The sequence below is a fragment of the Lytechinus variegatus genome, chromosome 3 (genome assembly GCF_018143015.1).
Source record: "Lytechinus variegatus isolate NC3 chromosome 3, Lvar_3.0, whole genome shotgun sequence".
Lineage (NCBI taxonomy): Eukaryota > Metazoa > Echinodermata > Echinoidea > Temnopleuroida > Toxopneustidae > Lytechinus > Lytechinus variegatus.
In genome coordinates this window covers 74,016,107-74,125,599 of record NC_054742.1, presented here as the reverse complement: position 1 = coordinate 74,125,599, position 109,493 = coordinate 74,016,107, and the positions used below count along the sequence as shown (strand labels likewise).

General features: G+C 36.7%; 5 protein-coding genes across 7 annotated transcripts in view; 1 reads left to right on the top strand and 4 right to left on the bottom strand.

Annotated features, from left to right (window-relative positions):
- Positions 1-9,420, bottom strand: part of LOC121411913 (bifunctional D-cysteine desulfhydrase/1-aminocyclopropane-1-carboxylate deaminase, mitochondrial-like) — a 21,968-nt gene extending 12,548 nt beyond the window's left edge. For both annotated transcript variants that reach the window (XR_005969554.1, XM_041604803.1), the window contains exons 1-2: positions 9,244-9,420; positions 5,298-5,602 (exon numbers count right to left, since the gene is read on the bottom strand). Coding sequence is in view for 1 of the 2 variants with exons in the window: in XM_041604803.1 (XP_041460737.1) it covers positions 5,298-5,393 (96 nt within the window). In the remaining variant the exon portion in view is untranslated. The remainder of the gene's footprint in view (positions 1-5,297; positions 5,603-9,243) is intronic.
- Positions 9,421-28,008: 18,588 nt separating this feature from the next.
- Positions 28,009-35,923, bottom strand: LOC121411912. The gene is made up of 2 exons (XM_041604802.1): positions 35,227-35,923; positions 28,009-30,179 (listed from the first exon to the last, which is right to left on the bottom strand). Exon 2 carries the CDS (start codon positions 30,094-30,096, stop codon positions 28,792-28,794), a length of 1,305 nt encoding a protein of 434 aa, XP_041460736.1. The 5' UTR covers positions 30,097-30,179; positions 35,227-35,923; the 3' UTR covers positions 28,009-28,791.
- A 5,091-nt stretch (positions 35,924-41,014) lies between these two features.
- On the bottom strand, positions 41,015-45,101 carry LOC121411910 (heparan sulfate glucosamine 3-O-sulfotransferase 1-like). Its single transcript, XM_041604801.1, has 2 exons — positions 44,896-45,101; positions 41,015-42,530 (listed from the first exon to the last, which is right to left on the bottom strand). The coding sequence occupies exon 2, from the start codon at positions 42,427-42,429 to the stop codon at positions 41,239-41,241; it is 1,191 nt and encodes a 396-aa protein (XP_041460735.1). The 5' UTR covers positions 42,430-42,530; positions 44,896-45,101; the 3' UTR covers positions 41,015-41,238.
- A 4,640-nt stretch (positions 45,102-49,741) lies between these two features.
- On the top strand, positions 49,742-88,909 carry LOC121411909. Its single transcript, XM_041604800.1, has 18 exons — positions 49,742-51,376; positions 56,835-56,914; positions 58,810-58,912; positions 59,294-59,368; positions 60,140-60,302; positions 61,253-61,329; positions 62,849-62,932; positions 63,549-63,625; positions 64,653-64,730; positions 67,097-67,157; positions 75,077-75,152; positions 76,345-76,518; positions 78,375-78,550; positions 80,431-80,533; positions 81,093-81,208; positions 81,730-81,792; positions 86,235-86,369; positions 87,064-88,909. Exons 1-18 carry the CDS (start codon positions 50,336-50,338, stop codon positions 87,199-87,201), a joined length of 2,820 nt encoding a protein of 939 aa, XP_041460734.1. The 5' UTR covers positions 49,742-50,335; the 3' UTR covers positions 87,202-88,909.
- A 510-nt stretch (positions 88,910-89,419) lies between these two features.
- Positions 89,420-109,205, bottom strand: LOC121411908. 2 transcript variants are annotated; one of them, XM_041604799.1, is made up of 20 exons: positions 108,920-109,205; positions 107,805-108,176; positions 107,459-107,506; positions 105,089-105,406; positions 103,512-103,594; positions 102,222-102,342; positions 101,756-101,830; positions 100,038-100,200; positions 98,810-98,883; positions 97,856-97,939; positions 97,145-97,215; positions 96,538-96,615; positions 95,994-96,054; positions 95,420-95,522; positions 94,699-94,961; positions 93,420-93,635; positions 92,052-92,385; positions 91,532-91,677; positions 90,907-91,041; positions 89,420-90,390 (listed from the first exon to the last, which is right to left on the bottom strand). In XM_041604799.1, the coding sequence occupies exons 2-20, from the start codon at positions 108,150-108,152 to the stop codon at positions 90,214-90,216; spliced, it is 2,898 nt and encodes a 965-aa protein (XP_041460733.1). In that variant the 5' UTR covers positions 108,153-108,176; positions 108,920-109,205; the 3' UTR covers positions 89,420-90,213. The 2 variants fall into 2 exon arrangements, with proteins under 2 accessions (XP_041460733.1, XP_041460732.1); XM_041604798.1 differs by lacking the exon at positions 107,459-107,506 and having other exon boundaries at positions 89,421-90,390; positions 108,920-109,202.
- Positions 109,206-109,493: the final 288 nt, after the last annotated feature.

Here is a 109,493-nt window from a genome sequence, read left to right as displayed (position 1 = left end):
GAGCCAAATCTTTTTTGGGGTCAGATGTGGCGTATGGAGCAAGAGTTCTTTTTAAAATGCGAGCCTAGCGAGCGAGCAGAAATTGTTTACCTTTTTAACACATAAAACCTAATTCTTGCAAAGATTTCGACTTAAAATCAGACATTAATATAACATTTAAACCTGTTTATTTCATTTCCTCTCCCTCCCCTTGCTCGTTTCACCCCCCCCCCATCTATACGATGCCAGTGCGGCACATTTTAGTTCACCTCAGACACCACGTGAGATATACTGCCATACTTTGGCAAAAGGAAGCAAGTTACAAAAGTATCATTTGTTGTAAATGAGTAATTTGTGTTCGTCATTTACATACACTGTAACAACTGCGGTGTTAAAACTGACACCAAAGGGTGTTAATAGAGGACCACATCCTGAGGTGTTAAAATTACACCCTAGAGATTAAACATAACACCATAGAGTGTAAATGAAACAATAAAAGGTGTTGTAATACCACCTATAGGTGTAAAACTAATACCACCAATTTAACACCGGTGTAAAATAACTGGTGTGGTCCTCTATGTACACCGGTTAACACCACAGTTTTTGCTGTGTAGGCATCAATGCAAATTAACAGCATATTTTCTTAAATATGTTTCCATATAGAACGATCATTTCTTCCCCCAATTTTGCCTGAACATGCAACATACAGAGGGTGTTTCAGAAACAACAAAAACTCGAATTTGACTGACGTGTCACTTGCTTCCTTTTGCCAAAGTTGAGCAGCATAATACGACGCGTGCTCTTAAATGACCTCGATATAAGATAGGGATGAAATAAAGATACTTTGAACATATTGACTTGTCAAACATAATTACGTAACATAATAACGATTGATTATATAGTTGATCGGTTCATGACCGATTTATTGCCATTTTCATTCTCAGTTATATGGATTTTATTGATGCGACTGTTCTGAGGATCGTTCCATGCAGGTGTCAGACGTTTTATCCGACAGTCTGTTTTATCCGAACAGTTACCATACAGTAACAATATACTTCTCGGCCAATCAAATCAAGAAAAGTAATTGTCACACCCGACAGCTTGTGAGACAAATTTGTTCATGAAACCCTCCCCATGCATAATTCAAGGGGAGCGTTTCATCAACATTTTTCATTTGATGATAATAATAATAACAAGATGAATTTCGTAATTCTTCTCTCTATACTATGCGCTCTTTAGAGTATATTAAAACAAGTTATCCGCGGGGCCGTTTGATTAAAGCTGATCGTATGTTAAGAGCGATGTTAAGAACGACTGGTGATCCTTTCTTGTGGTAAATGATATTGACAATTAAATGACCATTGGTGATTCTTTAGAGAGTAAGAAAGGTTCACCAGTCGTTCTTAAAGCACTGTTAGCTTACGAACAGCTTTATGAAACACCCACCATCGGCTAACTTTCCTTAATTTTGATTGGTATGAGAATCACTGTCCCAATGGAAGCCGCCTGTTGAAACGCTTCCACACAAGACCTATGAGCAGGGATTGGGACAAGGGAGCAAAATGGAGAGGGTGAAATTAGGAAGAAAGGAGGAAGAAGCGTAGAAAATGAAAATGACAACAAAATGACGTTAAATTGCGCTGTCGCTGTCACCCACTAAACTAAGGTGCTGTTTAATTAAAGAACAAGTCCACCCCAACAAAAACTTGAATTGAATAAAAAAAAGAAAATTCATCAAAATCAGATATAAAATAAAAAAGTTATGGCATTTTAAAGTTTCGCTTAATTTCACAAAACAGTTATATGCACAACCTGGTTGGTATATGCAAATGTGGAGACTGATGACCTCATCTACTCACTATTTCTTTTGTATTTCATTATAATTATGAAACATGAAATATTCTAATTTATTTTCATTGTCAAGTGAAACAGTGACTAATTCTTCCCTGAACATGTGGAATTAGCATTGTTTAATACTATGTTATGATTCAGTAAAGTGACAAGTCGGATCCTATGGTAAAATCTGTAAAAAATGAAATATTGCATAATTCAAACAATAAACGACAAAAGAAATAGTTAGTGATGGACATCATCGACTGACTCATTTGCATGTCACTAAGTTGTGCATATCACTGTGTTGTAAAAAAAAATTAGCGAAACTTTAAAATGCCAAAACTCTCTTATTTTACATCCGATTTTGATGAAATTTTCAGTGTAATGTTAGTTTGACTTTTCTGTATTTACTCAAATCAACATTTTGTTGGGCTTGTCCTTTAACCACCACACGTGTTGAAGACCACCAACCAAAGTTTATTCCCATACGGTCCTCAAATGTGCGGGATTTTGCAATGTATTGAGTAAAGCACGAATTAAAGGTCAAGTCCACCCTATAAAAAAGTTGATTTGAATCAATAAAGAAAAAAAATCAAATAAGCACAAAGCTAAAAGTTTCATCAAAATCGGATGTAAAATAAGAAAGTTGTGACATTTTAAAGTTTCGCACATTTTTACAAAAGAGTTATATGCACAACTAAATGACATTCAAATAAGTCGATGATGTCCCTCACTCACTGTTTCTTTTTTTCTATCGTTTGAATTGCACAATATTGCAATTTTTAAAAACAAATTTGACAATAAGGACCAACTTGACTAAACCATAAGGGTTGTTATGGCAATGGTAATCCAACGTGTTCAGGGAGGAATGACACTTTGTTTCAAAGGACAATGAGCAGAAAATTAGAATAAATCACATTTCATAATTTAATGAAATACAAAAGAAATAGTGAGTGATGTCATCAGCCCACTCATTTGCATACAGATCAGGATGTCATAACTTTCTTATTTTACAACTGATTTTGATGATATTTTCAGTGTTATACTCGTTGAATTTTTCTCTTTTTATTCAAGTCAACTCTTTGTTGGGGGTGGACTTGTCCATTAATGTTTGGACTTTGGACTTTAAGTTTGGAGTAATGTTGTATTCATTGTTTGTAGCATTTTGTTGAAAAAGACAAACACTAGGCAAAGATATATTTATTCATTCTTATCATTGCGGGTACGTTATAAAAGGAGACGTGATCAGAATTCAGATGGTGCATACTCGAGAATTGGAAACATCTCAGTGCTAGAGTGCCACAATCAAAACCGACTACAGGGGAGTGTGTCAAGTTGTGAGATCTGACATCATTACTTGATTTTGATTGGCTGAGAAGCACTGTTACTATGGAAACTTTCGGATAAAACGTCCAACAACTCCTTTCATGAAACGCTCCCCTGCTGGGCTCCGTATTACAAATGTTTGCGATAAATTGAAAATATGAAAGAACGGCACTGATTGGTCCCTGGGCAGTATTTTAAACCAAATGCGTGTGTGACATCGATATTGATTGGTCAGTTCATTTAGCGATTGATCGCTAATCTTTGTGTTACGGAGTCAAAAGGTTGAGGTCTTACATTTTTATTTTGTACAAGCTTTCACACAGAGGGCTTATAAGAATAAAGAGCGAAACCTAATCATATCATATATCACTGGCGGATCCGGGGGGGGCACAGCCGGTCCGTGTCCCCCTTGAGAGGCATAATTAAAATTTGTGTCTCACCACCCCCCCCCCTTTCGAAAGTGAAAACTTTTTTTGTTTGCTTGTCAAATTTTCCTCGAGAAAATGTGCCCCCCTTACGAGAAAATCCTGGATCCGCCCCTGTCATAGGCTGATATCAACGGGGCAAAGTTTTTCTTTGGCAATAAAAGAAATGTCAAGGCCTACTAGAATGTATTCATTCATTTTCCATCTATTTCAATCTGTAGGCCTTTATTCCAATTGCTTTCTTTGTACTGTTGCTTCTAGGTAGAGACCTCAAATCGAAACAAAATCATTGCTCAAAGATTTCGAAGGCAATCCTACTAAACTATCTCAATTATTCAGAATTAATAAAGAAAAGGGTAAAAAATGAATAATTCCAGATAAAGTAAATTCAAAAACCCACAGCGAGCCAACGAGAGAGCTTCAAATTAAGAAACCTTTACCAATGTCATATTTGTTCGCTTTACCATGTCTACAAATATATGTAATGGTCGAAACTTTTATCAACAGAGATTTATCAGGACTATTGAACTGGTGATTTTCTCGGTCAAGATTGTGTTGTCAAACCACAAGCCTTGGTTCTCATGGTTCCTTTTCCTTTTCTGCTGTTATAACTGGTCAAAATGCCGGTGACCCGGTCATCTAATTTTGGACCAATGATACGGTTTAAACTATAATTCCCGGAAGCAGGGGCTATCAATTTCTAACGTCCGGCTTGGATTGGGTGTGGGGGGGGCCCAAGGAGTGAAAAAGGGTGTCGAACACTAGGAGTTTGTTATTATCATTATTTAGTATTTTTTATTTGGCCATAAAAATCAACAATGGATGTGACGAAAGCGTCGCCATCCCCGAGAAATATGCGAGGAGCATTCAGATAGAGACCGAGCGAGGAAAAATCCACAATTTTAAAATGTCATATATTTTATAGAGGCCTTTCATATCTACCTAGGATGCAAAACAGATTCGCGAATTTTTCCCACTATTAACTTTTTTCTTTTTCGCAACTTTAAAGGTTACGGAAAATATAACAAGTGGCATTTTTTATATGCATTTCTTTTAACAAACCTTCATCTTCATCTTCAAGAAACATAGATAGGCCTACTATTTTTCACTCAAATGAACTGGGAACTGTGCCCAATTGTTATAACTGGTTGCGGGTTTCGAATGGAATCGAACAATATCATAGATGTAATTCTCAAAGCTATTATAGCGTGCTTGATGCTCCAGTTGAAGATATATCAATAAATAGAGCAAAATTCACAAAGCAAAATGCTGAAAATTTCTTAAAATCGGATAACAAATAAAGTTATTGAATTTTAGAGTTTAGCAATATTTTTTGAAAACAGTTACATCCACGATATCATGAATATTAATTAGGTGGACTGATGATGTCACACCCCCACTTTACCTTTTCTTATCTTATTACATCATATCATATTTTTTCTCCTTTTTTCATACATGTTGTGTAAATGATTGTCTCTATTGTGATGAAAAAAGTGGCAGCAATAATGCACTTCATCAGCTATCAGTCCAGTTGTTTTAGTTCTTGGTAATATTTTGTTTTACCTAATTTCATAATAAAATACAAAAGAACAAGAAGGGATATGACATCAGCATGCCACCTAATAAATATTCATCGAAGATGGCATTCATCATCGATGACATTATATATAGTCATATACAAGTAATTGCAGGCTTGAATATTAATGTGCACATGAACAAACATTACTGCCTTACCTTAAGTCTGTATTTCGGGATCATATCCTGTTTAATTGTTGAAGTCCATGACGGATGTTCATAGGGAACGAGGGGGTAGTCTGGGTTAGGATCCATGGCAGGTCAGAATACTGTCACTGTCAGTGTGGCGCGAGGTCTTCAATATCTGGAGTTTGAACGTATTTCCTATGGCCTTGCTAGCACCGTTCGTTCGTTCAGTGTCCAATCTGGTGTCTGGGTATCCAGGTCTCTCTTTTAAACCACATGAGATATGTCAATGGTTGTTTCACATAATTATCTTCCTGTCGTGTCTGACCGATGAATCCCTGGACATGACGAAAGTCCATGAAAAACAAATATAAATAAGAAGGAAAACCTACAACCTCAAATAGACTTTGGACATGAATATTGGGTGTCCCTTATCGGTATGTATATTTATTGATAGCTTGTTCTATAAGAATCCAGGAATATTTTATTGTGTAAGAGTGTAACGAGATAAAAGGCCCGTTCATAAACTAGGACTGGCAACTGTTGTACCTTTGCCATAACGGTAACTACCATTGTAACAAGGCTCAGCAGCCAATCAGAATCAATGTTATCATGGTAGTTACCACCAGTGGCGTACCGTGGGTCATGGCAATGGGGGGGGGGGAGCACCAGCAAAAATGTTGTGTCACTAATTAGTGGGCGCGCGAAGAGCGATCAATTGCCAGGTATACTGACCTAATAGAGACATATTAAGGACGGTACCATTAAACGGATATCTATCTTACTTATCAAATAATGCGAGTGCGAAGCGCGAGCTGAACATTTTTTTATATTCAGATCTAAGAAAGCATCATAAGTAAATTTTTGTTATCATGATATGTACCTCTCTCACAAAACAAACAATGCGAGCCCGAAGCGAGAGTTGAGATTCTTTTTTACATATTGACCAGAAACAGGGACATTTTAAGGACTTTAGGGCATTCATAAAGAGCATACATATCTCACCATAGTCATCTAATGCGAGCGCCATGCAAGCGCTTGCTGATTTTGTTAGAATTACACCTAACCAATGAAACACCTTTTTATAGTTATTGTAATCATGAACATGATACATATCTGACTAATCAAATACTGCAAGCGCGAAGAACGAGCTGAAAATTTTTGAAATTCAGATCTGAATAGGGGCATTCTAAGGCTTGTATGTAGGAATTCACTAAGAAAATACGTATTTCACTAACCAAATAATGCGAGCGCGAAGCGCTAACTTATTCTTTTTTGTATATAAAGAGCAAACATCTCACCTGTCCACTAATGCGAACGGAAGCACGCACAGGAAATAATTGTTAAAATGAGGCAATCATGAAATAGTCATGAAAAAAAATCATATGTCACTATATAAAACAATAAATACTCGAAGTGCGAGGAAATATATTTTGCGTATATTGAATTGAAAACTGGATGTTTTAGTACAACAGGATTATGTATATTCCATTACTCAGACTATACGAACACCAGGAATGATGAATACATCAGCCCTCTGTATACGCCCTAAGCCAATTATGTTTCATAAATTGATGAAAAAAACAATTATGTAATATTATATAATGTATAATTATAATACAATATGACATAATTTCCCCCGTTTTTTGCCAGCCGATGGGGGGGGGGGCACGTGCCCCCTCCCCCTTCGTGGTTAGGCCACCGGTTACCACAATGACAAAGTTACATCACTTGCAAGTCCTTTATGAAACGGGCCCGGCTGAATCAACTGTCACTACAATACAGATGGGGTTATTACTTGAGCGATCATTTTCTTATTTTTTTAATGTACAAGAATTGTATTTGGTCTCGATTCAGAAGGAACCTGACGATTAGCCTCAAGTTCCTGGAGAAAATTTAAAAAAGTTAAAAACCAACAGATCATGACGGTTGGTACAATAGTGGTTTAGCAATACCATTAAAGGTTAATGGGCTGTCTGCCAGCAGAACACTATAGGCACAAATGCGCTGCATATACCACGTTCCTCGGAGATGACCTATTAAAAATTGACCCCCTCGTGACTTATGAACAATAATTCATTATTCAAAAAGGTTATTTTTAGAAGCGCCAATTGAAGGTAAGATCGGACAGGGGTGCAAATTCAATCTGGAACTCGGGTGGGGATATCAATTTGGTCCTGATATTAAGTGGCGCCAAACTTCACCCATAGTTAGGAGGTACTAAATTTCTAATTCGATCTCGGGGGGGGGGTGCCAATATGATCAATAATACTACAATAATAGGGACGTCACTGATCTAACAATGGAGCGCTATATTGATCTTAATCATATAGGGGCGCTATATCAATCTTAAACTTGAGGGGCACCAAACCGATCCCGAAAGAAAGGGCCATAAAAATTGGTTTTTAATTTAGGGGTGTCGATTCGATTTTAATTTCTGAGGAGGGGGGGGGGGCAATTCGATCTTATCCGTAGGTTCGCCTATAGACATAATTATGGGGTACCATTTAAAAAAAATAAATCAAGGGTCACCTATTAGATCTTACACTTAAGGGGTGCCAAATCGATCTCAAACTCGGGGAGCTAAAATGGTCTTACTATATTTTGGGGACGTCAAATTGATCTTAAACATATGGGCATCAAATTGATCAAGTTGATCGTTGATATATTCTGGAGGCTTATTAGTCTCTGACTCTGCGATGACACGCGACACGGACCCGCATACCACTTGAACCTCTACAAAGTCAACAATTGAATAAACCAGAGACGAAGTTGCTGGTCTTTTATTTTCTTGACCTTTCGAAAGGCCGAGATTCACCATGCAGGAACACGTGGAAACCCACCCAGTCTTCACTGACCAGCTTACACATAAATGATCCCCCCAAAAAAAAGATGAGGGGGGAACAACATGGGGTCCGTACGTAACAAAAATGTATTTAAACTCTCGAGCGAGCGAAACGAGCAAATAAAAGATTTGACATCTTGTAGTGTGTGTGTGTGTTCATGTACGCCTAGTGGCTTATGTGATGAGTTGGCAATATGAAAATTAATGATAAAATGAAAAGGGAACCACATCTGCTTATACCATTCTACTGATAAATATATAGGCACAATACAGTCAAATATAACGATTTTATTTACATGTCGATCTACTCGAAGGCCGACCAATCAGGCCAGAAGGGAAAAAATGATTTAGTATTATTATTATCATCATTATTATCATTATCATTATTATCATTATGATAAAAATTTTAATTATTTTCATTACTATTATTATTATTACCATTATTATCATTATCATTATTACCATCATCATCATCATTATTATTGTTATAATTAGCATTATTATACTCCTACAACAATTATCATTATCATCATCATTATCATTATTATAATTGTAATTATTATTTTTATTATTATTATTATTATTAATATTATTATCATCATCATTATCATTATTGTTGTTGTTATTACTTCTACTCTTACTATTATCATCATTTATATCATCATCATTAGGCCTATCTTTAATATTATTAAGTTATTATTATCGTTATTGTCTGATAGCCAATTCTATGCAAGAAAAGATCGCTTGAAAATAAATGCAACACGGATCAGCCACAATATCTGTTATTCACATTCTTTTCCATTCGCACTAAAAAAACCCCCAGATCATAAGAGGGGCCGGGGTTACAAGAAATGGGCGGTGCTACAGGGGGGGGGGGGCTGTGATCATCTCACCCTCCATATGCTTTTTAAATTGGATGAAATAAGAGAAAGATGGGGAAAGGAAGAAAAGAAGAGATCCTGCCCTGCCCTCCCCCCCCCCTCTATTTTAAACAAAATAGAGATGAAGAAAAAAAACCATGTCAATAACATTCTCTTTATTCTATCACACGTTCATACATATAACGGTTGAAAAACCAACATCATTATGAATTACAGATTATTGATAATAATGATAATGGGAATTAATAATCACCTCGAATTGTCAACAGCAATACACATCCATTGCAACCACCAAAGGCGCCACCAAAATGCACATGGAATCCGCTTGCATTTACCGACGCTAGTGCAGTGTATAGTATGTTTTGAAAAGGCAGTCAAAACAAACCCTCGTATTCCGAATGGTCTCGATCTCTCCTACTACACTACACAGACACGCGACAGCGTCGGCATCTCACAAAACCAGTAATAACCGGTTCCTCTAGCGAGTACACAGCGAGACTATTCATTGAACACGGGGAGTGTCTCTAGCTATTCAATTATCTATCTCAGTCAGGCCTGAGCGATTTATTACTGTAGTCCCGGATCATAATACAGAGATATTTCCGTTATTTTTCCGAAATGCGAACTGAATGGTATCAATAAGGAGTAGGGCCTATATATTAAAAATAGTTCGTCAATGCAGACTACTAGTAGTTTAGATGGAAGCTTTAGAGGGCTTTAGAGTAAGGGGGTGGGACGAACCTTGAGTCTGTGCTTATAGACTACGTTCGCTATCGCTTCATGAATGGAAAAGCAATACTCGTACCCATCTCTTCTTGCAATGCACATGGATAAATTAACCTTTAGCATGTTTGTCTCATATAATGCCTGAATGAGTCGGCCGAACATTATCTGAAGAAGAAGAAGAAAAACATACTATCGAGAGAAAAAAATATATCTCCAGGCAAACATGCACAGAAAATTATTTCCAAGCACATACACAGGAATTCATGCCATGATGCCAAATCATGTGCCATTTTCAGGCGATATTATTTCCGTATTTTCATTAAAGGACAAGTGCATCTGAACAAACAGCTGATTTGAATAAAAAGAGAAAAATCAAACGAGCGTTTCATCAAAGTTGGATGTAAAATTAGAAAGTAATGACATTTTACTAATACCCTTTTACACACGCTAAAATCTCCTTAACCCCGTACTACAGGTGGGGCTAGCTAAATTGCCATTTAGCCCCACCTGTAGTCATGATAGTACGGGGTTAAGCTTAGCCCACTTTCTTTTTACACAGTATTTTTGCAAAGTGGGCTAACCCCACCTTTAGTACGGGATTATTTGGCCCTGCAAAAAAGCAGGGTTATCCCAGCAATTGCGGTGCTAAGAGCGATAGTACGGGGTTAAGATCGCTAGTGTAAAACGAAAGTGGGCTAAGCTTAACCCCGTATATAGGTAGAGCTAAATGGCAATTTAGCCCCACCTATATTACGGGTTAAGGAAATTTCTCCGTGTGTAAAAAGGATACGAGTGAAGTACTTGTACTACGAATGATCGACAAAAACAACTAGTCCGGTGTTAGCGAGTTTCATGTGTGAAAAGCAAGCATTCCTTATCCGGGGTTAGCAATAACAATTTGGCATGTGTGAAAAGGAAAAAAATAGTACGGGGGTAAGGAGAGTACGGGGTTAGCGATAGTCCGGGGTTAAGAAAATCCTGTGTAAAAAGGGTAGGATAAGTTACGCTTAAAACAGCCCGGGGGGGGGCACTTCCATTGACGAGTAGATACCATGCGCGACCATTCTTGTTCTGAAAATGCACCCCTTAACAAGTATTGGCGTGTAAAACCCTAACCTTAAAAAGTATTGGAAACAAAACGATACTCTTGGCAAGTAGGCCTATTCCCTTAAAGGGGAAGTTCACCCTGACAAAAAGTTTATTGTAAAAATAACAGAAAAAATAATAAAAAATATTGCCGAAGGTTTGAGAAAAATTCATCAAATAATTAAAAAGTTATTAGAATTTCAATTATTTGATTTGTGACGTCATATGCGAGCAGCATTCTTACATAGTGAATGGTAAAAAATCAAAGAAATGTCATTTTCTCAGAAAATTGAAAATGGTTTTCACTGTACCTTTTGTATATCAATAGACAAATCATTTCACACCCCATCATGAATAGAAAACAAAATTAAGTCATCAGGAACCATACAAAATTTGAAATTCATGCATTTTATATTGCATAACACATGGAGCAGCTGCTCGTTTATGACGTCACAAATCCAAAACTTTGAACTCTAATAACTTTCTTACTTTTTAACGGATTTTCCTCAAACCTTCACCAATATTTTTTACTATTTTTTTTTGCTATTTTTACAATAAAGTTTTCTTCAGGGTGGACTTCCCCTTTAAATGAACCCCTAAACAAGTAAGCCTAAAGCGATATTTTATGTTACGGGTCCGTCGGTCATTGGTTTTTACCTTTACACATTTGGTTAAGTACGGCCCCACCCACCTTCCACACCTCGCGCAAATCGGATTCTAAACACGTAGTTTTGGGGCAAAAAGGACATCCTTTATAAATATTTTAATTTGTTTCATCATCCTCGTAAATTTGACACTAAACACGTAGCTTTCCTAGCGAAATAGGGTTACACTTCGTAATTCCGAAGGTTCTTTATTCAGAAGGTTTGTAATTCAGAAACACGTAAATTGCCTATACCTCGATGTTCGTTAATCCGAATACGTAAAAGGGTTCGTTAATCCGAACATTTGTGGCGTTATTCCGAAGGTTCGTTATTCCGATGGTTCGATAATCCGAAAACGAAATAAGGTTCGATGTTCCGAAGGTTCGTTAATCCGAAAAAGAAAATAAGGTTTGTTGTTTTGAAGGTTCGTTAATCCGAAAACGAAATAAGGTGCTTAATTTCGAAGGTTCGTTAGTCCGAAAACGTAATAAGGTTCGTTAAAGGACAAGTCCACCCCAACAAAATCTTGATTTGAATAAAAAGAGAAAATTCAACAAGCATAACACTGAAAATTTCATCAAAATCGGATGTAAAATAAGAAAGTTTAAAAAGTTCAAATATGAAATATGAAATATTTTGATTTTCTTGTCATTGTCATGTGAAATGAGGTTTCATTCCTCCCTGAACACGTGGAACTCCATTATTTTAACATTTTGTGCTTCAGGCAAAAAGGTCCTAATCATCAAAATTTGTAAAAAATGAAATATTGGATAATTCAAACATTAAAAAACAAAAGAAATAGTGAGTGAGTGACGTCATCGACTCTCATTTGGATGTAACTGGCTCGTTCATTTAATTATTTTGTTAAAAATAAGCGAAACTTTGAAATTTCATTACTTTCTTATTTTAAATCCGATTTTGATGAAATTTTCAGCATTGTGCTTGTCTGATTTTTCTTTATTGATTCAAATCAACATTTTTCTGGGGTGGATTTGACCTTTAATCATTTCGTTTTCAGAATGACGAACCTTCGGAATTAAGAACCTCATTTCGTTTTCGGACTAATGAACCTTCGGAAATACGAACCATCGCAATAACCGAACCATCGGAATAACGAAGATTCGGAATTACGAATGTATGCGGCGAAGTAAATACCCTTTTTTCATTATTTTTGTGTTTTTGACACCCTTATAACGTTACGTACGTAACGTGCCCTATCTTGAAAAAGACATCCTTTTTACGTGTTTTTTGGTTGCGTATGGTATCCACTCATAGGTGCCCTGGAAAAACAGTTGTAATTATCATGATTATGTACATCCTGACCGGGGTATGCAAATGAGGAAAGGGGGCCGATTGATGACATCACCCACTCAGTATTTCTTTTGTATATCGTTATGAAATATTCATATTTTCTCCACATTGTCAAGTAAAACAAAATTTCATTCCTCCCTGGAATTGCCATTGTTTCTAGGGGCGGATCCAGGATATTTTAAAGGGGGGCACATTTTCCCGAGGAAAAATTTGACAATAAAAAAGGGTTTTCAACGAAAAATAAGGACAAGCAAAAAAAAAATAAGAACATTTCGTCCATGGAAAAATTTGACAAGCAAAAAAAAAAGTGTGTCCCCCTTCAAAGGGGGGGGGGGGCACACTTCTGTTTTAACGGCAGTTACATTACACATTTTCATTGTGCCTCTCAAGGGGGGGGGGCGGCTGTGCCCCCTCTAGAGGTTCCTGGTAAATATTGAAATATTGCATGATTCAGGTACCAATAAATATACATATAAATAGTGAGTGAGTGAAATAATCGACTCTCTCATTTGCATATATAATGTACATAGGCCTATAACTGTTTAGGTAAAAATAAGCTTTAAGTTTCATATTTTACATCTGAATTTGTCGAAACTTTCAGCATGATGCTTGTTTTATTTCGGTACATTGATTCAAATTGATTCAAATTGTTTTTCTTGACCTATAATGACAAATGATAACTCAGCTGTATATAGAAGGGCTTTTCTGCTGACATGTGTAAAATAACGATTGAAATTCATTCTCCAACGTTTAATCATTATATCACAGCTCTGAAGGCATGCATTCTCGAAAACATTGCAAGGGAGCGTGTTGATCGAGCAACGATAACTGTTGCTCTAGTTTTGTCCGGTGAAAGGAGCCTAATCATTCAGCCAGTTCAGCCAATTCAGCCAGTCCTAAAGGCACGGGATCTAGGGGTAATTGTCGAAAATGAAATAGGAATGAAGTCCCATGTTTGTAGGGCTTCTGCAATTGGCTTACACAAAATTGGGAAAATGAGAAAATATCTTGATAGGAAACAACAGAAAAGTTAGTACATGCCTTCATCTTAAGTCACTTAGATAATAATAATTTACTATTCGGAATACAGGAATCGCTTCTCGATAAATTACAACATATCCACAATTTTGCTGCAAGACTTATAACTCGAAAAGGAAAATTTGAACACATCACCCCTATCTTATCTGACCTTCATTGGCTACCCATTCGATCAAGGATCAAATATAAACTTTTCATATTAACATTCAAATGTATTTAATGGTGTTGCCCCTGCTTATCTTCAAGAACTTGTCAAGATTCATAAACCCAAGCGTAATCTCCGTTCTGGCTCACAAAATCTTCTCTCTGAAATTACTGTCAAGACCAAATCATAAGGATCGGGCTTTCTAGAAAGCTGCACCAGCACAATGGAATTCTCTTCCATCGACATTTAGAAATATTACCCAGCTTGAGAAATTCAAAGTTCAATTAAAAACCCACCTCTTTCAGAATGTTTGATTTAGTCGCTCGCGCATGGAGACCTGTATGTGTTATGCGTATTTAACAAATGTATTATTATTATTACTATTACTATTTTGACGAAGTATGTTAGTAAATAGCATTTTTAAAAAAAAGTGCACACACGTAATATAGCTGCCAAGAATGCATATATAATTTCCATTTATATATAAATGCAGAATTTTGAATGAATCCTTTTTATTTGAATGGAGGATAAAAGAGCACTGTTAATTAAATGCCTTGCTCACGGGCATAGGTGTCGTGGCCGGAGTATCGAACCAAGGACTTTCAAATATATAGTCAGGCGCCTAGACCATTCGTCCACGCCACCTCCAATTAATTTAGGTTGGATATCCAGAAAATATCCCGAAAGTTCAAAGTTTTATCAAATTTTGAATATCTGCGATATACAATATAGGGCATCCCAGACATTCATTTTCTTCAGAACAAACTGAATATTGCTCATTTTTTAGGATTGCCCCTTTTACTCGTCAATTTTTAGTTGATTTTTAAAAATACCCTCGTAAAAGTACAGTTAAGTTATCTTTCAATGACTTTGTAAATGGCATTCCAGGCGAAAATTTATATGCTAAATAACATATTTTGAATATTATATATTCTCCTCGATGTTTAAAATGTTATCTATCGTTTTCTTCAATTCAAAGGGAATCAAAATATCAACACCTGTTAAGGCATTGTGAATATGCAAAGAAATTAAGTCTATTGTAAATATTGATGGATCCAGGCACATCAAACTTGTTCAAATATTGGTTCTCTCATGTATTTACATGCATTTTGTACTTGATTTCGTGATTTGTGAAGAATGAATGAAAAAACTGAAATGTATAAACTTGGCATTCAGTAAAAACCACATCAGGCCAATAGGACATTAAAGTGAACTTCAGCACCCGTATTTTGATTCATGAATCTGGGAGACAACAAGACTCTGCATTTTAATATGGGATTGAATGTCCTCACGAAAAAAAGTTACCAATCATTGTACCTCGGTCACATATCTAGTGTACGCCTTCCGTCCAGCGAGTCGAAAACAGCCGTTTTAACATTTTTTTTGGTACCAGCTACATAATTAGGGTGCATGGTTTGAATAAAATTAGATAAAACGGCTGTTTTCGACTCGCCGTATACGGCGACATTCGAGGAAATGTGACCAAGGCCTAAGGGAGAGTGGCCCGATACCCTCAGTCACACCTAACCGATCTATCGTCGTGATTGTCACGGTGGCCGAGTGGTCTAAGGCGCCTGCACAGACGCGTCGATCCTGGGGGGGGGAGGCGATCGCCCCACCAATGAAAATATTGGGGGGCAAACATATCGTTTTGCCCCCCCCCAATAATTCCACTGATGTGTAGAAATAAAATAAGATTGTAATGTTGCACAGAAATCAGCAAGCGAGATTGAGATACCAACTCGTTCTTTATTCAAAATTGTGCTCAAAATGTCCGCTTTTTAGATTGGAATATCAAAATTTTCAGCTCGCGCTTCGCGCTCGCATCATTTATGTAGCAAAAACCCATACTTTCCATGATTAAATAGGTGAATAGAACGTCCCGTTTTCAGTTCTAAACCTCAACAGAACCCCCGCTTCGATTTGCAATAATTTTTTTGTTGGATATATATCTTGTTCTTTATCAAAAACGTCCATTAAACTGTCTTTTTTCAGATCGAAATATCAAAATTTTCAGCTCGCGCTTAACGCTCGCATCTATTGTTCTTTTAGATACCCGTCTTAATCATTGGTACCAAAAATGCTTCGAATATCAAGCTTTCAGGCCAGAAAATAAAGAAATTTCAGCTCGCTCTCGGCACTCGCATTATCTGTGTAGTGAGATATACATGTATCTATCCTCCTCAAACAGTCCTAAACAAGTACCCTTTTTCCTGTTTTCATGTCAGTATACTAAAAAAGTTTCAGCTCGCGCTTCGCGCTCGATTAATTTGTTGGTGAGATATGTGTCTTATCTCATGAGTTACATATATATATATATATATATATATATATATATATACACCCATAAATACATACATACATACATGCATATGCATATATATGTGTGTGAGTTTGTTTGTTTTGCCTTTGGAAAGTTGATTCAGGATTTTGCCCCCCCAATCTGAAAAATGGATCGACGCCCCTAAGGCGCCTGCATGCTGGCTGCATGACATTTGAAAATCCGTGATTCGATTCCCTGCCATGGTACCTATGCCCGCGAGCACAGCATTAATGGACAGTGCTCTTTTATATTCAAATACTAGTAAATGAACATGCTATATGTATTCTTGGTAACTCGGTGTGCACTTATTATAAAAAAAATCAATAGATCAGGGAACACTTCCCTGAATAGATAATGCCCCCATCTCACAATGACTTGCGAATGATCCGATCAATCGCAACTATGGAAAGCCAGCAACGTCAACATCTAAAAAACAAGTTTAAGATATTTTCTAGAAATTACGTAAATTCATACATTCATCTGTTCACTGTTCTTTCTTGACAATTCGGTATATGCTTCTCTTTGATTTCAAAAGACATTGAGCAAAGAGTACAGTGTGTCACGGTATGTGTCACAGTATGTACGCAGTGTGAGACACAATGTGAAATCACCTTCACACTGTTGACTTTAGAACATTTCAAGAGTGTGAAACACATATTCACATCGGTCGATCATATTCGCATACATTCGTAATTCCGAAGCTTCGTTATTCCGAAGCTTCGTTATTCCGAAGGTTCGTAATTCCGAAGGTTCGTTAGTCCGAAAACGAAATGAGGTTCGTAATTCCAAAGGTTCGTTAGTTCGAAAACGAAGTGAGGTTCGTAATTCCGAAGGTTCGTTAATCCGAAAACGAAATGAGGTTCGTAATTCCAAAAGCGAAATGATTAACGAACCTTATTTCGTTTTCGGACAAACGAACCTTTGGAATAACGAACCGTCGGAATAACGCCACGAAAGTTCGGATTAACGAACATCGAGTTAAAGGCAATTTACGTGTTTCGGAATCAGTACCTAGGATTTTCCATGGGGGGGGGGGGGGCAGGGATATGTCCTTTGCTTGGGTTGTGGCTCGTCAGGTATGCTAGTGTTCGGAATTACGAACCTTCGGAATAAAGAACCTTCGGGATTACGAAGTGTTAACCGATCATATTCATGTGAACACGCTGCATGTGAACAGGCACTCTGTAGAGGTGTCCAACAGTGTGAAAATATCATCATACTGTTGAATTTGAGCATTTTAACAGTGTGAATAATATTTTCACACAGTCCACTTATCATGTGGACACACTGTGATCACACTGTAGACACACAATAGACACTGTGATCACACTGTAGACACACAATAGACACTGTGATCACACTGTAGACACACAATAGACACTGTGATCACACTGTAGACACACAATAGACACTGTGATCACACTGTAGACACACAATAGACACTGTGATCACACTGTAGACACACAATAGACACTGTGATCACACTGTAGACACACAATAGACACTGTGATCACACTGTAGACACACAATAGACACTGTGATCACACTGTAGACACACAATAGACACTGTGATCACACTGTAGACACACAATAGACACTGTGATCACACTGTAGACACACAATAGACACTGTGATCACACTGTAGACACACAATAGACACTGTGATCACACTGTAGACACACAATAGACACTGTGATCACACTGTAGACACACAATAGACACTGTGATCACACTGTAGACACACAATAGACACTGTGATCACACTGTAGACACACAATAGACACTGTGATCACACTGTGTTCTTTCCACGGAGGAGATTTCGTCCTCTAGAAATATGATTGAGGTATGTTACAAACGAGTATGATTGATGTGCCATGGCATATGTTTTGGCCTTGAACTCGATATATCGTATGAGCGGCGTATTAGCAGATGTGCGTGTATGTGCTCTTAAGGGGAATCCACCCAATAAAAACTTGTTTTTATAAGGAAAAGAAAAATCAGACAAGTTGATAGGTGAAAGTTTGAACAATATTGGACAAGCAATAAGAAAGATATGAATTTTTAAAAGTTGTAAATATTGGTAATCACTATACCCATGGAGATTTCAAATTGGCCGCATATGGGATGTCATAGTGATGTAAGGCAAGGACTACTCTTCCATGTACTCCAATACATATTATGGCTAAAATGTCATTTTCCCCAAAAGTTTTATTTCAAATTATATTTTTCTTTCATGAGGACATAAAACAATATACTACATGGGTTATATTTAGATTACTGCCCCAGGGGAATGGGTACTTAGGAGAAAACCACAAATCCCTGATAATAAAGTACATGGCCTATGTGAAAGTTGTCCTTGCCCCTTGTCATAATTTACTTACCCAGTTGCCAATTTGAAATCTACATAGTATTAGTGATCTCAATTTTAAAGCAGCAATAACTTTCTTATTGCTTGTCCAATTTCTTTCAAACTTTCACCATTCTGTTAAATTTAATTTTCTCCTTCCCAAGACAACATTTTATGGCCAAGGCTGGATTCCCCTTTAAGCATGAAAAGGGAATAGACTAGGCCTGTACAGGATGGCTCAATAAAATGCGAGACAAAACCACGACATCAGAGGCGACATCGGCAAAAATCCTCAGGCCTATACAGAATGTCTCAGAAGACACAACTTCGCTAAAAAAAGGCACGATAAAATACAAGACAAGGCTGACAGAATTTTGCCATAACTTACATGGCGTCATGGCGAATCATTTTTGGCAAAAGCCATGTTTACAATAAATAATATCACGAGACAACTTCTTGATGGCTGGTAAACTGCCTTTCACTGACAAAAGGAAATGACCCATACCCCAGGGGCGGATCCAGCCTCCGCCAATAGGGGGGGGGGGTTTTTTTTCACCCATATTTTCCCCGATCGGTCGCTCAAAGTTGATTTTTGTTTGTTTCTTTGAAGGGGTTGTCCCAGTGGCGTAATGAGGTAAACATTTTGAGGGGGCTTGATTACAAAAAGTGATTACAAAAAGTGCTTAGAACGTTATTTTTTTAGGCCGGAACGTCAACAAATTTTAAATGGCGTATCGCGTAAAATTAATAAGAAGTTACGAGCGAGCGAGTGAGTAAAAAAATTAGATATTTTTATAACAAAAATCCAAGTTCATGATAGTTTTTAACACAATATTTGGAAAATAATATCATATTTCACCCTTTTCCCTTCCCTTTCCTTTTCTTTTTTTTCGTGATTGTGATTTTTTTTTTTTGGGGGGGGCGGAAACGCCCATGTTCTAACAATAATTTCATAAAATAGTGTGAGCGCGAAGTGCGAGTTAACAATTTTGAAATTTCATGTCTTGAAAATTCATTCTGGGCAATGTTTGTAAACCTGAAGAAGATGCGTATGTAACTAGATAATTATTGCGAGCGCGAAACGCGAGCAGAAATGTTTATAATGCGTTCTGGCCTTGTCGAAAAGGGACCTGTTTATAATGCGTTCTGGCCTTGTCGAAAAGGGATGATTTGCAGTTAGCCCTCAAGACAATACATATTTCAATGATTATATAATGCGAGCGCGAGCTGAAAATTTGTTGACGTTCCGGCCTAAAAAATTAACGTTCTAAGCACTTTTTGTAATCATGAATGGTATAAGTATTGTAACCAAACAAATTGGTGCGAGCGCGAAGAACGAGCGGAAAGAAAAAATAGATTTCAAACTTAAAAACGAGACACTCTCTTCATGTTTTGTAAATCATGAAAAAATGGGTATAACTCAGCTTGGTTTCTTCCTACATTAATAAAGCGAGCGCAAAGGGTGAGCAGGAAATTTTTGATATTCTGATCTCAAATTGGATATATAGGCTCATAATGATTGAAATAGAGAACAAGCTGCGTATCTGAATAAACGCGTGCGCCTGTTTCAGATTTCGATCTAGAATCTGGGCATTCTAAATACCCCCTTTTCATCATGAAAATCAATAAAGCGAGCGCGAACCTCGAGCTTAAAATATTTGATATTCCAATCTGAAAAATGGTCAATTTAAGCTCGGTATTTCACGCACTTTGTAGGAAAAATATGAGGTGGATATTAATCACAGTCAAAAAAAGATCTGATATGTTTCATTATTAGTACTTTGAGTTTTGACATATTGGACAGGGACTTTCTAAGAACATTATGTCATCATATGAAAATGATGACTATCTTCTTATTTCTCTTCGTAACCAAGAGATGAAACTTGTCGATATTCCATTCTGAAAAAGGGGCAATTTTCTTTATTAAATTCATATCTTATTTATTAATTTAATAAGCCTAATGAGAGCGCGAAATCTATCAATTTATTATTGCCTGAAAACTGGACATTTCGAGCACTTGAGTAATTATAAAATAAGAAGCATGGGTTAATACATTTTCAACAATCAATGGGAGCGCAAATCGCGAGCCGAATATTTTTTATAAACTGTCATGAAATGGGGATGTTAAGTATAGTTTGTTATATATTGAGAAATACACATCGAATCACCAATCAAAATGCGAGCGTGCAGCGCTAGCTAATTACTTTGGACAATTTGACTTGAATAGGGATATTTGAAAAATTTATGGAATGCAGGAAAATAATAGGTACCTGACAAATCAAATTTTGCGAGCGCTAGCAGAAAATGTTAATATTTATAAGATAAAACATAAATTCTGACAGCACTTTTTAAAAATAAATCTGTAAATGAAACAAAATAATGAAAGCTCGAATATCCGAGCTTAAATATGTTTTGTATATTGACTACCAAATTTGATAAGTTCCATGTTGAGCAAGATATATAAATCACCTAAAAGGCAATGCGAGCGCGAAGCGCGAGCGAAATTTTCATACTGTACAGTGGCATGACATTTTTTCCCCCACTCATCTTATTTTATTCACTCGCCTTCCTCCTCTTATGTTCCCCCTTCTTTTTTTCTCCTCTCTTTTCCCTTCTTTTTTTTTTTTTTCTTTCTTTCCCCTTTTTCTTTTTGCTCCGCCAATGTGGGGGGGGGGGGCATCGGCCCCCCTGGATCCGCCTATTTCCCCCCATAATCGAAGTTTTGTATTGATTTGGATTTTTTTTCTGTAAGCCCTACATAAATAAAGGAATTTGAGTGACATAGCCCCCATGCCCCTCCCCCATTTCTGGAATATAGAAGTTTTAAACGCCATTTACCCTTTCTGTAAATCAACGTGAAATAAGTAGTGATAAATTCTTCTCATTCCACACTTCCACAGAGTTGCTTTCCCCCCTTTTCGGGGGGGGGGGGGGTTCCACATCATCTAACCATATAGAGAGAACTCCATGTCCAAACTATGGCGAAGTTCATCCTGACAAAAAAATAAGAAAAATTCAAATATATAGGCCTATATATTAGAGATGTTAAGAAAATTTATCAAAGATTAAAAAAGTAATGAGAAATTAATTGGTTTGTGGCGTCATATGCTAGCAGCTGTCCCAAATATAAAAAAAGACGACATGGAAGAGGATAAATATAAACTTTTTAATGGTTCATGATAACTCTTTTTTCTTTCACGAGAATAACATCTTTCTTAAGCTTGACTGGATTTTCCTAAAACCTTCATCAATATGTTACATTATTTTTCTTTCTTTTGCTACCGTTACGATAAAGTTTTCGTCAGCGGGGTGAACTTCGCCTGTTAAACCAATGTTTGCATGTCGTGTTATAAATATTTTTTTTTCAAAACGATGACAATTGTACTTATTATAGATCAACGATAAAATAGGTTAAAAGACAGCCTTAGTAACCATGGGTCGAAAGGGAGAGGGTTCGGCTTATCGCCTGTGGTATTGGTTCTGGCTCTAACCGACGAAATTACACATGTACATGTAATTTCAACGATTGTAGAATGACAGGGGAGACCCACGGTTATCTGGCCGCCGGTGCACTAATATTTGAGATTCATATTTATAACTATCGAGTACGCTTTTCGTTATTTCCTGGTTAATATTTTGAACTTTGAAGATAGAGAAGTTTGAAACCATAAAAGGCGATGAACCCTAATTAAGGAAGGTCCAAAGTTTTTGTTAATTTATTTCAACCAAATAATTCAGTTTAAATTTGTTTTTGGAAGTATAGCTATGATATTTAACAATGTTTAATGGGGGGAAATATGAGCAAATTTTCGGGTTTAACGATAGTATTACGCTGCGGTAGAAAACATGAATAATTCATAAATTCCATTATTATTGGGGAAAACCCGCCAAATCTGCAAGGTTACCGTTTATTATTAGGACGGTCGGTCGCGCGGGACAGGAATAGAAAGAGAATGTGAGAGCGAGCGAGGGAGAGGAGAGAGAGAGAGAGAGAGAGAGAGAGAGAGAGAGGGGGGGGGGGGAGTCGATTATTAAAAAAAATGATCGTTTCGGACTGTACTAATAATATTTTCATTCTCAACAATTTCATTATTTATGTCTTTATCATTAAAACGTACGTTATGAGGTGAATAAATCATTAAACAGCACGTGGACTGAATACACTTTTCTACAATCTCTGTCAAAAACTCAAAATACCTTCGAAGTAGATTAGGGCCCGGGGGGCACTTACATTGACGAGTGGATATCATGCGCGACCAAAAAAAAGAAAGGGCACGTATAAGGGTGTCAATAACACAAAAATAATGAAAAAAGGTATCTATTTCGTTAGGAAAGCTACGTGTTTGGGTCAAATTTGCGGGGATGATAAAACATAATAAGAATGTTTTATAAAGGATGTCCTTTTTGCCCCAACACTACGTTTTTAGAGTCCGATTTGCGCGACGCCCGGAAGCTGGGGCCGTACTAAATCAAAATGATGTGTAAAAGTAAAACCGACGACCGACAGACCCATGACATATCGCTGTACTTGTTTAGGGGTTCATTTCAGGGAATACTTGTCGAGAGTATCGTTTTGTTTCCAATACTTGTTAATGGTAGGGTTTCACACGACAATACTTGTTAAGGGGTGCTTTTCAGAATATGGAAAATACGTGTTTAGGGTGCTTTTCGAGACCCCATGGTCGCGCATGGTATCCACTCGTCACTGGAAGTGCCCCCCCCCGGATTAGGGCCTCCCTTTTTGTCCATATCCTCAACGTGTATCTTTTACAAGATCTTTCGTGGATTTTTATCATGTTGATAGATGCATGCAGTTGTGCTCAAAAGTTAGTGAACTCCACCACAAATGCATTAGACAACAACACTTGAATGTTCAGCGAGCCCAGAGAAACAAACTTTATTGAAAGTAATATGTTATCACCTGACAATCACAATAATGTATCTAAAACACGGCAGAACCTTAGCACTTAATGTTCATAATTCGGGTGGGGTTCAACAACTTTTGAGCACCACTGTATGTCCAAACTGTTTCCCACATGTAGTTTGTCCATGAGCAGATTTCCAGGGACACAGGGGGGACGCGTCCCCCCTACCCAAAATAGTAGGGGGACACGATATCAAATTCCCCCTTCTATTTTTGGTCTCTTGATGGAAAGGAATAAAATCATTCAAAGTCGAAATAAAACATGGAGGGGGGAGGCTTTTCAAATTTTCCAGCACCTGGCCCCTCTACCTTTGGGGAGAGATTTCTGCCTTTGAGTTTGTCCGCGCCTTGTCATGTGCCAATATCATTATTTTTATATCAAAACAAAAAGACGGTCAATTAAAACCATGGGTCGAAATTGAGAGGTCGGCTTTTTTGATTGTTTGGTGAAGTTTTGAGAAGTGACCCATGGTTCCCGGACCGCCAATGGTTTCTTCGGCCATGATGAATTTATATCAGAGAAATTCATAGCTGACTATTTACCAGTGAATGATTTTGAAACCGAAATACTTGCGCTGCTAGTACGGGAAGCTACAAAAGCTATGATCTTTGTTCAAAACAAACTATACTTATAAAATGATTGTCAATATTAATATCAATCAAACGATCTTATTGCCAGTTTTAGAAAGAAACTTGTGTGAAATGGCAGCGAAGAATGAACTTGATAAGCGTTAGAGTGCGGGAATTCCATAGAGATATATAAATTCTCATTATTGGCTGTGCAGGATGCTACGTCATTTAATGAATATTCATTACGACGGTTGTGGGGAATCCCCATCATGTTTGCATGAGAGTCGGGAAATGAGCAAGAGTGACAGAGAGTATGCATTGCAAATACAGAGAGAGACGGGGGGGGGGGGGGGCGAGCTTTGATCTGAAGATCAATCCCACCTCAATACATTTGTGGTTGGACAAATAATAATTAAAAAAAAAGAATAACATTACATTTCAACAGGGAAAAAAGACGTAAAAGGGGAAATATTCTGTTCATCGTGCAGGATATAATCTTTGCCAGTAGCTTTTTATGGTAATAGGCATTTTATTTTACTAAATTTAGATCTGTTGATTAATCATGTGCTCATCAAATGGCTATTCTAAACGAATATAAAAACCATTTCTGAGAGAGGGCGCTAGATAATATTCTGATCATTGTGCTGTGTACACTGAAAGGGAACTATTTTTAATTTGGCTTTGAGGCAGATCCTTCTGATTCCTTTTGTTAAAAAAAAGAAGTTGACTCTTATCTATACATATTTTTAGATTATCATGAAGTCAGGTGCGTATGGGAAGAGACTAGTAAATATCCCAACTGAATGAACAAATGGTTGATGTACACATCTGCGGGGGGGGGGGGACATATAGCTTCAAGTTTAGTATAAAACTCCTCTCTCTTTGCATGTGTAGAAATTAGTCTCGAGGATAATGTCATGATAGTGATGAACCTTTGAGTCATATTATTATTTATATAAGAGATCAATGTTGATATTTTTTCTTATAAGTGCTGGGGTTCGTTACAGAAAGAGTTAAAATCAAACGCATCCAGATCTGTAACCAATCAGAAACACGGATGTGTGATCCGTACTTCAGGGGCCGCGGAACGGTTTTCAAAGTGGGGGGGGGGGGGGGCTGACCATGCGAAAAGTCACAATCATTATGGTAATTTTTTCGATTTTGTACACTGTTTTGGAAAAAAGTGGGGGGGGGGGACTGAAATCCCCCCCCCCGCTTCCGCGCCCCCTTTACTTGTTATTCTTTTTTCGCGTTCAAACGCTACTCTTTAGGCCCTATGTTTTCCAGGGTCCGTCACACAATGGAAGGCCAAAACTATGGAAGGCCAGCAACGTCAACATCTAAAATGCAGGTTTATTCAACATGTCTTCTAGACACAATGTATCCTCATACATTCGTTTTCATGAAAATTCAGTGTGCTTCTCCTTGTTTACAAAGGAGGTTGTGAAAAAATCCTTTATAAAAAAAAACATGACATTTTTTAATTTCGATATAGCCGAGGTTGATCGAATCAAACTCAGCTTTTCGTAAGACGGGGCTCAGGTATTATTTGTACAAATAGAGATAGACAGTGATTGAATGAATAAAAACGAAGATTATCAAGCTCCATAGGGCATATTTGCACCTCTTTATTAAAGAGAAACAGAGAAACCTTGTAATAATCCCGTGAAAAAACATTAAGATATCACAACATCATTCCGTTGCATAGGCCTATAAAGCTACACACCTTAACATAAGGTGATAGGTATAATGGAAGGGTATTGTGATAATAACGTTTTTGTTCATTTATATTTATTCTGCCACCAACTTGGTAAGTAATACATTTTATCCGTATGATCACCTTGGCTATATTGAACTTAGACAACCATCACCCAAAGTTATTTTACAAACTGAACTACAAATCTATTTACCTACTCCTGAAAAATAAGTGGGCTCGGGTTCAGTAACCTCTATTCATGTAAATAGGCAACTTAGGGCGGTGTTTCACAGTCAGTTCTGACTAATTAGTATTTTATTAAAGTGTGAAGTCTAACCATGATCTGACCAATAAAGTGATCATTTGAATACTACACACAACTTTGAATCAATAGTACATTTTTATTCATATTCAAATCATTGACCTTGTAATAAAAAAACCCCTCAGGTGTCATAATTACAACCAGCGAACGTAGAGGGCGGCTACACACAGCAGTTTTTCATTATGCCCGGTACAACTACCATGGTAACTTTGAGATTGGGTACCGAGTCCTCTTAAAATTTAGTGTCAAAGTTCCCTTAGTTACTCTCTAAATTTCAAAGATTGAAAGTTAATCTATTAGATTGTGGTCAGGGACCCATTCCAAAATTGGGACCGGAAGTTTCAGTCGAATAAGATTGAATTCTCAACCTTTTAGATTAAAAATATTAATCCTACTTTGGATTAGTCCCTGATGGCCTGATCGCAATCTATTTCAATTTAAAGAATTTAAGGACTAGAGTAACTCTTTCTAAACATAATATGGCACTTCTTACATGCATTCCCGGTATATATTTGCTAAAATGAAAAAAAAATCACTTCGTATATTGTGTAACTGCCAAGGTATAGCAAACTGCGTTTCAGTATACGAAGTTGTTGTATTTTATTCAAATTTATCTTGTGGGTGTTTCATGAAGCTGTTCGAAGTTACGAACGACTGGAACCTGTTCTTAGGTCATAAATCAATTACATAGGGATATCACATAACACAAAAGAAGGATCACCAGTCGTGCGTAAAGTCATTCGTATCTTACGAACAGCTTTATGAAACACTCCCCATGGACTGTATTGACTTTTACACTGATTAGACGCACATCGTACTTATACTGGATGAATAGTCGAATGAATGAATTAATGGATAGATTAATAAATAAATAAATAAATATTACGTATTCTACTGCTGCCACCACTACTTAACGATTACTACTTCTACAACTACTTTTACTGCTTCTATCACTTGTCATAGCGATACCGATCGTTATCAAAATTTGATATAATACACTGCAAAAACGCTGTTAAAAATGTTAAGCAACGATGTTTAAGCACGACACCCTACCCACTATTGTTTAACCTTTTAAATAAGTCTTTTTTTTTAAGTTTAAACAATTGTTCAAAAGTTTAAACAATTGCTTAAAGTTTAAGCAATAGTTGTTAGTTGACGGGCTTAAATAGCCTTGGTTAACGTTTTTTAAACAGCGTTTTTACAGTATATGTCCTGTAAAATTCCTTATATATTTTGACATCATTTACTTGATATTTAAAAACAAGTATCGTTTTTGTATTATATTTGAACAAAGAGGTCTCATCATAATGGGTGAGAACAAATGGCACCATCATTATAGAATATGCTATAGATTTGTCTCAAAATGCCCGTCAAGAGGAAAATTCAAACAAACAAAATGCTACAGCCTCTACCATTCAATTTCAAATTTGACGTCATCGCCTTTGACTAAAAACCTGTCAAAGTCCTCGTTGTGACCATGGACAGCTCTCCAATTCAAGCAAGTTAATTGATGACATTTTTTAATGAAAGCTTGTTAAAAACAAAAATAAGATAAATCCTCTAATATTTCATACCCTGTTGACCATAAAATACACGAAATTTAATATTCTATGAACGACTGTAAAATGACTAAGTACTGAAATATATAAATTTTCTTAGCTGAGCGAGTCAAGCGTCTGTATCTGTATCGTTCAGTCACTGGCGGATCCAGGGGGGGGGGCACGTCCCCCCCCTTGAGAAGCAAAATTCAAATTTGTAATGTAAAAAAATGACATTAAAACAGAGGTGTGCCCCTTCTATTGAAATTGATTTTTTTTGGCTTGTCAATTGTTTTTCGGGTACGAAATATCCTTAATTTGTGGTCGAAGATTTTTTTTGCTTGTCAAATTTTTCCTCCGGAAAATTGGCCCCACTTTTGGAAAATCCTGGATCCGCTCTGCGTTCAGTCAGCAAAACATCAGGATTAGCACATTACGCTAACTTGAAGAGCACGCTACGTAAGAAGTGACTCGAAATATTAATTGATATCTAATTTATTTGTGAAGGAGTCCAAAGATAATGTCTGCAGGGAGTCTAAAACATTTAGAAAAAAAAGATAGGACGAATTTATGTTGGGGATACGTCTGCTTCTCGCGTTTTCAAGGTTATATCAAAGAAAAGGTCTTAGTGTGACGAGATCAATAGTCATAAAAACTATTCGACCACTGTTCTATTATTAGGAATTTCGCAACAATTACATAGACGATTTCTGAAACGTAGAGAATATTGTAAAATGTCCTTCATGACAATGAAGTCTTTGTCGACGGTCGGTGGATCAAAACAGCAGTTTCGTCAGTGACTCATGCGATTTTTTGTCAGCTCTGAATCGTCGGATGAAAGTGCTATTCCGATTCACCGAATCTTGACAGTCTTCATTGTGATTTGACTTGAATTTTCAACACGTTTGCTGCGTTGTATAGGATTCATTCCGCGTCGGTGAGCGAAAACTCGCTATTATGCGGTGATGCCGTGGCGGGAGAGATGTTGCTCAGTCACAACGGCGAAGCCCGACTACAGACCGACTAAAACTATTACATTTTTACCAGTAATGTACTATTGGTTGATTTGGAGTCAATTTCGGTGATGTGATTGAGGCATCAACGGAATGCCATTTAATTACTGCAACCCTATTATCTAAAAGGGGTGAATACCATGGGATTCTCTCCAAGGTGTGGGAAATAGGCTCCGGAGATCCGGTTCTGGACAATCATCGCAGGCATAAGAAACTTTCGAAACAGATTGACAAATTCATCCGAGAGGGTGGGTGGGACCCCTTGCATCGGGATGGGATCTACGCAGGATCGTACCGGTGAATTAAAACAGAACACACCTTTGGGGAAGTCGAAGGTGAAGAATTGTTCATGGAAAAAAGGCCTAAGTCCTAGGAATCTTTCCACTTTGTCAAGTGTGATAGCTGGGGTTCTAGCAAACACCTCCGCGTCTAAGATGAGGAAGTTCACTCTCGAAGTAATCGAATCCCAGTGCTTTATTTGGCTAGCATATATACTTCGTTGAACCAAAAAGTGCATCTCATCAATCTCAGATGATGGATCCAAAATGGTCTTCTCAAAATTGTCTTCCAATTTGTACCGGATCTCGTATTCTCTAACACGGTGCAAAGAGTTGCCTCTCTCGCCCTTGCTTCTCTTTGATCGTTGTGGATTAGTTTGCTCGACATCTCTTACTCGTTTTATTTCTGAATAATTTCCTTCATAAAAACCTTGGATTCTACTTCGTTTCGTTCGTGTATGGACATCCTGAACGAGTTTCCCCATTGGAAAATCTGGATATTGTGAAAGACTTCTGCGATAAAACTCTGAGCTGCTCTTTGATCTTAGCACCAAGTATTCTGACATGGCTCTCGCTACGGGATCCCGGAGGAGAACGATGAATTTAAGGTCAGGAGAAAATATTGTTATGTTTTGATGGGAAAGGTTACGGATATAAAGATATTCCTGGCACTCACTAATAGTGATTTGATGAGGGAGGGAATACGGCATGGCATCTTGGTATCGGGGATTATCCTTCAAGGCACCTGCGAACTCTGACACAGTCACATCGGGATGAAATGAGAGGGCGCTCTTCAGGGTTGAAGATCCACTAAGAGCAGCCCCCAATATCACAGCAACCGGCAACTTCTTTCGGCAGTTCCGTTCTGCCAGGAGTTTTTCAGAATGCTGGTGCTGGCTGAAGTTTGATGTCTGGAGGTAGCAGCCATGATCCAGTGCATGCACCACTCCCTGCGGATGATCTCCGTAATGCGGGTTGGACCCGAGGTCAAGGCTTGTGATGGAGGAGACACAAACATTTTCGTATTGCGCAAGGTAATAACCGATAGAGAGAGATGTCGCTAGTGCCAAGGCGAAAGCTAAAATAATGCGTTTCTTTCGTAAAACGAAATTACCAAAGTCCATCTTTATTTCATCTTCTGACATCCATATCTCAACACTGCTCCTTTCTTTATTGCAGACCCCTGGTTAGAAGACCATCGATTACAATGCAGATTACCTTTCTGTCCCTGTAAACGAGAAATGGTAAACAGAGTTAGGCCTTATACAACTCCCCCATAAATGAACAAACATTCTCGGTAATTCTATAGGTTTGTATCAATTCCCTATTTTTCTTCTTTTTTATCATCTCATCAAATTTGTTCTATATCTATTTATTCATTTACTTATTCTTTTGTTATATTTCTATTTACAATTTTGAACTTTTTATTTTATGGCAAATGACAAATATTATTTTCGTTCTAGTGCTGCTGTCCACTGTCAAAGATTATGCATATCGGAATCGTCCATCAACGCTGAAAAAAATCATTCAAAATCAGATACCAAAATGATAAGCCTGTCGCTTTATTTCACATTATTTTAATTGCACAACATGTGTCTGATATGCAAATGAAGGATCATTCGTTGACGTTACCCACACCTGTTTACATGTATTTAATATACCATCACATGAAATACGAAATACCAGTATTCTCCATTTTTATTTCGCTATAACGTATAGTATACCATGGCCTCCTTGAAAAACATACGAACACATGAACCAATCGCTACTTCTAAATTATTGTCGATATGACTTTGTCCAAACTTAGGATTCAAAGCCGTCAAACGAAAAATCCCGCTATTTTATCGGAAAATGGACAAAATGATTAACCCCCATTCCACAGAGAACAAGACCGCTGAAAGAACATTAAAAGACCATGAATTTTGTTGATCTTTCAGAGGTCTCTCAATGAACCTACAATGGTCTTTGAGGTCTTACACGAGTCCTGACCAATCTTTCAGTGGTCTTCATGGGCTCCAAAACATTTTGAAACGGTTCAAAACAGTCTTACAACGGTCTTACAGGAAAATGGTCTTTCATAGGTCTTTCAGAAGTCTTTCAGCGGTCTTTCAATGACCTTTCAAAGGTCTTAAAAATCTTCCAATGATCTTTCGGCAGTCTCTCAAGATTTTTGCGGAGATCACTGTAAGACTCATGGGAGATTATTGAAAGATCATTCAAAGATCATTGAAAGACCAGGCAAAGTCCATGGAAGACCTGTAAGACCTCACCAATTTTAAGTCTTTCAGTGGTCTTTCAATGGTCTCCGTTCTGTGGAATGGGGGCCTAATAAAAATATCACTGTGTTTAGTGTTGTGCATTCTCTGCTGTGTGCAATTGCTAAATATCACATCAAATCACATCGTTAGTTTCTTATTTCTACTTCCGTTTTGATATTTAAACATAACACCGGACGAGACATTTTTTTAAATCTTAAACTGGGCATGGGGTTGTGTTACCTAATTTGACCATTGATGCGAGCGCGAAAGGTGAGCTGAATTTCTTTTATATTATTCCGACCTGAAAAAATTCATTAAGAGCATACGTTTCTCACTTATCAAAATAATGCCAGCGCGAAGGGAGAGCTGAACAATTTTTATAATTATTCGGCATATTTTTTATAATCATGAAAACGATGGGTAGCTCGCTGAAACAAAATAATAACTCGAATCTGAGCAGAACAGTTTGTGTTATCCTCTTGAGAAGATTATTATCTCATTAAAAAAATGGCGTACATGTATCTTGGACAAAAGGAGCCCGGCACAGGTGCTAAAATCGCGCCCCTTTCAAAGTATGTTATAAGCATACGACCAGTCAAACTCAATTAATATCGATGCGAGTGCGAATATTTTTCAATATAAAGACGTTAAGACGGAATATCCTAAGTTGGTTTCTATTTGATTACAAACATGATTCTTGTCTAGCTAAACAAAGAATGAATGCGAGCGCGAAGCGCGAGCTGAACATTAGTGATATTTAGACCTGAAAAAAAGAGAACATCTTAAAAGATCCATTTTAGGAATTCACAGAGGTGATAGTATTTCATTAACAAATCGACCTAATACGGGGGCGAAGCGTGAGCATATTTTCTTGTCAATTTTAAAATCTCAAGACTAAATATTCTAAACACTATTTCTAATCATTAACATGATGCATATCTTAACAATTCATGCGGGCAAGAAGCACGAGCTGAAAACTGATATTTAGACCTGAAATCGGAACAATTTAGCGAGAAGGGAAGTAGGGGTGAGCTGAAATTTTCGATTACCTTATAGGGGAAAATTATTCAGACTATTTGGAAAAATTCATGAAAAGTACAGTATCTCATCGGCGTTGCATGTGCGAGCGGAAAAGGCGAGTTAATTTTTTTTATATCCCCACCTAAAAGGAACATATCAATGTTTGTAAAAATTAATGAAGAGTATTTCATATTTTTATCTCTCTTATTATCAATTCAGCGCTTGATTAAAAGCTTTGGCAATAAAACCAGAAAAAATATATTTCAGAACTGTTTGCAAGAAATAATGAAGAGTAACATACCAAAATGCAATGCCGAAGCTCGAGATGAAAATCTATATTTGCGTTCGAAAAAGGAAGGTTTATTGTAATTCTTAGTGAATGGATGTTTCACTAATCAAAAGTTATCATTCATGAATATTCATCCTTGGGTAAAGCATGCATGATGCTGGAAACTGCATTACAATGGATAGGACAGGGGTACAAATCACCTTTGATGGTATTCCTTATCTGCGCCTTTAATATTTTTGGAATTTCTCTACATTTTTAGTTTTCCTTTTCTTTATTTGCGCCCCCTTTCCTATTGTTTCGCCCTTCCTGAAAGTGGCGGCCGAGGCACATGTCCCTCTTGCCCCCCCCCCCCCAGCTACGCCATTGCACTCAAGGGAAAGGCATTTTGAGTGCGAGCGAAATTTTTAGTAGTAGACATAACCTGAATAAAATCTTTTTAAACTCATTTCCTTCTCCCTTTTCCTACGTACTTTTTCTCCTTCCTTTTTCTCTTTCTTTTCATTTTTTAGAGGATGGATGAGGGGGGGGTTAACATTTTACATTTACATACAAAATTTTGCAATATTTGGGTCTCTTGCTTATGTTAAAAAGTGAACATTGCTGTTCAAATTTCTCAGTTACATTTAATGGGATGGTCCGTGCTGAAAATATTTATATCTAAATAAATTGAGTAAAATTCACAGAGCAAAATGCTGAAAATTTCAGTTACTGAATTTCAAAGTTTATCAATTATTTGTGAAAAACGGTTACATGCACATCGTCATGTATATTCATTAGGTGGGCTGCTGATGTCACATCCCCACTTTCCTTTTTCTTTTGTTATCACATGCAATCATTAATGTTTAATTCTTTCATACATGTGTAAGTGATGTGTCTCCATTATGACGAAATAAGTTGCGGCAATAAATAATATTGCACTTAACAAGTTGTCAATCCATTTGTTTTAGTTCTGGGTAGATTTTTTTAATAAACCTAATTTCATATCATAAAATAAAAAAGAACAATTAAGTGGGGATATAACATCATCAGCCCACCCTAATGAACATTCATAAAGACATGCCGTGGACCACACGACCCGTGTGGTTCAGTGGTTAGAGCATTAGACTCATAATCGCAAGGTTGTGAGTTCGAATCCCAACTCTGCCATTGTCTCCACTTTGATAAAAAAAAGGTCCGATAGTGATATAACGTCACTATGACTGACTAACCTAGACGTAAAATGTTTCATAGGTAATTGGTTATATACCAGCTTGGCGCGGGGGCCGCGGAACCGTGTACAAAACGCAAAAATTACCATACGATTGTGATTTTTAGCATAGTCAGCTCCCCCCCCCCCCCCCGCCCCTCCACTTTAAAAACCGTTACGCGGCCCCTGTGGCGTTTACCAGCAAAATGCTGTCCTGCCGAGTTCCTACGGGAGTTACCACAAACAGAAACAGAAAAAAATGCCTATAACTGTTTCACCGGAATAATGCAAATCTTTAAATCTTCTGGTTATCCGATTTTGATCAAATTTTCAGCACTTTGCTTTGTGAATTTACTCTATTTGTTGAGATATAAAATTCTCCAGACTGGACCGTCCCGGGACCGTATATAAAGTCACCTGTTCTCTCACTTCTTTTTTCGAATGTCCTTAGCTAGTTTCTTTCGTTAATTTTACAAATTCTTTCATACTTTACTACAAGTGCTTTGAAATTGCCCCCCCCCTCTGAGATTGCAGGCCTATAGTGGTGTACTTCTATTAAAGGGATGGTCCAAGCTGAAAATATTTATATCTTAATACATTCACTGAGCAAAATACCGAAATTTCATCAAAATCAGATAACAAACAATAAAGTTATTTGCATTTTAAAGTTTAGTAATATTTTGTGAAAACATGCAGTCGTCATGAATATTCATTAGGTGTGCTGATGATGTCACATCCCCACTTTCCGTTTTCTTATGTTCTCACATAAAATCATATTTTTTTCATTATCATACATGTGTGAATAATATGTCTCCCTTGTAATGAAATAAGTTGCAGCAATAAATATCTAGTGCAGTTGTCAAACCAATTTTTATGGTTCTTGGAGGAAAAAAAATTGAATAAACCTGATTTCATATAACAAAATACAAAAGAACAAGTGGGGTTCTGACATCATCGGCCCACCTAATGAATATTCATGACGACTGTTTTCACAAAATATTGCTAAACTTTAAAACTCAATAACTTTGTTATTTGTTATCCGATTTTGATGAAATTTTCAGTATTTTGCTCAGTGAATTCTACTCATTTATCAAGCTAAAGTACTTTCAGCCCGGACCATCAGTTTAATCGAGGGATCGTTTTGACATAATACATGCATCGTACCGGAATATAACCTGTAAATAAAATGTTGTTTAGGTATACACTATGCAAATGCATGCAATAGAATGCAAGAAGCGTAAGCAAGGGCTACATATTTTTTCCTTTGTGTATTTTCTCTAACTAGTTCGTGTATCATGTTCACGACAAACAACATTCACCGGCACCGTCAATGGATCATTCTACGTACTGTAACTGTATGTAAACAAATACAACAACGCATGTTGGCATTAGGCCCCGGCATATTATTAGGCAAACAGTCAATGACTCAATGTAATCTACACATGTACGCGTTCATTGTCGAGCACAACATTGTATCACATGGGCGTATAAAAGTACATAATATTTATATCTCGAAACGTACCTGCAGCGAAGAAAACTACACGCGATGTTACGTTCTCAAATATCTCCGATAGCTCACAGCTAGCTCCGATGATTCCTGGTCATGCATGCTGGCCGGTGTAATAAGTCGCGTTGACCCCGTTGACCACAGTCCCGGGCCACAGTCCTGAACCGTGCAATACTATGTGAATAAAGTATTGTGCTCTTAGATGTTTTATGCCGCCGTTGCCCCCATACTTGGATTCGAAGGATAAATTTTGTGTAAAGTTTGGAGATTAAAATGAAAATGTCCCTGTTGTGGAAGCTCACTCAACCATTGTTACTGTTGTTCAGTCATGCAGTGATTCCATTCCGACCATTTATGGTGGGCCGACTCCGCAAAGCACTGGAGACTGCATGTACACTGGACTATGGGTATTGTGTAGCAGGCAATATCCCCACCACTCCCGGGGAGATTGTGAGGAATGTCCGATGCTATCCCCGCATGTCGCCGGTTTATGAATTAAATCTGTCCACAGTGCAGTGCCGCCGCTTGTTTTATGACATCACCAGATACACTTACCAGGGAGTCGTTATTTCTTGCTATACCACGTTGTACAGTTTCTGTTACTAAAAATAAAATGCTGGTAGATATACACTGAACCGTGTAAGTTGTACTAATTCATGTTCTGTGGTGAACACATATCGGCAGAGGCTTCGGACCTACGCGCACCAAGGCATAGGCGGATCCAGGGGGGGGGGGGCAAGGGCCCGACCCCCCCCCCCCCTATTGGCGGAGCAAAAAAAAAAGAAAAAACAGGAAAAAGAAAGGAAAAAAGAAAAGGAAGGGAACAGAGAGGAGAAAAGAAGAAAGGCAAACGTAAGAGGAGGAACATGATTGAATAAAATAACATGAGGGGAAGACTTTGAAAATAATTTTTTGAAAAATCTATTTGTTAGGATATAAAATTTTGAACTTTCATTATTTTGTTTGATTTACAAATTGATTAAAAAAAAGTGCTCTGTAAAAATGTCTATGTTATGGTCTGAATATTATCATTTTCTGCTCGCGCTGCGCGCTCGCAAAATTTGATTTGTCAGGTACCTATTATTTTCCTGTATTCCATAAAGTTCTCAAAAAGTTCCCTATTCAGGTCAGATTGTCAAAACGTATCAGCTAGCGCTGCACGCTAGCATTTTGATTAGTGAGTTATGTATATCCCAATATTAATTCTAAATCAAACTACTTTGATGACAGTTTATCAAAAATTTCGGCTCGCGATTTCTGCTCGAATGGATAGATATCATGCATCTTATTCATAATTACAAAAGTGCTTTAAATGACATTGTCCAGTTTTCAGGCCATAATATTAACAGATTTCGCGCTCTCATGCTTAGGAAGAGAAATAGGAAGATAGTCATCATTTTCATATGATGACATAATGCCCTTGTAGAATGTCCCGGTCCTATGTAAAAACTCAAAGTAATAATAATAAAATACGTCAGCTCTTTTTAACTGTGATCCATCACAATTCACAATTTTCCCACAAAGTGTTTGCAATACAGAGCTTAAATTGACCCTTTGTTAAATCGGAATATCATTGATTTTCATGATAAGAAAGGTACTTAGAATACCCAAATTCTAGGTTGAAATCTAAAACACACGTTAATTCAGATACGCAGTTTGTTCTCTATTTAAATCATTATCCAGTTTAAGATCACAAAATCAAAAAGTGTCTGCTCGCGGATAAATAACTTATCCTTTTCATGATAAAACATGAATAGAGTGTCCAAAATTTTTCCGCTCGCGCTTCGCATCAATAAAGTTTAGTTTATGTACTTAGAGTCCTTCCAAGATTACCAAAAGTGCTTAGCATGTCCATTATTCAGGTAAAAAAGGTCAAAATTTTTCAGCTCGCGCTTCGCGCTCGCAATATTTGAATGTTGAAATATGTAACATCTTCATGGCTAAATGCAAGCAGTCCATAACAGGTACAATTTCGAGCAGTTCAAAACGTATACAAAAATTTTCTGCTCGCGCTCTGCGCTCGCATTATTAATGTAAGGAAGATCCCCACTTACTCATGATTTAAAAAAACTAATTGAATAGAGTGTCTTGTTCAGTAGGTCTAAATCTGGAATTTTTTTGCTCACGCTTCGTGCTCGCATGTTTAATTATATACCTATTCTATTAAGTTACAAAACGTGCTAAGAATTTCAATTCCTTAGGTAAAAATGTCAAAAAATTTCGGCTCGCGCTTCGCGCTCGCATTATTTGATTTTTAAAAATGTGTAACGTCTTCATGGCTAATTGCAAGCAGGTTTTTAACAGTACCTTTTCCATCATTTCATTTCTGCTCACTCTTTACGTTCGTAGTAATTATTAACTTGCATACACACTTTTTTTTCAGGAAAACAAACATTTCCCAGAATGTTCAAAATTTTAGAAAAAGTATATAAGATTTCCAAAAAATTTAGCTCGCGCTTCACGCTCGCATTATATAAATAAGGGTTATGGTATTATACATGTATGTGTCATAAGAATAAAGCTAAAAAGTGACCATTAGGACTACCCCTTCAAAGAAACAAAAAATCCCGGCAAAAATCATATTCGAGCGGCCGATCGGGGAAAATATGGCTGAAAAAAATTCCGCCCCCCCCCCCCTATTGGCGAAGGCTGGATCCGCCCCTGCAAGGGGCGGGGGAGGGGAGAGGCAGGGGCGCTGCAATTAATTAATATGCACGTACATGGGTCCGTCTACAATACGATCTCAACAGCAGAGGCGTCGATCCTGGGGGGGGGGGGGGGGCAGGGGGGGAGTGGACCTCCCATTCATGGTATACAAGGAGACCGTGTTCCAGGGCATATTGATGATCTTCTATTGTAATTTTAGAATGTTATTTATTTTGTATGTACTTCAAATGTGATTATAATATGTTACTATGTCAATTGAATCATAACTGTAAATATGAAATTGAAAGTGGAAAATAAATAATTGAATCGTTGAAATCGTTTTTCAGAGTATTTCACTCCTTCAACGCAAATACATACGTTTTATAATCAATGTGCGTTTAATTTTATGATTTCCATGGGTAATTTGCATATTTTGGCGGCCATATTGGATTTTGGCAATTTGCGGAAAATGCTCAAGGTTACACGAGTGGCATCATTCATATTCACAATCAGCACCCTCGAATTGACAAGAAACCTTAACAAAATATTGTATATATGAAAAAACAAGGTTTGGTCAATTTTCTTAGGGGCCTATCCGAACGTCCTGGACACGCAATACAGTGATCAATAGGTCCTCACATGCCAGGACTTATATCTCACTACCAAAGACCTTTAGATGTATAAAAGACAGAACATTATATTTTCACACCGGGTAAAGAAACCCCAACAAATGCAGAGTCTAATTTGCATTGGGGCCGTGCCATTGATAAATATACAAAGTGAAAGGCATATAATAATCATAATTCTAATACATTTGCAATAAATAAAAAATGGGTAAGTTTATTCAAAACAATAATCTACACAATAAATGTATAGTTAAAATCAAGCAAAATACATTCAGTGTGAATGTTTACACAAATACATGCAGATAATTCAGTATTGATTTTAAAAAATAATAAAAATGAAATTATAACAATATATATGTATATACACTGTTAAACAACGTTGTTAACTATGTGAATCGCACAGTAGTTGTTTAAACAGTTAAAATTAGTGTTCAATATCACAAACAACAATGCTTAAATTATTGATAATGAAATATCTGAATTTAAACTTTATTGTACATGTATATGATTTTAAACACTTGTTTTAAAATGTTTAAACAACTACTGTGAGATTCACAAAGTAATCAGCGTTGTTTAAATTATATTTAACAATGTGTATTTATATAAATGAATAAATAAATGAATATATATATATATATATATATATATATATATATATATATATATATATATATATATATATATATATATATATATTATATATATATATATATATATCTAGCCCCTAAAAATCTTTGGCTCAATACTTACACCACTGTATATTTATAGCTCGCAATCTCCACAAGTTTACTAGCACTTAATATAGGTACATTACCATGATTACAATGCAGCTCCTGATTAATGCCTGAAAGCTTGAAGACTCATGGTAGTCTCGCGAAATTGCCCTCACCTATCAATCTCAGCTATAATGAACATACTTTCCGACCCAATTCCATGATGCTATTTTAGAGTATATTGAAAGAAAAAATCGCACACCTTGTTAGATGCTGTAGGCACTCCTATAGCATCCCGGCTAATCTAGTCTACCGATTCCGGTGCTCACAGCTTTTTTAGACCCATTTACCTCACCCGGGTTGAGCACAGCACAATGTGGGCAAATTTCTTGCTGAAAGAAAAAAAAACGCCATGGCTGTGAATCGAACCCACGTCCCTCACATTGAAAGAAGATGGCAATCCGGGGTATACTGATTACACACAAGCTGCAATGGGCTTATTAATTTGTGAGAAGTTACATGAGCTTTGGCAATTCTTATCGAAATAATTATGTGATATAAATGTGGATAGAGAAAAATGGCAGACATAGCTTAATTTAGGGCTTTCCTCCTTTTTTAAAACAAATTTGATGAGGCCGAAAAATGCCTCTGCCGGGAATCGAACCCGGAACCCAACAGCTAGAGCACATAGAATGGTTTGTTTTCTTTGGCTACATAATTACCCTCGTGCTGGTTTAAATCTAACCCAATAATGTTTCAAAGTGTCGGGCGCGTCCGATATAATCGACTCATTTATTATATGAATTATATGAATTGCCATACTAACATAAATAGGCCAAGAGCAAAAAGCTTTTGAGTTGTGTTTCAAGGGGGGGGGGGTGAAACAGCAATAATTCAAACGGGGTGTGAAAGATAAAGAGTTTTTAAAGATCTACATGTTAGTTGATTCATAAGGCGAACAATTATCATGTGCGACAAGCGGTTGAATAATAAACCAGTGATATATTAAAACAAACGTTAAAACACGTTTTAATCAAAACATTAAAGCATAAAGGTGTTCATCATTTTTTTTCTTATTTTAGGTTCAAATTCAAATTTAATTTATTTCACTTCCATCAAACAAAAACAAACTGTATCATATCCAAACATAAATATTTGTATCCGTTGCAAAAAATATATAATTAATAATACATATGTTGTAAAAAAAATACTTAAGACAATTTGGGCAACACATTGTAGGTTTTAAATATGTAAACTATTTTTCAATAGAAATTAAATTAAGATGGAAATGGAGGGACCCACTTAAAACCAATGCTTGTACAATATGGGCCACTCAAAAAATAGATAACACAACAAATAACAAAATAACAAAGTACAAATACAGATATACATGTAAGTAAGCAACAAAAAAATGAGAGGGAAATAATACTCACAAAATAAATACGAAGTTATCAAAAAATAAAGTCTGATAAAGGACAAAACAACCCGTCCTAAAATGTATCCACCCTTCCCCCACCCCCCCCCCCCCAGAAAGAGAAGAAAAAATGGGAGAATGCCCTGAGAAGATGGATGGGTGCTGCTGAACGTACACTGTTAAAAATACCCTGATTTTACAGAAAAAATAAAGACTATTTTGCAAAGAGCAATCACAGAATCATTCTGTAAATTCATAAAACAGGAATTTTTCTGCAATTTAACAGATCAGGTCTGTTTAAAAAGGGGAAAAGGGTGTTTTATTAAAGGAAATTTGTAAGGTTCCATACACCCAATACCAATTTCCTGTAAGATTATGCAATTTGGTAAGATTACAGGTGTTCTCGAGACTCTGCTGCAGGAACTTCTTTTATTTTAAGGACAAATTTTCTAACAGTGTAGGTAGAACACATGCCATCGTAGACCCGATAGTATGCCAATTAGTGCCGTGTTCACGGGCATAGTGACCATGACCAGGGAACGAACCCTGGACTAAAATGTAGGCGCTTTCCACTGGGACACGGCACCGCCACCAGATCTTGATCAATTGATCAAGACTACATGCATGGTTATCTAAATGGGGTATATATTAACGGATTCTCACCAAGGTGTGGAAAATAAGCATTGGCATATTTGTTTTGAACTTTGATCGAGCGTAACAAGAAATCTCGAAGAAGAGTAACGATTTCATCAGACAGAGCAGGTAATGGCTTCTGTATAGGTAAAGGCTCTACGCAGGATCGCAACGGTGAATTGAAACAAAATTCCCCTTTAGGAAGGTCAAAGCTGAAGAAGTCTTTGTGGTAATAAGGTCTCAGTCCAAGAAAATGTTCTACAATCTTCAAAGTCTCGACGGGACTTTTAGCAAACCTCTCAGCGTCTATTATCAACATGTTCTGTAGTGGAATTACTCGGACCCATTTCCTTATGCCGGACCCATAAATACTCCTCTGAACCAGAAAATGCACTGGATCAATCTGAGCTGATTCCAATACGGTTTCTTGGAAAGTGTCCTCTAAATTGTAGTGCATGTCGTCAGGGCTTGTCTCATACAGCTGGGAGTTTTTTCCTGTCCAAGACCTCTCTTTTACTACTTCATGGGGATCGTATCTACTTGTCCCAACTAGCAAATGTAAATGTTTTGAAATACTCTGGCGATAAACCTCTGAACAGCTATTCGACTTCAAAGTTAAGAACTCTGACATTGCTCTTGCCACCGGATCTCGTATAAGAATGATGACCTTAAGGCCAGGAAAGACAGGCGTTACCATTTGTTTCGATATGTCCGTCATGTACAGGTATTCTTGAGATTCCCCTACAGTGATTTGATGAGGGAGAGAGTATGGTATCTTCGCTAAGAATGGGCCAATATCGGTGAAATTTAGAGGAACTGTGAACTCTGGCACAGTCACATCGGGATGAAATGAGAGGGCGCTCTTCAGGGTTGCAGATCCACTAAGAGCAGCCCCCAATATCAGAGCAACCGGCATCTTCTTTCGACAGTTCCGTTCTGCCAGAAGTTCTTCAGAATGCTGGTGCTGGCTGAAGTTTGATGTCTGGAGGTAACAGCCATGGTCAAGTGCTTGCACCACTCCCTGTGGTTGATCTTTTTTATAGGCGTTGGATCCGAGTCTTGTAACAGGAGGGGAGGTGTATTTTTCGTATTCAGTAAAATAATAACACGCGAAGAAGAAAGTCAACAATAATGAAACATACGTTAAAATGTAGCGTTTCTTTATGCGAATATATGTGCATATCATGATAGTCACCCTTGTTGCCACAAAGGAGTTAGATCAAAATCTGTGTGCCGGTAAAGATGACTCCTTCCTTGTATCTATACGAATCCTGAGTAATGAATATTCTGTAATGAAAATAAAATAATAATTAGAACGATTTTTTAAAGGATGTCAACATTGCTTATAGACGTCTTATCAAATATACGAGGTATACATAATTATTCTTGGATAGGACAAATCTGCCCGAAACCTACTATAGTGGGAATATACCTAGACTTAATTTTATATTAACCGGGGGCCTTTTCATACGTGAATCTTGAACCATCATTGTCATGATGATTTCTATTGTCATCGTCCAATACAGGGGCTGTTGCCAGGAAATATTTGCAATTAATTGCAAATATTCTGTTGCCATTTTATAATTTATGATCACTTTTAACTTTATCAAATCAGATAACTCTGCTTGTTTTAAGGAGCAGATTAACAATCAATCACACATTTGTAATAAATTGCAAGACATCATGATTGATATAGGAACCAAAAATAGACTTGCAATTGATCGCACGTTTCTTGCAACACTCCATTTGGTGCACAAACTTTCAATGATTATGTGAGGTTTCATGGACCTTACGACTGCTTGCGATCCGATTTTGGAACAAATCGCACTTTGCTCGTTTTCTGTAAATGTGAATGGAACATAATCATTATAATTTAAGGTTGAAATTGTCTACTTATATAATAATAATAATAATAATAATAATCAACATTTATAAAGCGCTTAATACGCGTTGTTTCTAAGCGCTGGATACATAGACAAAAATTGCAAGTAACAGAATACAGAATAATATACACTTAAAGACTACAAAAAATTAAGGAAAATGCATGAAAAATACATGGAATAACAAAACAGATTACTGATTAAAAAGGTATGTTTTCAAGCTAATCTTAAATGTGGAAATTGTTGGAGAGTCACGAACGTAGACCGGGAGAGCATTCCAAAGCCTAGGAGCACATACGGCGAAGGCACGATCACCGTAGCGGGTGCGGGTTCGAGGACCATGAGAAAGTTGAAGATGGATAGATGAGGATGAGCGAAGTCGGATAGAAGTAGGGGTTTTAGGTGAGATGAGTGCTTTGATGTACGCTGGAGAGAGTCCATGAAGAGCCTTGTAAGTGATGAGTAAAACCTTGAATTTGATGCGTTGAGGGATGGAGAGCCAATGAAGAGAGCGAAGAATCGGTGTAATGTGTTCACGCTTTCTGGTGCATGTGATAAGACGGGCTGAAGCATTCTGGATACGTTGGAGTTTGTTCAGCTGTGATGAAGGAAGTCCACTAATAAACTATTACAATAGTCGATGTGAGATGTGACGAAAGCGTTTACAAGGCGCTTAGTGGAACTTATGTCTAAGTACTTACGCAGCTTCCCAATTCTATGAATTCCATATGCAGCATTCTTACATGTTTTCTGGATGTGCTGCTTCATAGAAAGGGCATTATCTATAGTCACCCCAAGATCCCTGGAAGACTTCGAAGGCACATGACGATATGACCATTTTGAAAGATTGCAAACCTTTATTTTGGAGTAAATACCAAATTAGTTCCAAATCGTAACCAATCGTACGACTGCTGACGTCATTACGACTTTCGCTTTTATTCTAAGAAGGATGATAGCCCCCCCCCCCCGGGGGGGGGGGGCACTCGACCAAAAAAGTGGTGGGGTGTGCCGCGGGCGAGACAAAAAACGGGGGCCTTGGAGCGGGCTTATTGTAAAAAAGAGGGTCCTCGGAACGGGCTTCGGAACTTTGTGAAAACGGGGGTCCTTGGAACGGACCGACAGCGTGTGAGTACGATGCGAATGCATCCCCATGGAACGGTCATGCGTGCATGACGCAGCTAGCGCGGCCTCCGCCGGGTGCGCTCGGGCAGAGGCGATGGTCGGACAGCGCTCTGCGGCCGCTTTTCACCGAAATTGCAGCTCATTGTAGCAGATCAATGCGATTGGAACGGCGTAACGAAAAATATGCGAAGCTTTGGAGCGGATTTCCTTCTCTTCTTTCTCGATAAGAAGAAAATGCTATGCTTTGGAGCGGCTTTTTTTTTTGTTCTTTTTCTCAATAAGACAAAAAATGCTGCCTTGGAACGGAAATTTGAGTGTAAAAATGCCAATGGCGGTCCCCTCCGCGGCACATACCCACTATGCATTATATACTGAGTGCCCCCCCCCCCGGATGATAGCATAGTCACAGATTTGAACATCGGTATTCGTACGATGATTTCGAACATTACACAGTAAGATATTCCAAATTCCATGTCTCAATATTAGCATCAATTTCTACAATATTTTATTCTGAAATCGGGTCTCAGACCAAACGTAAGGTGTGCAGTCATGCACCCTTCCTGCATTATCGATAAAAGTAGAAAATGTACTTAATCGATCACGGAAAGTTAATGAGGCTTGGACATGGAGAAAATCAAAGCAAAACTTACCATAGGCAGTGTTAAACAAGACGTGCTACGGAGCTAGATGACATATTGATTCTATATAATGAATAAAGTAGGCTTATATAGAGTCACATCCAACGTCTTTAAATTGAAGGAACTGTGGTAAGGTATTGTATACAAAAAGGCATATGCGGACATGTGCGGATTTTCATTGATACACCAACTTTCTTTGAAAAGGCTCGAAAGTGAATATAAAAGAGAAATGGCCACGTATCCACTCTTCCTTAAGCATCGCTTTCTTGTTCAGTCAGGCATTATCTATGGTAGTTTGGTCTGGGGAAAATAGACCAACACATCGAGCATTAATAGACAAAGGTTTCATTTTAGAAAGAAGGGTTTCAAAGCCGTTCAAAGGCAAAACTACGCTTATCTAATATGAAGGCCCCAGATTCTAAAGACATTGATAGTGTCCTAAAAATATCCCCATCTCAAAACATCTTTAAAAGTAAATTTAAAACAATCTCAAACCTTACAATCTTGTCTTAAGAGCTAAAAATGAAAAATATAATAAAAAAATAAATCACCACAGCCTTGTAATTGTTTCGTTTATATCTCTAAAAAAATGTATCGCTTGTTTTGTGCCCTTACTCTTTACAGGAAAATTTAAACCTATACAGTGCGTATCAAAAAAAAGTTTACACTTTGAAAAAGCCCTGGGAATTAAAAATTTACAACATGTGGGTAATTTTTCATATATAATCTTGGGTTTGGGTCTCATCTATCCAATAAAAGTAAAAGTTTTGACAGAATATGTTACACTTTAGTGAGCACTGTCCGTTTTTGTGAAGCTCGCAGAAATCTGTTTGCGCAGAAATGCTCGTTTTCACGCTGTGTCAAGGGGAAGGGCAAAATCAAACTTACCATGCGAAACATTTCTCATACATTTCCCATTGCACTTTTTGTCAATTATAATAAATGGATACATTCAAGCATTTTGTAACAATTTTGCCTCCCAAATTGAAATTTCAACACGTAGTAAGCACAACCATTACCCTTTTTTGTGCCAGCTGGTTCTGAGAACATAGCTAAATCTGAACAAAAGTTTATATCAGACATCTCCAGCATTTTTTTCACTAAGTTTTTATCATTTAAAGTGGGTTTACATTTCATTTTACATTTAATACTTGTTTCTCCACACTTTTTTCAAGCTTGACAATGATTAAGAAAATGAAAATCAAGCCCTAGCTATTTCATGTAAATCACAGCTCGGTGTAAAGCAAATATCGTCACGATGGTCTCTGCTTGTGGGGGAATGGGGTGGGGCTCAATGCACTCTTCAAAGTGTTTTGGGCAAGGAAACAAGTTAAAAAGGTAAAAAGATATCTTCAAATCAATTTTACTAGCTTAATTCAACGTGTTCTTCATGATTAAGGTCTACTTTTATTCGCATAAATATTTCAAAGTTCTGCGCAAATCATTTTTCACTAACTTTTTAAAAGTAAGTGGTGCTCACTCAGACAAGCGGAAATATTTTTCGACAGTTATATCGTCATTTGCTTGAATGGATATGCACCAATGTTTAAGTGTGGAAAAATCATCAAGATATCATAAATGTTTGATTTTACATGATTTTTTTTAAGTGTAAACTCTTTTGGATACGCACTGTATATACATGGTATACTATTATATCTGTAATTCATATGCAGCTTTCATTTTCATTCCTTATAACCCAGTCCCTTTCTAATTTCTCACTATCTCCTGAAAGTCATCACTATACCTTCATTTTGTTTATTTTTTTATATTCTTCATTTCATATATACTTTTCAGTTCATTTATTTATTAAATTTATTCGGCACTTCAAACATATTCAAGATTGCAAAAGCAATATCAATCATTACATAAAATGACATCAAAATTTTTTTTTATAAAAGTACGTGTAATATTTGATAGCAGTTTTCCCAGTACATCAGTTGGTGGCCAGGGAAGAGGAAAGCAAACTTAAAGGACAAGTCCACCCCACAAAAACTTGATTTGAATAAAAAGAGAAAATTCAACAAGCATAACACTGAAAATTTCATCAAAATCGGATGTAAAATAAGAAAGTTATTACATTTTAAAGTTCCGCTTCATTTCACAAAACAGTTATATGCACATCTCGGTCGTTATGCAAATTAGGGAACTGATGACATCACTCATTCACTATTTCTTTTCACTCTAAAAAATGAAGTGCTAATTCAGCTCTTAAAGAGCGTGTATATAGTGACTGCACTTTGGAGTGCTGATTGTCTATATAGTTCAAATTTGAACGAGAAAAATCAGCACTCCGAAGTGCAGTCACTATGCACGCTCTTTAAGAGCTGAATTAGCACTTCATTTTTTAGAGTGATATTTTATTATATGAAATATGAAATATTTTGATTTTCTCATCACTGTCATGTGAAATGAAGTTTCATTCCTCCCTGAACAGGTGGAATTTCATTATTTTAACATTTTGTGCTTCAGGCAAGGAGGTCCTAATCATCAAATTCACAAGAATTGAAATATTGTATAGTTCAACCAATAAAAAACAAAATAAATTGTGAGTGAGTAACATCATCGACTCTCTCATTTAGATGTAACTGGCTCGTTCATATAACTATTTTGTTCAAAATAAGCGAAACTTTGAAGTGTCATAACTTTTTTATTTTACATCCGATTTTGATGAAATTTTCAGCATGTGCTTGTCTGATTTTTCTCTATTGATTCAAATCAACATTTTTCTGAGGTGGACTTGACCTTTAATCACTGTGACCTGATGGTCCCTCCGCCCAAAATACAGCATGAAGAAAAATACAATGACAATTGCGGGGATTATATTACATAATGAAGGCAAAAATTAATAATACGCCTTTATTAAAAAAAAGAAAAAATATATATCCAAGATAGAAAATAATAAATTAGAAATATAATGTTATAAAGCAAAATGTGAAATCGTGCAAGGTATGTTCTGAACTTAGATAAGCAGTGTTAAGAGGATTCCCGATATGAGCAGCCGGATTTATACAGAATTTAAAACAAACGTGCATTTATTTTTAAATTATTACCATGCATGGACCCTACTAAGGATGATCTATGGAGCCACTGTGGGGTTCTCAGTCCCAAGAGCCACAACAGGAAGGCAAAAGATATTCATCCGAGCCAGCCCATTCCCATTTTTTTTAAATTGGCACAGCTACAGACAAAATTACATGAATATGATTGGCCATCTAACACTACAGGGAGGGTAACTACTGAAATTTCTTTTGCGAAAATAGGAAGAAATATCACCTAATTTTGGAGCTATTTGAGTGGCGGAAGAATGAAAGATATTTTACTGTTTCAGGTGATGATTTTGATCCCTTCAGGAGATGTCTGCATAATTATATAAATGCCGATTTAGTTTTTGATTCTGGTCAGATATGGAATGTCAGATAGATATCCACAGTGCATGGTAGTAAACATTCGATCCTCTGATTTCATCCTTATTTTCCTTATGGATTTTTTTTAAATGTGGCAGTTTATCACACGAGTCTATGAGAAATGTTTTACGCTTATGAAACCTCCAACTCAGTATACTTATCGACTTTTGGGGATCCATAATTCAAGCAATGTGCGGGAGAGGGCAGCATTCTTGTCAAGAGTGAAAGTTCACCAAGAACATTGCTTAAACTTCATTTCCCCGCGAAAATCGTTTCGTTTTTCATATAAAGAGATACTCGGGGCTGAAGATATTTATATCTAAATAAACAAAGTAAAATTCAAAAAGAATAATGCTGAAAATTTCATTAAAATTGGATAACACATAACGAAGTTATTGAATTTAAAAATTTAGCAAAATTTTGTGAAAACAGTTATATGCACGCCGTCATTAATATACATGAGTGGGCTGATGATGTCACTTCTCCACATTCCCGTTTCTTATGTTATTATTTTAAATCATAATTGTTTCATTTTTTCATACATGTGTAAATTATGTGTCTTCTTTATGATGAAATAAGTTGCAGCAATAAATAACTAATGCACTTAATCAGTTGTCAATCCAATTGCTTTCATTCTTGGTAAAATGGTAAAACAATTTGAATAAACATGATTTCATACATTAAATAACAAAAAGAACAAGTGGGATATGACATCATCCGCCCACGTAATGAGTATTCATGAAGACATGCCTAGAACTGTTCCACCGGAATAATGCAAATTTTTAAAATTCAATAACTTCGTTATTAGTCATCCGATTTTGATCAAATTTTTGCTTTGTGAATTTTACTCTATTTATTGAAATATATATATTTTTAGCCTGGAGCATCCCTTTAACTCGATCACCAGCTGGTTGTCGAAAGGCTTTGCAGGTTAAAGTATTATAAACTTATGAATTAATAAATTGGTAAATAATACAGGTAATGTAATAGTAATTGAGAAAATTAAACAGTAGGTCTAGTCAATAAATTAATAGCAATTATAATCGAATAAATATGCCTACATGAGAGAGATAAGTAATAAAGCTCTGCCGGGGCCGAACACGAATGATTCCAGGATTGGCACGACATGGGGAGATGTACTGCCCACATAATTGACTTGAAAACAATAAAAAAGAAAGAAAAATATTACACTTTAAATTTCAAGGATCTAAAATAAACAAAAATCCTTTAGATAGTGACCACCCGAATATTGGATTCATTTTGAATCTTAACAAATGAATTTGAGATACCCCCCCAAAAAAAAGAGAGAGAAAAGGGTAGAAATGTTATTATCTCATCTGACCTGAGGGAATTTACCTGCGTCAAACGTGAATTAATGCGTCTGAGAAGGGTCTTAGTATTGAGTGAGCGCAACATCATTACTGGCACCACTTAAAAAAGGTTACCTTCTGTAGTCGATCCTGCATCCGACTAAAAATAAAAAACAGTGTCCGTGGTGCTTCGGTCTCACCTATACCCATTGTCCGTTTCCCCTACCAACGTAAACATACTCTAAAAGGTCCTAATCTTGTCTACTAATAAACCAGTCCATCACATGAAATGTTGAAAAGAGTGCAAACAGTTTTGATAACGGGTCCGCTGCGCATCTTTTGTTCCAGAACTGCAGAAGTCACTTGAAGGTCTTCCCTCAGGAGGTTCTTCTTACAACAGAGAACAAATACGGTATCCAGGATTTTCACTGAGCGAAAGTGTATCCGAAATCGTAAGTGATGAACAGCGGGGGACCATTCTGTCAGCTCCTTGTTCCCCTCCCATTCCTCGGTGGAGTACGAGTTCATCTTTCAGATTGATTCACCTTCAATATCCAATATGCCATCTATTTTTCCATAAACAATGAAGATTTTATTGGTAAAGTACTCTACAAGTACCATTGGATCTTTAGGATAGCTGATTGTCGGAGAGTAACAACCCGAGTTTGCCGAGACTCGTAACATCAGATGTTTTGCTTGATAGTTGACGCAGCTTTGCAAAGTTTTTGATCTGACAGGATGGCGTCTCCTGTAGCAAAAGCTCCAGCGGTTGTTGTCGAAACATTCAAAGAAGAGGTAAATGGCAATTACGAAGATGGGGAGAATGTGAACATTATCGTTCCTGGGAGTGAAAGGTTCGACACGGAGAGCCGCAAAGACAACATGCTGGATACCTTAAGAAAAATGGGAGGACTGACTCCAAAGGTAACCATCGGGGAAAATAAAGGGAAGGTGCGACTGAGGACGACGCAGGAGCTTCGAGAAATGCTTGACAAGAATAAAAAAGATTCCAAACAGTCGCCGATACCAGAGGAAGTCGATGACGCAGGCGGCCAGGGGAAAGAAAACGACGATTACCCCTGGCGGAGGTTCTCCAACGAGGCGACGCGACGGGGGTTGCATCCGCAGAGGTCGAGGAGTAAGAGCGATGAAGGGATGCCCCTGTTAAGCGCGTACGATCACGATGGTGGGTCCAGTCGAAGATTACGAAGTCGACGACGACGACTGTACGCGAAGGACAATGGTCTTGATCTAGCACCTGAAGAGGATGAAGAGGAAGATGTCGATATTCACGCTGGTCGAGTGCGCAGGGGAAGCATAATGATCCCGGCGATGACTCCGAAATCACGCAGCCGTGGTCGATATCGGAAAGGTAGTCAAGAATTTGCAATCGACGAGGAAAGCACCTACGGCGACGATGACGCCGATCTCGGCGGCAAGCGAGGCAGTCGATCACAGCTCCTCACCAACACTGTCTTGAAAAATGACCAGGAGTCGAAGAAGAGGCGGTCGAGATCGCGACGGTCTTCGATGATGCCTCCGTCAGAGCAAGGTAAACTGATGCCTTCTCGAGGTCGGTTTCTTTCGCTCCCTGGTTCGTCGAGGAGATCGCGAAGAGGAAGCGTTTCTGACGTAGAAGATGACGAGGATGACGACGACGACGACGATGGTAGTGGATTTGACAGGCTTAAACGGGGTGGGTTCCTATCAACCGGTGCCTCCAATGATATACAGAAGACGAACAAGGAGCTTAAAGAGGAGATGAGGAGACGGAATAGGGTAAGAATTTACTCGAAAATTTCCTTAAAAGTATGCTTTTAAGAACTTTTAACACAAACTCTTTTCTTATTTGTCGTTCTTCCTGGTATGAATACAGCTTGCAATTCTCTCTATTTTTTTAAAAATTGAATTATTTTCTTCTTTTGTTTGAGTAATTTTCAAACAGACCCCTCAGTGAAACATTATTTATCGACAACATCACAAATGTCAACATCCCAACAATAGCCTCTATAGTATATGGAATGAATAAGGGAAAATAAATCTAGGAATGAATGGCTACACCAACAATCAGAGTTTATGCATTCATTTCATGAAAATCAGCAAGTGAATAAATACAAAATATATAAACGTAAATGAATACATGAAAAATGAAGAATAAATGAATATTGTTAAGAATGATGTTAAAATAGCATTTCATCGAAACAAGTTTGTTAAATTACTACTAAGCATCATGAGATGGGGATAATTATTGCAAGCTTGGGTTGAGTTTGATATCATTTATTATTTTCAATTTTGTTTTATTAAATTTTCAACCTTATAATGAAAGTCAAAGTCATGGTCATCCATTACTCACACAATTAGTTCAAAATTGTTGTCCATAAAATTGAAACATCTCATATAAAGTCACACGTCTTAGGTGTTAAAGAATGGGGTTAGATGGCAGAAGTCTCGACCATGTTGACGAAAAAAACTTCAACTTAAATCCCCATATCTTACTAATGGAATATTTTATTGCCCTTTTTATAATAGCTGGCCACTACGAAGACAGGATCGATATCTGGTCAAATTCAAGGACTATCTATTCATATGATCGTGTTGATGAAACGCTTTGTTTTGGTTGTAGTTGTTGTTTGATATAAAATTGGGTTTCCATCAGAAAGATGTTCTTGGCCAAAAATATCAATATCCGAGTATATTTTAGGAGGTCTGGGGAATAACAATTTACATGTTTCTGTACGAGGGGGAACCTCTTGGGGAAGAATAAAAAGTGCGGGTCTGCGAGAAGTTTTAGTAATGCAAAGATCCACCAGTCAGGATCTGTTCCCCGCGATCGTGATAGTTTGTTTCTGTGGAAAATCATGCCCAAAGAAACGGGTGCAAAATGGCAGTGCCTAAACAAATAAGATACAAAGCTACTGAAAACTAAGAACACCTTGCCCGAGGCTAAGGATTAGAACCCTGTAACACATTGGTTTGCGATTAATTGTTAAAAAAAAATATTGATGACCAAACACAAGTAAAGTATTAACCAATCACAAATGCTATTTACTATTGGCAATTGTTCAAGAGCGCACTGGCGGATCCAGGGGGGGGGGGGTGGCAAAGCCGGCCCGTGCCCCCCCCCCCATTTGAGAGGCACAATTGAAATTTGTAAGGTAAAATGCCCTTAAAGCAGAAGTGTGCCCCCACACTTTTGAAAGTAATAAACAAATTTTTGCTTGTCAAAAAGTTCTCGTGGACGAAATTTTTGGTTAAAAAATCCGCCCTTACATGAGCGATTGTGTAGCAAGTCGCTTAAACTGTGTTTCCCTAATTGCTCTTCACCACACAAATTTTACAAGCAAAGAAAAACAAATTAAATAACGATCCAGAATAAAAACTTCAGTATTGAAGACTCTTTTATCATGTTTATAACGATTTTAAATGTTTAATAGCATAATAAGCATTACTGCATTTGTGGTGACTAATAGCGGAATTGTTTGTTTATGGAAATCTCCCTATTGCTTTTGTAAAACATATGCCTGTTATTGTAGTTTGTCATCATTATCATGATTAACGTACGCACTATAAACTTCAATATTCTGCAGCCTGTATACAACTGTCTGAATTCCTTATATTGAAAGAGATTGGGATCAAGGACCGCAATCAAAAGTTGGGTTGAAACTTTCAATCTACTACACACTAAGAAATAAAGGTTCAAAATTTAACCACGAAAGGTTGATGCAAAATCAGCATCCTATGGGTTCAAAAATTGAACCCCGGATTTGGGATTCAAAAATTGAACCCTGCGGTTGGGGTTCATTTTTGCACCCTGCAGGTTCAAAACTGCACCCCTAGGGGTTCAATTTAAAATTTAGGGGTGCAGTTTTGAACCCGCAGGGTGCAAAAATGAACCCCAACCGCAGGGTTCAATTTTTGAATCCCAAATCAGGGGTTCAATTTTTGAACCCATAGGGTGCTGATTTTGCATCAACCTTTCGGGGTTCAATTTTGAACCTTTATTTTTTTAGTGTGTAGATTTAGAATTCAATCTTATTCGATTGCAACTTTCTATCCAAGTTTGGATCCTGTGTGCGCTCTACAATTCTATACTATTATCATTATCATCTAAAATCTGTTAAAATTTTCAGTTTGAATAACTAATTGAAAAAGAAAAATTGATCCCACATTGACTGACCCAGATTTTACGTGTAGTCTTCTGGGGTTGACTCCCCTTAATATTGATCCCTCCAGTTAGTGTTGGTTATTGTTTAAATGAATTATTCAGAATGCACATACAGGTACCGGGGAAAGTCTCAAAGGACGAAAGTAAATAAAAAATATATTATTGCAATAGATTTAGCAACGTGCACGTGCTATGGTCAAAACTTTGAAATAAACGTTTTTTAGTCAATATAGGCCTACTTTTGAAAAAAAAAGCAAAACGAGAAGAGGAGGGGGCAGCGGTGGGAGTACGGCGGTAAGTGGACCACTGAGTACACACCACAGCCGAGAGTGGTGAACATGTATTTGTATATATAGTATAAGAAACGAAATGTGCAATTCGTCTGGTTAATAACAAACTATACAACGTTTGAGGAACAGAAGCATAATAACAATGATAACGGTTTGTGTATCACAATAGTTAATAATTTGTGAAGAAAATAATAAGAGATATCCAAATTTTAGTAGATTTAAATTTGTTATAGACGGTTATTTTTGCAAATAAGTTGACATTTCTGATAAGCAGTTGTTGAAGATTCAATGCATATTCATAAATCATGCAAGCGATGAGTAAATTGGGGATTCCCCCTCTATACATGTGAATGTAGTACAGGTTTAGTCGTACGAATTTTACAGTACGCCCCCTTCGACAACAAAATAATGTTTGTATGATTTAACTAATTCATTATTCTTCTCTCTTAATGAGATGAGTTAGAAAATATTTTAAGTGATTGTCATAGTTATCTTACTTTGTTAAAGGTCTTAACATATTTCATAAAAGTCACTCCATTTATCCATAGAAGGAAGCCGTTTGGAAAAAAGAATGTAAATTATAAAAGGGGTGAACTTCCAAAGTTTAATATATTTTTTATTTTTAATGGAGATCAGAACGAGTTCTAAATCGGCCAATGCCAGTTTTCTACCTCGTTGCTTTTAAAAAGTTAAATATATACCCAAGTCCAAATCAAAACGAATAATACATCATCAAGCCTAATCATTATAGAGTAGTAGGACCACAGAACTCATTTTGTTCAATAAACGAGTAAAAAAACGTAAAATTGACCATCAGATTATAATTTACATGATCAGCCCACACCTACCCTTTAAGTAGTTTTGTATTTCTTAGACTAATTTGTTTGTCATCCTCATCCGAAGTCCTTGGTCTATGCATGTGAAAGTTTCACCGGGGGGGGGGGTTAGCATGCTCTGTTAACTTGCGAATTGATAGCTGTAAACTTTATTGAAAGTTGCGAGCAGGCGTAGTGAGCAAGCAAATATTTCGACACTTCTATTACATAAATCTAAATTTGTGATATACTTTAACGTAATATTCAGAAAACAATATCATATTTTCCTTTCTCTCTTTCTTCTTCTTTCTTTTTTCTTGAAAAGTTGTAATATATATCAAAGTCCAAATAAAAAAACGGTTAAAAAATGATCAAGCTCAATTATCTTAAAGCAGTAAGGGTCGCAGAATCCATTTTGTACAATAAACGAGTACAAACCGTAAACAAATTATAATTTACGTGATCAGCCCATCCCTACCCTCTTAAAAAAAATCCGCGACCCTAGGCAGTTTTGTATTTCATAGACTAGTATGTTTTTCATCCGAAGTCATTGGTCTGTGCATGTAAAGGCTTCACCCGATGAGGGTTAATTAGCATGCTCTGTTAGCTAACGAATGAATAGCTGTCAAATTTATTAAAAGTTGCGAACAGGCGAAGTGAGCGAGCAAATATTTCGACACTTCTATTACAAAAATTCAATTTTGTGATATACTTTAACATAATATTCAGAAAATAATATCATATTTTTCCTTTCACTCTATGTAAAGATATAGTATACTGTTCTTTACTTTTTCTTTTTTATTTCTTTGTGGTGATTATTTTTCAGGGGGGAGGGTCGCCCCAAGGCCCCTTCAACTGTATGCTACTGCTTTGATCGCTCGCAAAACCGCTGAAAATTTATAGATTGACGTGGACGTGTCTAAAAAATATTAGGTAGTAGTGTCCTTAAAACTTGAAATTATGCACATATAATTATATGGATGGCGTGGAAGATACAATCTGAATAGTTGCTGAGCCAAAACCATGAAGAGGACCTTACTATAAATTAGGTAACATGATGGTCCGGTCAAAATTTCGAAATATACATTATATTAGTCAAAAATTGGGACTAATTTCCAAAAAAAAAGCAAAACGACACGGTAGGATGACAGCGGTGGGTGTACGGCGGTATGTAGACCACTGACTCCGCACCACGGCCGAGAGTTAAAGAACTTGTATTTGTATATAAAAGCATTAGGAACGAAATGTGAAATTGGTATAGTTAATAACAAACATTACAACGTTTGGTGATAAAAATCATAATGACATTGATATTGGTTTGTGTGTCACAATAGTCTTATAATAAATAATTTGTGAAGAAAATAACAAGAGTTATTCGAATTTTAGTAGATTGAAATTGATTATAGACGATTATATTTGAAAATAAATTGACATTTCTGCTAAGCGCTTGTCAAAGATTTAATGCATATTCATATTTCATGCATGCAAGCTTCGTGAGTATTGGGGAATCCCCTGCTCATCTTCACAATGTTCATGCGTTGGATCATTTTTCGTTGGAAGAGTCGTTATCACAATTAGTGCGCCATCTACGATATCTCGTGCATAAAATCAATCACTTAATTCATTTCAGTTTTCACCATTATCAGAGTTGGAAAATAATTATTGTAAAATAATGCTATGCAAAACGCAATCGTCTAGCAAAATAAATAAAGATAATTAAGAATGATAAGATAAAGAAGGGTGTAAATACACATTATACGTAGATACTGCGAACTCCATTCATAATCTCGTTAATGGATTCATTTATCAATAAATGTTTGGTTATGTGTAATGACGATAAAAAATGAATTCATTGTGTTTTGTATGTATCGATCATTTCTTGTCCGTTTCTGGTTGAATTGTATTTTTTATATGAATGCCATTACTCATGAATGTTTTTTTCTCCAATTATGTCTTTGATATTTTAGAAGCGCCTTATTCGAAAATTCAAGATCTACTGCAAACTGATAACCTCCTTTCATCGACTTTGCCAGGCTTATTTTCTCAGGTGGGTCTTACGAATTTGAAAATATTTGCTTTAGAAAAGGACTTTTTCATCTAAGTAGAATAATTGATAAGATCCGAATATGTACACATGATGACGAAATACAGGCAAAGGGGCTATAGGCCTAATATCTTTAAAATCTTATGATGACCAAACTGTCATATTTTGATATACTTTTAATGTCACAAAATAAAAATATAAGTTATCATCTTGTTTTCATTCGGGTTTTCATTATTAAATACACACTTAAAAAAGTTGGGCAAAAAGGCCCAATTTTAACCATCACTGGGCAACATACGGTCCACACAAATATTAGTTAAAATCTGCCCAAATTGGGTGATAAAAAACTAATAATTGGGTAATAAATTTGCTCAGAATATATATATATATATATATATATATATATATATATTATATATATATATATATATATATATATATATATATATATATATATATGTGTGTGTGTGTGTGTGTATGTGTGTGTGTCTCACCTGCATTTCAGTGCGAGACTATAGGCGCCGCGTCGTCAAATCTTAACCGAAGGTTAAGTTTTTTAAATGTCATCATAACTAAGAAAGTATATGAACCTAGTTCATGAACCTTACTTAACATCCTTCCAGAGTCTGATGTCACATGACTAAGGTCAAAGGTCATTTAGGGCAATGAAGTTAGACCATGTTTGGCATGTTGGGGGAATCAACATCAAAATCTTGAACTAAGATTAAATTTTTGAAATTTCATTATAACTTAGAAAGTATATAGGCCTCGTTCATGGAACTTGAACATGTAAGGTTGATCAAGTATTACTGAACACCCTGCCTGAGTTTCATGTCACATGATCAAGGTCAAAGGTCATTTAGGGTCAATGAACTTTAGCCATGTTGAAGATCTATAGTTTCATGAAACTTAGACTCTAGAGTAATCAAGTATCATTGAACATCCTGCATGAGATTCAGGTCACATGACCAAGGTTAAAGGTCATTTAGGGTCAATGAACAAAGTATTTTATTATCATATGAATTGTGGTTTGTTTTTTGTAAATAACTATTCCATAGTTGTTTTTTCAATGTCAGCACTATTGCTATATTAAATGGCGTAATACAAGCAAGACTTCTAGAAGCGTTCCACTTGTTTACCAACATACATTACCTAACGCAGTGGACAGTAGGTTGCCCAACGTGTGTAGCAAAAACATTATGCAAAATGTATGCTTTCAATTCTTTTTGCTTTAAATGTTTGAAGATATCTATTTTCAAAACAATATTTCATCGTTCAAGTTTAGGCACCTTGAACAGAGGCCCCATAAAGGTTTTGAAGACGGGAAGGGATTGACCGTGCCAAAAAAAATTCACAATCAAGTTGTTATTTTTCGGGGTTTTTTGTTCACATTTATTGAGAAAAGTGGGGTTTAATGCCCCAGCGCCCCCACGGGTCTGCAGCCCCTGTTAAAAAAAAGATTGATATTCTGCGTTTGGCTGAAGAAATCACTGGAATTAAATTTGATGGGGGGGGGGGCAGAAAGATCGTCGATTACTTCAAATAATTTTTGCCAAGCAAATCGTAAATGTTTTATCTCAAAATAACGTCTTTTAATTGCCTCCCGATAGCACCTGACAATCCTAATTAAGAAATGTATAAATCAAAGAAAAAAATCCTGCAGCTTAAATTTAAAGGAGGGGAGGGCGCCCTACCATTTCATTTTGACAGGGGGACACGTACTTCTCATAAAAAGGGGCATCCTCGATGAACACTGGTGGCTAAAGAGCCCCTCACCCTCCAGTTTTATTGAGAGAGAGCTGTGAAGTCACAGAAAGGTCATGGAAAAATAATTGAAAAAAACTATTTGAACCATTTTTAAAAAAATACGTTTTGTTTTGTGAATCATGTTTTTGTAGTGTGAACACAAATAGTTCTGACTTCCAAGGCATTCATGGTTTACTGGACGAGCCTGAACAAGAACTACTCTTTGACGTCAGAAAATTCAGAGCCAACAAGGAGGTGGGTGTTTAAGATACAAACTCGAACATCAATGACTTAAAACTGACATAATGTTAAAACGAAAAAACGGAAATTATTATTTTATTAATTCATTCGGTCGTTTATTCATTTATTTATTTATTTATTTATTTATTTATTCATCTATTAATTAATCAATTCATTCTTTCACTCATTCATTCATTAACTTACTCATTCATTCATTCAATTATTGATTGATTTATCTATTTATCTTTATTTACTTATTCTTATTCATTTGTTTAATACATTTATTTATTTATCATTGATATTTTTCCCCGGGAGGGGGCTCTGGAGTTCTGAATAAATGCTAATTAACCATATGGATGCGAAAACTATACAGCCATTTTGGGGTTTGTTTTTCAGTCTGGAATATCCGCTGATGCGAGAAGAATCCTTTCCACTCGACCGAGCAACAGAACGGAGAAGGATACATATCATGTGAGTTTAACACCAATAATTAAGTCACTTACTTCACACTTGTTAAAAATAGTTATGCAGTTATGTGTTTTTGAGAATAAAATATTACGCCATTGAATCACTACTCTATCATGGCCAATACGAGTACAGTAGACAAGCTACAGTTCAGGTGTGCTGATTAAATATACCGAAATATGCCGAGATACAATGGGAGATGCGTGACGTTAGGACTTTAAGATTGAAAATTATAGAGAAACATTCATTTGAAATTCAGATTTCATCGGGCACATTAAAAATATATCAATGGGATACATATTCTTGTTAAAGTGTTATCGAGTGTGGTGTTAGCCATTGGGTTGCCCACGTGTCGCATCGTCAAATCACCATTTTGGACAAACCAATGCATGTGAAATATTCTCTCTCTGTTATCTTTTCTTGGGGGGGGGGCGTGCCATTGAACTTGAAATTGACTTATAAGCCCATCAGTTCATAATCGTTATATGTATCTGCGAAACATCCAATTCCTAATCCTTTTTTCTCCTCCCAATTCCCACCAAGTATTACCCGTCCGATCGCCGTTATCATTCTGCCTACAAACTCAGTATATACCGCAGTTATGTGCCTTATACTAGTTCACAACAAACTGATTTGTACTAATTCCAATATCATAATTGTTGGAAATTATATTTTGTGAAAATGAGATAAAGTATGTTTGTATGAAGGACACCCCCGTCCAAACGGCAACACATGACTTATCCACACAATGAGTAGAGTCTTTCAAAATTTACATAGGTACTGATTTCGATGAGGAACTACCCGACGTTTTGCGAGTATCCTCTGGCAATGCAGCAACAGATTGTGGGTGTTGGTTTTTACGTGTCCTATCAAGCACAAAGGATCATCCTCAGGCAAGGCCATTGGGCAGAAAACTTCTACTTCATACTCTCCGGTTCAGGTAAGAACGGAAGTTTCAGGAAAGATTTTAAGTTTGTGACATCATAATATCATAGCGCCCTCCCTCAGAGGATATGAATACGCGTAAAACGAGTTGTCAGAGGTGCGTCAGCTTCAAGATCACCAGCGCTCGCAAGGTGATGGCCCAGGACCATAAAGGTAGGTAGATTATTTTATCCACCTCTATATGCCCTGAACAATTAAGATAGCCGCACGATGACGTCAGGGCAGGAGGGCAATTACGTTTTTAAATAGCGCCAAATACATCAGACCAACCTTATTGCGCTGTACACATTTATTATGACAACGAAAATTGATCTTGGTTTGCCCAATACGCAGTGTATGCACTTTCTCCACTCCCTGGGGGTGAAAACTTATTAACTTACTAACTCAGCACCCACCTGGTCAGGTTGGAAAGAAAAGGAAATGTAGAGTTAAGATTACCATTGATTTCAGTTCAATTCAAAATAGGTTTTTTATATGCAAACATGGTGTGAATATTGGGAAAAAACAGCCGAAGCTGGAGTATTGTTCATATAGGCATTTTATTTTTTTCTTCTTCAAATATGTATGTATATAAATTATAAACACATGTAAACATATAGCATATACACATGATGAAATTTCATCTTCAGAATCGTGCTCCTCAGCCTAGCCATTAAAGCACAAAAAATAAAGGATTAAAAACTTTATAAGAAAATAAAATAAATATTGTAAATAAAAATAGTATTTAAAACATATATCGATACTAAAGGTCGTCAAGTCGTTAAACTATCTTAAAATGTAATCATGATTTTTTTTTTCTTTCGGTGGGTTTTACAAAAAAAAACACTAGGTGGTCCCCCAAAGAAAATCACAGGTCGGAAACCTTTAATAATTATGTATATTTTAAATGGCATATCTGAGCGATTTGTGAATCTTATGAATATTTTCATTTTTTTCATATTCTAGTGGTGGTGAGTGTGATGGATGAAGGAACGCATCAGAATCGAACTGTAGTCTATCTGAACAGAGGAGAAACATTCGGGGTAAACCACTATCTTTAGTACTATCATATTTCTGAATCCCTGAATTGGGGTGGGGGAAATTGACCGACTACGTGTACACTATACAAAGATAAATTAGATAAAAATTAACCAATGGACTATATACATGAAGTAACTCTCGTTTCTAATATGCTACAGTTTCTTAAGACAAATTAAAATTCAAAAGTTTATTGATATAAAATTCTGACAATTGACGATCATCATCAAAACAAATAGGGGGCATGGAACGGGTTGGGGGGGGGGGGTGAAGCCCCACCCCCACAAAGCTACAACGTTATTTCGAATGGCGATCGTCAACATTGTATGGATGTGTTGATCCAATAATTATACGTTCTAACCAAGCTAGGTACTTATAATTTGATTTGATAGGGGAAGGCGGGGTAAGTTGTGACACTTTTTGCATTTTGCATGTTAGAATTGATATGACTAGTAATATTGTAGAAATAAGTACCTTGCCTTTAAATTTGATTCTTGGGAAATCTTTTTCACCTATAGATAACTTTCTACCCCCACACTGAAAGTCATCGTGACCTTTGAAAAAAAACGATGTCAAATGGCTCAACTTGCCCCATCTGTGGGGTAAGTTGTGCCACCGTCTGGGGTAAGTTGAGCCACAAAAACTATGTACAAAATGTATGCAGGAAGAACCAGGATGTCAATTTTTCATTAAAAGTCTTTTCACTTACTAATTCTCTATAAATACTAACATCTTCTAAAAGTAAAAGAACTTTCATGTGAATTTGCTCCTTTCTGCCTGCATATCAATGGCTTTTCACATTTTTAACATTTTTTTATTATACATCACCATAAGAATTACCATGGCTCAACTTGCCCCATGTTGATTTGGCTTAAATTACCCCAGTCCAAACTTATTGCGATATTTTCACATCCACACATTTCTCATGCATTCATCATGTAAAAGACTATGACAAAAATGAGAATCCATACCTGGACTAACAATATTGTTCTTATTTCTATAATATATTTAAAGACGTGTGGGGGTAAACAGCACTTATCTATTTTACACCCTTTTTTACTTTTTTGGCTGAAATTTGTATTTTTCTTTCTAAAAAGCACTTTTTGTTTCGAAATTGGAAACAAAGTGGTGGGGTTAAGGGTTATGCTATGGGTCATCAATACATGACACCACCATAATGTCTGACTCATTCATTATTGGCCTGGGGGTGGTGGCTCAACTTGCCCCTATGCTCAACTTACCCCCACCTTCCCCTACCGTTTTGAATTTATGATCATGAATGTAATATTTAACTATGTTAAAATGTGTTTGATGAGAGAAGAGAATAAAAGATGATTAAAAAAAATCCAATGATTCTCGGCAACAGGGTCATTTATTATTTGATCCTTCAAGCTACCTTACTCCTTTAAATATTTCGCAGAATAGTTTCAGAAATCGTTCAAGGAAGGAACTTTGAAAATAATGAATGCTTTCAAATCCTTTTGTCATATGAAAATAATTGTGTTTTTCCCCCTTTTCTGACAGGAACTTGGCCTCGTCAACCGAGCAAAAAGGCAGGCTACAGTCATCGCAAGGGAACGCATAGAGATGATCGTTATCAATGGAAATGTACGTTAATTTCTGGAAGAAAAATTTTGTTTCATACTTTTTTTCTGTTCTTTTTTTTTAAATTCAAGTACTATATTGAACTAACTATTCCGAAAACCCCAAGCCAGTGGAGATCGACATTCCCCTTATATCGTATATATAATATCGGCACCTCTTTTTAAAAGTTATCGTAATGAGATGCGGAATATGAGCAATTATTACTGTTTATGAACATAAAATGAGGGAGGGGAAAGGATGAGAGAATGTGAGGGAGAAAGGGGGTCGCTTAGGCATTGAGCTGATGGAATAGAGAGAGAGAGAGAGAGGGGGGGGGGGTTAGATGCAGACGGAGGCACGGGATCGAGGCCAAGGGAGAAAGCCGAGAATTAAAAAGGCTGGATATGTTATGGTAATGAAGATGGGGGGGGGGTAATTGCCTATAATACCCATATAAGCGATCTACACTATATGCAGTATAATTAACATTTAGCTTTAGCCGAGCTACTGTTTATTTCACCTAAATTTATATCAACGAATGAAACTTAAGATATGAGCAAGAAAAGTGGATATAAAGGGAATTAATGGATTTGTGAATAGAGTTTTCAATTAATTTAGATTTTATTATCATTTTCTTAAGGATTACACAAGAATCTTTATGGCTGGTGGTCTTTCAACTCTTCTCAATCCACAACAAAACGACAATGCTTTTGTCAGGTAAGAAATTTATTGCAATTCCTTTTTTTGGGAGGGGTGGTGGGGGGCATAAAGGACGACACGCATACATGAATACAACTTCACCATGAAATATAGTATAATTTTCACTTTTTAAAGTCTAGAAATTTATTTTTTAGTGGAATTCGGACATATAATCCACTCATTTTGGGGGGTCAATGGAACAAAACCCAGGAAGTGATAAAAAGTCAGTTGATTAGAGATTACTTTAAATTCTTTCCTATCAAACATTTATGGTCAGGTATAAACAAAAAAAAGGAAAAAAGAGCTTAGAAAAAAGTCAAAATCACGATTTCATTACTTCATGCATGTAGTGTACAGTGCAGGACTTTATATATATGCTATTATAGGATTGCACATAGACACAACGCACTAAAAACGGTGCACTCAATAAAGCGGGGGACTGTACATGAATATTGCTAATATACAGAAGTAAAGCTAGAAAATCATCAGAAAATATGGGCATCCATGGAGAGATTATGAAATTCCCCACAACTTTTATGTACAACATGAAAAGTTATAGTGTCTCAATATGATCAGTATAAGAAAATCACTCTCTTGAGCATTAATACCCAAAATAAACTTAGTGAAGGGGGATTAGTGGCTGGCACTGAAGGGTTGAGTGTACTGGCAGTAGGTGTGTTGCTGGGGGAGCAGGTAATGTCTAGAAATTTAGCATTGTTTTCATGATATAAAAAAAGGATTATGCATGATGCTTTGGCCGGACTGGAGAAGATTTCAGTGGTTTGACCGTGACATATCAGGGCAGCAGAAACGGGGAGGGGGGGCTGGGTGGGTGGGCTTCAGCCCTTCCACCCCCACACACCTTTTTTCTAAAACCGTGTACAAAAGTAAAAATGATCATCTGATTGTGATCTTTTGCATGGCCAGATCCCACTTTCAAAACCGTTGAACAGCGGCCCCTGCATAATGAACAAGCATGAAAATTAGCACGTAATTAATAAAATATGGATCGAAGATATATATTGTTGCTACATTATTTTGACAGAAACCTACGATTCTTGGAAGGCTGGCCTCTCCATCGGCTTGCAGAGAACCCAAAGAAATGCATCTTTTCCTATTTCAAGTAAGTTGTGGCAAAAACGGTTGATTTAATCAATTATTAGACGGAGAAGAACAATATTTTCTCTTCGGATTTTGAAAGAACGTTTAATGGTCACGGCGGGGACTTTCTAATCTTATATATTTTCCTATCGTTAAAACATTTTATCTATCTCTGCGAATTTCAAAATAAGATCCCCAACTTTGCTTGCTTTAAACCTTACCAAGAAATTGAATACAAAGACGCTAAAAGAAAGGTGAACTTTCTGCTCATTTTCGTAAAAGGAGGTTTGATTTATTAACACTCTATACAGTGCGTATCAAAAAAAGTTTACTCTTCGAAAAAATCCTGTAAAATTTTACATTTGTAATATCTTGAAGATTTTTTTTTCACATTTTAACATTGGTACAGATCCATTTAAGCAAATGACGATATAACTGTCGAAAAATATTTCCGCTTGAGTGAGCACCACTTACTTTTGAAAAGTTAGCGAAAAATGATTTGCGCAGAACTTTGAAATAGTTATGCGAATAAAAGTAGACCCAAACACGTTGAATTTAGCTAGTAAAATTTATTTGAAGATATCTTTTATCTTTTTAACTTGTTTCCTTGACCAAAACACTTCGAAGAGTGCATTGCGCCCCACCCCACTCCCCCACACACCGAGGCCATCGTGACGATGTTTGCTTTACACTGAGCTGTGATTTACATGAAATGGCTTAGGCTTGATTTTCATCATTGTCAAGCTTGGAAAAAGTGTGGAGAAACATAGAAAAATGAAATGTAAAACCACTTTAAATTGGATTTTGTATCACTTTATTTCAATATTCATAAAGGATCAGAGACATATGAAATAAAACATTTACAAAGTAGTTTACAAACACAATTAACAAAGGAAGTAAAAGTAGCCCAGGTAAGTGTTTCATAAAGCTGTTCGACTTTAAGAACGACTGGTGATCCTTTCTTGTGGTAAATGGTATATTCATTGGCGATGGTAAGAAAGGTTCACCAGTCGTTCTTAAAGTCGCTCTTAACTTACGAACAGCTTTATGAAACACCGGCCTGGTCCTGGCTTATTACTGTCTTTCATCATTTCTATAAAATTTCTATAACTCAATTGCTGTTATATGAAAATACTTATTAATTCTCTTTGTTGCAGTCCTGGGCATAAAAACTTAGTGAAAAATGCTGGAGATGTCTGATATAAACTTTTGTTCAGATTTAGTTATGTCCTCAGATCCGGCGTGCACAAAAAGGGTAACGGTTGTGCTTACTAATTTGGATGGCAAAATTGTTACAAAATGCTTGAATGTATCCATTTATTACAATTGACAATAAGTGCAATGGGAAATGTATGAGGAATATGTTTTGCAGGGTAAGTTTGATTTCGCCCTTTCCCCTTAACACAGCGTGAAAACAAGCATTTCTGCGCAAACAGATTTCTGCGAGCTTTACAAAAATGGACAGTGCTCACACAAGTGTAACATTCTGTCAAAAATTTTACTTTCATTGGATAGATGAGACCCAAACCCAATATTATATACTGTATGTGAAACAATTACCCATATGTTGTACATGTTTTGATTACCAGGGCTTTTTCAAAGTGTAAACTTTTCTTTGATACGCACTGTATATAAACTATTTAAGCATGGGCGTAATTTTCTTGATATCTTTGTAATTTTGTGTTAATCATGATATATTCATAATACTTAATTATTGAAAAATATGACTGTTTACTTTCATCTCGAGCGAGAACACACAACTTAAATTTAACAAAATACACAACTAGACGTTGCAGTTTAGAGATAATTGACAGTTATGCGAATGAGCTTAATTGCCAAGGAAAAGAAAGAAAGAAAGAAAGAAAGAAAGAAAGAAAAAAAGAAAGAAGAGAGAGAGAGAGATAGAGAAAAAGGAAGGAAGTGGGAGGGAGGGAGGTTGGAAGGAAGGAAGGAAGGAAGGAAAGAAAGAAGGAGGGAAGGAAGGAAGGAAGAAAGAAAGAAAGAAAAGCACTGTAAAAAGGTGTTCTACTCAATATTTTTTTTTGAACCCGCATCAATGTATCGATAAGACATTCCATTGCAGATAAAACAAAAAATCTATTTCTAAAATATAAAAAGTACAACTAAATTAATCATAACAGATAAAATTTTGGCCTAAATGAAAACTACAAATTGTTCAGTAGCAGATCAATGAATTAATCAAATGACATTGATACAAAGATAATTGAATTTTAGCACTAAATAAAAATGAATGATGCACAATACTGAAATCATGCATGGAAAAAGTTCAATAAAATCTTTTATTGAGGTACATTAGAGCTTTGTAATGTTCTATGATATTTAAAATACTACATTTTCATACAGAATTATATTTTTTTTGTCTTTCAGACGGGGAGATGTTCTTATTCGGGAAAGTAGAAGATCAGATTGGATCATCATAGTAAAATCGGTGAGCCTTGTCCCCCCATTATTGTATTGCTAAAATTGTTCGTTTTATAGTGACCTATATAAACTTGCTATCCGAAAGACGTGAAAATGTAGATAAACATACCTTACTCAGGTACACAAGGATTTTGGAACTTCTGCTTTTGTGGCTTCGAACCCGGAATTTTGACTGGTATGTAGACCACCTCTGTAACATTTTCCACACATTTATTTACCACAGTTCGTTGCCCCCCCCCCCCGTCCCATCTATTCGGAAAAAATGCGAAGACGGCACTGCCGCACAACACACTTGGGTTTACACACAGGGTTTTATGACGTCATAATACCGTGGGCATTTTGCGTATTGGAAGTGGGAATTCCCTATTATCGGGATAAACATGAATTTCTATTCAATCAGGATAATGCAAATAAAATCATGAATATTTAAAAGCTTCGATTGTGCTTCTACGGGGTACATTGAATTGATAAAGGTTTTTCTATTGTTATTTCTCTCCTGTTGTTTTTCCAGTCATTTATTGCAGATGAAAATTTTTTTATACCGCGTTAACTAAAATTCATTTGAGATCTGCATGAAGTGGGAATCTGTACAGTTCACAAGTGGCATATATATTGTTTGTCTTCAGACGATTTGGGGTTTAGCGGCCCAGAACAGATTCCTTTCATCGCTCCCCTTTCACCCTGAAAAATTTTAAAGCTTTATTATACTGTTATCTAATGATATTGATATTGTTATATACTGTTTTGGAATTATTTAAATGTTCTAGGATTCTAAATCGAAATCGAATCGATAATTTCCGATCATGAATATTCATAATAATAATCCATGATCGATTACCAGATATTATCACCTTCACGCTATTGTTTTATAATGTTTACGATCTTATTGCAGGTATGGCAAGTCAGAAATCTCTAATAATGATTGGGCTTTTATTGTTTACACAATTTTAAATTCCAGTACATGAAAGTTGTTTTTTTTAAGTTAAGCTTGATTTTGCCATTTTGTAACCGTTATTATCGTTCATGTCACAGAGTAAGCGTATTTAATAGTCGTTCCCAAAATGCCCCTATGGCGATTGGAGGGTAGGTATCGTTGCACGCAGTCTGGCCGTGGACACACAGAGGAGTCATAGAAACTCCAAGTGGATAAGGCAAGAAAGGTCAGGACAAGTGTGGGTAGAGGAGATGACGATAAAGACATCTCGCGCTACTTGTACCTTCTGGATCGTCTTTTATTACTTCGTTAACAGAAGTTTTAAAGTGCCATCGACTGGTCGAAATGGCTATATAATTTTTGGCCCGCCAAGCCGACACAAGACCGTTTGTTTGTCGCCATATAACGATAACGTCATGACGACTTGGTGAGATGAATTATCTTTCCATCTGTATGCAAGTCGATGGCACTTTAAGCTACCGTAGTTCATCAGTATCTATATACGCAAATATTAATTTATCTCACTCCAAAATAAATTAAAGTATTTAGAAGCGTAACTTAACACAATTTTATCAATTTATCTGTACCCCCTTCCCATCCCTATGCGTCTCGGAATGGTTTACTGGATAGATGGCGCAGATGTGTTTAATATTATAAACAAGACGATCCTCAAAGAGATGATGGGAGAGCAAACTGTAAAAAGGTTGTTGACCAAGAATGCTTCTAAACGGTGCCTTTTGGCGTATAGCGAAATCGACAGTCGACACGGTGGAATTATACAAACAACAGGATCATCTGCACGCATTTATTCATCTGGAAACGCACTTTACGTACATTACATTACATACATTGAAAAAAGGTCAATATTAAATTTACAACACATAATTTTGGTTCATTCATATTATAATGCACTTAGAACTTCTTAAATTGGACAGAAACTTCAGCAATTTTTGTTAAGTAATCTCTCTTCGCCCTTCGCTCCCCTTTGTCATGTTGGTGGAGATGTGAAGGATCACTCGATTTGGAGTGAAACATAATTACAAGAACACAAGTTTCATACAAATTTCCACTTGTTAAAAGGGTAATATTTCATTTCATTCATTTCCAACAGTTACAATATTTCGGGCAATGTGTTTTGTTCCATACATCTTGTTACACATATAAGCAATAAGATTTATATGTACATACAATATAATCAAGATAACCCCGCAAAACAGGTTGGGGTTGGAGGAGGCTGCCAAAAAGCAAGAATGCAGCCTCGTATCAAAATATTCGTATAACTAGTATAAACAAAAAAAGTACAACATGGCGAAAATGTGAGCATAAATCCAGTTGAATGTATAGTTTTTTTGGGGGGGGTTAAGTAAGAAGGAGAAGTGAAAAGGGGCGAGATTAATTGTCTCCAGATTCTTGCCCTGGCACCCACAGCGAATCTCACTCAACGACAAGTGAATTTATTAGTGAATAATTATTCGTTTAATATTTTATCGAGGATCCTCCCTCCTCCCCTTTCCAGTGGGTGGGGGGGGGGGGCACTCACGTGTAATGACAGTATGGGTATGCGCGGCCTTAGAGACTAGCTCTTCATGCCTTTCTAGTAGTTCCCAAGCATATTATTTTTCTCTATTTTATTGACTATCCCGTTCTCCCCCGTTTCTATCAAAGCCCCTCATTTCAGGTGTTGGTTCTCGACGGCCCCCTTTTTATTCCAAATTCAACATTTTCAAGCATACCCATCTGCAAAGGACATGTAGTTCTGAAACCCCTCATTTCATAGCAACTGCAATTCTGAAGGGTACATTTTTTTCTTCAGATTTTGGGGGCTGCACACCCCTAATCTTTTCCAAACTGAGAGCCCCCCCCCCCCCCCCGATAAGTCCATACACCATAAAGGTGTATGGATATAATAAGCTTGTTATAAATCCACAGAGGGCGTAATACTCAATAGCTCGATGACGTGTCATGACGCTTTCGCATATTGATTCATGATAATCGAGTCGGGAAATCCCCATCACGGTTGGGATCAACACATTATTTTCTTTTCGGTTAGCATAATATATTCAAATAGAATCATAAATATGTATGATATTAGACGACACTTGGTAGACACAAAGCTAATCGCGGATTTGGAGTGTTTTTTGTTTCATGTTTATTACAAATTACCCTAAAATCATTAACAATGATTTAAAAACAGTTATTATTTCATTTTCAAAATCTCCTTTGGGCAATTACAGTAACTGACTTGTGTGTTGCTTCATAACATGAAATAGAAATTCACTAACGAGTAATATTGTGACATAAGTTTGTGGTAACATTATATAGCAAGCCTGTATAATAATCTGATGAGTAGAAACATGAAACTAGTCTCTTGCACGGTTGGGAGTTCCTAATTTGGGGAACTGCATCCGTGCTGGCGGCTGGGAGCAGATCCCCTTTTGCCTTTTCATTCCATTTATTTTTCGATCTTGATTTATTCTATCAGAAATGATCACCTTCACACAATATTATTGTAACAATAATATTGTGTGAAGGTGCGATTGCAGGTATGGCACGTCAGAAGTTTTATGTCGTCAACAATATTTAAATTCCAGTAAGAGTGAAATTTTTTTATGGAAAGAAAAGCGTCATTTTGCCAATTATTATCGTTCATATCATAGAGTCGATATTAAATAGTCGCTCCCAAGTAATTCCTCTGGCGATTAAAGGGTATATGTACGTTTTGGTCACCCGGTTGATAATACGTCTATTTTGAATGCGCGATCTCCCGTCGCTTGTACCTTCTGGATCGTCTTTCTAAATCTGATTGTGTTTCGATTAAAGAAATCCACATCATCTATTTAAAAACTTTCTCAAAAAAGATGATGTGGATCAAAACAGCAATTGTGCAACAGTGTAAGCTTTGAGAATGTTGTCGAAACCTTCTTGACAATCCGTATCGCGAAATCGACAAAGTAGAAATAATTACGCCGCATGAATCAAGATTGCCTTTCCGCATATTGTATCTCACATTAACTTGCATTGATTCACAAGTTTGAAAAGCAAAAATTAATAAAAAATCGACATTGTCAATTTACAAAACATTATTCTGGATTGGTTAATGAATATTTCATAACCTATATTTCTCGCCTTTACCCAGAAAATATAATTTTTCTCTGCTTCATCAAATTTAGAAAACAAACTTAGTACTCTCTTAAGGAAATTGATTTTCACTCACCTTAAAATTTAATCCCCCCCCCCCCCTCGTTAAAAGTCTCAAGGACAATCGAAAGTCAATTTTATTATAGTGAGTTTTCACTGTTAATTCCTTTCGATGAGTAAATTATTTAATCTATATTTAACAGAGGACCACCCCGGGTGAGGGGTGAGGAGGGGGGGGGGGCACTCACGTATAATGGCAGTATGGGTATAGTCTTCAGGCACTGACCCTGATTGGAACTTTGATCAACAAGAATGCCTCCATGCAAAGACTAGCACAGAGAGGGCCTTCAGTACACAAGACATTGAGTAGGCTGTACATTCAGACCCTTACAGTGAAGGGTTTGCCCAGCAGACTTGTATGGGTATGCGCGGCCCTTGAGACTAGCTCTTCATACTTGCCAGTAGTTTCCAAACATATCATTTTTACTCTATTAATTGATCATCCCGTTCACCCCCATTCCGATAAAAGCTCCTCATTTGGTGTCGGTTCTCGACGCGGACGGCCCACTCTTTGTTCTTAATTCAAGCACCAAACCCCATTTGCAAAGGGCCATTTATTTCTTAACCCCCTTATTTTCATTGCAACTTCAGTTCTTAAGGGTTTTGTTTCAGATTTTTTTTTCAAATCTGAGTGTCCCCCGGGCCCGATCCCCATTTCGATGGGTCTATGATTCATCATAAACGTGGATAAAATAAGCAAGTAAGCTTGTTTTTAATCCACCTCTAGATCTATACTAATCAAAGAGGGCGCAATACTCAACGTCATCATGACGCTTTCGGAGATCATAACAATCGAGTCTGGAATTCCCCATCACGGTTGGGGAACAACACATGACACATGATTTTCTTTTCGGTTGGCATAGTATATTCAAATAGAATCATGAATATGTAGGACATTTGACGACACTTCTCAGTAGACACTGAATCAATCACGGATTTGGAGTGTTTTTTGTTTCATGTTTACTACAAATTACACTAAAATCAATAACAATGATTTTAAAACAGTTATTATTTTATTTTTTAAATCTCCTTTGAGAAATTACAATAATTGAATCGTTTTTTACTTTATAACATGAAATAGAGATTCACTAACGAGTAATATTGTGATATAAGTCTGTGGTATTATATATAGCAAGCCTACGAACCCTGTTTATCAGCAGTAGCATGCAACTGGTCTCTTGAACGGGTGGGGGTTCTTCAACTGGGGAACTGAACCCGTGCTGGCGGCTGGGCGCAGGTCCCCTTTTATAATTTTATTCCATATAGGGGTTTTTGTATTGTTTTATTTAAGTTTATAAAGGGATTTTTTTATCATTCAAATGATTCTAACGTCTAATGTTGGATCATATATTCCATCAATCAGTAATTTTATTTCTTATGTCATGTGTAAACGGAGTATTCTTTTTATATTTTGAACGCTATCTGTCCATAGCTACGATAGTCAGATTTGATATTGTCAATAGCCTGTCAAAAATAATTATCAAGATTTTTCTAATGAGACATATAATTTTGTGAGCACCTTGAAAATCCATATCCTGATTTTATTTTTTTTAATTGATCTGCCTACGTTTTATAGGCCTATATGAAATCTTGAATGGCTTGGAACTTGGACGATTTTTTTTGTCCAAATGTTGTTTTTTGTCTATTTTTTTTACCAATCTGTTTCTGTCCAAATGTGTTAAAACACATTAGGACAAAATATTCATCTATCATCTTTACCATCATTTTTATACAATCATGATTGCAAAATCATCATAGCTATAAAAGATAATAAAAAAAAATCTCCACTCTAAATTCCCTCAGAAAATAAGGAATTTGCTTATACAGAAATATTTGTAACAGGTCTATATGCTAAAAGAGAGAAAAGGGTGTTTTTTTTTCCCAAAATGTGAACATGATATGTCGATATATGTAATTATATGTCATGCGATATTCAATGTAAAAGAAAATCCCATTATTGTTTATGTGTCGGTAAATCCACTGCAAAATTAAATCAACGTTAGCGGCCCTTTCGGTCATGATTGTAGCCCCCTTTCAAACTTTGCCGTAAAAACATGGAAGGGCATTCGAATATTGAACTGCTCATTACAAGAGAATATGTCTAGAATAACATTACTTTTCCGTCATATAAGTATTTCTGTCTACTACTAGATGTGTAATATTTCCCTTTTAGAACACCCCCTCCTGCAGTTTGAATTAGAAAAATATGACCATGTAAACACTATTCATTTGATGGAAACATAAACTACTCCTTTGACAAAAAAAATTATTGCACTAAAAAATATCGTATCAGCAACAGATGATTCCTGCAGCATGTAGAATCATTTGATTTTTTTTAATATGAAATTATTCCCAATTCCAGATACGGGGACGAAGTTCGTTATCCTTATCTCGCAAGAGGGCGACATTTATAATTAAACATTGATGACGTGATTGTCATCACATCCGTTGGGATTCCCCGCTGTCAGGGTATAACCACTGATCTCTATAGAGATTCCCCGCCGACAGGGTATAACATGATATTCTTCCATTCAGCAGCTGCATATTCAAATAAAACATGAATATGCATCATGAGATTCGATTGCACTTCTTTCATAACAATAGAACATTGAATCTGTATCATTTCGGGGTGATTATTGTTTCAATTGATTTAAAGCAATTTTAAAATCGAAAATAATTTGGGAAAAAAGGGATTTTCTTCCATTCACTACATTCATTTCAGGAGGTAGCAAGTAACATGAACATTTGTGATTGCACAAAGACGTCCGATATTCACTAACGAGAATTATTGTGATTTCGTCGTATGCTGTCTTTATATAACAAGATGCATGATTTCACGGTTAGCACAGCATGCATCTCAAGTCTCTCATAGAGAAGACACCCTCCCTCCATGAGGGAATTGCGACTGTGTTGGCTCTTCGGGGCAGTCCCCTTTTGCTTTTCGACATTCATGTTGTTCATTTATACCAGTTTTGTCATGAAGATCAATTTCAGACCACTATTAAGCAATAATATTGCGCAAAAATTGTATTATGTAGGCCTATAATTCATCGTTTTATTTGCACCACTGATTGCAAGCTTACACTGCCTCATTCTATTAAAAAATATTATATTTTTAATGTTGAGCTGCAGGCCTATACTCTTTTTACCACTTCTCGTTTTTCATTTTTATATTTTTTTTAAACAAATGCACACCTAGTTACCAATAATGCATATAGCATTTCCATTTATTTGAAAGCAGGATAAAAGAACATTGTAGATTAAATTCCTTGCTCACAGGCATAGGTGCCACAGCCGGGGATCGAACCCCGGACTTTCCTTGTATAGCCAGGAGCCTTAGACCTCTCGGCCACGGCATGTCATCTACAGTTCGATTGAATAGCTTCCAAGATGTTATACAGCCGTTAGAAAATATCAAACCCTCTGAATATGCGATATTGAATGCGACGAGAACGTACATTGCTGCACGTGCTTTCAATTTTCATCATCATCGTCATCACCATCATTCACATCTCAATCACATTAGTGATTGGAAATAATCCAGATTAATAATCCAGATTAATAAAATAATATAAATAAAACATTACATTTATTTATATTGCGCCTTTAAATGAGATACAAACATATTGATATAAGTATAGACTAATAACGATTCGCGCCTTTTCAAAGTATTATTTCTTATGAGAACATTACAAGACATCATCCCCCTTTTGGAGTTTTGAATACAAGAAATACAGATGTCCTCATAATAAGAAAGAGCTAATATTCATACGTTTACTTTGATTTCTTCACAGGGCAGCTGCCAAGTTATGAAACTGCTACGGAAGGCAAGGCCAAAATCAAGGCGAAATAACACTGCTGACGAAGAGGGTAGGTAATCCCTTTAAAGTGTGCTATAAAGCATACATGTAGGCCTATGTAATCGACGGCTTTCACAAAGTCGGGATGGGCAATAAAAATGATATCATATATTACCCTATAGCGCAGATAATCATAAAGTTGCAGAGCATTACTAGTGGCTGTAGGAGTATAATCATTAGCAGAAGTAGTATAATAGTTTTTCCGCAGTATGCCTAGTAGTTAGAAGTAGTATTAATAGTAGAAGAAGAAATAGTATTAGTAGTAGTAGTCGTCGTCGTCAGGCGCGGATCCAGATTTGAAATTTTACGGGGTGCTACAGGATCCAGGATTTGTAAAAAGGGGTGGCACATTTTACCCGTTAGAAATTTGAAAAAAAAGGTTTTCACCTATATTTATGTCCGATTCGTCTATCTTTTTTTTTTTTTTTATCATACGGGGGCTAGCGCACCTTCAGCCCCCCCCCCTGAATCCGCGCCTGGTTGTAGTAGTAGTAGTGAAAGTAGTAGTAGTAGTAGTAGTAGAAGTGGTAGTAGTAATCGTAGTAGTAGTAGTAGTAGTTGTAGTTGTTGTTGTAGCAGTAGTAGTAGTAGTTGTAGTAGTAGTGGAATAGTACTTTTGATAGTTGTATAGTAACTCTGAACTTCAAACTCGATACTCGAAACTCAAAACATAGAACTAGATAGTCGTCACTCAAAACCCCAAACTCGATACTCGAAATTCGAAATCCTAAACCAAAAAACCTCAATAATCAAGTCTCGAAACTCCGCACTCAAAACTGAAAAGTTGATACTCGTTTCTCAAGTTGAAACTGGAACCTCAAAATCCGAACCTTCTGCAACACACGCTGAAACCAATTGAGATCGTGGCCCTGCCAGCAGGGGTGCTAGGGGTGCTGGAAAAAAATCCTTGTGGTGCTGCGTGTATTATTAGGCAGCACCCCAGGTATTCTGGAAGATGTGTATAAATTGAAATTTGTAACCAAAATTACCCTAATTTTGTTGTAAAACCCTTTTTTTTTTTCCTTTCAAATTTCTCAGGACCAATTTGATTTCCTTTTTTTTTTTTTTTGCTTTTCAAATTGATCGGGAACAATTTGACTTTTTTTTTGCTTTGCTTTTCAGCATCCCCAGTCACAAAATTGTTCCCAGGGCCCTGATTGAAATGTAATTCAACTCCACTATCTCTCCTTTATATCCAACAGACGACGCAACAAACAAACAACAGAAACGTTGGTCGAACCGTCTGACATCAAAGGCCATGGCTGGGACCCTCATTGAAAACTTCGAACAACGCAAGAAACGAGAAGAGTTCGAAGACTTCATGAAAGACCTCAACGTCAACGAAGACGGCTCAGCAAAGTCTCACAATCGAGGAGGTGGATAACGTTCATTTCATTATTCATTTATTTATTTATTTTATTTATTTATTTATGTATTCATTAATTCATCTATCTAATTATACTTGTTTTTTCCTTTGTTCTTTTTATTTCCTTTTTTTAATTTCTATATTTACATTTTATAATATTTCAAATTTTCAATTGTATCATTATTATTTATATATCTATTGATTGATTGATTTATTTATATATATTATTTCTATCTTTCTTTATTTTTCTATTCTATTTTATTTCATATTGTTATTTAATTCACTTGTATTTATTTCTCTTTTTTTGGGGGGGGGGTTGGGGGTTGGGAAGGGTATTGAGCCTTCTGCATAGTAAACGCGTTACACTACATGAGTTCCATTTTATACTTTCACTCATGATTATACAATGACAACCACACATTTGAAATCATGATTAATAAAGTTTGTTTGTATTAAACATGATATTTGGTTCACTACATCATCTATCATAGACTAGTATGCTTTTTGTTTTATGCTATACTTTAGTAGTTATGATTTTTTTCAATCCATGATTATGTTAACTGATGCCCGATCTCGACAAGATTGGTTACATTTAAACAATTTCCAAGCGGTTACAGTCAGTCTCGACTTATTATTTCAGTGAGAATCTTCGTAATAATTTTGTACAAGTTTAAGTTCAAGTTCATTCAAGTTCATTTATTCAAAACCAAAAAATCACATCATAATCAAAATAGATGTACATACAACGTAAATGAGTACATGAACATACATCAATCAGACTATAGCATATACGAATTGGTTTTAGGACCCCTTTAAAAGCAAAGCTTGTGAGTAGGGCCCTGGAATACTTATGATTATTAACATAAAACATAGGATATACTAATCTACAAGATACAAAGGAGAGAGAGAAAAAAATGTATAATAAGGTTAAGATGCTAAAAATAGAATGGAAAAAACTATTACAAACGCACATATATACACAAACGCACATATATACACAAACCCACACACACACAACCACATCCACCCACAGTCCACACATATACATGCTAATCATAGATTCTGAGTAGGTCATCAACTTAAATGCAAATACATTAACTTAAACACATATTGAAGGAAAATAATCAAAATCTGTCAAGAAAATAAGTTTTGGATAATCTTTTGAACATGAAAAGAATTGTACTATTTTTTATATCAACAGGTAAATTGTTCCACTCTTTAATACATGATATATGAAAGGAGGTCAGAGTGACATTTGTTCTCGCAAATGGCTGACGAATAAGATCCTTTTGACGTGTATTATAATTATGTATTTTTGAATTCTGAAGAAACAATTTTTTAAGGTACATTCTTGGGGCATTGATTGTAGTTTGAACATGAACAATGCACAATTAAACGACACAAGTTTACTAAGCGGTAGCATTTTCAGACGAAGAAATAATGGAGTACTTGGATGTCTATAATTAGAATTTGTTATAAGAAGATAGATGAACCACTGAAGTGTTACATTTTCCTGGAAGAATTAGAAGTGAACAGGGGGGGGGGGGGGGCGTATCGGATGCAGCTAGTTGCTTGGTTAGTGTTTGTACGCATGCGCTTTATATAATTTACTTCAATCCATGGACATTTGCATGACGGCTTGCATTATAGCGATAGCTCAGTCGGTAGAGCGGGGGATTCGTATTCCGGTGACCCGGGTTCGAGTCCCATTTGGTGCGCTAGTGCCCTTTGGTAAGGCATTAATCCTCTGTACCAGGTCCTTCGGAGAGGACCTTAAGCCGTCGGTCCTCTGGTTGCTTGCTTACAAGCATTCATGCTTTCTTAGCAATCAGGTAAAAAATCACTATCACTATTATCTTTTCACAGAACAACGCACATCATCCGACGACTCAGACAAGAGAGATGAGCATGACGTCGAGATCGACGATGAATGGGCTGAGGAAGAAATCGACTTTGGGGATGACGACGACAAGGAAACTGCGCCCCCATCGAATTCAAAGAGTCCAGTGGGTGATAAGAATTCTCCAACTAAACTTAAATCGGTAATTACCATGAGGAAAATACTACACTCCTATCAATTAATTCACCCTTTCACTTGTTATCTTCCTGTTACTCTATTCCCAAGATACATATTATAATCAGAAGTTTTTTTTATGTTTGATTAAAAAAAGTGCACACCTAGTTTTCAAGAATGCATGTAGCATTTTCACTTATTTGAATGCAGGGTAAAAGAGCAGTGTCGAAAAAATGCCTTGCTCACGGGCATATGTGCCTTGGCCGGGGGTCGAACTCGGACTGTCGAACGTCTAGTCCCCCCGGTCGTCTAGTCGCCCTTGGCACCTTAGCATCTCAGTTATTATTTCGTACTGCGCATTATCGATGAACGATCGATCAGTGTCTTAGCCACGTATTTGATGTGACTGTGTTGATGGTGAAAATAACATACATTACTTTGGATTTTATTTAACGCATCAGTAGGACATATTATATCGAATTTGGTTTAATAGGAATTTTCTTTAAGGCACCATCTTGAAATTTCAAGGTTTCAGGTTAAGGGATTTTATCCATTAGCTGCAAGTGCCTTATACAAGTAATCTGTCTGTTTTGGGTGTGTGTGTGGGGGGGGGGGCGAGTGTGAGAGGGTGGGTATGTGTGTGTGTGTGTCTTCAGATTTCGAGGGTGCGTATGTTATAAAAACAAATCGGTTTCCTTCATGTGTGGGAAATCCAGGGAACCTACTCAAAAAGAGCACTTCTGAAAGCAATTGTGAACAAACTCAATAATCGTATCATGAAAAAACAGTCTCAACGATAACACCCAACATTCCCATGACCAATGCAATAAACTAAGAACCTATAAAACACTGAAAGAAGATTATAAGATTGAAAATTACCTACTATTAGATATTGAAAAGACGCACATCACTAATTTTGCAAAGTTAAGAGTAAGCAATAGTAAACTTATGATAGAACAAGGTAGATATAATAGGATTGCTGTAAACGATAGAATATGCCCTGTTTGTTCGACTTATGTAGAGGATGAATACCATTTCTGTGTAAACTGTACACTCTAAAAAATGAAGTGCTAATTTAGCTCTTAAAGAGCGTGTATAGTGACTGCACTTCGGAGTGCTGATTTGTCTAGTTCAATTTGAACTAGACAAATCAGCACTCCGAAGTGCAGTCACTATACACGCTCTTTAAGAGCTAAATTAGCACTTCATTTTTTAGAGTGTAAGGTCCTCGAAGAACCCCGAAATAAATTATTTAACAAGTTAAAGGAGGTATTGCCGGACTTTATGAAAATAACTAACAAAAAACAAATTCCAGTTGATATAAGGTAGCAATGACATGGATATCAGCAAAATATGTGTTATAGGAATAAGTTATATATATACGTGGAGAGACTGATGCTTGAAAGAAAAAGATATTATGCTTATGTATTTGTATATGGATGTATTAATGTTTAGGTATACTATGTATGTGTTTATATTAATGCATTGATATGTATCTCACATCTAGCATTTCATCCAAGATTGGTATTTTTTTGTTTCTGTTTATTTATTTATTTTTTTTATACCTCGTTGTTACTATGTTATGCTTATGTTGTATTATTATTATTTTTCTTATGTTTATTTGTTTCTGATGATGATCCTTCAATGTCAGGATTCTATATCAACAAACTTTTGAATTTGAATTTGTATTAAAAAAAGGTTGTGTGTGTGCGTGCGGGGCGGGGACGCGGTGTGCGTTTGCGGGTTTCGTTTGTGCGTATTGGTAAGTGGGCGTGTGTATAAACCACTTTACTTTACAGATTGTGTCAGATCAGTTTGTCCTTACACCTCAATGATGCTTTGATATGCAATTTTTTTTTTAATATCATTTATTACCTTATTTTTTACCCTAATGTCACATTTTCTTAGGCCTACCTGTCAAGGAAAAGAAGCAAGTCAATGGATGGCGTACCTAGTGTGTTATTCGAAGAGGAGGAGGACAATGGAGTTGAAGAGGGTGTTAACCCAATAGGTAGGTTATTGACGTAATAAAGGTGACGGCCGGGATGGATCGTAGGCATGTGCGCTTCCCCCAACTCCCCCCTAGCTACAGGAGAAATATGAACAAGGGGAATAGAAATGATATATATACTGTAGGGGGGAACGGTGAAATGCAACCTGAATATTAGTTCAAATTTATCACAAAATTAGATTTGGAATAATATATTTAAATCTATCGCAAACTAGATTTTCATTCCAAAAAGGCAATTTCGTTCTATTGCAATTTTTTAAAGGAATTTTGCCCCATACGCCATGTTTTCCTCCCATTTTTGCTCCTTACACCACTGATTGGGTAATACGCCGAAAGCATGGGCTTTCTTCTATGGTTGGAAGGGGGGGGGGGGTAAATAAATGGTCCGGATCCACATCCAGTCATTCTTTCCCCCTACTCTAATTGACCATATGTCTACATGTATTTTACATTAAATGTTTCGAATTTTCATTAGCAAACCGTGAACCTAGTATTTTTCGACACTTTCTCAAATTGCAAATGGAAATGAATATACCTCTTTCTTTCTCTCTAATTTTAGCGGACATTCTGTTTCTTCATAACGTGCAACAGAAGGCCGATAAACAGAAATCGAATGTCGGAAAGAAAAAAACTCTCCTCGACGACATCGGTGGATCCGATGGCGAGGGCGTAGAAGTAAGCAATCTTCATATTTTTCATCCCAATAGATATACAATAGTAAGCCTTTGTATGCCATTTATATAATAACTCATAGAAAGCCATGGTAATATAACAGTTTAATGTGACTGCGCAATTTCCCCCACTCTGTGCTACATGTCGACCCGATAGAATTCTGTTATTTTTACATTAAATTTCTCCTTTACGGTAGGCCTACAATACACGTATTTTGTATTTTCTCCAAAATCCAATAAACATCGAAAGAAGGCGTGAAATAGTCTGCAGGCACAGACCCTGATTGAAACTTTGATCAGCAAGTGAGTCTCCACACAAAGACTAGTTACATACAAAACTTGCTGTACGCAAGGCATGAGTAGGCTGCACACTCAAGACCCTTAACTCGAGTGAAGGGTTTGCATAGCAGACTAGGTGTGAAGCATGTGGTAAAGGAATTACTTTTTTTTTAAACAGATGATTCCTTCTTATGAAACCTGACGACTTTTTAAAGTTTTTATTTTTCCCCCTTTTAATTAATTCAGGTGGATGAAAACACAGAGCCGATATGGGTTCGAGTGCAGACGCTTATCAAAGGATCTGTATTCGTAAGTATGCGCGCATAGTTTAGTTGTCCCGAATGCTCTACTGTGGTTCCAGTCACACCAACGAAGCGGACCTCAGACCGATCAAAGCTACTACATAATATTTCGATTGGTATATCATCGTTCGCTTTGGACTTGGTTTTGTAGATGTGGCTGTGGCATAACTCATAATATATACTTCAGGAAAAATGCATCTCGATGACGTCATCATGTGGGTGCTTGAGATGGCGGTCCCTCACATTTCAAATGTATTATGTCAATATATTTATATTCTGCTCATATACATGTTTCAATAATACAAAAAAGACAAATTTCAAGGGTCAAAGTTTTTGCTCGTTCTGCATCCTTTGTAAAACTTTTGCTGCCACCGCCGTGTCTGGGCCCCCTCAAATTTTGGCCCATTACTCCACTATATAGCAGCCGGTGACATATATCATGATACCAATGTAGCTTAATAGATACACTTACCTCTTCCTAATTATGATCTGTAAAGATTATATAAGCTGTATTAGTGACATTTTTTTGTAACTTTTTTCGATAGTTCAACGTGCACAGGAATAAAAACAAGTGGAAATGATCAATTTGTTCTCATCTAGAACCGTTTTCCATCTGGAAACTCTGTTGTGAAGTGGGGAAAGTGGGGTCATAAATAATCAAGTCTCACAAATAGATAGTTTTTGTTGTCTCACCTGCGAAGCAAAGTGAGACTATAGGCGCCGCTTTTCCGACGGCGGCATCAACATCAAATCTTAACCTGATGTTAAGTTTTTGAAATGACGTCATAACTTAGAAAGTATATGGACCTAGTTAATAAAACTTGGCCATAAGGTTAATCAAGTATTACTGAACATCCTTTTAGAGTTTCATGTCACATGACCAAGGCCAAAGGTCATTTAGGGTCAATGAGCTTAGACCATGTTGGAGGGATCAACATCGAAATCTTAACCTGAGGTTAAGTTTTTGAAATGTCATCATAACTTAGAAAATATATGGACCTAGTTCATGAAACTTGAACATAAGGTTAATCAATTATCACTGAACATCCTGCATGAGTTTCACGTCACATGACCAAGGTCAAAGGTCATTTAGGGTCAATGAACTTTGGCCGAATTGGGGATATCTGTTGAATTCCCATCATAACTTTGAAAGTTTATGGATCTGATTCATGAAACTTGGACATAATAGTAATCAAGCATCACTGAACATTTTGTACAAGTTTCAGGTCTCATGATTAAGGTCAAAGGTCATTTAGGGTCAATGAACTTCGGCCGAATCGGGGGTATCTGTTGAATTACCATCATAACTTTGAAAGTTTATTGGTCTAGTTCATTCAACTTGGACATTAGAGTAATCAAGTATCACTGAACATCCTGTGCGCGTTTCAGGTCACATGACCAAGGTCAAAGGTCAATGAACTTTGGCCGAATTGGGTGTATCTGTTGAATTGCCATCATAACTTTGAAAGTTTATGGATCTGATTCATGAAACTTGTACATAAGAGTAATCAAGTATCACTGAACATCCTGTTCGAGTTTCAGGTCACATGATCAAGGTCAAAGGTCATGTAAGGTCAATGAACTTGACCATGGCCATGTTGGGGTTTTTTGTTGAATAGCCATCATATCTCTGTAAGTTTATTGGTCTAGTTCATTAAAAAGGGAAATAAGAGTAACCATGTATCACTGAACATCTTGTGCGAGTTAGAGTAGTATTCAAAGTGAGCACTGCTGCTATATTGAACCGCGTGATGCAGGTGAGACGGCCAGAGGCATTCCACTTGTTTGTCTATTATGGCAAATAAGTTTATTCATATTTCATTTTCATAATGTACAACAAAAGTACAAAATATTCAAATAAGGCATTGATTGAATGTAAATCCCAATCAGGGCATGCAACCCAATCAAATTAACTTAAAATCATTATGGCAAATAAGAAAAGGATAATTACAATTTCCAAACGCTGCCTGTTTGGCAACATCACTCTCTAAATTTTAAACCAGTACACATGATCAACGATACCATAATAATGACGTCAATTCCTTTTCAACTATATACGATTACGTTCATGATCAATGACGCATTGCATAATGATTTTAGGCGTTCATGTCCACATACACAAGGACAAATTCGGTTTGGACGCCTTTTTGGAATATTTTAAGCGGGAGATTCAAGTATAACAAAGATCATTTACATACATAGCAACGCGCCTGGCTCTTGCATAACCCATTGTAAGTGTTTTTGTTCCTCGATTAAAGCCCTCAGTTATGTCCGCCCAAGGAGGTTTCAAATGAGATGGAGTAACAGCAAATAAAATCTCTTTGAACAAGGTTAAAAGCCGTCAGCAGAAAGTATGTCAGGCAAGCACTTTGCTTAACATCTCTTGCAATTGTGTAGAAAAAAGGATTCCCGCATGATTCCGCAGCAATAGGTCATACATAAAGGGAAATATGCTTTTATGATTATAATGACTTTTTCGCCGCATCATGGGTTTGGTTATTATGTGTAGTACATATTTCGGAGGCATGCGAAAATAAAATATGCAATATGTCCTGAAATGTGACTCAAATTTGCTCGACTGGGCATGTGCGGGCACTCATCTGGCATATACATGTACAGTAATGAACAACAATATTCTGCAGACCACATTTGAAATTTTCATTCGCCGCAAACGATCGGAAAAGTGTTAAAATCTGGTATCATTAAAGGTCAAATTCTTTCTTTTTTCACTAATTACAGGTTAATTGATATAATCTGGGCAAATATCTCGTCGGAATAGTGCTTGGTTATTGATGTTTTGTCGTGCATTCAAATTTCAGTTTGTTAAGTTATATGAAAGATTGAAAATTGATACAAATGGATATTCGTAAAATTTCACCCCTCTGCTTTCTTCACTGAAACTGGCGGCTTCGAAGGCGGACATCAAAAGGTCGTTCTTTCTTTTGTGCTTTTTTTTCAGAAATGAACAGCTGATTGAATAAATTTGTTGCCTGTTGGAACTCTAGTCATCGAATCTTCTTGGTCCGCCTTACCTTACATTGCTCAGAATTAGAAAGGGGGAGAGGGGAATTCATGGAAAGAGGGTTTCAACATGGAGGACATAATTATGATAATAGGAAGCCCGTGCATTATTGGCAGGGCATAATTCTGGTTTAAGTCACCAGACGTTTATTTCGTCAGCGCTGGTGACTTCTTTCCTCTCCAATTGACTTTGTACACAACAAACACACAGGATAAGGCCGACCATAGAAGCAGTGATTTGTCATGGTTTAAATTCATGCACTTTTTGTCTCCAACATGGCTGCTTGTGGGATCGGGACGCACCATCAGTAATTGCAGTTTAACATGATCTACAGTACTATGCAATAACGTCACACCTAATATCCATTATACAAGAGACTATTTCCAGAACAATTACTGGGCAATTAATAGTATCCAATCACATCAACATTTATTACATTGATCAACAAAGACATTTATGTCCCGATTTGATATCGGCAATTCTTATTCTAAAAATAACAAATTTAACACAGAGATCAAATAAAGTTCTTGCTCACCTGTGTACTGGGTGACGGTTGATCCTACAGTCTGCCACCAACGACCCTCTATCACATAAGAGAATTTCTATAAGTTTAATCTAATCCAGACAACTTCAAGCTTGAAGTTGCTTGTTAAAAAAACGGGAATTTCAATAAAAAATGATCGGCTTTCAATATTCGGTAATGTGAAATCGGGAATTCATACGTTGAGAACCTGATTTAGCGCAAGATTGGGTCACCACGTTTGCGCATATAGTTCTTCGCAACTTACGATCGGTTTTTGAAACACCACTCGGGAAACTGTTGCATCTTTGATGAAACAACCCTTTGAGATCAATGATTTTCTAATATACTTTCTTTCAACCAGGAGCAAGGAATTCGATAGATGATAACAGCTCTCAGGAAACAAGAGATGATGGACGTATTGCTTTCTGAAATGCTCCATTGGATGATTGGAAGTGCTTAAAACTGCCCCTTCATCTGTTTTTTTTTGTTTGTACCCCAAAACCATCAGAACCACTTATTTACTATGCTTGATGAAATCACCAATCTCTCTCTCTCTCTGTAAAAAAAAAGAATTTTCACTCCTCTTAGTTAATGATGATGCCAAGAATCCTCGATTTGGAGTGAATTTACAGTGAGCATACCGATGTTTATTACAATTTTCATGTTTAAAACGATGGAATTCACTCAGCAACCAATGAAAGTCAGTCTTAATCAAGAAAAATTTATTCACCTCCTCCGATGAGTAAATTATTCACTCGATTTTTTTTTGGAAAAAAAGTGACAATATCTCGAGATTGATTTTTTTTCCGAATCGAAATTGAAATTTATCATTTTTTATTTCGTATGATATAAGAAGAAGATAGCGTGATAATCTATGATACAATCATTTTTAATTTCGTTCCAGGGGTTGGCGGACATGGCGTACGAGTCCCAGCCAAGTTTTGCAGTCATCAGCAATGGGGCCGAGTGCATTCTCCTCTCCAAGAAACTCTATATGGAACATGCCAGTATGCGCATGATCAGTAAATTACGTACTCAGGTAAGCGTGAAATACATGACGAGATGTTCAGTTCATCATATTATTTACCTGTTTTCAAAACACAATCTTTGAATGATTATGAAAAATAATTAGACATATACTGTGAGAGTCGCAAAATAAAATAGACATCCATGGAGGGGGGGGGGGGAGAAAGACTGAGAGTTGATCGACCTAAAAAATATAATTAAATATGTCCGATTGTTACTGCATCAACCAGATCTTAATAACCAAAAGGATATCGACGTGCAGGCCAATATGCAGATTTTATTCATTGAATTGCCTAATTTATGCTTCGAAATCAAGTTCTATGAATAAAGAATGGAAATAATTGAAGGGAACGAACTATTAAAGGAACAAAATCGTAAATAATTTATTTATTTATTAGAACATATTTATTCAGGTACAAAAGATCAGCATAAAACTGTTTTTTATCAATGACTTGATGAAAACATAAAAAAAGCATAAAACATATAGTATACTTCTTTATGATATGCCCCCAGACGCTTTTTTTTGGCGTGAGGGTGCAAAGTGATGGAAATCACTGAACATGCTCTTTCTTCTTGTTCTGTTTATAATGTTTAATATAATGTTATAATAGATAATGTTCAAGGGTCATGTCATGTTGCCCATTCTTAAAACAATTTCATGTATCAAGGGGTGTATTCTCTCTCTTTTCTCTCTATATCTCCTTCAGTACCAGCGGTACCCACCGGAAGAAGAACTCCAGATGGGGTTAGAGGTCAAACTCAAATGGGACCTCTACAAGACCGATACATTGAAAGGGACCCTCAAGGAAAGCAAACTAAGAGACAGAGCATCGAAATTCAGATGATATCAAAATCATTCTATTGTGAATCTAGCATTATGATATACAAAAATATTTGAATAAACATCTTGAGAGCATTATGATGATTAAAAATCTATGTTACTACACATCTAATAGTTAATTGGAATCAAGTATGCAGCATGAGTTAGTTTGTTTGAATATGGAAGTTGACTAAAATAGAATGGAGGGTAGCTTCAAGCTCCTAAGGCATATCATGTCTGCAACTCCAGTGGCCTGTTGCATAAACATGAGAAAACTCTGGTAAAAACTGAAAACTAAGGTTAGTCTGATTTCTGCCATTGAATTTAACACAGGGCAAAAACTCCGGTAAAAATAACCTGAGTTTTCTCAGGTAAAAAGTTTTATGTAACGGGCCCCAGGTAAACCAAATGCAATGGTTTCATATCCACTCTAGATAAAACCATGGTACTCATAAGTGTATCAGCGTTTCTGCCACGTATGTTTCTTCTGATTTGTTGTAAAAGCCAGAGTTCTAAGTAAACGAACGTGATTATTCCATCATAGGAACTGAGATAATTTGTTTCATAAAACTACTTGTACATTACGAATGACTTTTGCGCACGACTGACTCACCCCTTATTCTGTTACACGAGTTTCTCTGAGGAGTTTCTCAATCATAATTTAAAAATCCTCACAGGATTTAATGAATTCTGAGCTTCTTCGGGATTCTTGTGAAAAAAAATGAATTCGAATTGTAAAGATTTTTTTAATTTTTTTTTTTATAAATGTCAAGATTTGTTTAGAATCGAATCCTGACTTCACGTGACTAGTCTCACCAGGGTCCCATTGCATAAAAGTTACCATTATGGGTAACTTTGCCATCCAATGGTAACTTGCATGGAATCCTTGATTCTGATTGGCTGTTGATCAGTGTTACCATGGCAGCTACCTTTGGATGGCAAATTTACCATAATAGTAATTTTTATGCAACGGGGTCCTGGGGCCTTAGACAACGATACCTCCTTTGTAATTACCAAGTATCGGTAATTGGTTCTGTTGGGTATAACTGGGGTTTAAATTTGACGACGTCAAAGGAATAATAATGAATTCTTCATCTTGTGTGTACATAGCTATATTTTTCACAATTTGCAAATAAAATAGATGTTTTCTTATCTAACATGTCTAAATCAAAATGTATAATTTTAGCATGAAATGCATCAAAGTCAGCTTATTTCGATACGTTGGAGAATTGCTCTAAAGTATGAAAATGAACTTATATCTATAGTAGATTGCTACACTAAAGATAAACAAAATGAAAATATAAAAACATTGGAAATCTTCATACGAAACCTAACACTTTATTTACCAGGGGTAAAAGATATATCCACAATTGAAGTGTATATCATGAGAATGATAATACTTTATAAATATATTTATTTGTATATGACTTGTATATGTTATATTGTATAGCATATAACATATCTGATTTGTACTTTATTTGAAAAAAAAGTGTTTGTTTCATGAGAATTAGTGCCAAATTTCAATAAAATGTTTTACCATGTAACTCTCTCTTGAAAGTTTGATGTTTTGCGTTCGAATCGAACGCAATATATTTTCAAATCTATTTACTAAGTCTGTGAATGCGAAATAATACAGCAGAAGCGAGCAGAAGGCAGAAGAAAATAGTGTTTTCATATTATGATAAGGAACACCTTTGTCTTTTTCAAAACAAAAAGTAAAAGCTTGTAACAACAAACAAACAAAACAATTAACCACCATGTTATGCGAAATATCACAAATTTATTCTTAATTTTAATTCCAACATCAAACTCAATCCTTTAATATATTCACATATATTAATATGTCAAGTATGTACAATATATCCAAACTATTACGGTTATGTTATTTGTAAAATGCAGTTTGGATAAATTGCGTGATTTAGATTGGCAAGATTACGCATATTACAAGTTGAATTAACAGAGAAAGGAATCAATAGATATGACGAGCTAAATGGCCCAGTGTAACAACTCACCTATTATAACAATTATTCTAAACATTTATTAGAATCTGAATCCAAAAACATAATCAATTGTCGTTATTTGATATTACATAGTAATGTCCAATACATTTCGTTGCTGGCTGCAAGTCATTTTTATAAATCCAATTAGGAGGCATTTGCAGATTTTACTGTTTACAAAGGCGATAAATCTAATTTTTGATGAACATTTGATGAATGTTTTCAGACCAATGCCTACCAAACCAAAGTGTTAACCAAAGTTTTGAAAGCTGCGTATCTACTACTTGACCATGTTGACCCTTTTCTGCCATCAAAATAGAGAGCGAACTGAGCACAATTTATTGTTAACCTTGTTCAGAATATCCTCAGAATATATTGTCTTTCTGTATTTTGTATCGTGTTTATATAACACCGGTCATTGTACATACAAACCAAAATACGTTGCAGTGAAAACGTTGACGAAAATGCTTCAAATTTTAGCAAAATAGCCATACAAGATAAACAATTTCCTGTTACAAAAAATATCTAATTCAGTGGTAGAATGTAAGCTAACTATGTAACTGCAGATTTTGCCGGTCTCTTAGCAGTTCTACTGTATACATGAAGCATTGCTAAATCACCGATAGACATGTTGGATAAGTTTTGCACTGAGTGATATTCAACAGCAAAGTTTGTTGGCAGTTATATAGCAATTATATTTACGAAGCGTTTAATTCTTTCAAATCAAAAGATTCAACAATGGTGCACGTTTGCTCGTAGTCTAGATCTTGACGTTGGAAGGTATTTGTTCGGAAAACCCTACACTCACATAGTACACACCCTTATGCCAGGTCCTCCGATTTTTCATTCACTCAAATTAATACCAACGCCCAGATCTAGACTAGATCGCTTAAAAAGCCAGAAATTTCCACAGATTTAAATGAGAGCTGTCTCTTTGAGCTTAATTGGCATCTCTGATCTTTGGTCTGATCTTTTCTAGTCAACATCTCTTCGAATTCCTCTTCATGAATCTCTTCATTGATCTTTTCTACGAATTCCCTTTAAGTGAAAGATTCGACAATGGTGCTGGGCCGCTGGAGACGTGGATCGGCCAGTCGTTTCCGCATCTTCTTAAATTTGAGAGCCGTTTCTTTGAGCGTCACATCTCGGTGATCTTTCCAAGTCAATTTCTCCTGAAGGTCCTTCGTCAGGGTGTCCTCGTCAGGATAAGGGCGGAACTAGAAATATGAAAAAGGAAAAAAAGTCTCTTTTCTATCATTCTGTAGCAGCTCACCATGGGCGTAATACAAATAACGCATATAAATTGCAATCAACCTGATATATCAATATAGAGGCTATACATTATGCCATGTATTCTTTTGCGGGCACAACTTTTGTTCTATAATTACCATTCATATAACTTTTCAGCAAAATGTATGTCCTCGCTATCTGTAGGAGAAATACGCTCATAAATTAATACATGCAGTTAGAGTTAGGTTTCCATATCGACTGGAAACTTTGAGAAGTAACTTTAGAAAAAGTACTTTTAAAGAAATATAATTATGTTCATAGAGCAAGTACAATACTTAATTCTTCTCCGTGTGTTTGAGAGTAATATCCGTAAGACAGCGAGGTGTTATTGGGTGTTTATGCAATGAACATGAGTGTGTATCACAGATCTTTGCTTATTTTTGCTTGTGAATCACAATCCTAGCTGGGTATACAATCATTAAAACGTTGTAATTGGAACCTACCACTTGGCCAATGTTCCAGATGGTTTTATCGTTGCAATGTTTCTTGAAGAACTTCTTCTTTACCATGATACATTCGGCTCCATTGCTGACCAAGCTCAAGCACGGATGAGTACCGAATGCCATATCAAGAACACCCTGTAAATACGAATTGATTTGCGATTCTTATATGGGTTCACATAGTTAACACCAGTAGATCAGATTCTCTCATGTCCACTATTCTATCAAAAACAACCAATGAAACTTTCAATACCTTTATCTAATTTTTGTATCACGGAATTTATTTTGTTCCTTCCAATATGCAATGAAATAAATACTCTTCTCATTGTGATTCCTTTTCAACTAGTAGGCTATATATTCAAAACAAGCAGTACCAATAAGCAACTAATATTTCAGTCTTCATTCACTTATTTGCTAGACAACAATTAAGGTTACATAAAAATCGTGTTATTAATGAAACTCCTTTCTCTATCACATCTATCACAATAAATCTATTTACTGATTTTTAGGATGATTGAAATTTAACTGTGAGATTAGCATGAGGTCTTTCTGAGTTTAGTGGGGCTCCAGCCAATTTCTTCATTTTATTTGTTTGTGACTCAAGATTTAAAAAGGAACTGCTACTTACGAAAACTCCTCCTTTTTCTAAGGTATCTATCATTACAAATTTATTGACGGGTTTAGGGTGAGCCTTCATCTGCTCATCCTTGTCATCGTCGTCGCTGTCATAGTCCTCCTCATTTTCGTCTTCTTTTTCAGCAGCACGAGATTCTCCTGATGGGAAAAGAAATTGAAGGTTTTATAAAGTACTATTTAGGGTCATTTACATGTTTCAGAAGAGAATGACACCAAACGCGCATTTTGTCTATTGAATTTTCTCTAAGGGAAATCAGTCTGTTCTCATACAAATGTTGGAACCATTTGACATGGAATTGGTCAACTCAAGAGAAAATTTTACTCATTCCAAATGTTATCTTTTCTCAGGTCAATATCATAATGTACATATCCCTGGTGTAAATCTACATGACCCACTTGGTAGATGAAATAGCTATCCTTCGTGCCTATGGATGTTCTCGAATAAGCATAGCGCTCCAAGCATTGCTATCTTGGTTATGATCCTCTTTAAAAGGTGGAATAGTTCAAGGTACCTTGTTCGTATTGTGTTGCTTCTGTCAGATCAGTCATGCCGCTTTCCTGCGTAACGCTTTCTCGTCCATCAGCAGTGGTCTCCAGCAGCGCACGACTATCCCTCCTCATCGTACCCTCTCGCATCCGGTGCACGCTTTCCCTCCTTGTGAGACTGCTCCTTCGGGAGAGTCCGTCAGACAACCCAGCATTCTTTGGAACATCTCCTTCCGATTGCGCCATGCTATCTCTGCGCGCACCGCGGTTAATGCGAGTACTCGTCGTATTGGAGTCGTCAATCTGTTTAGTGGCGGATACTGGGTGGATTCCGGCAGACCGATGCGTCATAAACGGTCCCTGTTTAGAGTAAAGTAACATGGGTTATTTGCAGTGAAAAATGCCTTGATAAGGATGTGAAAGAGATTAAATAGGGTTTTTAATATGATTTATCCTTTTGCTTTTCGGAACATTTTCATTCACAGTAGGACCGTCTGTTGCCAAAGCTTTGCTACTGATTATGAGCAGAGTGAGAAACAATTATTCTGATGGGCGGTGCCGTTGTTTAAAGCACAATATTGTACAGGCTTTTGAAAAAAAAGGTTTTGTAAGGAATACAATTGTACAATATCTTGGAATCTTAATATCCTTCACCGAGGCAAAAGACAAAATATATTTCAACATTAAAATAATATTACATTATTTGTATAGCGTTTTTCACAAAACATGTCTCTAAGCGCTTAGGGGGAAAATAGAAGGGATTTCAATTATATAAGAACTCCCTAACCAACCTGATGGGAATTTCATAAATCTGTTCGTAAGTTAAGAGCGACCTTGAGAAGGACTAGTGAACCTTTCTCACGCGCTAAACCATCGCTAATGAACATTTTGGTGAGTACAATTTACCACAAGAAAGGATCATCACTTGTTCTTTAAAGGCGCTCTTAACATGCTTAACTTAAGAATAGCTTTATTAAACAGCCCCATGTGAGTATTTCATAAAGCTATTCCTAAGTAACGAACAATATTATGAGCGAATGGTGACCATTTTTTGTGCTAAAACAGATTCTCAATATATTTTGCATCCGAGTCAGCAGATCTTTGTTGATTAACGTATACTCTTTAACCAGAATTTGAATGCAAGGTTTGCTATTTTGTCAAAAGAATCATGAAACGTTCACTGCCATGTTCTTAAAATAGAGAAATGTTGGAGTATCTTGATTAATTAGCGGAAGAAAGGGTCACCAGTCATGCACTATTTACGAACAGTTTTATAATGGTTTTACCCGAACACAAAGTAGAGCATTATTGCACAGTATGTTAATCATAGACCAAAATAGGCTGATTGATAAGATTAATAAGAACGAAATTCCACGAATGACGTCGTCACTAACCTTTGCAAAAGATTGTTTCCGTCCTCCCAAGACAACATCATGCTCTTCTGATTTATTCGCCTGGTGAGACGTCCCAGAGTTATCCAAAGGTTCACCTACCCCCAGCTCATCTTGATCAGCACCTTCAACACAACTATCTCCTTCCGTTCTGGAAGCACCTGGGGCTTCGATGAGGTCACGATCCTTTGACATGTCACCAGGTTTCGACCTCGACGCCTACAAGAGTGTAATAATAAGAAAGAGAGGTTTCTTCAGTTTCCAAGAGAACAAAATGCCCGAAGCCCGGAATCCGTTTAAGAACTGGGTTAGGAGACCTATTCGTGATCCATATTTTCATGAGAAGTGGGAAATTATCTTTCTTTCGATATGAACACTATATTGTCTTAATTAGATGTGAAATGGAGTGACTAGTGTGGAGACAGACATTACCTCAAGAAATCATGAACTGACGACCAAGCCAAGGGAATAACAGATCACCGCAGGCTGTGAAGCTATAAACTTGATCTGGAGGCCATCACTAATAATCATAGTTAAGTATAATTGTGGACGAAGCAGTCGCGCAGAAGTTTTTAATCCCCTACCTTTATACTCACTTTAGGAGAAAAAAAATCGATCATATTGATTTATTTTCTCAAGATTTTGTTTGAAAACATTTTATCATTAAGGTTGTGATGCAAGTTTCATTAAGTTAGAGATAAATTCAGACAAGTGAGTTGATCAAGGGTATATTTCCTGCTGGAAAGATTACATTTTCACATTGTTTGCACATTTTGTGTTATGTTAAAATGTGATGCTCAAATAAAAAGGGAAGATGATTCCACACTCTGAACATCTCGACAGCGTAAACATTCACAGTATATTTACTTCGTGGGTCTCTGTGAGATTCACATTGCTTAATTTGAACAATTCAAAGGATTGCCGATGGATGTTTGGACCCACTGTGAGACAATGTTGTGTCAAGGCCCTGGTAACGATTTTGTTACAGGGGATGCTGGTTCAAATTTGAAAAGCAAAAAAAGGAGGATTTCACGAAAAAAGTAGGTCATTTGGGTAACATTTCTGCCATTTAGCATATCTACCAGATTTCAAAAGGGTGCTGCCTGTGAAGAATAACACCCCAGCACCCCGCTTCCCTGGTCCATGTGTTGTGCTCATTCCAACAGGAAACTACAACAGCCAACTCCACCATGTCCACGACAACAGGCATACATGATGACGGAGGCAAGAGAAACGGCCAAGAATATTTTTGAAAATGTGGGAGCAAGGAGACTTCTTTCACCTGCAAGCTCTCCTGGTGTCTCCGATACATTTCAGCGGCTATAGGGTCCTTCTCTCCCCGGTAATCCTCCGCCATGTTCGGCTCTTGAAAGGGGTCGTCATCGAGAGGTATCTTCAGCAGGTTGGTGGGTTTCTTGATGTAGCGCTTCCATCGGCTGTTCTTGATTGACCTGGCCCGCCTCCTTTGGAGTTCCTTTAACTTCCGTGTTAGCATGTCCTGGTGAGTCTCGGTGGGTGGGGTGAAGTCACGTTTATACCGCGTAGCTGTAGTTTTACAGGAAGACGAATAATGTATGATAACACGATGGTTCTAAATATTGATAGGGCCACAATAAATCTTATCAGCCACTAACAACGGTTGGTTGACAATCATTCAGAAACAAAAAGAGTGAAGTTCATAAAATTTTGATGAAATACAGTGCTTAAGACAGAGTGCGAAGTGAATCCCTCAAAACAATTCAGACGACAACCACACAGTTAACGCCAAATCAGATGAATTATCATTTCAATAATCACACTTAAATTGAACCCCTGTCAAAGAAGGTTTATTCACACTCAATATATCATTTTTTGGAGATAATCGTTTCAATGAATTCTTCAATACAACTCTAATTGCTCTTTTTAAAATCTTTAACAGTTTCTTGAATTTACATACTGGGTTGCATTTTTTGAACACCCACCCCAAAAAGATAATTTTAAGAATAATATGACTTTAGACTTACTAGGTACAAGGCTTTTCTTTCTCTTGATAGGTGGTACTGTCGCAGATAGTCCCGTGTCATTCTGCGTAGGGTCAATCAGCATCTTCAAAACTGAACAGCTTCCCTACATTCGTAAAAACACGATAACGAAGATTGCAACAACATGTCACGACGATTTAAAAAAAACATGGAAAATCAATAATCTTTTATCAAAATAATAATTACTTAGTTTCCTGCGAATTGCGAAATATGCATGATGATCACGATGTATTTTGTATGTGTACATGAAGACGGTGTACGGCGTGCTGAATAAAAAGTAGGCCTACTTATTCAAACCCAGACGGAGAGCAATGTGAAATCATGATTGTTAATTGACAATGGAAGCAGTGCGTAAAGAGATTAGTAATTCATACAAAATAATGTTGAAGGATATTGGGGGAAAATGCTCAATATAAAAGATAATGAAGGTATCATTAAAACCTGCAAACTTTGGGACTCATATAATATAGATATGAGATATTCTACTCGTCTTGGCTTGAAGAAACAGAAAACAATTATAATTATTAGGAGGCCTAATGATTTGGATATATCTTACCGATTTAACGATGATAATCCATTCTGATTTGGTGCTATCTTCGACAATTGTGGTACCATGTCTGGGAAAATAAGGATATAATAAAAAAAAGTGTTGGCCTAACCTAATTCCTTGATGCACAGTGAATAATATAATGCATCGATAATAATCCGACAAAAAAGTTTTATTCTGATTAGATCAATAATCTCACCTCATTAAAATACCAAAATACAAATATAATCATCTTCCCATTTTAAAAATAAAAAGTGTCCTGTTAGAACCTAACGCACATGAATAGCGTACATCATTGTAACTTGGAATTAGAAAATAAACGTCGAATATGAAAGAAAATCTATTATATATCAGTATGATTAAACAAAGACTAAACGAATAGTGCACACACACACATACACACCCTCACACAATAGGTTTGGTTATAATTAATTAATCAAAGATTCTATAACTTTGACTGAAAGGTAATTACATTGGCATCGAAATTTCAAACTTTACTTGTATTGGACGAGTTCTCACAAATAAAAATAAAATCTACAAATATGAAACTTACACAAAATACTGAAATCTGGTTTGCTTGTGATTATTCTTTAAGAGGTGAATGGGCCAGTGTTTAAAGAGGGAGATCGATCTGAAAAAACAAATTAGACACAAAAACTAGATAATTAAATTGATCAAAATACACTGTGCTCACTCCCAACTGTATCTATAGCACGTATGTATATACTACAACAAACTCTTAAATTATATGAAATAAAATCTTCATTACAGAGGCGGACGTGGTAAACCTCGGCAGTATGGGTCAAACAAAAAAAATATGACAACTAAAAGATAATAGCAAAAAATCGTTTCAATCAAAATTGTTTCAAGGGGCACGATGCCCCCCCCCCTCCCTACGCTAGTGCTACATTTTGAAAAGAGGAGAGTTACAATCATCCGATATATACTTTTGCTCATTAATGTAATTATTAAGGCAAGAGCCAGCGCCAAGGTATTTTGGTAACATACATGTAGAGGTGATTTTATTCACATTACAAATCCCCCCCCCAAAAAAAAAAAATAGATACATTATCCAAGCCATTATATCTTCTCCAAAAAATTATCTATCATACATTCGCTTTTAGTCATTTTCGTTTCACATAATAATGACCCCGGCTTACCTCACAAAACTGTGTTCACCAAGATCGCTAAAGTTGTCCAAACCTCCAGCTAAAAATATACGACTGTAGTCCTGAAAAAAAAGAGATGTTGCACTTTTTCGTTGAAAAAAAATCGATGGATGACAAATGTCATAAATCATTATCATTCATTTTGGTTATTTTTCTTCAGATTAAACAGCGTTCTCAATACATACTATTTATGACAGTCTAATAAAACGATGAAGAAAATCAAGAGTACATTACAGCTCTAGGTTTTCTTTTTTTTGAGAGAGAGAGAGAGAGGATTTCAAAATTGATTTTAGACTATCTTAGAGTTCATTTAGAGTTCATATTGAACTACTATTCAAGAGTTATCCTACAAATTGGGTGATTACATATCTGATGAGAAATTTAAAAATCGTATTGTAGAAGGCTGATTTTTTTTCACTTTCAGTCATGTTTGGAAAGTGGTTTTATACACCAAACAAAACGAAATTATGCTTTGAATTTAAAATAATTATATACATGTATATTTTGTCCGGTACCCGTTTTTTTTTCAATCAAGACATTTCTAATGTATACTGTACCGATATCTATCATATTTAGGATCAGATTTTGCTCGGAGCATGTCAGTCATGTATATCAAATTACTATACACAAAGGAGCTGAAATCAAATGTTAGTAATTTGCCATTTTATTAGTGCATATTTCATCATGTTGCAGTATACTTACTTCCGGTGCAAGACACATGAGTTGTAAGGGCTCCTTTGAAATGACGGTATAGACATGTTTGTTCTGATGGGCAATCGCTTGTTCCTAGAAAAAACAAAGAAATTATTGGTGTATCGCATAAAATTGAGTAAACTGATCTTAATCATATAATATTGTAGATTAATCCTGACTCAAATTACAATCGAAACTGACTTCAAATAGACTTCCATTATTTACTATATCTGTGTCTTTTTGTAATTATTTCTCGTTCATGAAATACAAAGGGACCTAACGTTACACAATTAAACGTATTGCAAAGTGTGCCAATCATAACATGGCTAGAAAGAACTAACCTTATAACAGAAATAAGTTTTAAATACACACGAAACAAAGGGTCTTGCCAATAGGAATGTTTGTGAGGCAAGACCCTGAATTTTTATAGTCAACCCGTTAATATGTTGTAAAACAAATGGTACATATGTGACGGGGGTTGTCGGAATACACCCCTCCAAAATTGACAATGACGGTGTAACCGGTATTTTCTTTACTTTTTCCACACAGATATGGGTACTTTTATCGAAAATTTAGGATGGAGTAAAAGTGGGTCCCAAAAAGCTAATAGGCATTCGAAACATTAATCAAATGCCGAAAAATTGTATTAAGTGTACTTCGTACTTTCGTGTTGAAAATAGAAACTTGGCCCAAAAAAATTCAGGTTTCTGATGAACTAAAATGCCAATCAATTACATTATAATATAGGACTCCAAAGATTCAATTAATAGCAAAGTTATGCGGCCATGAGGGGGAAAGCGCAAAAAATACGTGTATTTGTCATTGTTACGACTCAATCCTATTTAAAATATATATATATATTTCCTCTTTTTCCCCCTTCTTTTTTATTAAAAAAAACGTCACTTGCAATCTTGCCCTGCATACAGCGTTACGCATATATTTATTAAATTGTTAATTTCTTACTCCAAACATATCGCCCTTGTTGAGTGATGTTACATGCCTGCCTGGAATGTTGGGATCGCCTTCTAAATGTAAAGCTGAAAGGAAAGAAAAGAATTATATAGAAAAAAAGAAAACGCTGCAGACTTTGTCATTCTTAAACAAGTTTCCCCTTTTCAAGTTTAAAATTTATTTCTTTTCTCAACAATATCATTGAAGCAAATGATTACACATTGAACAAGATGATGACATCAAATACATGTATAATTTTAAAAAAATCATAGACTCTATACACGTGACGTCATAATTACCCCAGCGCCCTCATTTAGAGGCTATAGGAATGCGCGTAAACGAAGTTGTAAGAGATGCGCCAGCTGCATACAAAGTGAACTCATCAACACTTCTCTTCCTCTTTTTTGTTTTCTCAAGCGCATAAAGACTATTTGTTATGAGTTATTCGCTATACAAAACTGACCATTATTATTATTATCATTATCAAGGCAATGGCGTTAGCCTCTAAGATGGCGACGTGTTCACGTCAATGCATAAGGTCCATTGCGAGCGGAAAGAAATACACTGTGACTGTGCATATTTCCATCAATCTCTTCCTGGAAACTTTTTGGAATACCAAATTACTACAACTTGGTCAGATAAATTTATAGAAATCTACCATTTTCCTTCAGAGCGGAAGGCCTATTGACGGGATGGTTCTCATGTCGTATAAATTTCCACTTTTTCTTTATTGTTTTATTGTTTTTTCTTTATAGTTCCACCATTTATCCTAATAAGTAATAATAATAATAATAGCCAATTTTATATAGCGCTTTTTCCAGAATGGCTCAAAGCGCTTTACAGCATATTATTACCCTGGTCATTGGATTCATTTCAATCCCGCATGAAAAGTGCACAATTTCCACTCCCTGGGGAGCATTCCTTGCATTCATCGAAGCCTCATTATGACACTGGTAAATTAAAACATACAATATCTTTCGCACCCTACTGGGTACCCATTTAGCACCTGGGTCGAGAGTGGTAGAGTGTGGATTAATGCATTGCCAAAGGACGCTAGACCGCGGTGGGATTCGAACACACGACCCTCAGTTTACAAGGCGAGAGTCAGAACCACTGCACCTCAAATTATATATATTTTTATAAGCCAATGATATGCGCCAATCGGTAGGTTTTAAACAGCCATCACGATTTCAAACTATATGAAAGGGGGCCATGTTTAAATGGGAATGCGTTCGCTTACCTGATCCACCAAGGATGACATAGAATGCCTGAGGACTCCTGCCATATCGGATGATGACCCGACCTGTAGGGTATTCCTCGTACCAGGAGTTCGATACCAGGCCCCTCTGCATGTCTACTGGATACTGGGTGATACCTTTCATCTGTTGCAGCTCCACCATTACCTACAAATAAAATGATAGTAAATTATTCATAAATAATAACAAAAAGAATAGGTATTTGTATAGCGCCATCTATCTAAATATAATGTATTCCGAGGCGCACTGTGATCATAACCATATATGGACTTTTGCTCGAGCTGCCTTCCAATGCCCAGTGCATTCAAGAAATTAATCCTGCCATTCGACTCGCCTGGGTCGAGCGCAACACAATATGGGTAAATTTCTTGCTGAAGGAAAACGCGCCATGGCTGGGATTCGAACCAACGTCCCTCTGATTGAGAGACGAGAGTTAGAACCACTATAGACGACGATAATAATCCGCCTTCACAAAGCGCTCATCGCAGCGGATCGACAATGCATTCACAATCTTCCCTCCATGGACGTTCCTATACAACCGGGTACTGGGTGGAGAGCGACCAAATGTCATTATCGCCTAGGTGGGATTCAAACACACCCGCGGCCAGAGTCGTTACGCCCACAATGTTGAACAGAATGCCAGATTTTTTAATTTATTTTCTAAATTAAATGAATTTTTTAAATAAAAATTATCCCCATAAAACACATTCTCGACCAAGGACCATATAGCGATATCTGCCGTAACTCTTTGAAGAGGGAAAATCCAGCATCTAGATTTTCAAGCCAGACAGGATGCCCCATTTTTTTCTTCACGAGGGGCAGTGCATTAAACTCCAAGATGAAGAATTAAGACAATTATGGCTTTTCTTATTTTTTTACCTTGACAACTCATGAATTCAACATCATTGTTTTTTCTTGAATGTTACAATAAAACACAATGTCAGGCATTTTCAATACATAATTATAAATAACAGTGATGATAATAATATGCATTAAGAATAAACTTCTACAATAAATTCAACGTATTGATTTTTTTCAGTGTCAAATAAAAACATAAAAAAGAGATTTTCCAAATACACAAAAATAAATCCTCAATGAAACCTAAACGAATTGAAGCCATCAGCACATTATTATTTTTTTTTATTGAGTAGTTTTTTATTGACAACTTCAATTCATATACAAAATAAAATATATATATAACAAATAGAACTTTGATGTCTTTACAGATACCTAGACAACTCATAAATTTAACATAATTTTTTTCATAAATGTTACAATAAAACACAATGTCAGACATCTTCCAATACATAATTATAAATAACATGGATGATAATTATATGCACCAAGAAGAAACTTCTACAGAAAATTCCAACATATTGATTTTTTTCAGTGTCAAATAAAAAAAACATAAGAGAGATTTTCAAATACAAGAATAATAAATCATTAATAAAACCTAAACGAATTGAAGCCATCAGCATAATACTAACTCATTACCTCGGCCTCTTCACCCAAATAAATTCAAAATCAAACACAAACTCAGCCCTGGTCCTTACCCCCCCCCCCCGACCCTCCCTTAAACACCCGCATCCCGTAGGGGATGGGGGCTTTTCATATTCAAGATCGATCACAAATTTGCAAGACAAGGCCGAAGGAAAATAAGAGTTTGAAAATTACCCTTGAAAGTCGTACAATTATTACTTACATGGTGGATGTCTTTTTTGGATCTTTTCTCGGGATCCATGAGCAGGATTCGTTTTGTGTCTTTGGAGATCTTTTGCTAAAAAAAGGAAATAGAGAACTCTTAAGACAAGCCTACTATTTTGAAAATCATTGGAGTTTTTTAAGGGAGGTGTGGTTAGATTTGATTGAGCATATTACATGCTTACTACAGCCACCAACATGATGGCATTGTTGGCAGAAATAATCTGATGTAATTGCTATATGATAAAACTAAACATTTCTTTACTTTCACCATCATTAACGATTTCAAAATCATCAGTTTCCCCCATTATCATTATCGTCATCATCATCGTCATCATCATCATCACCATCATTCTGGTTATCATCATCATCATTATCATTGTCATCATTTGTAAATTTTTAACACAAGTTCGCCATTGATTCAAAATATTTTCTTGTAATTCCCCATGACAGAAGAGGATACTTACTGATTTGAGAGCTTTGTATTCGGTGACGTCATAAAGGAGATCTCCTCGTATCTTGTAATGATCTCCGGCTCGGGCTGCATCGATATCATTGAACAACGACACCATCCGGGCATCGCTCTCTCTATGAAAATAAGATTGAAGTCAAATTGCATTTATATGCTCATCGGAGATATGGTTAGTTTCAAACAAGCAGAATACAGTAGATCTTAACTTGTTTAAAAAAAAGCTATCGTACGAATAAAGTATTGAAGGGGTAATTCGGTGATGTTTAGAGGAATTTCTGATTGCGCTTGTAATTATGGCCTCCTCCCCACTCCAAGAAAAAAATCCACGAACATGAAATAGATAAAAATGAGGGAGAAGGGGGAAGAACTGAATCAAAGTTTTAAATATTATTTATATTTTCTATTATTCATGTTATTAGGACAAATCGTATTACAAAGGCACATTTGAAATATAAGCAAGAAAAAAATGTCACCTGCTGGCGACTTTTTGAAGAAACTTGCACCGAGCGTCATGTTATGCCCCTTTAAAGGACAAGTCCATCCAAACAAAAGTTGGTTTTAATAAACAGAAAAAGACATCAAACAAGCGAAACACTGAAATTTTCATCAAAATCGGATGTAGAATAGGAAATTTATGACATTTCATCCGCATATCACCGAGTTATGCATAGAATTGTTATGTGAAAAATAAGTGAAACTTTAAAAAACTTTATTTTACATCCACTTTTTAATATTTTCAGTGTTATGCATTTTTTCTCTCTCTTTTAATTCAAATCACTTTTTCTGGGGTGGAATTGACCTTTCAACTTTTGAGATTCATTATGCTAGAGCATATTATCTAATGGCTGATGTCATATTAATCTCAATCTGACAGCTATTAATATGACTTAGCAACATTGTATTGGCAAGCATGATTATGATATGATTATGCAATTATTACGTTCTATTTTCCTATGTGAACACCAGGGCTCCGTAACATAAAACTTTGCAATCAATCGCTAAATACCAATGACCAATCAAGATCGTCGTTGCACGTGCAATCTGTTTAAAATACTGACCGGGAACCAATCGGCGCGGTTCTTTCCTACTTGCTTCATCGCAAACCTTTGTGTTACGGCCGGGAGTCCTGGGGCCCGTAACACAAAGCTTAGCAATGATCGTAGAAACACTTTTCTACGATTGATTCCATTGACTACAATACACAATCAATCGTGAAAATCAAGTGTACTATTAATCGCTAACCTTTGTGTTACGGGACCCTGGACATGAAATGGGCATTACTTACTTGTAGATATAGGTTCTGCTAAGTCTCAAGAGGTAAATGATCAGTTTCACCACCGTTCGAAACCGTCCAAGAGTCTTAGGTTCCTGCAAGAAACATTTGAGATAAGGGGATTAATATTGTCATGTCTTTAATCCAAAATTTCGGTTGAGGGAGGGTTAACGAGTTCTAATAATGACAAATATCTTCATAAACCCATTTATAAATGAAAATAAGATCACGTCAGAAGTTACAATCTCAGAACAAGTCAGTCAAAATGACTAGTTAATCAGGTCAGCTGGGTGCAACTGTTAATCTACATGTAGTCATATTTGACTATTTTGTCGTCGTATTTTACTAGAACAGCGTTATTACTAACTAGAATACTAGTGTACATCCGAAATTTTAATTGGGCATATCTCAGTTGCACCCAGCCGACTACTGATCTAGTCAATTTGACTGATTTACTTTAGGAGTGTAAGGTTGGCTTTAGATGGACTCTTCGTTCTTGCATCATGTGATCAATGAAATGCAGCATGTTGAACGGTCGTGAACAGGATGAATATGCCTTCTGCATGCATGAGTTTTGACAACGGAGAACATTTCAAGAAAGTTTCATCAGTTCATATTCAGGAGTAGCTGATCGGCTAATAACAATTTCGCTGTCAAAACCAGAGACAAGACGGGCTTAACCATGTTAATAATTGATCCAAATCCAAATCCATAATTTATTGTTCGAAATAGACATGAAATGAAATAATCCGAAAATTTGCTTTGCCCAATTGATCATGGGCCCGGCAGCCACTGTGCAGCGCCAGATCGACGAGGCTCTATCCCTTTAATTGTTGAACGCCAAACAGGGTAGCAGCAATTAACGTATTTTGGTCTGACGCGGCCGGGTTTGAACCCCGACCTCCCGGTTGTGAGACGGACGCTCTACCAACTGAGCCAGGGAACCAGTGGGGTTTATTTCCATTTCGTCTAATGCCAATTCGTCCAATTGCCAACTTGTCTATCTACAATCATTTGGTCTACCGTCAGTTCGTGTACTCACCACATGGTCTAATCCTACTTTCATTTGGTCCAGTGTCATTCCGACTAATAACCAGTTGGTCCAATGGCCATCTAGTCCGTATACCATGTGGACTTAGTGTTAAATTTTGCAAAATGGATAATAGACCAACTGGTTGTGAGACGAAATGATCATAGACGAATTGGTGATCAGAGGAAGTAATGATTGGACCAAATGGTTGTTAGACGAAATATTGATGGACGTTATGGCATTAGACGAAATGAAAGTAGACCATGTGGTGAGTGGACGATTTGGTAGTAGACGGACTGGCATTTTACCACCAGAGGCGGATTCAGGTAGGGGCACACCCGGCTCGTGCTCCCCTTTGAGAGCCTAGAAATATTTTAGTGGAAAATGTCGTGAATACCCAAGTGAAGACCTTAAGCCTACCATTTTGTTCTTAACAAAATGCCCCCCCCCTTGGAAAATGTTGGATCTGTCCCTGCAAGTATATTCATTTCAATCTTGATCGCGATATGTCAGAAACTGAAAGTGTGATATATATGAAAAAGAATCTGACTAAACCTACTTGTTTCTCCTTCTGATCGTCCTTGTTTTTGTTCGAAGCAGCGCTTCCTTTCCTGATTGGCAAACGACCTGCAAACCCGGCTCGACGTCCCTTCGTCAAAACCTTCTTCCTTCGAACGAAACTCTGCCACTTGCCCATCGTTTCTAGGGCTCGCTTCTTCACGTCTCCTTCGACATCGCCTTGGTCATCATACGCATGGCCGCCGTCGTTGTCTCCATCATCGCCGTTTTCGTTGGCGGCACTTGTAGATTCTTTTGCTGCTTGACTTGTCTCCTCTTCCTTCGTTCGTCGTTTGAATACTTCCTTAGCTTTTGCACGCTGAAAGATTAATATTCGAGGTATCCAGCATTCTTAGTATTCATTGTACAAAACACATTGTAAATGCTTGTGAATGATATACATATTGGGAAGTATACCATAAAGACTAATCTCTCTAGGGTTGCGCCCGGGGGGGGGGGCACTCAGTATATATAATGTGTAGTGGGTATGTGCCGCGGAGGGGACCCCCATTTTTACACTCAAATTTCCGTTCCAAGGCATAGCATTTTTGTCTTATTGAGAAAAAGAACAAAGAAAGCCGCTCCAAGGCATACCATTTTCTTCTTATCGAGAAAAAAGTAAGACAGAAATCCGCTCCAAAGCTTCGCATATTTTTCGTTACGCCGTTCCGGTCGCATTGATCTGCTGCGATTTCGGTGAAAAGCGGCCGCCGACCGCTGTCCGACCATCGTCTCTGTGCGAGCGCACCCGGCGGAGGCCGCGCTAGCTGCATCATGCACGCTTGCCCGTTCCATAGGGGTGCATACGCACGTACTCACTTGCTGGCGATCCGTTCCAAGGACCCCCGTTTTCACAAAATTGTAGTTCCGAAGCCCGTTCCGAGGACCCTCCTTTTTACAATAAGCCCGCTCCGGGGCCCCGTTTTTTGTCTCGCCCGCGGCACACCCCTACCAATTTTTTGGTCGAGTGCCCCCCGGGGGTTGCGCAATGGCACATGACTATAAAACCACCTTTACATCATGGACCTACAATAAACGGGATCGCAGAACGGGAGCACGGGAGTATCTCATGTTTTTCCAATAAAAAACGGATTATTTTTGACATCTTGGACCCGCTATCATCGTTTAACATTTTAACGACTGATTGCATTGACTACAATATACAACTTATCATTAAAATAAAGAGATGAATAATCGCTGACCTTTATGTTACGGGACCCTGTGGTGGTGGGTTTTTTTTTTGCATGGCGGGTAAGCCAACCCCCCCCCCCCCCCTTCAAAACCTTTCCGCATCCCCTACAATACAGTCTGAAAATATGTGTAAGCTGGTAGCTTTCAAATATCAATTCATTGTACAATATAGTTTGATTCAATATTCCAAGCCATTGAACAAAGAAAGAAAGAGGATTAAAGATCCCGATGATGTAAAACGTTGATAGGAAATCAGATTCATTAGTATGAAAATAATTAATGATGCGTGAATAAAAGATTTGCTGACAATCATACTAATTTTATTAGTAAATAAACCCGTGTTGCTTATTTCAATTCTAAGAGCAGATTTGAAGTCGTCTCTTTCGAAAGAACATGTGTAGTTTCAGGATTGTTTATTACTGCATAAGAGGAGCATCAACAAGAAGTCTAATAGATAAAAAGAGGATATAGGCCTACAATTGAATAAGATATCATTGATTCATTTCAGCGTATACAGTAATTTAATTAAGTATCAAGAATAAAACTGAAAATAAGAGGTAAAATAAATTATTTTGAAATTATAGAAATTCATTTGTCAAGAAATAAATAGAGATAGGAACAAGTGGAGTGTGCGTGTGAGAGAGGGGAGAGAGAAGGGGGAGTGGCGGTCTTAGTAAAGAAACAGGTTATGGAAAGCTCACAATAAAATATTGCCATTTTGCATGTGATGTGCATTTCGATCCCATCAATGCAGTCTTTCGTAAAAAAGCACACATATGGCTTGATTGAATTTAAAAAAAAAATGTATTTTTTTACCAAGACGTGTTAAAATATATTTCGCAGATGAACATTATTTGTTTTATCATCTTACTCTTCATGTATTTAGATTTGGACTTCAACTTACTGGTGTACACCGTTATCTTCGAAGGCCACCTTACTCAAATTTACATGATAAAGAATTATTTTGAAGCTTTTCGGTAAAGTAATTGAAATGTAAGATTAAAAGAAGTAAAGTGAACTTCTTCATCAAGGTGTGATACAATAAATAAACGATTCAGTGAAATTGCAATTGCATGAAAATAGGAATTGATGCTCATGATGTGACGTCATAATGACGATGAATGATGATGATGATGAAATATATAGGTGGTGAAACGTTGAAGATTGGCATAGCTTTTACCTTGAGATCTGCCTTTCGCTGCTGTTTGTGAACATTCACTGAATTCGTCTGCGTTTCAATTTCATTTGAAAATAAAATAAAACATTAATAATTTCAACTATGTCGATTATAAGGACTAAGACCCAGGTCAAATAATCTTTGGGGTCTGAGTATTGTCTTTGAAAAAATACTAGATTCTCTTGACAAAAGACAGTAAATTTTGTATATTTTGGTACAAAAAATTATAATTTGAAAGAAATAAAATCATTTTTGAAAATGTAACACAGTAAGAAATATATGCTGACATTTATAACTGATTCCTAACAAATTTGATATCTTATACTTCTTTAATCAAATAGAATCATACCTCATTAAGATGTGTTTCGACGTCGTTCTTTCTTTTCACCGGTCGTTTACTCATCTCCATCATCGCAATCACACTTCTCAGCTTTTGTCTTCTCTTCGACTCGAAGTCATCGACCACGGCGTTCGGCATCGATTTGGAGGCCTGACGGAACTTGGAGACACCGCCCAAGGCAAGGCGTACATGTCGAACTCCCACCGGAGGTGGCCCGGGTCGAACAAGGGCAGGGAGATCCATTGATGATGCCACTCCCGTGGTCGTCGTCGTTGTCTTCATTGACGGGATCATCGCCTTTCTTTGTTTTGTTCCGCGGTGTCTAAATCGACCGCGGGGCAATTCCGCCGCCATCATGGTATTAGTCTTGCAATTTCCGTGCTGGGAAGTACACAGACATTGAAAAGAATTCGTGAATTGCAGAATATAACAATAAGTACTAGATCAAGAATACTTGGAAAAAAAACGATTTACCATTTCTGATTTGAGCTTGAACTATAAAAGAAATATGTGAAAGTAAATTGGGAATCTAATAGTACAACACACGTTACAAAATTATGTACAAGACAGTATATGGCAACCGACGTAAACGAATTTTAAGTGACATTTACCATGTAATTGGCAACGAATAAAGAGAATTTAGCATTTGGCTGTCTGTTAAACGGCGTATAAAAGGGATACCTTACGCCAACAGAACTATTGAATCCCACTTCAGAACGCTATAGTTACGGCGACCATGGCGGAGTAGGGGCCGAAGAAGAACAAAACCACTTTCAATGGCTTATAATAACCCGGGTGCGTTGGCAGTGTTGCTAGGTCAGTATATACATAAATTATATTTTGTTAGGCATACCTGAAGCCCCCATTACCATAAAACATCACCCAAACATGTATACTCACTACTAACATGAATAAGTCAATATCAAATTATGGCTATAAATAGCTCCATGCTCAAATCAAGAATAATTTCCCTGAACATATTCACTGTCAAATTCCTTTTGTTAAAAAATTGTGTATTATGTGGGCAAAAATGGACAAGGTAAAAGCTTTGAAAAATCACACAATCATTTAGTTTTAAGACAAAAATGCCGAACAAACTGACCGATCCAGTATCAATTGCTTACCTCGTACACATGAACTTTCCTCTAATGCTTCGTTCCTTGAATGATGACACTTATACTCTGCTTTGTGCATCCATTCTTTGTAGTTAATACCAGACATCAAAATATTTTCCAATGTTTTCATAAAACATGGATGCGTTGAGACAAATTTCTGAACCCCAATGTACTATTCCATATCTGATAAAACGGTTATAGGATACACTGCTATACCAACCAATACACGAGTTTTGTATTGGTTACATTATCTCGTTGTCTATCTTTAGTGCAACCTTATCAAAAGATTCTTTTACACCGTGAATTAGAGAAGTACATGCTTGTATTCTATTGTATTCTTGCCATAATATCGATACACTGTAGAAGAATCGATAATCGCTTTATGTGTTTAGACAATACCTGGTCGATTTCCACCCCAGTTTTTTGTTTGAACGCGAAAAGTCAATGAAAGGGCTGCCCCCACGCCTTTGTTGGCGCTGTTTTAGTTGTTTTCCCACTTACTGTGAACAAGAAAAACATAGGCCAGAGACTGGATAAGGCAAGCAACTCTCTAATTTTCCACTTTTTCACTCTCACTGTAATT

What these genes read in the sequence shown, in the direction of transcription:
- LOC121411912 (XM_041604802.1), bottom strand. Translation starts at nt 30,096, where the DNA reads ATGTCAGAAGATGAAATAAAGATGGACTTTGGTAATTTCGTTTTACGA.
- LOC121411910 (XM_041604801.1), bottom strand. Translation starts at nt 42,429, where the DNA reads ATGATATGCACATATATTCGCATAAAGAAACGCTACATTTTAACGTAT.
- LOC121411909 (XM_041604800.1), top strand. Translation starts at nt 50,336, where the DNA reads ATGGCGTCTCCTGTAGCAAAAGCTCCAGCGGTTGTTGTCGAAACATTC. An exon ending in CCGATGGCGAGGGCGTAGAA is followed by an intron (nt 81,209 to 81,729) that starts GTAAGCAATCTT and finishes TAATTAATTCAG; the next exon opens with GTGGATGAAAACACAGAGCC. An exon ending in TTATCAAAGGATCTGTATTC is followed by an intron (nt 81,793 to 86,234) that starts GTAAGTATGCGC and finishes ATTTCGTTCCAG; the next exon opens with GGGTTGGCGGACATGGCGTA.
- LOC121411908 (XM_041604799.1), bottom strand. Translation starts at nt 108,152, where the DNA reads ATGATGGCGGCGGAATTGCCCCGCGGTCGATTTAGACACCGCGGAACA. An exon ending in AATACAAAGCTCTCAAATCA is followed by an intron (nt 101,831 to 102,221) that starts GTAAGTATCCTC and finishes TCCTTTTTTTAG; the next exon opens with CAAAAGATCTCCAAAGACAC. An exon ending in GGAAACAATCTTTTGCAAAG is followed by an intron (nt 92,386 to 93,419) that starts GTTAGTGACGAC and finishes TACTCTAAACAG; the next exon opens with GGACCGTTTATGACGCATCG.